The sequence below is a fragment of the Crotalus tigris genome, unplaced genomic scaffold, assembly GCF_016545835.1.
Source record: "Crotalus tigris isolate CLP2741 ecotype Arizona unplaced genomic scaffold, ASM1654583v1 scf7180000017752.986373038:1224578, whole genome shotgun sequence".
Classification (NCBI taxonomy): domain Eukaryota; kingdom Metazoa; phylum Chordata; class Lepidosauria; order Squamata; family Viperidae; genus Crotalus; species Crotalus tigris.
In genome coordinates, this window is record NW_024096614.1 from 866,302 (window position 1) to 979,212 (window position 112,911).

General features: G+C 39.7%; 2 protein-coding genes and 1 pseudogene across 7 annotated transcripts; all 3 read left to right on the forward strand.

The window, feature by feature from the left end:
• The first annotated feature begins 891 nt into the window (after nucleotides 1-891).
• Nucleotides 892-29,411, forward strand: LOC120306757 (cytochrome P450 2J2-like). Its single transcript, XM_039340545.1, has 9 exons — nucleotides 892-943; nucleotides 3,273-3,435; nucleotides 8,844-8,993; nucleotides 9,190-9,350; nucleotides 10,263-10,439; nucleotides 12,166-12,307; nucleotides 24,359-24,546; nucleotides 25,043-25,184; nucleotides 29,080-29,411. The coding sequence occupies exons 1-9, from the start codon at nucleotides 929-931 to the stop codon at nucleotides 29,262-29,264; spliced, it is 1,323 nt and encodes a 440-aa protein (XP_039196479.1). The 5' UTR covers nucleotides 892-928; the 3' UTR covers nucleotides 29,265-29,411.
• A 9,595-nt stretch (nucleotides 29,412-39,006) lies between these two features.
• LOC120306756 lies at nucleotides 39,007-60,674 on the forward strand (annotated as a pseudogene).
• On the forward strand, nucleotides 60,618-99,191 carry LOC120306754 (cytochrome P450 2J2-like). Of its 6 annotated transcripts, none has more exons than XM_039340540.1 (10): nucleotides 60,618-60,755; nucleotides 72,936-73,199; nucleotides 76,331-76,493; nucleotides 80,261-80,410; nucleotides 80,607-80,767; nucleotides 81,332-81,508; nucleotides 85,326-85,467; nucleotides 93,590-93,777; nucleotides 94,264-94,405; nucleotides 98,923-99,191. In XM_039340540.1, the coding sequence occupies exons 2-10, from the start codon at nucleotides 73,029-73,031 to the stop codon at nucleotides 99,105-99,107; spliced, it is 1,479 nt and encodes a 492-aa protein (XP_039196474.1). In that variant the 5' UTR covers nucleotides 60,618-60,755; nucleotides 72,936-73,028; the 3' UTR covers nucleotides 99,108-99,191. The 6 variants fall into 6 exon arrangements, with proteins under 6 accessions (XP_039196474.1, XP_039196475.1, XP_039196476.1 ...); XM_039340541.1 differs by lacking the exon at nucleotides 72,936-73,199 and adding an exon at nucleotides 74,365-74,438 and having other exon boundaries at nucleotides 60,664-60,755; XM_039340542.1 differs by lacking the exons at nucleotides 60,618-60,755; nucleotides 72,936-73,199 and adding exons at nucleotides 70,881-71,014; nucleotides 74,365-74,438.
• The last annotated feature ends 13,720 nt before the right edge of the window (nucleotides 99,192-112,911 follow it).

A 112,911-nucleotide genomic window follows, 5' to 3' on the forward strand; every position in this document is an offset into this window, starting at 1 on the left:
CACATCCATACGCTCATTATTCCAAACACCACACACCAATACCAGGAGCTCAGGGCCGCTGCGTGTGAACGTGCCAACATCTTGTGCTCAAAAAAATTAAGATTGGCCACAAGAGCAATTCAATCTCCATAAAAACTATTGAATAAGTTGCTATAAAAAACTGATCAATGTCCTTGAGATAGGTGATTCATGCAGATACTGTAGTATCCCCAAACAGAAAGAGTCTGGCAACATCCATTCAGACTACAGGGTGTCTTACAACATGGCTACTTTTCAGATAACTAATATAGTAATGTGTTCTCTGGCTTCTCTCAAACAAAGAAGAGAAAGGGAACAAGCTTTTTCTCTCTCTACCTGAAACATGTCTCTAAGAATGCACTTGTATGCAGAGACATAATGGTGAAGAAAATAATACCTCTGTGACCCACAAGATTCTTCTTTCTATTAAGATAGATTTCATGGACATTTGGTACATCATGATTTTCAAATAAATTCTGGCATAATGTCATGCTAGGGATAAATTGGATTACACAGCGCTTGATTTTTTTAAAAAAAGATTTCTATCTCTGTTAATTAAATGGCACATGATCAGAGGTGACCTAATTAATGTCAATTATTGTGATAATATCTTGATTAATATACAAACATTAATCATACACAGCATTAAAAGACATATTGCTATTCTTTCCCCATCAAAGGAGGAAGGAAGAAAAGCAAAAAACTTCAGGTAACAGGAAACAGTCAACTCTGGATCAACTAGAGAGCATCAAAGAAAAAGAACCAGCAGGACAATGATGGCGATAGCGATATTTTTGTTTGTTTTGCTGCTTGCTCTGATGATTCTCTTCTTCCTGAGACAACTCTGGACTCAAAGACATTTGCCTCCCGGTCCTTTGGCTCTACCTCTCATTGGGACCTTGTGGGCTTCATGAAGATCATTTCCGTAAGGTATTTCATTCTAAATAATCAGGCAGTATTATGGAAAATAATTATCAGTGGTTTTCTTTGTACCATTAATTACAGAAAAATGTATAAGCCTAGTAAAATGTTTTTGCATGATGGAACTTGATAGCCTAAATGGCCCCATCTAATTCTGCAGTTCTACAATGATTTCAAAAGGTTTCTGGATCTGAATTCTGAAGAATAGCATCTGTTTTATATGTAGGTGATTGAAGAATAAAGCAAAGTTTTTGTGCAGTCACTTCACGTGTACAAATGTGATATACATAGTATAGTAAGACCTAGATGTTGGTGCTTATAAAGTTTCATTGAGTTATCTCTCCCCTTCTGGCATGTTATCCCGCACCAAAGGTTTTAGCAATGGAAGATACTTAAATTTTCCTGTTCAGAAGTAACTTTAAAGGAACACTGTGAGTGCACTACTATTGGTGGAATTATCATACTGTAGTAATATTTCTCAAATAGATATCTTCATAATTGTGTGCTAAATCAAGTTGAAACAACACTTTCTCAATAATAATTTCTATAGTCTTCTTCCGGGTTCCACTCTTTTATAAAAAAAATAAAATAATCAGAGGTAAAAAAAAACAACATCCAACTCAAAATGGAGGTTAAAGAACCATAACTTTCAAGAAGTAGTAGCAGATTCTTTTTAAGTGGCTGAATCCTGTAGAATTATTTGGGGATGGCAAAATAATAGAGAAACATCAAGATTCTATTCTTGGAGGGAAACACCAATAGGCTTTTGCTTAAACTAATGGTATCTCCAAGCAACAGCAATAGAGAAAAGAACAAAAATATGGGGGGAAACAGTTTATGAGCTGTGAATATTGTTAATGACTGTCTTCCAAGTGACATTCTTAGAGAAATGTTTCGGCTAGAGCAAGGATCCCCAACCCCCGGTCTGTGGACCGGCACCAGGCTGCAGTATGATAGAAATCAGGTCACACAAGCAAGCTAACCTCCATCCGTGAGATGCAGGCAGCACACAAAATCATATGCACCTCTGGTCCATGGAAAAACCTCTCTACATGGAACCAGTCCCTGGTGCCCAAAAGGTTGGGGGCCACTGAGCTAGAGAGAAAAAAAGCTCATTCCCTTTCTTTTCTTGGTCTGAAAAAAGTCAGAGAACACTATACTATATTAGTTATCTGAAAAGCAGCAGAGTTGCAAGGTACCCTGTAGTCCAGGAGTGTCAAACTCAATTTCACTGAGGGCTGCATCAACATTACGGTTGCCCTTGGTGGGGCCAGGGTGGATGCGGCCTACTAGGTGGGCATGGATGGAGTGGGTGTGGCCTACTGGGTGGGCATGGCCAGCTCCACGTTGTTCACGTCAAGGATGCCTGTGGGGGCCTGGGCAGGCATTGGGACAAATTTGAGGGTCTCTGGCAGAAGGGGATGAGACCAGGGCAAGTGCCAACACATGGTCCATTTCTTCATTCCTCACAAAGGGTGACACTTCCCCAGCATGCACCCAGGGGGTGGGGCTGACACAGCAGGGGCCGGTTCCTCACTGTTTCTAGACGGCATTGTGGAGCTATAAGACTGAATGCGTTTCAGCATAGATGGCCACCACAAAATTGTACATTGGCTCCTGGCTGGCCTGGGCCAAGGCAGCAGGGGCCGTTCCCTCACTGTTTCCAGGATGGCTTCGCAGGCCACATGAAACCACTTCGCGGCCCACATCCAGCCCCGGGCCTTGTGTTTGACATGTCTGCTGTAGTCTGAATGGATGTTACCATTTGTATTTGGGGATACTATTGACTAACAAGGCTTTCCTCCATAGTATCTCAGTGAGTCACCTATCTCAAGGAAGTTGATCATTTTTTTTAACAACTTACCCAATAGTTTATATGGAGATTGAATTGCTCTTGTGGTCAATCTTAATTCAGCCCATCAGATGAAGAACAATACTTCAATATGGCTGTTTTTTCATCAGTCCCAGGAAGATTCAGATCATTTGTAGGTTCACCAGAGAAGTCACACTGAAGGACCCACCTGGAGTAAAAGATTTAGAAGTTGTATCCCAATGACTGAACTGACCTAATGAGCCTGTTCAAATTAGGTGAGAAATGAAACTTCTCTGGAGGACACATATGGGGTCCCCTTAACCAACTTGGTCAAACTGAAGAGGTACTTGGATAAGCAGTCAAATGTTTTGAACTAACAAGAAAAGAAGCCCATTTGCCAAGATGCAACTTCCATATGTCTTAGAACTAAGAATTTAGAAAAGACTGTAGGTGGCATATTAACTGTAAATATTTTATTTCATTTGATTATAACATTGCTCAACATTTGCTCACTTGGCAGCATGTAAAGCGATATGGAAATATATTCACTATGTGGGCTGGACCTAACCTTTTAGTAGTGCTGTCTGGATTCAAAACTGTGAAAGAAGGAATGACCAACTTCCCAGAAGAATTTTCTGACCGACCAGTCGATCCTTTATTGGCTGCTTTAGGGAAAGCGAGGGGTAAGTGCAAGTGGTAAGAAATTGTACGTAAATAAGCATCACACAGTTGTCACAGCTTCCGACTAATGAAGCACTTCAAAGAACTTTCAGGCATGTTTCCTAAAGTCTTTATTACAGAGCTACAATTTTGCCGGTCACCATCATGGATGTATTGATGCCAGAATCTGACTTCCTCTCGCTGGCATCAATCTTTTCTTGCTAAACCCCTCCCTTGTCTTGCAGTCACAAGTCACATTATCCAATTAGTGTGAAGGTCAAAAGTTTACTTCCTCTTTCTTTCCCGGGCTTTTTTCCCTCCCCACTCTAAGCTATGTATTAACCCAGTAATTACCAGACAGTTTTGCATATTGTCAAAGCAAGAATATACAGTATTTGCAGCATTGACAACAGTTATAATTTGTGGTACTATTATTCATAGCATGGGAGAAGGCTATGATTGATAGGCAAAACAAAGATTGCTTACTTTACTTTAGACCAAATTATTATACATCTCCATAGCTTTCTATCTGGTCCGTTACATTCATATGTTGATTTAGACTTTACTTCTTTTTCATTAAACACTTGATAAATATTAAAACGAGTAGGAAGTGAGCAAATCAGTGCAAGGCTATTCCAAAGGATTTGCATAGAAGAGCAAAATTTGCATAATTTTATGAATTCACCATCTTTTTTAAAGTCTGGCTTTTGGAGTCTTGTATTAGTGCAGTCATTTGGCTTTCACTTTTTCAATTTGTCAGTTAATAACTTGAATTTTTGTAATCAACTTCATGGTATTTTTGTTTTCAATACCAAGTGCTGAAATACTTCTCTCTCTCTTTTTGTTTGTGTATGTGTGTTTGCATGTGTGTTTGTAGTATCCTTCTACATTTTAAGCTGTCCTTCTTTCCCTATGACAACGGTCCCCAACCTCTGGGCTGTGGACCAGTACCGCTCTGTGGCCTGTTGGGAACTGGGCCACACAAACAGCAGGGAAAGAAGTGAAGCTTTATCTGTGCATGGGTGGGATGTAGGTTGTGCATGAAAGCATCCCTCTCCCTCAGTGCATGGAAAAATTGTCTTCCATAACACTGGTCCCTGTGCCAGAAAGGTTGGAGACCATTGCCCTAAGGAATACTTTGTTTTATGAATATATCCAATATAAATATATATATAAAGAGATAGATAGATTGATAGATTGATAGAATACAAAGGTAATGATAGATGATGAAGAAGACAGAGATATGAGGGCAATTTGGAAATAAACCTCCATTTGGTTATCAATGACAGACACTTGCAGATTCAGAATTTTTATTATGCACATTAAAAAAACTACAGCATTACATTACTTTTCAACTTAATTGCCATTCAAATTGAGGCACGTGTCATAACGTCTTACAAGGTTTGAAATTCCTGCAAGGCGCCAAATTGGGCTATAGGGAGGAGTGATCAAAAACATCGCAACAGAACTGCTTCAGAGGTACTTGGGTGCGTCTAGCGCTCTGTGGGAGAGCATTATCATGAACCAACACCACACGGGAAGTCAGCATACACTGACGCTTGTTATGGATGGCTCGTCTGAGTTTTTGTAAAGTTTCACAGTAGACGTCTGAACTAATAGTCGAATCACACTCCATGAACTTCACTAGCTGTAGTCCTTTGGCATCCCAGAATACTGTTGCCATAACCTTTCTGGCAATGTTTGCCTAGCTTTTTGGGGGTTTCCTTGGTGAGTGAGTATGACACCACACCATTGATTGCTGTTTGTTTTTGTGGTTGACGTACAACACCCAGGTCTCATTGCTGGTCACAGTTCTGTTAAGAAATTGTTCTCCTTCCTTGGTATAATGCGTGAGAAAGCCCAAGGCAGAACCCAGATCTGATGCTGAGTGACTACCACCTCTTCACTTCAAACCTTGTAAGACATTATGACAAGTGCCTAATTTGAATGGCAATCATGTCAAAAAAGAATGTAATGTTGTAGTTTTCTAATGTATATAATAAAAGTTCTGTATCTGCGAGTGCCTGTCATTGATAACCAAATGGAGGTTTATTTCCGAATTGTCCTCATAAATATGCTGTAGTGACGAATATTTGTAGATATAGATATTCTAAAATTAATATGTTCACTTGCTACAATTCTTATGCCGCTATTCATTTTATATGGACTATCAACAACGTCATAACATTTTCTAACTGATATGTGATTAATTTAAGAAGAATCCAAATTTATAGTGAATTCTAAATTTAAGCAATTGGTTCCTTGGTGTTTAGAAAGTGCTCCTTTTTCATCATATAACTTACTAATATCTTGATAAAACTGCAGTTCTGTATCTTCCTGATTTATCTCTTTGAGTTCATGAACTTTTCTAAGAATATTTTCCCTCAAGTGGGAATCAACAAACTTAATATTGGGGGATTGACTGAGAATTTTAATATTGAAAAAGGGACAAGACAAGGATGCCCATTATCCCCATTGTTATTTGTTTTAACATTGGAAATTTTATTGATTCAGATTCGAGAATCAAAGGTAGTTAAGGGCGTAAAGATAAGGAAGAATGAGTATAAATTGCGGGCTTTTGCGGACGATTTGGTCTTAATTTTGGAACAACCGAATCAAGCGATTGATTGTTTATTAGAACTTATAACACAGTATGGGAATGTCTCTGGTTTTAAAGTCAATAATTATAAGACTAAGATATTATCTAAGAATATGTCAGTTAAGGATAGGGAAAGTTTGGTCAAAGCCACAGGTTTTCAGATGGTAAAAAAGGTTAAATATTTGGGAGTATATTTAACCGCTTCAAATGGAAAATTGTATAAGAATAATTATGAACCATTATGGGGAAAAGTACAAAAGGACTTAAAAGACTGGAAAAAACTGCAATTGTCATTGTTGGGGAGAATTTCAGCTGTAAAAATGAATGTTCTACCAAAGTTTCTTTTTTTGTTTCAGATGATACCTATTTTAAAAAAAGAGGCAAATTTGGATGAATGGCAAAGGGGTATCAACAATTTTATATGGGCCGGAAAGAAACCAAGGGTTAAGTTTAAGATTTTACAGGATGCTCGAGAAAGAGGAGGACTTAAGGCACCCAACTTGAAATTATATTATGATGCAGCCACTTTAACTTGGTTAAGTGATTGGCTCAACTTAACAAATAAGGATATTCTGTTTTTGGAAGGTTGGGACTTAATATATGGTTGGCATGCATACCTGATTTTCAATAAGAAAGTTGATCGGATTTTTAAATTACATATTTTGAGGAATGCCTTACTTCGTGTTTGGAAAAAGTATTATTTTAGATTGAATTATAAAATACCTATCTGGGGGATTCCCAGACATGCAATTGAGGGAATTTCTAAGGGGACAAATTTCGATAAAATCTCGTATAAAGAATTGTTAATTTGGTCTGGTTCGAATTGGCATTTGAAATCCCTAGATGTATTAAGGCAAGAAAATACTCTACAGTCATGGTTTCAATACTTACAAATAGTGGATAGATGGACTGTAGATAAGAAAGAGGGAATAACATTAGAAGATAAACAATTGGTTATTCAGATTAAAAATCAGAGTCAGGCCCATATAAAAAGAATTTACAATGTTTTATTAGAGTTAGACTCGGAAACAGAATTGGTTAAAGACTGTATGATTAAATGGGCTCAAAATATACAGGAACCGATTTCATTGGATTTATGGGAGACAATTTTGACTAGAAATGTTAAATTTACATAAGCTCAAAATTTGAGAGAAAATTTTTATAAAATGTTTTACAGATGGCACTTAGATCCTAAAAAATTATCTTGTATGTATCCTAACATACAGCCCAAATGTTGGAGATGTGGCAATAAAGATGCGACATATTTTCATATTTGGTGGAATTGTAAAAAGGTAAAGGCATTTTGGATTATGATTTGGTGGAACATTCAAAAGATTTTTAGAAGGAAGATAAAGTTTACTCCTCAACTATTTTTATTGGGTATCTTTGTGGATTTAAATGATAAAGAAACTATTTTGATGTTGAATTTATTAACTGCCGCAAGGTTATTAATAGGTTTATATTGGAAGAAAGATTCTTTGCCTACTTTAGAAGAATGGGTATTTAAAGTATCTAGTTTTGCAGAGATGGCAAAAATTTCTGCCTATTTAAAGGATCATACACAAGAAAGATATATTACTGTATGGAGAAGATGGATAGATTATATTCAAAAAAAGTATGGAACTAAAAAGTTTCACTTATTTTATGAATGAATATTATAGTAAATATTACAGAGAATTGTCTTATAGGCTATTGGAGTTAAAGGTTAAGTATGATATTTTTTTTCCTTTTTTATTATTATTTTTTCTTTTTTTTCTTTTTTTTTCTTTTTTCTTTTTCTTTTCTTTTTTCTTATTATTATAAATTCTTTTAATTATTAACCCTGTATTCTGTTCTGGGAAGTGAAGGGAGGGGGGTTGGGGGTGGGAGGGAGGAAATGTGGGGGGTAAGTGTAATATAGATAATGGTTGCTTATAGGGGTGCGCCTGGGCATTCCCCTTATGCTGCGTTCATGGGTTTGATAGGGATGAGAGGTGGGCAAGTGTAGAGAGGAAGTAGGGCAGTGATAGGAGAGGGGGAGGGGAAGAGAGTAGGATGGGAGGTGAGAAAGAGGAGGGAAGTAGGGAATGTTTTAAGAGAGGGTGGACGCGGCCTGGGGGGAGTGCGCAGGTCGTAATAATGTTTATTTTATCTTAAAATTGTATTGTATACTTTTTTTTATAATGTTTATATGGAAAAAATAAAAAACTTTCATTAAAAAAAAACAAACGTAATATATCCTCAGTTTTTCCACTTTATGGCATGATTTCATAAAGACTATAGCTGATTTCCTTATGATATTAATAAAGCCCAGAAAATAATCATTCTGTCATGTGGCAATGAAGCTACATTGTTTTCTCTGACACCCTGCATTCAAATTTTTCATCCTGAAGATCAGCTGTACATGGTCTAATGTCCAGAAGATTATTTTGAGTCTTTTTTAAAATACAAGAATGCTGGACATTTATCAATTACATAAGTACTATCAACAATTTCATGCACTTCTTTAGACATTTTCTTAATTTGTTTATACATACTAAAACTATACTTTGCTTGCTCAGTCATTTTGTACCCTTGGACAATGTACTTGTCTTTGAAATATATCATTCTCCAGTTCCTTAATTTGAAGTTGTTTTTTTTAAATAAAAAATAGGTTGTTTTTTTATTCTACATAAATATGTCAGGTAAAGACTGTCACATGCTGGCTAAGCTTTTCTTATAACATTTTGTTCATTTATTTGGTATTCTCACCACAAATCCAGAGAGATATTTGGCAACAACTAGACCTAACTGTTGTTTTTTTAACATGAATGTTATCAGGAATCATTTATCGTTGTCTGCTGATGTCCACAGGAATTATTCTTTCCAGTGGCCACACCTGGAAACAGCAGAGACACATCAGCATCACTTCTCTGCGGAAGCTGGGCCTGCGAAAGAAAAGCATTGAGCATCAAATAGAAGATGCAGCTCAGACATTGGTGGAGATCTTTAGACAAACAAAAGGTATGCAATTTGGGGTAATCATAATGGCTCAAATCCCTGTCTGCAGAAATCTTTTTCATTCTGAGTATTTTGAAAAAAAGCAATGCATTTGGTTTGATTTTTCTATTTTTGAAACAATTGGTCCCCAGTTGTCTTCTTTCATCCACTTAGAAGTCTTGTTCCTTAAAAAATCATTATAAAATATCTTCATTTGCAGGACAGCCATTTGACCCTTCATTTCCAGTACTAAATGCAGTTTTTAATGTCATATGTGCTTTCAGCACTGGACATCAGTTTGCTCCTGAAGATGAAAACTTTCAGAAGTTAATTCAAGCCCTTAATATTTTTTTGAATTTTGCTGGTAACATTTTCCACATGGTAAGTCATGTTTTCTATTAAAGAGACAAAGCTTCCCAAACCAACTATATTTCCATCTGTAATTTCATGGAAACATGAATGGAATCCATGGATGAAGCCTTGGAAATCATCTATTATACTGTTATCCCTGGTATGTGTGTCTTTCTTCAATCAAGTTTGACTCAAGTAAGAATCTGGACAACTCTTTGCAATTTCCTTGTGAAGATTTTGGAAATGTTTTGCCACTGCCCACTTCCTAGGGCTGAGAGAAAGGTACTGGTCCAGGGTCACCCAGTTGACAGTGTTTGAATTGAGACTAAAATTCAGAGTCTATCAGTTTCTAGGCTAGTGCATTAACAGCTACATTGACTTTGACCAAATCAACTTGTGCTTTTATTTAATTGGCCAAGAGTTTGAACCTACTATCTCTTCAATCATACCTGGAGCAGCTACGTATATGCCCTGTATAGCCAATAGAACATTTGTTAAAATGTTGAGACCCAAGTACTGTGTGATGGGGTGAGCTCCCATTCCTTCATCAGTTCCTGCCTGCCTAGAAGTTTGAAAGCCTGAAAATGCAAGTAGATAAATAGGTACCACTTCAATGGGAAGGTAACAGTATACCATGTACCTCAGCATATGCCAGCCACATGACTGTGAAAGCATCTTTTGACAATATTGGCTCTCTTGGCTAGAATACAGAGACGAACACCACCCCTAGAGTTGAACATGACTAGACAGAGGAAACCTAACCTATGTTAATTTAACTTTGACTTTAACTCTGCCTTTTTAACTGTAATACTGCATCTTTTATTTTTAAACACATAAATATAATAAATATATCACATTGTAAATTGAGAGTGAAGTGTTGAGAGTCTTCTATAACTCTGGTAGGATGTAAATAGATAACATTACCTCTTCTGTTTCATTTAGATTTATGTTGAGTTCCCACAATTAATGACCTACCTCCCAGGCCCTCACCAGAAAGCCCTGGCTTCTAGGGACCTTATCCTTTCCTTTGCAAAGCAGGAAATAGAGAAACACAAGGAATTTCACGCTCTGCATGAGCCACAGGATTTCATTGATCACTATCTTCTTCATATGGAGAAGGTATGGATTTATTGTATTTCAATATATCGGTAAGGAATTATTACATTCCTCACTATAAGTAAACTAGAGGTGGTACTAGTTTTGTTTTCCTTGGAGGTATTTTTTTTTTCATTCAGCTCCCATTCTGAATTTAACCAAACCTGAATGTTGAAAGAAAAATCTTCATTAGGCTCCAATCCAAGCTGGGAATAAACAAAATGGAGATTGCTTTAGAAAGAAGGCTGTAGTTTATTGAAGAGCAGAACCACAAGACGTGAGGCTCTGGAGTTGCTGACCACATATAGGTGGGAATGGTGGGGTTTTAAACCGTCTTGGGCTTTTGAGGTTGTTTCCTGTTCCTGTGGTATGAACTTTGAGCTGAGCTTCAGTGTGTCTTTCTGGTATTCTGATGGTAATGGGTTAATCCTATTTTGTCCTAAAGATTATGAGTTTGGTTGGGGTATGCAGATTTTAGGGGTCTTTGTCTTTCTAATCTCATCAGCTTTTAGCTTCCTGACTCCAACCTTTCTGAAAAGGATTATCACATCTGCATTTCTAAAAGGTGGTTTCCTTAGTTCCTACTGGGGGCTATTAAGAAAATCTGGGCCTGCTTTTCTGCTTTTAAGAACCTTTGGGGAAATGTATTCTGCCTTTTAATATTCCCTAAATATTATTTTCTCTTGGAGCGTGGTGCTTTCCTCCCACATAAATCCCAGATGCTTCTAAGTAAGAGCTCTATTGTACCTCTTCAGTTTCATACCATTCCCCCTTTTTTCTAAAGGAGTTCCACTAAGAAGGAAAACAATTAGCAGGGACTTTTGATTAACTCATACTTAAATGAATACTTTCCATGAAATGACTGGAAAAGTACAGATACTTTCACAGCCTTGACAATAAGTAAAAATGTAAAACAGTTTGAAACAAGGAAAATAGGTTCTCTTCCCCAATGTTTTCAGAAAAAGACCCAGAATGATTTTTTTTAAAGCAATTTTTATTGATTTGAACTGTGTCACTTCATTTACAATTGTATACCATCAGTCTTGAATGTACCATTGGCCTGGTCACCACATTCAAGACACACACCCTTCTTAATATTGGCCTCCTTTCCTAAACCATTAAGGCATGGTCTGTATGAATGGTTCAAGGATGGTTCATTTTTCACTCTCTATCATGATATCATCAGTATATAGTAGCATCCGTGAGTGTTATAATTGTAAGTTTCGGGTTACAGTATTCATATTGAGTATAAAGAACAACATTGAACCACTGTAGATGGAAAAGAAGTAGATGATATCATATTTGATAGCAATGTGGTACTTGGTATGAAGAGCATGTGAAGTATTAGGGCTGCTTTATGCCACACTGCTGAGACCACATTTGGAATACTACCTCCAGTTTTGGTCACCATGATGCAAAAAGATGTTGAGACCTTAAAAAAATGCAGAAAACAGCAAGAAAGATTAGGGAACCGGAGGCTAAAACATATAAAGAACAGTTGAAGGAACTGGGTATATTTAATTTAATGGAGAGAAGCACTGGGGTGACATGTGTTTATTATTATTTATTCACTAAATTGTAATTGTAATTGGGTATTTTAATTATAGACTTCTGGGTACATTGTCCATAATAAATATAAAGAGCAATGGTGAGAGGTTTATTCTCATGACTTGCAACACGGAGGCAAAAATAACCACACAAAAGTTGCATAGAATTTATTGTAATTTTCATTTTCCATTTTAAACTTCAGAACAGGAATGACCCCGATTCAACCTACAATGAAGAGAACCTGACTCAGTGTATTTTGGATTTTTTTGTTGCTGGGACAGAAACGACCATGGCTACTCTGATGTGGGCACTGCTCCTCTTGACCAATCATCCTGAAATCCAAGGTGAGACAGACATAGGTGGGTGGAACGAAAGTCACTCTCAGATTTTAAAACAGAGAGAAATTATTTGAAATACTGAATGATTGAACTGAATCTATTCTTTGTAGATTCTTTTTTTATAACAAATTTTATTGGTTTTCCAGTTTTACATTTAAATATTTAGAAAGCAGCATGGTGATTGGGTAATCAATAATTCAATAAAAAAATCTTTAGTACATATGTCAGGTTACATCATCTAAAATTCCTTCTCTATTTCCCTTAAGATTGCTATATCATATTTAAACAAGTAAATTTCTAATTATAACAAGCACAGTTGAGACATTTATCAATATATTTTTTGCTTATACATATCCATATCCTGTTTTTAAGTTTTACCTAATTTTTAATTAATTACGGTATTCCAATTTAACCTTTGACATCCATAGTATTTAAGTTTCGAGTAACCCAAATTTCCTTTATTTCACTACATAAAAGTTATAATATCTAAGATACACATATTATTTACTTAAATATATTCTTAATTTATTTCATTAACATTTTCTATTTCTCATTCTAGTACATCACCACTTACTAATAGAGTGTCCTTTATTGTCTCAAGTCCATCATCTGTATTATCTGGGCTAAACAATAATTCAAAGCTATTTGCAATAGTTAATTTTTATTTCTTTTATGAATCTAAATACTAAATATTAAGCCAATTAATCCCTTATTTTTATCATTTTCCAACAATATTTAAATCTATAACCACATTGCCCTTCATCTCAAAATCTCCCTTTAGCCCATTAGTTGAGACATTAGGATCTTCTGTCATAAATCAGAAGACTCCATTTTTTAAAATCTACCTTTCTTTTTATGCCAATCAGGCTTCCATATCAATGCCTTTAAATCATCTCCCTTCATTCTTGCACGTGTTATTTGAATCAAAGGAGACCATCTGGTTATTAATTTTCCAGAGGAACTGGCCCATTTATAATTGTTAAATTGTTGCCCTGGTGATTCAGGTCTCCATATTTGCTCTAGTGTATTTATCTTCAATTCGGTCTGGTCTTCTTCCTCAGGTTTCTTCTGGTTTAAGTAAAAAGTCATGTCCAATTTTATGGTTGTTGTTTGGTTGTCTAGGTTTTCAGTGTGCTGTACTTGTTGATCTTTAATACCTTCTGTCTTGGTATTACTTTCTTTCGCTTCTGTTGCTTTTTGGGTTGTAGGTTCTTTAGTTGTAATCAGGGTTTGGTTATCAACATTTTCAGTATGTTGTACTTGTTGTTCTTTAAAGTCCTCTGTCTTGGTATTAATTTCTTCCACTTCTGTTGTTTTTTGAACTGAACGTTCTTTAGTTGGAATCAGGGTTTCATTTTGTAGTTTTAAGCTGGCGCCTTTGTCTTTCAGTCTAGATTTAATTATCTCAGTAGCTTCAAGAATTTTTTCAAGTATAAGTTTGTAATTAACCAAAATTTGTTGCTGGTCCTCCTCCATTTCTGAGATAGTTATGAATGGTCCTTTAGTGGAGGCTATTTTTTAAACAAGAGTCAGTAAGTGTTCACCTCCACAGTTCCTAAAAGCCAATTTCACCACCGAGCTGATCTCAGCTTTTTATCTCTCTTAGATAGTACCAAGAACAGGTTTGGGCTGTAAGCAGGTCTCTTGGTCAAGAATATTCACTTACTGTACCAAACTTTGCCACAAGGTGTCCCCAATAGCATTTATAGTCTTTTTCAGGATGGGCTGAGTTTTTATCCTTTCATCTTTTTTACAAGTAGATAAGGTAACAGGTCCCCATGAAAGTAGGAACTTTTTGGTTTCCCAAATATCAAAAAGTTGCAAATCCAAATACTTAGTTGTTCTTTTCAAGGCTTTATTTTCCCAAATAGTCAGACGCCACCATTTTAGAGGATGGGAGGAAGATGTTCCCTTCCCTCTCTCCTCATAGGGGGAAGAAATTTCAAGAGGCTTTTTGCAGGAAAATACTTGGGATACAAAGAAGGTAAGATCTCATCCAATTCCTTGCTTTTGAAGTGCTTGATAGTAATTTTGGCCTCAGCTGGTAACGGCTTAGGGATGGACCATATTAATGACCAATCTTTTCCCCATCAGTTCAAAGAGCTGTTCCAGATCAAACAGAAGGGCTGCCACCCTTCTGCAATCAGTCGGAAATCCTCTTCATGCTTCTCACCCTTCTAGAGTGACTTTTGACACTTTTCAGGGTCCCCCAGTGGGACAAAACCGGATGGCGGGGGGAGTGATCACCCCGCACATCCGCCAGTGCTGTGAGCAAAAACTGGAAGCCCTAGATTCTTGACCCAATTACCAGGAGCATGAAGTTAGCATGTTTAAAGAAAAGCCAAGAATGTATACATACAGTGATTCTTCTTTGAATCCTCAATAAAATATTGAGTGAGGAACTAAAAACTGGAAATCAGTACAAATCTGAAACATTTAACATATTTTAAATGCAGAAATTTACCAAATTTTTAGATGTTACTTGTTTTCATCTTAAATTGCATATAGAAGACCAAATTACAGTTGGATAATGAATAAGAAGGTGTTGAAGCCATAGGAACCCTGGGAGGAAGTGATCATGTAATATTGGAATTCAACATTATGGAAGCAAAAGCAATAGAACACAGTCATACTAGAGTCTTGGATTTCAAGAGAGCTAATTTCAATAAACTTAGAGACATCTTGGGAAGGATTCCATGGATGAGAATCCTCAAGGGGAAAACAACTCAAGAAGGTTGGGAAATTTTGGAAAATGAGATAATAAAAGCCCAGTCTAGCACAATACCAACAAAGAGGAAAAATAACAGCTCTCAAAAGAAACCAGCATGGCTGCACAAAGAACTCTCTGACAAATTGAAAGATAAAAAGGACAAGTATAGAAAATGGAAAGAGAGGCACATAACTAAGTCAGAATATCAGCAAATAGCCCAAGCCTCCAAAGATGAAGTGAGGAAAGCCAAGGCACAAAATGAACTAAGGCTTGCGACCAAAGTCAAAAATAACAAAAAAAAGCTTCTTTCAACATGTAAAAAACAAGAAAAAAGTCAAGGAAATGATTGGTCGATTAGTAGGTGAAAGTGGCAAGAAGGTGATAAGCAACAGGGAGAAAGCAGAACTATTTAACTAGTTTTTTGCATCTGTCTTTACACAAAGGGAAAAAACAGACCAACCTATCAAAAATAGTGCCATAAAAGGAGCTTCCAGTGGTCAGCGACGATGATGGCGGCTACTTTGTAGCCATCCTCCTGGGATGGCGTTAGATCTGCGGAGCACAGCGGACATCAGCTGGCCCGCAGCTCAAAATCCCCTTCCCGGGCGAAGGGAAGGGGTAGAGACTACACAAATAGAGGTAGAACCTCTTAACCCCCCCTGGATTTTCTTTTTTGGGGGGTAGAAAGAGCATTCCCTCGGAGTTCGTGCTTTCTCCACCTCCCAGCTGTTTTTGTTTCCTCAGAAACAAAGTGAAACGCCGCTACCATCTCCGCGCATAAAGTTTCCTGGTGAGTGACTTTTAAAGCAGACAGAGCTGTTTAAAGGATTTTACTTGGAGTGTAATGTTTTATTTTTTTTAGTTTATGCTGATTTCCTTCTTTTTTTGTCTTTGCGGGTGTGGAGAGTGAAAGTAAGATGGCGTTTTGAAAGTGCTTTTTTTTTCCGGCAAGAAAGAATGGATTTAAATGAAACATATGGACTGCTTTTAGGCTTTTCTTTTGAAAGTGTTCTGGAGGTTTTGAAGTTTTTTTTTGCACTCTCCCTGATTTTTTCTTTTAAACCTTAAGGATTTAGTATTTCCTTTTTTTTTGAAGAAGAAGAAGAAGAAAGAAAGAGAGAACAAGATTTTAAAAAATGGCTTCAAAGAGGCAACCAGCCTCTATAGTTTCTAAGGTGGTTTCCTCTCCTGCAATTGCAACAGTACAACAACAACTTAAAATTACACCACCAGTACTGCAATCTAAAGCTACACCCCCACCTTCTCCTCCTTTGCCAGGCTTATCTGCACAAGACATTAAGGATATAATGGGAAATGCTGTATCCCAAATCAGAGAGGAAATGAAGCAACTTCTTGAACAGAATAAGTCTGAAACTAAAGAGGAAATGAAGGACCTTCTTAAACAGAACAAATCTGAAAGCAAAGAGGAAATGAAAGACCTTCTTAAACAGAATGAATCTGAAAGTAAAGAGGAAATGAAGAAGCTTTTAGTGGAGAATAATATTATCTTGAGGGAAAGATATAGTAGCAGCTTTATCAGGCCTGGCTTCTGTGGTCGTGAAGCTGGACTCTAGAGTGGAAGAGGTTGAAGATAAAGTAGACCTCCTCAAAGACAAATTCCAAGATATGGAAAAAAAGATGGAAACCTCACAAGAGGATATTCTTATGTCTCAGTATAGGGAAATGGAGCATGCCTTGAGAATTAGAGGTCTGAAAGAAGATAAGAATCAAGATTTGATAGAGATAGTGCTTAATGATCTAGCTGTTGTTCTGAATAGGGATAAAGATGGACTACGTAGAGAAGTGGAAAAAATTTACAGAGTTAATTCATGGATTGCGAAACAAAAGAATTTGCCAAGAGATATGGTGATTTACTTCGCAAAGAGATCTCTGCGTAATGAGATCATACAAGCTTTTTACAATAAGAGATTCCAGATTGCTGCCCAAGATGTTATTATCTTAAAGGAAATCCCATCCAAAATTTTAAGAAATAGAAAAGACTTTGCCTTTCTAGCTAATGAACTCAAAACAAGGCTGATGCCATTTAGATGGGAGATCCCGATGGGTATTGTTTTGAGCCATGCGGGGACACGTTATAGACTTAATACGGTTGTCAAAGCCAAAGAGTTTTATAATACGGTCCTGGGAGCAGGCTCATCTCCATCTATGATTCAGAAAGCTCTGGGCTGCAAAGAGGTGGAACAGCAGTCTGAAGGATTAGGTTTGATGGCTGCTGGAAAATCACAGATGGAATGGTTGCCTCAAATAGAGGTCAAAGAGCAGAGAATGACTCGCGCAGCACATAGACATAAGGAAAAGGAACACCAGAAGAAAGAAGCTAAAGAATCTTCTCATGAAATTGTTTCGTTGCCGGTGGGAGGAGCAAGACCCAAGAGTTCTGCAACACATTCTTCAGTGGCAGATCTTCAGGCAGTCTTCTCCAGGCTCCTGGTCAAGGGAGATGGCAAAGTTTCTGACCTGGAATGTTAACGGCCTTAATTCCCCTCAGAAAAGAAAGAAAAATTTTTATTATCTAAAGCAACATAATAATGATATTATTTGCTTGCAGGAAACTCATATTTTACTTAAAGATCAAAAATATTTAGCTAATGCTCGTTTGGGATCTCATTTTGTATCTCCTGCCCCTGGGAAAAAAGGGGGTGTCGTTATTTATGTTAAGCAAAGTCTACCAGCCTGTCTGGTAGAATCAGATCCCCAAGGAAGATATGTTATGATTGAACTTGGTTTATATGGTAAGAAAATACTTATAGTGGGACTGTACGCACCAAACCAGCAACAGGAACAATTTTATAGATTGTTACATCAGAAAATAACTTCGCTGGACTATAGATCTGTGATATTAATGGGAGATTGGAATGGTGTTTTGGATACACAAAAGGATAAAAAAGGTTCTTCTACCTTCTTCAAACAGGCTAAATTACCTAAAGCCTTTTTTGATCTGAAAGAGGATTGGGAGCTGAGGGATTATTGGCGTGAACGTAACCAAGAGGAAAGAGACTTCACCTTCTTCTCAGATAGACATCAATCTTTCTCAAGAATTGATTTCTTCTTGATTACAACTGACTTATATAATAGGGTAAAGAATATAAAAATCTTTCCTAGTTCATTGACGGATCATAGTCCAGTTTGGATGGAATTGGTTGTTGAAAAAGAGGAGAGGAGATCCTGGAGGGTGAATGAGAACTTATTTAGACAAGAAAAGAATGTTCAAAAATTAAAAGAGTGTTTAAAGGATTATTTTGCTTTAAATATGTATAAGGGAACATCAATATCAATGGTATGGGATGCAGGTAAAGCTTTCATGCGTGGGATCTTGATAAAAATGAATAATGTTCATAGACAGAAGCAGATTCAGAAACGTAAGGAATTGGAAGAGGAGATTAAACTAAAAGAAAAGTTTCTGATTTTAAATCCTTCAGATGAAAAGGTTAAAGAAGCCATAAAGTTGCTAAAAACACAATTTAATACGTTGATGGCTGATCAAGCTGCAACTAATTTATTGTTTATGAAACAAAATACATTTTGTAATGCTAACAAACCAGGGAGATGGTTGGCCTATCAATTAAGAAAGAAACAGAGACAGAGAATTATAGATAAAATAAATTATAATGGTAAACTAGTGTATCAGAAGGAGTTGATCAAGAAATCTTTTTTAGATTATTATCAGAAATTATATAAGAGTACCAATGTACAAATTTTAGATATAAATAATTATCTAAATGAGGCTAACTTTCCTAAACTAACAGAAGATCAGAAACAAGAAATTAATGGTTTAATTACCAATGAGGAAATTGTGACAGTTATTAAGCAATTAAAATTAGGTAAAGCGCCGGGTACGGATGGATTGACATCTATTTATTATAAAACTTTAGTAGAAGAGATGACTCAACCTTTATGTGAGCTTTTCAATAATATATTACAGGGTTCAGAGATTCCTCCGTCATGGCGCAGTGTTTTTATATCCTTGATTCCAAAAGAGGATCAAGATCTTACCTTACCAAAGAATTATAGGCCTATATCTCTCTTAAATGTAGATTATAAGATCTTTGCAAAAATTTTAGCTAATAGGCTTATGAGGGTTTTGCATCAGCTTATACATAAGGATCAATCAGGTTTTATAACCAGTAGGTATATGAAAAATAATGCTAGACAAATTATTAACTTATTAGAATATTTAGATAAGAATAACCAAATCCCTGCAGGGCTGATATTTCTAGATGCTGAAAAAGCTTTTGATCAACTGAATTGGCAGTTTATGTTAAGATTAATTGAGAAGATGAATTTTGGAGAGAAAATATCACAAGCTTTAGGTCAGTGGTTCTCAACCTGTGGGTCGGGACCCCATTTGGGGTCAAATGACCATTTCACGGGGGTCACCAAACCATGCTGTCTGCCATTTTTTTCCCTTTTCCCTAGCTGTCCTACTCCCTCTTATTGGTGGCCACACCCACTTGGGGGTCACCACAACATGGGGAACTGTATTATGGGGTCACGGCATTAGAAAGTTTGCGAATCACTGCTTTAGGTGCTATATATCAAAAACAAACAGCACAACTTATTGTTAATGGGGGTTTGTCAGAGGTTTTTACAATAGAAAAAGGTACAAGACAGGGATGTCCATTGTCACCGTTACTGTTTGTTCTAACATTGGAAATTTTGTTGATCAAAATTCGAGAATCGCAGGAAACAAAAGGAATAGAAGTTAATAAAAAAGAATACAAGCTAAGAGCTTTTGCAGATGACTTGGTGGTTACTCTGTCTCAACCTACCTATTCTGTAGTTAAAGTTACTACAACTGATTCATCAATATGGATGGGTTTCAGGTTTTAAAATCAATAATAATAAGACTAAAATATTACCTAAAAATATGACTAATCGGGACAAGCAGATTTTGGTTAATTTGACTGATTTTGAAGTTGTTGATAAGGTAAAATATTTGGGGGTTACTTTATCTGTTTCTAATGTAAAATTGTATAAAAATAATTATGAAAGGCTGTGGATCAGGGTACAGAAAGACTTGAAGAATTGGGAGAAGTTACAGTTATCTCTTATGGGTAGAATTGCAGTGATTAAAATGAATGTCCTACCAAAATTTCTCTTTTTGTTTCAAATGCTACCTATTTTAAAGAATGAGGTTAATTTAAATGAATGGCAGAAAGGCATTAATAAATTTATTTGGGCAGGGAAAAAACCAAGGGTAAAGCTTAAAATTATGCAAGACTTCCGTGAGAGAGGTGGACTCAAGGTACCGAATCTGAAATTATATTATGATGCTGTGGTCTTAACATTGATTAGTGATTGGGTAAATTTAACAAATGTAGAAATACTCCATCTGGAGGGTTGGGATTTACTTTTTGGATGGCATGCCTACTTAATTTTTAATAAAAAAGTGGATCGAGTTTTTAAATCACATATTATAAGGATTTCTTTACTTCGGGTTTGGAGGAAGTATTATAAGAGTGATTTTAAAATACCTTTATGGGCCATACCTTGGCATGCGATAGAGGGGATAAGGAGAGGAGTTAAAATGGATAGGGTCTCTTATACACAATTACTTAGATGGGATGGTCAAAATTGGCAGTTAAAATCTTTGGAAGATTTAGTACATGAAAATATTACCTATTCATGGTTTCAATATAGACAAATAGTGGATAGATGGAAGATGGATTGTAATTTGGGCTGGCTTAGAGAAGATGAAAATCTTTTTAAACAAGTAAAGGATCAAAGACAACCTCACATTAAGAGGGTTTACGGGGTTCTAGTGGAATTGGACTCAGAATCAGAATTAATTAAAGACTGTATGATTAAATGGGCACAAAATTTTGGTGAACCAATTCCACTGGATACCTGGGAAATCATTTGGGTGAGGAATGTTAAATTTACACAAGCCCAGAATTTAAGGGAGAATTTTTATAAAATGTTTTATAGATGGCACCTTGATCCACAAAAAATGTCTCTAATGTACCCTGACTTACAGCCTAAATGTTGGAGATGTGGTTGTCTGGATGCCACTTATTATCATATTTGGTGGTCCTGTAAAAACATAAAAGCTTTTTGGATTAAGATATGGTGGAATATTCAAAGAATTTTTAGAAAGAGGGTAAAATTTACTTCGCAATTATATTTGGTAGGTATTGTTACTGATTGTGATGCTAAGGAGGTTATATTGATGTTAAATTTGATTACAGCCGCAAGGCTGTTAGTAGGGCAATATTGGAGGAAGGAATCTTTGCCTACTTTGCAAGAGTGGTTTATTAAAATTTCTTATCTGGCGGAAATGGCAAAGATTTCGGCTTTTTTATAGGAGCAATCGCAAGAGAAATTTTTTGCCGTATGGGAAAAATGGATAAATTTTATACAACATAAATTGGATATAAAAATATCATTTAGTTTTTTTATAACTTCTATATAATTTTTGATATTTTATAGATTGTACTTTTTCTCTTTTTTCCCTTTTTTTCTCCTTTCTATCTCTTTTTTTCTTTCTTTTTCCTTTTTATTTAGTATTTTTTCTTTTTAATGCTTATGTCATATATATTTTATTATTAACTATTTTACAAGTTGTTAAAATTTTTTTTAGGTTTTTTAAAATTGTAATTAAGCCTATATTCAGCTCTGGGAAGCTCGGGGGGGGGGAATGGAGGGGGTGGTTTGGGAGGGGTTGGGTGAGGGTTGTTTTTTTTTTGTTGTTGTTCTTTTTTGTTATTTGTAAAAACTTTTAAAAACTTTCAATAAAAAAAAATAGTGCCATAAAAAACAGAATAGAAACACAAGTTAAGATAGGCAAGAAAATGGTAAGTGACCACCTCTCCAGCCTAGACGAGTTCAAATCACCAGGACCAGATGGATTACACCCCAAGGTTCTCAAGGAACTGGCAGATGTGATCTCAGAACCACTGAACTATATTTTTCAAAGATCCTGGAACACAGGGGAACTACCAGAGGACTGGAAAAGAGCTGATATAGTTCTCTTCTACAAAAAAAGAAAAAAATGGACCCAGGAAATTACAGACCTATCAGCCCGACCTCAATACCTGGGAAGATCCTGGAAAAGATAATCAAACAACGAATCAGCCTAGAGGCAAACAAAGCCAACATGGGTTTGTCAAAAATAGATCATGCCAGACAAATCTTACCACATTCTTCGACCAAGTGACAAAACTAGTGGATCAGAAAAATGTTGTGGACATAATTTACTTGGATTTCAGTAAGGCATTTGATAAAGTAGATCACAACCTACTACTTGACAAGATAGAAAAATGTGGGGTAGATAGCACCACCACCAGATGGATCTGTAGCTGGCTGACCGGCTGTACTCAGCGTGTGGTCCTCAATGGAGCCACATCTACATGGAGGGAAGTGTGTAGTGAGGTGCCCCAGGGCTCTGTTCTGGGCCCAGTGCTCTTCAACATCTTTAACAACGATTTGGAGAAGGGGATATATGGGGAACTCATCAAATTTGCAGATGACACCAAGCTGGCAGGAACAGCCAACACTCCAGAAGATATAGAAGGATCTGGACAGACTTGAACACTGGGCACTATCTAACAAAATGAAATTCAATGGTGAAAAAAGCAAGGTTCTACATTTAGACAAGAAAAACCAAATGCACAGGTATAGTAAAGGGGGTACCTTGCTCAATAGTAGTAACTGTGAGAGGGACCTCGGAGTCCTAGTGGACAATCACCTAAATATGAGCCAGCAGTGTGCTGCAGCTGCCAAAAAGGCCAACACAGTGCTATGCTGCATTAACAGAGGGATAGAATCAAGATCACACGAAGTGTTAATACCACTTTACAATGCCTTGGTAAAGCCACACTTGGAATACTGCATCCAGTTTTGGTCACCACGATGTAAAAAAGATGTTGAGACTCTAGAACGAGTACAAGAAGAGCAACAAAGATGATTAGGGGACTGGAGGCTAAAGATATAAGGAACGGTTGCTGGAATTGGGTATGTCTAGTTTAATGAAGAGAAGGACGAAGGGAGACATGATAGCAGTGTTCCAATATCTCAGGGGCTGCCACAAAGAAGAGGGTGTCAAGCTTTTTCCAAAGCACCTGAAAGCAGGACAAGAAGCAACGGGTGGAAACTAATCAAGGAGAGAAGCAACCTAGAACTAAGGAGAAACTTCCTGACAGTTAGAACAATTAACCAGTGGAACAACCTGCCTCCAGAAGCAGTGAATGCTCCAATACTGGAAGTTTTTCAGAAGAGACTGGACAGCTATTTGTCCAAAATGCTATAGGTTTCCTGCCTGAGCAGGGGTTGGACTAGATGACCTCCAAGATCCCTTCCAACTTTTTATTTTTATTTTATTATCATTATCATCATTATCATCATTATTATTATTATTATTACAGAAAAAAATCAATAGGACGGGCATGAGGTGATGCAAAAAGTGAGGGTCCCTGCCATGAATAGAAGGGATATTAGCATTGTGGGGGGGAAAGTGGTTGTACTGCAGCTCCAGATGAATCACATTATCTGGACCCCTTTCAGTCAGGCTTCAGGTCTGGTTATGGGACAGAAATAGCATTAGCTATACTTGTAGATGAGCTTTGGGGTTGGTACATCCATCCTTGCTCCTCTTGACTCTTGGTGCCTTTTGATACCATCAACTAGGGTTTCCTTTGGGCCTGCTGCAAAATTAGGGGCTGGACAGTTCAATGTGATCTCACCACGAAAATGTAAAGTAGGACTATCATGTCAGCTGTCACGTTACTCTTGCTTGTGCCTCACTACCATGCGATGACAGTATGCCATGAATGTTGTGGAGGATGGTTGGGTGGGAGAATGCTTTGGGGAAAATGAAAGTAACTGCTTTATCTTCCCAAGGTGCTGCCTCAAGGTCAGCCGAATGGGAAAAGAAGGCAGCTGCATGGTTCAGCTCTTTTCTTCCAGTTCCAATTGGTGGTGATAGGGAGTGAGAGGTCCAGCCCTTGGCTATTCCTTTTTGGTGTGCCTCAGGGCTGCGTACTCTCCACTCCTTTTTAACATCTTCCTGAAACAACTTCAACCAACACCATGGGATGAGGTATCATCAATTTCTCCATGATATTCAATTTTGCATCTCCTTACCTCTGGAAGTTGTGGGTTCTCAATGACTAGGGGTTTCAAATGGGATTATATAAGGTTCCTGCCTCGAGCAGGGTTTGGACTATAAGACCTCCAAAGTCCCTCTCAGACATATGATTCTATTAAATGATTACAATTAATGCCCTAAATGCTATTCCAGGTCCTAACGTTCTGTTGAGGATTAAAATTTGGAAACAAATGAAGCACAATATTGAAAATGAACCTTCTATTTCTATCATTTTTTCTAGAGAAAGTCAAGAAGGAGATTGAAGATGTGTTTGGCTTCTCAGGGTCAATTTCCTATCAGGATCGGAAGAAGCTGCCTTACACCAATGCTGTGATTCATGAAACGCAGCGTGTAAAATATATCTTGATAGCTGGACTTCCTAGGCAAAGTACAAAGGATGTGAAGATGAGGGGTTACCTTATTCCAAAGGTGAGAAACATGGTCAGGCTGCATTCCAGTAGTCCATTATGGAAGTAAAAGCAGAATATGGACTTTGACAGAAGCTCTCTGTTCAGGAACTGCCGAAGGAGTCATGCAAAATCGTATTGGGAAGAATAGCAAACTTTTGTGGGGAATAGATGATGTGTTTAAATTTAACAGGTCTCAGATTTTAGAGCCAGAACACAAAACATTTTCTATTTATTCTAAGAAGATGATAATATTAAGTTCAGAACTGAAGTCATGTGTCACCATGTTTCTTTGTGTATTTATTGGGGCAATTTGGACTGATAAGGACAGCTCTCTGTTTTAATGGAAGGGGGGGGGACAAAGGAGGAGCCACTGCTCTCACAATCTGCTTAGGAAATGAACAAATAGGGGTGCATAAAGGCAAGCTAAAACCAAATGTTTCATCAATATTGTTTGAACTTTTTTGCCCATTTCCTTATGAAACTGTTCTATTTAATCCTATTATTATTTTTTACAGGGGAGCATTATTATCCCAGACCTTCGCTCTGTTCTTCTTGACCCTGAACAATGGGAGACACCTGAAGAATTTAACCCAAATCACTTTTTAGATAAGGATGGGAAGTTCATTGAACGGGAAGAATTCCTGCCATTTGGAATAGGTACATCCTTGAGCCCAAAGCAATTTATAATTTATAGTTTCCCACCACCAGCACCACTAAAATCACAGATTCTGAAATTATCATGGTCTGAACAGAAAATCCAGGAATCTGAATTCCTTCTAGTTTCAAAACTATGGGAATATGAAGTTCTCCTTAGGCTACAGGGTTTCAATGACAAAGAAATACTAGTTATAATTACATTCTAATCAGTGGAGTTTTATAAGAAATGTACGAGTTTGCACATTTGTCTCTGGTTTTGGTGATATAATTATTAGCTAAATCCCAAATCTGAACACACACACACACACACACACACACACACACACACGTATATATATATAGGTCTTTGGTTATTCAGGTTTTCTCCCACGTAAAATTGGAAGTGTCTTGGCGACGTTTCGACGAAGTCCCATTCGTCATCTTCAGGTTGGTGTTTTCGGCTTCGTGCTTCTAGGAGCAATGTGTGATCATAGCTATTTCTTCCTTTTAACTGCCAGTGGGGGTATGAACTGATTGGGTGGGAGCTTGGCTGTGTTCTGATTGGGTGGAGCTGTGTTCTGATTGGTTAGGGGCTTGGCTGTGTCTGATTTGATGGGGGGGGTTGGCTGTGATCTGATTGGCTGGGGTAGTGTTCTGTTTGGGTGGGGGCTTTGTTGTGCTCGAGTTAGTCTGAGTTGCAGGGGGATGTGAGATGGTGAGCTGCATTGCTGTTGTTTGGCTTCGCATTCGTGATCGTGCCTCATCTTCATGGTGGGTGTCAGTTTGCTTCATGTATGGATTGGAGGGGTTTAAAGTGGCTAATGATGCAGCTGTGGTCTGGCTTCTGGTTTGTGGTCCTGCCTCATCATTGGTGTGGCTTTGGGTTTGCTTTTTGCATGGCTGTGTGGTGGTGATACCCTGTGTGGTTTTCGTGAGTGTGGGTCTAGTGTCATTCTTTGTGTTAGGAACTTGTTTCTCAATAAGGGCAGGTTTCCAAATGGCTAGGAGGTGGGAGGTATCATCTCATTTATTCATGCTGTGTGGGTGTTTTTCTGTCTCGATGGCTTCTCTGATTATTCTGTTATTAAAGTGTTCAGTTTTGGCGATAGTTCTGATCTTTTTAAAGCCAATTACATGTCCCGTGGCTTTAAGGTGTTGGACCAGGGAAGAAGTTGGTTCCTCTTTTTTGACTGAGTTCTTAAGTTCTTCAATGCGTGCACTTATTCTTCTGTTGGTTTGTCCGATGTATGTGGTGGGACAAGCAGTGCATGGGATTTCATATACTCCTTGATTTTCTAATTCAATTTTATCTTTGGGGTTTCTAAGGATGGTGGATATTTTTCTGTTTGTGCAGAATGTTGTCTTGATGTTGTGTTTGTGGAGAATCTTGCTGATTCTGTCTGTGGTGCCTTTTATGTATGGGAGGAGGACTTTGCTGTTTTCTTGTTCTCTGTCTTGAATTTTAGTGGGGGTTTCTTTTTGGATTAGTTTGGTAATCTTATTTCTTTGGAATCCATTGGATGTTAGTACATTAGTGAGAGTGTGTAGTTCAGTTTTTAGGTGTTGTTCATCAGCTAAGCGTTTTGTTCTGGAGATGAGTGTCTTGGCTACGGAGTTGATCTGTGCTGGGTGGTGGTGTGAAAGAGCGTGCAGATAGCGGTTTGTGTGTGTTTTCTTCTGGTAGATGGTGTGTCCTAGGGAGCCACTGGATTTCTTGCAGACTAAGACATCCAAGAAGGGAAGTTGGTTATTAGCTTCTGTTTCCAAGGTGAACTGTATTTTGGGGTGTAGGCTGTTGAGGTGTGTAAGGAAGTTGTCCAGTTTTTCTTTCCCATGTGGCCAGATTATGAAGGTGTTGTCTATGTATCTGAGCCAGAGTTTGGGTTTGTGACCAGATTTTTCTAGAGCTTGGGTTTCAAAGTGTTCCATGTAAAGGTTTGCAATGACAGGTGAGAGGGGTGATCCCATGGGTGCTCCTTCTATTTGTTTGGATTTTTGTCTGTTATAGATGAAGTATGTGTTGGATTGGCAATGGTTGGTCAGATCTAGGATGTGTTTGGGGGGGTTATATTTGTTTTGGATAGCCGTCAATGCTTCTTTGATTGGCACTTGGGTGAAGAGGGATATGACATCGAAGCTCACGAGTAGGTCGCTGGGCTGTAAGTTTTGTTTCTTTATGATCTCTATGAACTGGAATGAGTTTTTTACATGTGAGGTGATGGATTCTGCATAGGGCTGTAGTTGTTTGGCGAGAAATTTGACTAGGTTTTGTAGAGGTGAGCAATTTTTTGAATAGGTCCCACTCGTCATCTTCAGGCTGGGGTCTTCGGCTTCGTGCTTGTGTGAGCAAATTGTGATTGGAGCTGCCTTCTCTCTATAAATATTGGTGAGGGTGTGTGAAGTGCTGGCTTAGTTGCTGTAGGTGGGTTGGTTGGCTGTGTTGGAGTTATTGTTTGCGGATTGTTCGGCTGTTTCATAACATCCTGAGTAGCTGAGGTGCTGGGTGTGTGCCCATTAGTCTTTTGTGTTATAACGATCTGGGTAATGGGCTGTGTGGTGACATCCTGAGATCTAGTGTAGTGATATCCTGAGTTCTGTGTTGCAACATCCTGAGATGTTACAACACACAGCTCAGGAGGTTAGAACGCTAAAGCTCAGGATGTTACAACCCAGCCTACCAAGAAATATTGGCAAACACCACACCACATACCACACACACACACACACACACACACCTCAAATACTCTTTCAACTATTCTATTTGCTCCCTGTTCTGTCAGGAAATTACCCTTTAGTTCTAGATTGGTTCTCTTCTTGATTAGTTTCCATCCATTGCTTCTTGTCCAATCTGAAGGACTGGAACCACTGTGCCCCCATAGCTGAAGTCCAACAGAGGCATAGAAGAATACTTGGTCAATGAACTGAAAATTAGCTCTCTCCACATCACGTTTCTGACATAGTTGATTTGCCAAGACAACCAAAACAGATTCAGTAGCATAGATGGATAAATTCCATGTTGAAATGGTCAGTTTCACTCTAATGGATTTGCAGCTGTCAGACCATTGATGTCTCAAGACTTGTAATACTTGAAAAGTAACTTGAATGTAACTTTGATGTGTAATGATAAATCAACCAATGATTATGCTCTGCTAGTAAAAAGGACTTATGAGAGATGATGAAACTGCATGGACCATCTCCATATTTCACAAATCAGCCAGGACTCCACAAATAGATAGGGCATAATAATATTCCCTTGGTATAATCCATCCAGACCTATCTCGTATATCGACCAGACTATTTTAGTGACCCTTCATCTCTGTAGAACATGGCATAAAGGTCATCTCCAATTTCTACAGAAGCTGATTTCCATCCCTGCAGAATGACTTCCACATCTGTCTATGTAAAAAGAGTTAGGCAAAGCTGGTTCTTGCTCTGATGGAAACAAAATATAAAAGCCACTGACTGGGGGCCCAATACTACTTGGGACAGATTCATGCTAAACATTTGTTCAGGCAGCCAGATCTAGTAAGCAAAAAACAACAAGAATAGGTATTTGGTCACTGAAAGGGAATTCCTATAGATTATGTGCATTCCACCTTCTGTAGTCTGATGCACCATAGAATAAGTTGGTGGAGAGAGAGGTGAGAAAATGACTTCCCTGTTGTAGACCCATCTCTGGAAGTACATGTGAGATCATTTATTTCCCAGCATGTATAGCTTAGCCTTTGAAATGGTGTACCATCTACCACAACCTTAGTTAAATTTATGCTACGAGTTAAAGTTATGCTCAAAGATACTAGGTCAATGTGGAAATCTTCTTGGGATATTAAAATTTTTTCAGATTTCCTTGATGATGTAAGTATAAATTGGAGAACAGATTATTATCCCCTTCATGCATGCTTTATCTCATCTATAGGTGTGCGTGCATGTGTGAGACAACAGCTGGCAAGAATTGAGATCTTCATCTTTCTGACCAGCCTGTTGAGGGCCTTCCGCTTCCGGTTGCCTGAAGGAGTGAAAGAACTCAATGAAGCCCCTATTGTAAAAGTGACATTGCATCCACACCTTTACAAATTTTGTGCTATTCCCACAAGGGTTTAAATGTAAACAATATAAAAAGCATAAATATAATTTTGGAGTAGCTATTCAATATAGTAAATGTTTCCTATATACCTATTCTCTTAATATTGTGTTTTAATTCTATTTACTCAATATGTCACCATGATGTAAAAAAGATGCTGAGACTCTAGAAAGAGTACAGAGAAGAGCAACAAAGATGATTAGGGGACTGGAGGCTAAAACATATAAGGAATGGTTGCTGGAATTGGGTATGTCTAGTTTAACGAAGAGAAGGACGAGGGGGGACATGATAGCAGCGTTCCAATATCTCAGGGGCTGCCACAAAGAAGAGGGAGTCAAGCTATTTTCCAAAGCGCCTGAAGGCAGGACAAGAAGCAACGGATGGAAACTAACCAAAAAGAGAAGCAACCTAGAACTAAGGAGAAACTTCCTGACAGTTAGAACAATTAACCAGTGGAACAACCTGCCTCCAGAAGCGGTGAATGTTCCAACACTGGAAGTTGTTAAGAAGAGACTGGACAGCCTTTTGTCCAAAATGGTATAGGGTTTCTTGCCTAAGCAGGGGGTTGGACTAGATGACCTCCAAGGTCCCTTCGAACTTTATCATTATTATTATTAATAATACTGAAACTTGTTTAATATATTGCTGGGTTCACACAACATACCTAACCTGGTCAAACAAACAGCTGTATGCTTGTTATGTTTTATCCTTTTTTTCCCCTTTGGATGCCAATGCAGCATATTACTATCCATTAAGTTTTAGTATGTTTTTTCATTTTTAATAATTTTCTCCTATGGACTTCATGTTTTCCAGCCAGAGCAAATTTCATAGATGTCCCAAAATGAAACCATGCTTGAAAGTATAAAAAGCTGCTGACAGAATTAACAGAATAAGAAAAAGGGCGTGCCACCCATCTAGATCCCAGTGCAGAATATTTTTCATCCCATTCTTAGGGCTGAACTTGGACTAAATCCAATATCTGCTTCTGTTTGTTCTGAGGAGAGTTTCCTGTGACAGTTGAACCCGTTAAGGATATCACCATCCTCTGCTACCATTTCTGTATAATAAAACAGATTTTCTAACAGCAGGTTTCACTCCAAAATTAGTTTACTTTGCTCCATTCTGTATTAGTGAGTCTCTTCTCCTTTAATTATAATATAGTGGTACCTCAGGACTCATTGTTAATTGGTTCTAGGGGGTGCAATCAGTACAAAAAATGACGAATACCAATGAAAATTTTCCCATAAGGAATAATGTAGTGAGTCACGAGGCAGCGAACACCAACAAGTTCTAGCTTCTGCATTGAGTACCAAACAAACAATGACTACCAGGACAAAATTATTGCATCAAAATTCATTGAGTACCAAATTCAATGAGTTTCCAAGCAGTTGAGTACCAAGGTATTTAGTTCTTTCTGGTTCCCAATTAGTATCCAAATTTTGAACTCCCACTTTATCAATATCTTTTTTTATGGAAAAGGTATCTAATGAATACCTTTTTTTAATGGAAAGATTTCTTATAATTAATTTCAAAATCTTCATATTTTTTTTTAAATCAAGTCTGTTTGGTCCCTTAATTTGTTTATCACTTTCGAAAATGAAGGTTCTAATCACTCCTGTGCTGTTTATTCCAACATAAGAATTTTTAAAGATTTTATACTTTCATAAATCTTCATTAGCTATGCATTAAAGGAAATTCAGGTAGTGTAATCAAACTTACCTTTCTGAAGGATATTAATGTTTTAAAAAGCCCATTAACAAGCAAATTCCAGGACTTCCTGTTGGGATTTCCCGACAATGCAGATGCTTGAGGACGGGGCTCCATCTCTCGCATCTGGTTTCCCCCTGCAGGGGGACGCTAGAAAGGGTCCAAAGTCACCCCATAGAGGTGGCAAGTGAGGAGTGGAAGTTTGTTGATTGTGCGGGAGGGATGGTAGCCCCCTGTTTGATCCAAGGAAGCCCTCCAAACTGGCATGGGAAAGACTGGCTGCATTCGTGTAGCCAGCCCTAAACTGTTGACTACAGAAGTCAACAAGCACTACCAAGCATTTTTACAGCAATGTGGATTAAACTGGGTGAGACCTGATCCTTTCTTTATGATCTTGAAGCCTCTTCCTGAAAAGCTGCCCAAAGCACTTCCCCCAAAGAAAGAGGGAAAGGGAATTTTTGCCCCACTCCCTCAGAAAAGAAAAGCGACGAATTAATACTTGGGGATACTGGCGAACCTATAAGACTCAACTGGAACTAAAATATACTTACAGTTTGAAAATTTGGGGACTAAAACGGTTTTTAAGACCTTTTTTTATTTTTATTTCTTCTAAAGAAAAAGACTTGAAAAGTTTAACAATATGTTTTGGATTTAAAAACCAGAAAGTGGCGTTGATGACATCCAGTGGTGAATTATGGCACTACAACTTATTTGTGCCTAAAAGAAATCTGGCTTGAAGCCCAGAATTAGATAAGGTTTTGACTGACCTTGGAATTATTTTACTACTGAAAAATACAGTTGAGAAAACAAAGGAACAGGCTTGGGGGCTGCTTACCTATGTGGCAGAGATGATAAACATGTTAATCTTGGCCTGTCTGAATTTTGAACATAAATACTGACTTCCAGAACTGTATTGTGGATTTATTTATTTTCAATTTCTTCTTCTTCCCTTGGCTTGGCTGCTCCTTCCAGTGTCATTTCTTACTGTCTCTTTGTTTCTCTCTCTGGACGGGGTTCCGTACTTTTCCCTTCCATGAAAGCTCTGTAGTTGTCATAGAACTCCTTTGCCTTAAGTGCTGTATCCAATCTGTATCTTTCCCCATCCCAATTAATTAAAATCCCTTCTGGAATCAGTCGTCTGAAATTCACTCCTTTTTCAGTTAATTTTCTGGTCAGGGATTGATATTCTCTCTTATTCTCCTTGGAATCTCTTTCAGGACTACATCCTTTATATACAGAATCAGACTCATCCTCTGCACCAGCAAGCCACCCAAAAGCAACTTACCCAAAGAGGAACAGACAGCACTACGTAACCTGAAAGAAGACACCAGCATAATAATCCTACCAGCAGACAAGGGCAACGCCACGGTGGTTATGAACACATCTGACTACCAAACCAAATTAACCAACCTACTCCAAGACTCCACATACAAACCCTAAATACAGATCCCACCACCTACCTGGAAAAAACCACCAGATCCAAAATAAAAGCCTCCCCCATTAGCGAAGAGATCCAGCAAAGAATCATTCCCAGAGAGAAATCATCCAGATGCCCTAAACTCTATGGTCTCCCCAAGATACACAAAGAAGGAACCCCACTCAGACCTATAGTCAGCTCCATAGGCTCACCTCTACAAAACCTAGCCAAATTTCTCGCCAAACAACTACAGCCCTATGCAGAATCCATCACCTCACACGTAAAAAACTCATTCCAGTTTATAGAGATCATAAAGAAACAAAGCTTACAGCCCAGCGACCTACTAGTGAGCTTCGATGTCATATCCCTCTTCACCCAAGTGCCTATCAAAGAAGCCTTGACAGCTATTCAAAACAAATATAACCCCCCCAAACACATCTTAGATCTGACCAACCACTGCCTATCCAACACATACTTCATCTATAATGGACAAAAATACAAACAAACAGAAGGAGCACCCATGGGATCACCCCTCTCACCTGTCATTGCCAACCTCTACATGGAACACTTTGAAACCCAAGCTCTAGAAAAATCGGATCACAAACCCAAACTCTGGCTCAGATACGTAGACGACACCTTCATAATCTGGCCACATGGGAAAGAAAAACTGGACAACTTCCTCACACACCTCAACAGCCTACACCCCAAAATACAGTTCACCATGGAAACAGAAGCTAACAACCAACTTCCCTTCCTGGATGTCTTAGTCTACAAGAAATCCAATGGCTCCCTAGGACACACCATCTACCAGAAGAAAACACACACAAACCGCTATCTGCACGCTCTCTCACACCACCACCCAGCACAGATCAACTCTGTAGCCAAGACACTCATCTCCAGAACAAAACGCTTAGCTGACGAACAACACCTAAAAACCGAACTACACACTCTCACCAATGTACTAACATCCAATGGATTCCAAAGAAATAAGATTACAAACCTAATCCAAAAAGAAACCCCCACTAAAATCCAAGACAAAGAACAAGAAAACGGCAAAGCCCTCCTCCCATACATAAAAGGCACCACAGACAGAATCAGTAAGATCCTCCATAAACACAACATCAAAACAGCATTCTGCACAAACAGAAAAATATCCACCATCCTTAGAAACCCCAAAGATAAAATTGAATTAGAAAATCAAGGAGTATACGAAATCCCATGCACCACTTGTCCCACCACATACATTGGACAAACCAACAGAAGAATAAGTGCACGCATTGAAGAACATAAGAACTCAGTCAAAAAAGAGGAACCAACATCTTCCCTGGTCCAACACCTTAAAGCCACAGGACATGAAATTGACTTTAAAAAGACCAGAACCATTGCCAAAAGTGAACATTTTAATAACAGAATAATCAGAGAAGCCATCGAGATAGAAAAACGCCCACACAGCATGAACAAGCGAGATGATACCTCCCGCCTACCAGCCATTTGGAAACCCGCCCTTATTGACAAACGACTCCCTAACACAAAAAATGATACCAGACCCACACTCACAAAAACCACACAGGATGTCACCACCACACATCCACGCAAAAAACAAACCCAAAGCCACACCGATGACGAGGCACGACCACAAACCAGAAGCCAGACCACAGCTGCATCATTAGCCACTTTAAACCCCTCCAATCCATACATGAAGCAAACTGACACCCTCCATGAAGAGGAGGCACGACCACGAACGCGAAGCCAGAAAATAGCAAGGCAGCCCAAAATCTTAAACCCCTCTGCAACTCAGACTAACCTGAGCACAACCAAAGAGAACACTCCCCCAGCCAATCAGAGCACAGCCAAGCCCCTAACCATTCAGAACACACCTCCACCCAATCAGAACACAGCCAAGCTCCACCCAATCAGTTCATACCCCCACTGGCAGTTAAAAGGAATAAACAGCTAAGACCACACATTGCTGCTCAAAGCACGAAGCTGAAAACACCAGCCTGAAGATGACGAATGGGACTTCGTCGAAACGTCGCCAAGACACTTCCAATTTTACGCGGGAGAAAACCCGAACAACCAAAGACCTATATATATATATATATATATATATATATATATATATATATATATATACATATGTTTTCTGAGGTTTTCGTGGGTGTTTGTATGTAGGTCTTTGGTTGTTCGGGACGTTTCGACGAAGTCCCATTCGTCATCTTCAGGCTGGTGTTTTCAGCTTCGTGCTTTGAGCAGCAATGTGTGGTCTTAGCTGTTTCTTCCTTTTAACTGCCAGTGGAGGTATGAACTGATTGGGTGGGAGCTTGGCTGTGTTCTGATTGGGTGGAGGTGTGTTCTGAATGGTTAGGGGCTTGGCTGTGCTCTGATTGGCTGGGGGAGTGTTCTGTTTGGTTGTGCTCAGGTTAGTCTGAGTTGCGGAGGGGTTTAAGATTTTGGGCTGCCTTGCTATTTTTGGCTTTGCGTTCGTGGTCATGCCTCTCTTCATGGAGGGTGTCAGTTTGCTTCATGTATGGATTGGAGGGGTTTAAAGTGGCTAATGATGCAGCTGTGGTCTGGCTTCTGGTTTGTGGTCGTGCCTCGTCATCGGTGTGGCTTTGGGTTTGTTTTTTGCGTGGATGTGTGGTGGTGACATCCTGTGTGGTTTTTGTGAGTGTGGGTCTGGTATCATTTTTTGTGTTAGGGAGTCGTTTGTCAATAAGGGCGGGTTTCCAAATGGCTGGTAGGCGGGAGGTATCATCTCGCCTGTTCATGCTGTGTGGGCGTTTTTCTATCTCGATAGCTTCTCTGATTATTCTGTTATTAAAATGTTCACTTTTGGCAATGGTTCTGGTATTTTTAAAGTCAATTTCATGTCCTGTGGCTTTAAGGTGTTGGACCAGGGAAGATGTTGGTTCCTCTTTTTTGACTGAGTTCTTATGTTCTTCAATGTGTGCACTTATTCTTCTGTTGGTCTTTCAGGTTACGTAGTGCTGTCTATTCCTCTTTGGGTAAGTTGCTTTTGATTTCGAATCTGATTCTGTTAGCGTCGTTGGGGTTGACGACGCTAACAGAATCCACCCCGCACTTTGGGACAAATCCAAACAACTCGCCGTCTGGAGAGCCGAAACACAGACCATCCTCAAGACAGATACACACACCAACAAACTCCGAAGACTACATGAACGCCAGAAACAAACCCCTCTTCCCTCACAGCCACACATGAAACAAACAGTGCATAACATCTCAGATAGGATCCTCACCAAAGCCGAAACCAATGTCCTTTCCAAAGGATTCAACTTTGCAGTCGCTCCCAAACACATCCCCACTGAAACTATTATATGTGGAGTTGAAACCAGCCTGACCAAAATCAACCCCGACGACGCTAACAGAATCAGACTCGAAATCACCAACATCCTCTGCACCAGCAAGCCACCCAAAAGCAACTTACCCAAAGAGGAACAGACAGCACTACGTAACCTGAAAGAAGACACCAGCATAATAATCCTACCAGCAGACAAGGGCAACGCCACGGTGGTTATGAACACATCTGACTACCAAACCAAATTAACCAACCTACTCCAAGACTCCACATACAAACCCCTAAATACAGATCCCACCACCTACCTGGAAAAAACCACCAGATCCAAAATAAAAGCCTCCCCCATTAGCGAAGAGATCCAGCAAAGAATCATTCCCAGAGAGAAATCATCCAGATGCCCCAAACTCTATGGTCTCCCCAAGATACACAAGAAGGAACCCCACTCAGACCTATAGTCAGCTCCATAGGCTCACCTCTACAAAACCTAGCCAAATTTCTCGCCAAACAACTACAGCCCTATGCAGAATCCATCACCTCACACGTAAAAAACTCATTCCAGTTTATAGAGATCATAAAGAAACAAAACTTACAGCCCAGCGACCTACTAGTGAGCTTCGATGTCATATCCCTCTTCACCCAAGTGCCTATCAAAGAAGCCTTGACAGCTATTCAAAACAAATATAACCCCCCCAAACACATCTTAGATCTGACCAACCACTGCCTATCCAACACATACTTCATCTATAATGGACAAAAATACAAACAAACAGAAGGAGCACCCATGGGATCACCCCTCTCACCTGTCATTGCCAACCTCTACATGGAACACTTTGAAACCCAAGCTCTAGAAAAATCGGATCACAAACCCAAACTCTGGCTCAGATACGTAGACGACACCTTCATAATCTGGCCACATGGGAAAGAAAAACTGGACAACTTCCTCACACACCTCAACAGCCTACACCCCAAAATACAGTTCACCATGGAAACAGAAGCTAACAACCAACTTCCCTTCCTGGATGTCTTAGTCTACAAGAAATCCAATGGCTCCCTAGGACACACCATCTACCAGAAGAAAACACACACAAACCGCTATCTGCACGCTCTCTCACACCACCACCCAGCACAGATCAACTCTGTAGCCAAGACACTCATCTCCAGAACAAAACGCTTAGCTGATGAACAACACCTAAAACCCGAACTACACACTCTCACCAATGTACTAACATCCAATGGATTCCATAGAAATAAGATTACAAACCTAATCCAAAAAGAAACCCCCACTAAAATCCAAGACAAAGAACAAGAAAACGGCAAAGCCCTCCTCCCATACATAAAAGGCACCACAGACAGAATCAGTAAGATCCTCCATAAACACAACATCAAAACAGCATTCTGCACAAACAGAAAAATATCCACCATCCTTAGAAACCCCAAAGATAAAATTGAATTAGAAAATCAAGGAGTATACGAAATCCCATGCACCACTTGTCCCACCACATACATCGGACAAACCAACAGAAGAATAAGTGCACGCATTGAAGAACATAAGAACTCAGTCAAAAAAGAGGAACCAACATCTTCCCTGGTCCAACACCTTAAAGCCACAGGACATGAAATTGACTTTAAAAATACCAGAACCATTGCCAAAAGTGAACATTTTAATAACAGAATAATCAGAGAAGCCATCGAGATAGAAAAACGCCCACACAGCATGAACAAGCGAGATGATACCTCCCGCCTACCAGCCATTTGGAAACCCGCCCTTATTGACAAACGACTCCCTAACACAAAAAATGATACCAGACCCACACTCACAAAAACCACACAGGATGTCACCACCACACATCCACGCAAAAAACAAACCCAAAGCCACACCGATGATGAGGCACGACCACAAACCAGAAGCCAGACCACAGCTGCATCATTAGCCACTTTAAACCCCTCCAATCCATACATGAAGCAAACTGACACCCTCCATGAAGAGCACGACCACGAACGCGAAGCCAAAAAGTAGCAAGGCAGCCCAAAATCTTAAACCCCTTGCAACTCAGACTAACCTGAGCACAACCAAACAGAACACTCCCCCAGCCAATCAGAGCACAGCCAACCCCCCAGCCAATCAGAGCACAGCCAACCCCCCAGCCAATCAGAGCACAGCCAAGCCCCTAACCAATCAGAACACACCTCCACCCAATCAGAACACAGCCAAGCTCCCACCCAATCAGTTCATACCCCCACTGGCAGTTAAAAGGAAGAAACAGCTAAGACCACACATTGCTGCTCGAAGCACGAAGCTGAAAACACCAGCCTGAAGATGACGAATGGGACTTCGTCGAAACGTCGCCAAGACACTTCCAATTTTACGCGGGAGAAAACCCGAACAACCAAAGACCTATATATATGTATGTATGTATGTATGTATGTATATTGCAAAGGATCATCTCTCACTCTTTCAAAATCTCATCTCTTATGGATCTTTTGACAAATCTGATATGTGAAGAGGAAAAAAAATTAACGTTACCCCTCTGCCAAAATTTAGTCCAAATAATCTTGCTAGCAGAAGTTCTTTTGCTCAGTCTATCGTTAATTAATTGTAAGAGTCACAATTCAAACAATATTTATAATCCAAAGGGAGGGGGCTCACTTCGAAAGACAACTGTTCTCGATGCAAAGGTGTCCCTCAGTCAAAATTTATAATCCACCAAGACCTGCTATTCGAATGAGTAGTCCATAGGCCTTCTCCAAGAGATTTTTCACTATTTCAGTTTCCACTGTCCCTAAATAGTTCTCCAGTCCAACATTAAGAATTTATAATCCACACTAACTCTGTCTTTAAGCAGCTTGTAGAAACGCAGTTCAAACAGTACTTATAATCCAAAGAAAAAAACAGATGGTTTCAAAATAGTCTATATCCTTTAGTTATAATTCATCCTGCAGAACAGGAAAAAAAAACAGCCCAGAGAAAGCCTTCTCTTTTCAGCTATAATTGACAGAACTGTGAAGGTCAGGAACATCAAACATCAAAGGGTTTAAACTTCAAACTATGACAGGGCATCTAGCCAACTTCTAGCTTTCTAGACAAAATACAATTAATCCCCCAGATACGAGCATTTATTTAGCGATATTTCACAAAAACGAGGTTATTCAAAAAGGGTACTTACATTAAAAATTAAAAATTGCATTCAAAAATAGGCCTCTGTAGCCATGTGACTTGGATTCACTCTCAGCTGCTGCGGCAAGCATTTTAACTCTGTGACTTGCCTGGGCTGGTTCAGGCCTACAAGAAGCCAGAAGTGTTTTTGTGTGCATGTGTGTGTGTGTACTTGGTGACACGGCCAAGCAAGATTTTTGCAGCTGGCAGGTCCATTTGTCCTTGTTTTCCTGGAACTCCATGTGGAAGGTCTGCTGCTTGCTGGGCTTGAGGACTGGCTTGTAGAGAGCTAGAATTACTTCCGTAAGTATTTTAAAATATTCTTTTTTGTTACTTTATAGTCCTGTACTGTATTGTTTGTAATTACTTTAGGAATTGCTCTGATTTTTATTCTTTTGTAGGTACAGTATTTTGCAAAATTGATTGTTTGCATTTGCCTGAAACTGTTAATTAAATGGCACATGATCAGAGGTGAACTAATTAATGTCAATTATTGTGATAATATCTTGTTGACAAAGTACAAACACTAATCATACACAGCATTAAAAGATATATTGCTATTCTTTTCCCATCAATGGAGGAAGGAAGAAAAGAAAAAAAAACTTCAGGTAAAAAGAAGCAGGCAACTCCGGATCAACTAGAGAGCATCAAAGAAAAAGAACCAGCAGGACGATGATGGCGATGGGAACATTTTTGTTTGTTTTGCTGCTTGCTCTGCTGATTCTCCTCTTCCTGAGACAACTCTGGACTCAAAGACATTTGCCTCCCGGTCCTTTGGCTCTACCTCTCATTGGGACCTTGGGAGCTTATGGGATTTGGCTTCATGAAGATTATATCCCTAAGGTATTTCATTCTAAATAAGCAGCATTATGCAAAATAATTCTCAATGGTTTTCTTTGTACCATTATTGCAGAAAAATATATTAGCTTATAAAATATTCTTGCATGATGAGTAATTTAATTAAACAAATGATAATGATGGCACTTGAAGAGTTATTTTCCACATTATGGCAAAATATTCAAGCCATGACCTGCTCACTAACATTTTACAGGGCAGGATGTGAAATAATGGGGTTGAATTTTTAGAAGGCAGATTCTAATTCAATCTTACCAAGAAACCTTTAATAATTGGAATAAATCCACCAGAGAGAGGGTGGTTTCCCCTTCACTCTGCTCAAATGAGACTAGAAATTCCTTTGTTGAAGATGCTTCATTTTATATTCTTGCAATGGATAATGGGTGGAACTTGGTAAACTAAATGGCCCCTTCTAATTCTGCAGTTCTATAATGATTTCAAAAATTTTCTGGATCTGAATTCTGAAGAGTAGAATCTGTTTTAGATAATGATTCATATGTAGGTGGTTGGCGACTGAAGCAATATAACAGGTTCTTGTGCAGTCATTTTACAAGCACAAAGAAGATATACACATATTATAGGAAGACCTAGATATTGGTGCTTATAAAGTTTCATTGAACTACCTCTCCACTTCTGGCACATTATCCTGCACCAAATGTTTAAGCAATGTAAGATACCTAAATTTTAGCATTCAGAAATAACTTTGAAGGAACACTGTGAGGGGGAGTTTTATTGACTTGGGCACTACTGTTGGTGGAAATATACTGTGGTAATATTCCTCTAATAGACACCATCATAATTGTGTGCTTAATCAAGTTGAAACTATTTACTTGCTAAATAGTAATTTCTATATTCTTCTTCTGGATTCCACGATTTCATCAAAAAAAAAATCAGAGGTAAAATATCATCCGATTCAAGATAGAAATAGCAATTGCAGTAGCACTTAGACTTATATACCACTTCACGGTGGTTTACAGTCCTCTCTAAGTGGTTTACAGTGTCAGCATATTTGTCCCAAACAATCTGGGTCCTCATTTTATCCACCTTGGATAAATGAAAGGATGGAAGGTTTAGTCGACCTTGAGCCAGTGAGAATTGAACTGCCAAACTGCAGGCAGCCAGCAGTCAGCAGATGTAGCCTGCAGTACTGCATTCTAACCACTGTGCCACTGTGTAGGTTAAAGCAAGGATTTTCAACCGGGGTGCAGGTACCACCAGTGGTACTTTAGCTCCTGGCTGGTGGTACGTGAGCCCTAGCCAGGTGTAGCGGTGGGGAACAGCTAAAGCGGTACCTCACAGACCTGGAGGAGATCAGCTGGAGCTCCAGAGCTTGGCAGAATCCCCAGGATCGGCGCATGTGGTGACATGGTAATTGGAGCTTCCAGTGTATTTTATCACTTTTTTCCTTTTTTTGTTGTTAGGTTTTTTACACCTTGCTAAGCCACTGGTGGTACTTGAATATTGTCATGTCCTACAGGTGGCACAGTCTATGAAAAGGTTGAAAGGTCCTAGGTTAAAGAACCATAACATTCAAGAAGTAGTAGCGGATTCTTTTTAAGTGGCTGAATCCTGTAAAATTATTTTGGGATCCTAAAATAATACAGAAACATCAAGATTCTAAGGAGAGTGCAAAAATTGGCTTGAAACTCAATATTAAGAAAACCAAAATCATGGCATCTGGCCCTCTCAATTTCTGGCAAACAGATGGGGAAGAAATGGAGGTAGTGACAGATTTTATTTTCCTGGGATCACCTCAGATGGGGACTGCAGCCAAGAAATTAAAAGATGCTTGCTCCTGGGGAGGAAAGCTATGGCAAATCTAGACAGCATATTAAAAAGCAGAGACATCACCCTGCCAACAAAAGTACGTATAGTCAAGGCCATGGTTTTTCCAGTTACAATGTATGGATGTGAAAGTTGGACCATAAGAAAGGCTGAGAGACAAAGAATTGAGGCCTTTGAACTATGGTGCTGGAGAAGACTCCTGCGAGTCCCTTGGACTCCAAGGCATTCAAACCAGTCAGTCCTAGAAGAAATCAACTCCGACAGCTCTTTAGAAGGCCAGATCCTGAAGTTGAAACTCAAATATTTTGGCCACCTAATGAGAAGGAAGGACTTACTGGAGAAGGGCCTAATGCTGGGAAAGATTGAGGGCAATAGAAGAAGGGGACAACAGAGAATGAGGTGGCTGGATGGAGTCATTGAAGCAGTAGGTGTGAACTTAAATGGACTCCAAAAGAGGACAGGAAGACCTGGAGGAACATTTTCCATGGGGTCGCAATGGTCGGATATGACTTTGCAGTTAAGAACAACAACAATTGTATCTCCAAGCAACAGTAATAGAGAGAAGAATAATATTGCTGTTCTTTCACCAGTCTAAGGAAGATTCAAATCATTCATACATTTACCAGGGAGGTGACACTGAAGGACCCACCTGGAGTAAATGTTTTAGGAGTTGTATCTCAAAGACTGAATGGGTGTTTTCAGATTAGGTAAGAAATGAAACTTCTCTGGAAGACATAACTTGCTCAAACTGAAGAAGTACTTCAGGCATGTCAAGCTGCCGGCCCATAGGCCAAACACATTATCCTGAAACCACTCCTACACCATTGCTGAGAATGGGGGAAAAGTCGCGATACGTTGTGTGATGTCGTGTGATGTCACGAGTTTGACATACCTGAAGTACTTGGAAAAGCAGTAAAATGTTTTGAACCATCAAGAAAAGAAGCCTATTTGCCAAGATGCAACTTCCATATGTCTTAGAATTACCGTGTTTCCCTGAAATTAAGTCCCAGTCTTGTATATTTTTTGCTTCCAAAAGAGGCACTAGGTCTTAATTTCAGAAAATGTCTTACTTTAGGACCACCACAGCCAGGTTTCCAATGCCCCAACACCTGTCGTGCCATACTTGACTTATTCTGCAGCCGCTTGCCACCACTTGCGGCTGGATGTCATGTGGCGCATTGCGCTGTTGCCGCTCCTCCCGATAGGATGCTGCATGGTGCTTTGCGCCATTTCTACTCCTCCCGTTTCTGCAGCAGAAATGCCTGAAGTGCCATGTGGCCTCCTGCTGTAGGCAAAATAAGCAGCCTGAAGCCCTCATGCAACAGAAGCAGCCTGAAGTGTGTGAGCAACAGAAGCATCCCAAATCACTGCACCAGTAGCGGAAACATCTCAAAGTGCTGCACAAGCAGAGGAAGCATCCCAAAGCACACAAGCAGCGGAAGTGGTCCGAAGTGCTATGCAAGCAGCGGAAGTGGCCCGAAGCACTGTGCAAGGAGCAGAAGCAGTCCAAAGCATGCGAGCAACAGAAGCTTCCTGAAGCACTGTGCAAGCAGTGGAAACAGCCTGAAGTGCAGCTCAAGCAGCAGAAGCAGGCAGAAGCACTACGCAAGCCGTGGAAGTGGCCTGAAGTGCCGCATGGTGCTTTGCGCCATTTCTACTCCTCCCGTTTCTGCAGCAGAAATGCCCTAAGTGCCATGCAGCATCCTGCCGGGAGGAGCAGCAATAGCACAATGCATCACATGGTGTCCGTCCACAAGTGGCAGTAAGCAGCTGAAGAAGTCAAGTACCAGTGCAACAGGTGTTGGGGTGTGGGACCCCCATTATGGTGGTCCTACTGATAAGATAAGCAGGTTCAACCTGCCCACTCCTGCCCTAGCTTGATTTTTAGCTTAGTTTTGGTGTGGGGCTTATATTACGCCCACCCCTAAAAATCAAGCAAGGGCTTATTATTGGGCTGGGTCTAACCTTCGGGGAAACAAGGTAAGAATTTAAGAAAGACTGTAGGTGGCATATTAACTGTAAATAATCTATTTCATTTGATTATAACATTGCTCAACATAGATTCATTTCACAGCATGTAAAGCAATATGGAAATATATCTGCTTTGAGGACTGGACCTCACCTTTTAGTATTGCTATCTGGATTCAAAACTGTGAAAGAAGGATTGATCAGCTTCGCAGAAGAATTTTCTGACCGACCAGATGATCCTTTAATGGCTCCTTTAGGGAAAGAAAGGGGTAAGTGCAAGTAGTAAGAAATTGTATGTAAATAAGCATCACACTGTTATAATTTGTGGTAATATAATTCATAGCATGGGGGAAGGCATAGTAAACAAAATGATTGATAGGCAAAAGAAAGATTGCTTACTTTACTTTAGACCAAGTTATTATACATCTCCATAGCTTTCTATCTGGTCCGTTACATTCATATGTTGATTTAGACATTACTTCTTTTTCATTAAACACTTCATAGATATTAAAGCGAGTAGGAAGTGAACAAATCAGTGCAATGCTATTCCAAAGGCTTTGCATAGAAAGGCAAAATTTGCATAATTTTATGAATTCATCTTTAGTAGTGATCTGGCTTTTGGGCTGTGGACTGGTACTACTCCATGACCTGTTGGGAACTGGGCCACACAAACAGCAGGCAAGCAAGTGAAGCTTTATTTGCGCATAGGTGAGATCTACGTTGTGCGCAAAACCATCCCTCCCCCTTGGTGCATGGAAAAATTGTCTTCCACAAAACTGGATCCTGGTGAAAGGAAGGAAGGAAGGAAGGAAGGAAGGAAGGAAGGAAGGAAGGAAGGAAGGAAGGAAGGAAGGAAGGAAGGAAGGAAGGAAGGAATAGAATACAGAGACAATAATAGATGATGATGATAGATAACCTCAATTTGGTTATCAATGACAGACACTCGCAGATACAGAACTTTTATTATACACATAAGAAAACTACAATATTACATATTTTTTGACATAATCACCATTCAAATTGAGGCACTTGTCATAACATCTTACAAGGTTGGAAATTCCTTAGTAATTGTCACTTGGCACCAGATCTGGACTATGGGGAAGGCTGATCATAAACATCCCAACAGAACTGCTTCAAAAGTTCTTGGGTGCATCTAGCGGTGTGTGGGCAAGCCTTGTCATGAACCAACACCACACAGAAGTCAGCAGGCCCCGACGCTTGTTATGGATGGCTCCTCTGAGTTTTCATTGACATCTGAACTGATGGTCAACCCACGCTCCATGAACTTCACTAGATGTACTCTTTTGGCATCCCAGAATACTGTTGCCATAACCTTTCTGGCAATGTTTGCCAAGCTTTTTGGGGTTTCCTTGGTGAGTGAGTATGACACCACACCTTTGATTGATGTTTGCTTTTGTGATTGACATACAATACCCAGGTCTCATTGCCGGTCACAATTCTGTTAAGAAATTGTTCTCCTTCCTCAGCATAATGCGTGAGAAAATCCAAAGCAGAACCCAGATTTGGTGCTGAGTGACTATCACCTCTTCATTTCAAACCTTGGAAAACATTATGACAAGTGCCTAATTTGAATGGGTGATCATGTCAAAAAAATAATGTAATGTTGTAGTTTTCTAATGTATATAATAAAAGTTCTGTGTCTGTGAGTGTCTGTCATTCATAACGAAATGGAGGTTTATTTCCAAATTGCCCTCGTAGTTATGCTATAGTGGCAAATATTTGTAGATATAGATATTCTAAAATTAATATGTTCATTTGCTACAATTCTTATGCCACTATTCAATTTATATAGACTATCAACAATGTCATAACATTTTCTAACTGATATGTAATTAATTTAAGAAGAATCCAAATTTATAGTGAATTCTAAATTAAATCAATTGGTTCCTTGGGGTTTAGAAAGTGCTCCTTTTTCATCATATAATTACTAATATCTTGATAAAACTGCAGTTCTGTATCTTCCTGATTTATCTCTTTGAGTTCATTAACTTTTCTAAGAATATTTTCCACCAAGTGGGAATCAACAAACTTAATATATCCTCAGTTTTTCTACTTTATGGCATGATTTCATAAAGACTATAGCTGATTTCCTTGTGTTATTAATAAAGCCCAGAAATTAATGATTCTGTCATGTGGCAATGAAGCTATATTATTTTCTCTGAGACCCTTCATTCAAATTTTTCATCCTAAAGATCAGCCGTACATGGTCTAATGTCCAGAAGATTATTTTGAGTCTTTTTTTTAAATACAAGAATGCTGGACATTTATCAATTTCATAAGGACTATCAACAATTTCATGCACTTCTTTAGACATTTTCTTAATTTGTTTATACCTACTAAAACTATTACTTTGCTTGTTATGTTATTTTGTACCCTTGGACCTTGCACTTATCTTTGAAATATATTATTCTCCAGTTTCTTAATTTGAAGTTGTTTTTTAAATTAAAAAATTGGTTGCTTTTTTATACTACATAAATATGTCAAGTAAAGACTGTCACATGTTGGCTAAGCTTTTCTTATAACATTTTGTTCACTTATTTGGTATTCTCAGCAGAAATCCAGAGAGATATTTTGCAAAAACTAGACCTAACTGATTTTTTTAACATGAATGTTATCAGGAATCATTTATCGTTGTCTGATGATGCCCACAGGAATTATTTTTTCCAGTGGCCGCACCTGGAAACAGCAGAGACACTTTGGCATCACTTCTCTGCGGAAGTTGGGCCTGGGAAAGAAAAGCATTGAGCACCAAATAGAAGATGCTGCTCAGACATTGGTAAAGGCCTTTAGACAAAAAAAAGGTATGCAATTTGGGGTTATCATAATGGCTCAAGTCCCTGTCTGCAGAAATATTTTTCATTCTGAGTATTTTGAATAAAAGCAATGCATTTGATTTGATTTTTCTATTTTTGAAAGAATTGGTCCCCAGTTGTCTTCCTTCATCCACTTAGAAGTCTTGTTCCTTAAAAATTCATTATAAAATATCTTCATTCGCAGGACAACCATTTGACCCTTCATTTCCTGTACTAAATGCAGTTTCTAATATCATATCTGCTTTGAGTTTTGGACATCCATTTGCTCCTGAAGATGAAAACTTCCAGAAGTTAATTCAAGCCCTTAATTTTGTTTTTAATTTCACTGGTAACATTTTCCACTTGGTAAGTCATGTTTTCTATTAAATAGACAAAGCTTCCCAAACCAAGAGTTTAAAACTACTATCTGGAGCAGCTATTTATATGCCCTGTGTAGCCAGTAGAACATTTGTTAAAATGTTGAGACCTTTATGGATTACTGCCTTGTCATGGCGAAGACGCTTGCGTAACTCAATGAAGCTATGAGCTATGCCATGCAGGGCCACCCAAGATGGACAGGTCATTGCAGAGAGTTCTGACAAAATGTGATCCACTGGAGAAGGAAATGGCAAACCACTCCAGTATCTTTGCCATGAAAACCCCATGGACAGTACTAAAAGGCAAAAAGATATGACACTGGAAGATGAGCCCCTCAGGTCAGAAGGTGTCCAATATGCTACTGGGGAAGAGCAGAGGGCTAGTACTAGTATTGCCAAAAAGAATGAAGCGACTGAGCCAAAGCCGAAAGGATGCTCAGCTGTGGATATATCTGGTGGTTAAAGGAAAGTCTGATGCTGTAAAGATCTTTTCTCCATAGGAACTTGGAATGTAAGAATCTTGAATCAAGGCAAGCTAGACGTAGTCAAAAATGAGATGACAAGACTGAACATTGACATCTTAGGAATCAGCGAACTAAAATGGACAGGAATGGGTGAATTTAACTCAGATGACCATCAGGTATACTATTGCGGGCAAGAATCCCTCAGAAGAATGGAGAAGCCTTCAGAGTCAATAAAAGAATAGGAAAAGGAATACTGGGATAAAATCCCCAAAATGACAGAATGATCTCAGTTCGAATCCAAGGGAAACCATTCAATATCACAGTAGTCCAAATCTATGCCCCAACCACTGGTGCTAAAGAGGATGAAATTGAGTGGTTCTATGAAGCCCTACAGCACCTTATAGAATTAACACCAAAAAATGATGTCCTTATCATCATGGGGGATTGGAATGCTAAAGTAGGAAGCCAAAAGATAATCAGAATAACAGGCAAGTTTGGCCTTGGAGTACAAAATGAAGCAGGGCACAGGCTGATAGAATTTTGTCAAGAGAATATGATGGTCATAACAAACACTCTTTTCCAACAACCCAAGAGACGGCTCTACACATGGACATCACCAGACGGTCAACACAGAAATCAGATTGACTATGTGCTCTGCAGCCAAAGATGGAGAAGCTCTATACAGACAGTAAAAACAAGACCAGGAGCTAATTGTGGCTCAGATCATGAGCTTCCCGTTGCAAAATTTAGGCTTAAATTGAAGAAAGTGGGGAAAAGCACTAGGCCACTCAGGTATGAACTAAATCATATTCCTGATGAATATACAGTAGAGGTGACAAATAGATTTAAGAAATTAGATCTGATAGACAGAGTGCCTGAAGAACTATGGATGGAGGTTCGCAACATTGTACAAGAGGTAGCAACTAAAACCACCCCAAAGAAAAAGAAATGCAAGAAAGCAAAATGGCTATCTGAGGAAGCTTTGCAAATAGCTGAAGAAAGAAGGGAAGCGAAAGGCAAAGTAAAAGAGAAAGATACACCCAATTGAATTCAGAATTCCAGAGAATAGCTAGAAGAGATAAGAATACCTTCTTAAATGAACAGTGCAAAGAAATAGAAGAAAACAACAGAATAGGGAGGACCAGAGATCTCTTCAAGAAAATTGGAGATATGAAGGGAACGTTTCATACAAAGATGGGCATGATGAAGGACCATAATGGCAGAGACCTAACAGAGGCAGAAGAGATTAAGAAGAGGTGGCAAAACTACAGAGAAGAACTCTTAAAAGACGATGCAATAAAAGTGCTACACTCAATTTGCCAGCAAATTTTGAAAACTCAACAGTGGTCATAGGATTGTAAAAGGTCAGTTTATATTCCAATTCCAAAGAAAGGCAATACCAAAGAATGTTCAAACTATCACACCATTGCACTCATTTCAAATGCTAGTAAAATTATGCTTAAAATCCTACAAGCTAGACTCCAGCAGTATGTGGATCGAGAACTACCAGAAGTACAGGCAGGATTTCGAAGAGGCAGAGGAACTAGAGATCAAATTACCAACATATGCTGGATCATGGAGAAAGCTAGGGAGTTTCAGAAAAACATCAACTTCTGCTTCATTGACTATGTTAAAGCCTTTGATTGTGTGGATCACAATAAATTGTGGCAAGTTCTTAAAGAGATGGGAGTTCCAGATCATCTTATTTGTCTCTTGAGAAACCTATATGTGGGTTAAGAAGCAACAGTGAGAACTGGACACGGAACCACTGATTGGTTCAAAATTGGGAAAGGAGTCCGGCAAGGCTGTATATTGTTGCCCTGCCTATTTAACATGTGCAGAGCACATCATGAAAAAGGCAGGGCTAGATGAATCAAAAGTTGGAATTAAGATTGCCAGGAGAAATATCAATAACCTAAGATATGCAGATGATACCACTCTAATGGCAGAAAGTGAAGAGGAACTAAAGAGCCTCTTGATGCAGGTGCAGAAGGAGAGTGCAAAAGTTAGCTTGAAACTCAACCTTAAGAAAACCAAAATCATGGCATCCGGCCCTCTCAATTCCTGGCAAATAGATGGGGAAGAAATGGAGGTAGTGACAGATTTTATTTTCCTGGGCTCCGAGATCACATCAGATAGGGACTGCAGCCAAGAAATTAAAAGACGCTTGCTCCTGGGGAGGAAAGCTATGGCAAATCTAGACAGCATACTAAAAAGCAGAGACATCACCCTGCCAACAAAAGTAGGTATAGTCAAGGCCATGGTTTTCCCAGTTGCAATGTATTGCTGTGAAAATTGGACCATAAGAAAGGCTGAGCACCAAAGAATGGAGGCCTTTGAACTATGGTGCTGGAGAAGACTCCTGCAAATCCCCAGGACTGCAAGGCAATCAAACCGGTCAGTCCTAGAGGAGGTCAACCCTGACTGCTCTTTAGAAGGCCAGATCCTGAAGTTGAAACTCAAATACTTTGGCCACCTAATGAGAAGGAAGGACTCACTGGAGAAGAGCCTAATGCTGGGAAAGATTGAGGGCAATAGAAGAATGGGACGACAGAGAATGAGGTTGCTGGATGGAGTCACTGAAGCAGTAGGCATGAGCTTAAATGGACTCCAGAGGATGGTGGAGGACAGGAGGGCCTGGAGAAGCGTTGTCCATGGGTCACGATGGGTCGGACATGACTTCGCAATTAACAACAACAAAATTAAGAACAACAAATCTTTTATTTTTAAACACATAAATAAAATAAATATATCACATTGTAAGTTGAGAGTGAAGTGTTGAGAATCTTCTCTAACTCTGGTAGGATATAAATAGATAACATCACATCTTCTGTTTTTATTAGATTCATCATGAGTTCCCACAATTAATGAACTACCTCCAGGCCCTCACCAGAAAGCCCTGGCTTCTAGGGACTTTATCCTTTCCTTTGCAAAGCAGAAAATAGAGAAACACAAGGAATTTCATGCTCTGCATGAGCCACAGGATTTCATTGATTACTATCTTCTTCAGATGGAGAAGGTATGGATTTACTGTACTTCAATATATGGACAAGCAATTATTACATTCTTTACTATAAGTAAACAAGAGGAGCTACGAGTTTGTTTTTCTTGGAGGTATTTTTTTTATTCAGCTCCCATTCTGAATTTAATCCAACCTAAATATTGAAAGAAAAATCTCCATCAGGGTTCAGTCCAAGCCGGGAATAAACAAAATGGAGACGGATTTAGAAAGAAGGCTGTAGTTTATTGAAGACCAGAACCATGAGGCTTTAGAGCAGCTGACCACATGTAGCTGGGAGTGGTGGGTTTTTATACCTTCTTGGATTTTTGAGGTTGTTTCCTGTTACTGTGGCATGACCTTTGACTTGAGCTTCAGTGTGCCTTTCTGGTATTCTGTTGGTGGTGGGGTATGCAGATTTTAGGGGTCTTTGTTTTTCTAATATCATCAGCTTCTAGCTTCATGGCTCCAACCTTTCTGAATAGGATTATCACATCTGCCTTTCTAAAAGGTGGTTTCCTGAGTACCTACTGGGGGCTATTAAGAGAAACTGAGCCTTCTTTTCTGCTTTTAAGATCCTTTGGGAAAATATATTCTGCCTTTTAATATTCCCTAAATATTTATTTATCTGAGAGGGTGATGCTTTCCTCCCACATACATCCCAGATGCTTCTAAGTAAGAGCTTTATTGTACCTCTTCAGTATCATACCATTCCCCCTTTTTTCTAAAGGAGTTCCACTAAGAAGGAAAACAATTAGCAGGGACTTTTGATTAACTCATACTTAAGTGAGTACTTTCCATGAAATGATTGGAAAAGTACAGATACTTTCACAGCTTTGACAATAAGTAAAAATGTGAAACAGTTTGAAACAAGGAAAATAGCTTCTCTTCTCCAATGTTTTCAGACAGACCCAGAATGATTTTTTAAAAAGCAATTTTTATTGATTTGAACTGGGTCACCTCATTTACAATTGTTTACTATCAGTCTTGAGTGTACCATTTGCCTGTTTACTAGATTCAACATATACACCCTTCTTAATATTGGCCTCCTTTCCTAAACCATTAAGGCATGCTCTGTATGAATGGTTCAAGGAGGGTTCATTTTTCACTTTCTATCATGATATCATCAATATAGAGTAGCATCTGTGAGTGTTATAATTGTAAATTTCTGGTTACAGTGTTCATATTGAGTATAAAAAACAACACTGAACCATTGTGGATGGAAAAGAAGTAAGAAGTAGATGATATGGTACTTGATAGCAATATGGTACTTGGTATCAAGAGCATGTGAAGTATTAGTGCTGCTTTCTACTGCACTGCTGAGACCACATTTGGAATACTACATCCAGTTTTGGTCACCATGATGCAAAAAGATGTTGAGACCCTAGAAAAAGTGCAGAAAACAGCAACAAAGATGATTAGGGAACTGGAGGCAAAAAATATAAGGAATGGTTGCTGGAATTGGGTATATTTAATTTAATGAAGAGAAGGACTGGGGTGACATGCTTTTTAAATTATTTATTCACTAAATTGTAATTGTAATTAGATATTGTAATGATAGACATCTGGGTATATTGCCCATACTGAATATAAAGAGCAATGGTGAGAGGTTTATTCTCACGACTTGCAACATGGAGGCAAAAATAACCACACAAAGTTGCATAGAATTTATTGTAATTTTCATTTTCCGTTTTAAACTTCAGAGCAGGAATGACCCCGATTCAACCTACAGTGAAGAGAACCTGGTTCAGTGTATTTGGAATTTTTTTGTTGCTGGGTCAGACACGACCATGGCTACTTTGATGTGGGCACTGCTCCTCTTGACCAATCATCCTGACATCCAAGGTGAGACAGACATGGGTGGGTGGAACGAGAGTCACTCTCAGATTTTAAAACACAGAGAAATTATTTGAAATACTGAATGATTGAACTGAATCTATTATTTGTAGATTCTTGGCCCTATAATAGAAGCATGAAGTTAACAGTTTAAAGGAAAGCCAATAATGTACATACAGAGATTCTTCTTTGAATCCTCAATAAAATATTGAGTGAGGAGGTAAAAACTGGAACTCAGTACAAATCTGAAGCATTTAACACACTTTAAATGCAGAAATTTACCAAAATTTTTAGATATGTTACTTTTTAAATCTTAAATTGTATATAGAAGACCAAATTACAGTTGGATAATGAATATAGAAAAAAATCAAGAGGACGGACATGAAGTGATGTACAATGTGGGGCTCCCTACCATGAATAGAAGGGATGTTAGTATTGTGGGGAGAAAAGTGGTTGTACTGCGGCTCCAGATGAAACAATAATTGGACCCCTTTCAGTCGGCTTCAGGTCTGGTTATCGGACATCAAAAGGATTAGCTGTACTTGTAGATGAGGTCTGTGCGGAGCAGGATGAAGTTGGTACATCCATCCTTGGTCCTCTTGACTCTTGGAGCCTTTTGATACCTGCTGCAAGAATAGGGGCTGGACAGTTCAATGTGGTCTCACCACCACCATGTAAAGTAGGACTATCATGTCAGGTGCCACGTTACTCTTGCTTGTGCCTCGCTACCATGTGATGACAGTCTGTCATCAATGCTGGGGAGGATGGTTGGGTGGGAGAATGCTTGGGGGAAAATGAAAGTAACTGCTTTATCTTCCCAAGATGCTGCCTCAAGGTCAGTCGAATGGGAAGAGAAGGCAGCTGCATGGTTGACCTCTTTTCTTCAAGGCCAGTTCCAATTGGTGGTGATAGGTAGTGAGAGGTCCAGCCCACGGCTATTCCTTTTTGGTGTGTCTCAGGGCTCCGTACTCTCCGTACTCTCCACATCTTCATGAAACATCTTCATCCAACACCATGGGATGAGGTATCATCAATTTTCTCATGATATTCAATTTTGCATCTCCTTCCTTTGTGACCCAAGTGATGTGACAGTAACTGTGAAAGGGATCTAGGTGTCCTACTGGATCACTACTTAAGTATGAGGCAGCAGTGTGCTGCAGCTCACAAAGCAATCAAGCAGTCCTAGATTACATCAACAGAGGCAATAGCATCAAGACAAGAAGAAGTGATTTGTCAGATCTGCCACCATATAAACCTCTAAAAAGAAATGATCCTTGTCTCCATTTTCTGAGAAAGGTATAGTTTTATTAGTTGTCAAGTGTATTGCCATAATGCGTAGTCAGAACTGAGAATCTTAGCAAAATCCTTAATTTCAACTTTTCCCTCCATTACCTGCTTCCCACGATTCCCCATGGCCAACCAGGTTCATGTGAGATGTTTTCAGAGTGATCAGTTCCAGCCTAGGTTGGTAAGCAGCTGCCTTCTTTTCCCAGTCAGGTGACCTTGAGGCAGCATCTCGGGAAGATACAGTTGTTACTTTCATTTTCCCCCGAGCATTCCCTTTCCCAACCATCCTCCCCAGTATTCGTGGAAGACTGTCATCGGATGGCAGCCAGGCACAAGCAAGCATAAGGTGGCAGCTGACATGATAGTCTTACCTTGTATTGTCATGGTGAGAACATATAATACCACATCCAGTTCTGGTCACCATGATACTGGCTGAGGAATTCTGGGAGTTGAAGTTCACAAGTTATAAAAGGGCCAAGTTTGAAGACCCCTGCTCTAGGGTATCAGAGGCACAAGACATAATATGTAGAAGCTTATCTAACAGAAATCCAACCCCAAAGTAAGGAAAAATTTCCTGTCAGAAAGAACAACTTAATCAGTGGAATGTCTTACCGCTGGAAGTTGTGGGTGCTCCATGACTAGGGATTATAAAAGGCTGCTGCCTTGAGCAGGGGTTGGACTATAAGACCTCCAAAGTCTCTCTCAGACATATGAGTCTATTAAATGATTACAATTAATGCCCTAAATGCTATTCCAGGTCCTAACGTTCTATTGAGGATTAAAATTTGGAAACAAATAAAGGAAACACAATATTAAAAATAAACCTTCTATTTCTATCATTTTTCTAGAGAAAGTCAAGAAGGAGATTGAAGATGTGTTTGGCTTCTCAGGGTCAATTTCCTATCAGGATCGGAAGAAGCTGCCTTACACCAATGCTGTGATTCATGAAATGCAGCGTGTAAAATATGTCTTGCTTTTTGGGGTTCCCAGGCAAAGTACAAAAGATGTGAAGATGAGGGGTTACCTTATTCCAAAGGTGAGAAACATGGTCAGGCTGCATTCCAGTAGTCCATTGTGGAAGTAAAAGCAGAATATGGACTTTGACACAAGCTCTCTCTTCAAAGTAGTCAAGCAAAATTGAATTGGGAAGAATAGCAAACTTTTGTGGGGAATGGATGATGTGTTTAAATTTAACAGCTGTCAGATTTTAAAGCTAGAACCATAAACATTTTCTATTTATTGTAAGAAGATGATAATATTAAGTTCAGAACTGAAGTCATGTGTCACCATGTTTCTTTATTGGGGCAATTTGGACTGATAAGGACAGCTCTCTGTTTTAATGGAAGGGGGGGGGACAAAGGAGGAGCCACTGCTCTCGCAATCTGCTTTGGAAATGAACAAATAGGGGTCCATAAAGGCAAGCTAAAACTAAATGTTTCATCAATATTGTTTAAACATTTTTGCCCATTTCCTTATGAAACTGTTCTATTTAATCCTATTATTATTTTTTACAGGGAAGCATTATTTTCCCAGACCTGCGCTCTGTTCTTCTTGACCCTGAACAATGGGAGACACCTGAAGAATTTAACCCAAATCACTTTTTAGATAAGGATGGGAAGTTCATTGAACGGGAAGAGTTCCTGCCATTTGGAATAGGTATATCCTTGAGCCCAAAGCAATTTATAATTTATAGTTTCCCACCACCAGCACCATTAAAATCACAGATTCTGAAATTATCATGGTCTGAACAGAAAATTCAGGAATCTGAACTCCTTCTAGTTTCAAAACTGTGAGAATATGAAGTTCTCCTTAGGCTATAGGGTTCCAATGACAAAGAAATACTACCGTATATTCCGGCGTATAAGGCGACTGGGCATGTAAGACGACCCCCAACTTTTGAGAAGATTTTCAGGGTTTAGAAAGTCGTCTTATACACCAGAAAATACAGTACAATATTGAATTTCTGTTTATAGATGAGCACAATAGGAGCTCCATTCTTTGCTGCTAGAAAGCTTTGTCCTTTTAGTGCTTATTTTTTTAAAAAAAAATAGGGCTGGCCACTAGGGGGCAGATTGGTTTTAAATTCAGAGAACAGCTACCCGTATATTCCGGCGTATAAGACGACCCCCAACTTTTGAGAAGATTTTCAGGGTTTAGAAAGTCGTCTTATACGCCGGAAAATATGGTAGTTATAATCACATTCTAATCGGTGGAGTTTTTTAAGAAATGTACAAGTTTGCACAATTGTCTCTGGTTTTGGGGGGATAATTATTAGCTAAATCCAAAATCTGAGCCTATATATAGCAACATATTGTCTGGGTTTCTTTTCTTTTTTTAATTTTTATTTTTCCTTTTTCTCTTTACAAACAAACAAAATAGACAGTACATTTTTTCTTTTTTCTTAACAATACTATGTCCTATATCTCTTACTTTTATTTACATTTATTTACATTACTTCTCATATTTTTTTATTCCTCATTTCCAACCAGTTATAATACATATCCCATATCTCGTAAAATTCTGTAGCTTCTTTGTCTTTTATTTCTAAGGTAAGTTTATTCATCTCAGCACAATCTAATATCTTACATATAATCATTACATTTGTTTTTATATTCTCCTTTTCCAACACTGCGCATATGCAATTTGTGCTGCAGTTATAATCTGTATAATGATGTATTGGAGTTGTTTCTCAATTTTTGGGTCAATTATGCCTAATAGACATATTTCAGGTTTAAGTTCAATTTGTTGTTTTGTTATTTCCTGTAACCATCTCCTTATCTGCTCCCAATAGGTCTTTGCTTTGTGGCATTGCCACCACAGGTGATAAAATGTTCCCTCTTTATTTTTACATTTCCAACAATCCAGATTCATATTTTTATATATTTTAGCCAATCTCGCCGGTGCTAAATGCCATCTGTAGAACGTTTTGTATTGGTTTTCTTTGTATGCAGTTGACAACATTAATTTATAATTTCTGTTCCATGTTCTTTCCCATTCATCTAATCCTATATTTCTGCCTATATTTCGGACCCATGCTATCATTGGCCCTTTACTATTTCTTCCAATTCAATTTCTAATAGGAGTTTATAGGTTTTTGTTAAGAATTTTTCTCCCTTATTTGTCAATATTTTATCCAATTGTTGTAATGTCCGACATATCCCATACTCCTCCATATCCTTATTGTATTTTGATTTTATCTGTGTATATGGCCACCAATCAATAGTCATTCCCTGTTCTTTTAATTCATCTCTTGATCTTAACTTCCCTTGGTAATCTCATAGTTCTTTATATCTTATCATCTTTGTTTTGTCTAGTGTGTTTGGGTGAATCATTGCCTCCATTGGTGAGATCCAAATTGGAATTTTCGTGTAGTATTTTTTTAACCTTTTCCCATATCCAAATTAATGCATCCCTTATCTGATGTTGGAAAAAATATGTGTGAGTTTTCTTGTCTTTTCCGCATTGTCTGAGTTTCAATATCTAATTTACTAATACATATCAAGTTCCTTTCTCTCTATCTCGTTTCTTTAGCCAATTATAAAAAGTATCCCATGTTCTAAAATAAACTGAATCTTTTTTCTCTTTCATTTTCAATGTCAATCTATCCATTTCTGCATACTCTAAGGGTTTTTTTCATTAACACTTCCTCCGCTGGTAGATCTTCATTTTTCCAATATTGAGCAAATACAATTCTTGCTGCAGTTAATATATGTAAAATTAAATATATACACTCTTTCTCATAATTATTTACAATTATGCTTAACAAAAATAATTCTGGCTTAAAATCCAAACGTTTTTTCATCATTTTCTCTAACCATGTATGTATTCTTAACCAAAATATTTTAGCTTTAGAGCACGTCCACCAAAGATGGTAATACCTGCCTCTTTTTTGTTTACATTTCCAACAATTATTTGATACATCTTTAAACATTTTTGCTAACCTCACAGATGTTAAATGCCATCTATAAAACATGTTATATAAATTTTCTTTGCACGCTATCGCTTTTGTTATTTTCAAATTTCTTTCCCAAAGGCTTTGCCATTTTTCTAGTTCTATGTTATGTCCAAAGTTCTTTGCTCATGTTATCATTGTTTCTTTAACTTGTTCCTCTTCCATTTTTAAGCTTAGCATATATTTATAAAGTTTCTTGATCAATTTTTCATCTCGTCAGTAATATATTATCAAATTCTGTCTGTTCTTTATAGAACCCAGATATTTTAACATCTTTTTCAGATCTCATTTGAATTTGTAGATATGGCCACCATGATAAATCAATACCTCTTTCTTCTAGTTTTTGTCTATGTTTTAATTTTCCTTCTTTATTCAAAATGTCTTTATAAGTCACAGTTTTGTCATAGTTTATTAAGTTTGGGTGAACAAACGCTTCCATTGTGCAAAGCCATCCAGATATTCTTATATAGATTTTCGCTTTTATTTTTTCCCATTCTAACAGAAGTGCGTTTCTTATGTAGTGCTATTGAAAGTATCTGTGAATTTTATTTTTTCCATACCATAGAAAGGCATGCCATCCAAGTTGTTGGTTGTGTCCCTCTAAGTACAATAATCTTCTATCTCTAAGAGTTATCCACTCTTTTAGCCATGTTAGAACGGCTGCTTGGTAATATAGACTACAGTCTGGCAGTCCAAATCCTCCATTTTCTTTTGCTTTTTGAAGCATTTTCAATTTTATTCTAGCTTTTTTTCCTTGCCAAATAAATTTCAATATTGATTTGTTTAGTTCACAGGTGTCAAACTCACCACGTCACATGATGTGTCTTGACGTATCACAACTCTTTTTGCATTGCTAGCAATGGGGTGGGTGCAGCTTCAGTATGATGAAATTGTCCGTAGGCTGGCAGTTTGACACCCCTAGTTTAGTTCATCAAAGAAGTTTTTCCCCACTTTTATAGGTATAGTTTGAAACAAAAAGAGTATTTTTGGTAGAATATTCATCTTCTCTGTTGCTATTCTCCCCGACATTGAAAGCTGTAGATTTTTCCATTTTTCCAAGTCTAGTTTTAGTTGTTTTACATAATTATCTTCTTTTATTATTGCATATCTTGCTACAATTCGGTCTTTTCTCTGTTTATTTTCAGACCTGCCACTTTCCGAATTCTTCTATCTTTTTCATAAGCTTAAAGCTTGTCTCAAGAGGTTCTTCTAGTATAAAAACTAAATCGTCTGCAAATGTTTGTAATTTGTATTTTTCATTTTTTATTTCCACTCCTTTAATTTCCATATCTTGTCTAATGTTTCTATTTAATACCTCCAATGTTAATATGAATAGCAATGGAGATAGGGGACATTCTTGTCTTGTGCCTTTTATCTGCAGATATACCGATGACTCTTTCTCCATTGATGGTGCAGATAGCAAAGGGCATAAAAGGACAGCTTCAGTTATGACAAATGTGAAATGCTATTGTTCTCCCAGAAAGCTCAGGTCTTATAAGTGGAAAAGAAAAGAAAGCTTTTATTTGCAAATAAAAGGTTTATCCAAATGGGCATACCTCTTGTAAATATCAAAGTTGGATTTTTTCAAACTGGGTTCTGATGGCTCTACCAAGAAATATTGGCAAACACCACATCACATACCACCATCACCCATACACACACCTCAAATACTCTTTCAATTATTCTATTTGCTCCCTACTTTCAGCAAATTTCCCTTTAGTTCTAGATTGGTTCTCTCCTTGATTAGTTTCCATCCATTGCTTCTTTCCAATTTGAAGGACTGGAACCACTGTGCCCCCATAATTGAAGTCCAACAGCGGCATAGAAGAACACTTGGTCAATGAACTGAAAATTAGCTCTCTCCACATTAGGTTTCTGACATAGTTTATTTGCCAAGACAACAAAAAAAAGATTCAGTAGCATAGATGGATAAATTCCATGTTGAAATGGTCAGTTTCATTCAAATGGATTTGCAGCTGTCAGACTATTGATGTCTCAACACTCACATTCATCCAGGCAGCCAGATGTAGTAAGCAAAAATAACAAGAATAAGTATTTGGTCACTGAAAGGGAATTCCTATAGATTATGTGCATTCCACCTCCTGTAGTCTGATGCAGCAGAAAATAAGTTGGTGGACAGAGAGGCGAGAAAGTGGCTTCCTTGTTGTAGGCCCATCTCTGGTAGTACATGCAAAATCAGTTATTTCCCAGGCTGTATAGCTTTGCCTTTGAAATGGTGAACTATCTACCACAACCTTAGTTAAAGTTATGCTGTGAGTTAAAGTTATGCTCAAAAATACTAGGTCAACATGGAAATATTCTTGGGATGTTACAAATCTTTTCAGATTTCCTTGATGATGTATTTATAAACTGGAGAACAGATTATTATCCCCTTCATGTATGCTTTGTCTCATGTACAGGTGTGCGTGCATGTGTGGGACAACAGCTGGCAAGAATTGAGATCTTCATCTTTCTGACCAGCCTGTTGAGAGCCTTTCGCTTCCAGTTGCCTGAAGGAGTGAAAGAACTCAATGAAGCTCCTGTCATAAGAGTGACAATATATCCACACCCTTACAAATTTTGTGCTATTCCCACAAAGGTTTAAAGGTAAACAATATAAAAAGCATGAAAGTAATTTTGGAGTAGCTATTCAATATAATAAATGTTTCCTATATACTTATTTTCTTAATATTGTGTTTACTCAATACTGAAACATGTTCAATATATTGCTGGGTTCACACAACTTCATAGATGTCCCTAAATCAGTGGTTCTCAACCTTTCTAATGCCGCGACCCCATAATACAGTTCCCCATGTTGTGGTGACCCCCAATCACTTATACATCACCGGGTGCCAGGGGCATGGCCAAAGAAAAGAGGGAAAAAATGGCGGACAGCCTTGTTTGGCGACCCCCGTGAAATGGTCATTCGACCCCAAATGGGGTCCCGACCCACAGGTTGAGAACCACTGCCCTAAATGATATCATACTTGAAGTATAAAAAGCTGCTGACAGAATTAACAGAACAAGAAAAAGAGCGTGCCACCCATCTAGATCCCAGTGCAGAACATTTTTCATCCCATTCTTAGGGCTGAACTTGGACTAAATCCAATATCTGCTTCTGTTGATTCTGAGGAGAGTTTTCTGTGACCGTTGAACCCGTTAAGCAGCAAGGGCCATGGTGACTGTACACTTTACGTTTAATTTGATCTGTATGGCTATGTCACCATCCTCTGCTACCATTTCTGTATAATACAGATTTTCTAACAGCAGGTTCCATTCCAAAGTTAGTTTACTTCGCTCCATTCTGTATTAGTGAGTCTCTTCTCCTTTAATTATAATACAGTGGTACCTCAGTACTCATTGTTTATTGGTTCTAGGAGGTGTAATCAGTACCAAAATTGATGAATACCAATGAAATTTTTCCCATAAGGAATAATGTAGTGAGTCACAAGGCAGTGGAGAACAACAAGTTCCAGCTTCTGCATTGAGTACCAAAGAAACAATGACTACCGGGACAAAATTATTGCATCAGAATGCACTGAATACCAAATTCGATGAGTTTCCAAGCAGTTGAGTACCAAGGTATTTAGTTCTTTCTGGTTCCCATTAGTATCTGATCTTTGAAGTCCCACTTTATCATGTTGTTCCTAGCCAACATCCTTTTTATGGAAAGATTTCTTATAATTAATTTCAAAATCTTCATATACTTTTTTAAAAATTAAAGACTGTCTGGTCCCTTAGTTTCTTTATCACTTTCCAAAATGAAGCTTCTAATCACTCCTGTGCTGTTTATTCCAACCTAAGAATTTTTAAAGATTTAATACTTTCATAAATCTTCATTAGCCACGTATTAAAGGAAACTCATGTAGTGTAATCAAACTTGCCCTTCTGAAGGATATTAATATTTTAAAAAGCCCATTAACAAGCAAATTCCAGGACTTCCTGTTGGGATTTCCCGACAATGCAGATGCTCGAGGACGGGGCTCCATCTGGTTTCCCCCTGCAGGGGGACGCTGGAAAGGGTCGAAAGTCACCCCATAAAGGTGGCAAATGAGGAGTGGAAGTTTGTTGATCGTGCGGGAGGGATGGTAGCCCCCTGTTTGATCCGAGGAAGCCCTCCAAACTGGCATGGGAAAGACTGGCTGCATTCGTATAGCCAGCCCTAAGCTGTTGACTACAGAAGTCAACAAACACTACCAAGCGTTTTTACAGCAACGTGGATGAAACTGGGTGAGACCTGATCCTTTCTTTATGATCTTGAAGCCTCTTCCTGAAAAGCTGCCCAAAACACTTCCCCCAATTAAAGAGGGAAAGGGAATTTTTGCCCCACTCCCTCAGAAAAGAAAAGTGACGAATTAATACTTGGGGATACTGACGAACCTATAAGACTCAACTGGAACTAAAATATACTTAAAATTTGGGGACTAAAAGTGTTTTTAAGACCTTTTTTATTTTTATTTCTTCTAAAGAAAAAGACTTGAAAAGTTTAACAATATGTTTTGGATTTAAAAACCAGAAAATGGCATTGATGACATCCAGTGGTGAATTATGGCACTACAACTTATTTGTGCCTAAAAGAAATCTGGCTTGAAGCCCAGAATTAGATAAGGTTTTGACTGACCTTGGAATTATTTTACTATTGAAAATTACAGTTGAGAAAAAAAGGAACAGGCTTGAGGGCTGCTTACCTATGTGGCAGAGATGATAAACATGTTAATCTTGGCCGGTCTGAATTTTGAACATAAATACTGACTTCCAGAACTGTATTGTGGATTTATTTATTTTCAATTTCTTCTTCTTCCCTTGGCTTGGCTGCTCCTTCCATTGTCATTTCTTCCTGTCTCTTTGTTTCTCTCTCTGGACGGGGTTCCGTACTTTTCCCTTCCATGAAAGCTCTGTGGTTGTCATAGAACTCCATTGCCTTAAGTGTTGTATCCAATCTGTATCTTTCCCCATCCCAATTAATTAAAATCTCTTCTGGAATCAGTCGTCTGAAATTCACTCCTTTTTCAGTTAATTTTCTGGTCAGGAATTGATATTCTCTCTTATTCTCCTTGGAATCTGTTTCAGGACTACATCCTTTTTTTTAATAAAAAGTTTTTTATTTTCCATTTATTCATACAATTCAATTAAAATAAATTCCTAACCATTGGTACCGCCTGCTCATTCCCCCCAGGCCGCATCCACCCTCTCTAATCCTTCCCTACTTCCCTCCTCTTTCTCTCCTCCCCTCCTACTCTCTTCCCCTCCCCATCTCCTCTAACCATCCTACTTCCTCCCTGCTCCTTCCTCCCCTCTCATCCCTCTCACACACATGAACGCAGCATAGGGGAAATGCCCAAGCATTTACCATGACTATGTTATCATTACCCACCCACCCACCCTCAACCCTCCCCCCCTCACTTCCCAGAGCAGAATACAGGGTTATTAATAAGAAAGTTAACAATAATAAAAAAAAGAAAAGAAGAAAGCTTCTAATCACTCTGGTGCTGTTTATTCCAACCTAAGAATTTTTAAAGATTTAATACTTTCATAAATCTTCATTAGCCACGTAATAAAGGAAACTCATGTGGTGTAATCAAACTTGCCCTTCTGAAGGATATTAATATTAAAAAAGCCCATTAACAAGCAAATTCCAGGACTGACTTCCAGAACTGTATTGTGGATTTATTTATTTATTTTCAATTTCTTCTTCTTCACATGGCTTGGCTTCTCCTTCCATGGCCATTTCTTCCTGTCTCTTTGTTTCTCTCTCTGGACGGAGTTCCAAACTTTTCCCTTCCATGAAAGCTCTGTGGTTGTCATAGAACTCCATTGCCTTAAGTGTTGTATCCAATCTGTATCTTTCCCCATCCCAATTAATTAAAATCCTTTCTGGAATCAGCCATCTGAAATTCATTCCTTTTTCAGTTAATTTTCTGGTCAGGAATTGATATTCTCTTCATACCTCTCTAATTCATCTTAGAATCTGTTTCAGGACTACAATCTCTTTTTCTTTATATTGCAAAGGATTATTCTTACTCTTCTCAAAATCTCATGTCTTATGGATCTTTTGACAAATCTGACATGTACCTCTCTGGGAACTTTATTTCTTTTCGCAGAGCTTGAATTGACTCGAAATATTTGATCTAACTCTCCTTCCATTTCTTGTTTCCCGATTTCCAGTGCTTCAGCCAATAGCTCCGTTATCAAATCCATGAGGTCCTCTTCTTTGTCCTCTATTATATTTTGAAATCTTGGGGAAAAAGATGCCCTTTCCATTTCCATAACTGCAATTGAATCTTCCATTTCTCTTATTAATCTGTATCAGTTTTTGGTTCTCACCTTTCAGTTCTGCCAACTTTTGATCAGTCTCTAGTGACTTTTCTTCTACTTTTTGGATTCTTTGTTCATTTTTTTGTGACCATCTGTTTAAAATTTTCTAGTTGAGAGTCTATACTTTTAATTTTTTGGTTCATTTTATCAAGATTGCCTTTTGTCTCCTCATGATTTTTCCTTGTATCTTCCTTAGGGGAGGAAATTGCTTCTTGGATCGCTTGTAATGTCGCTTGCATCTCCTTCTGGAAGTTGCTAGCTTTTTCTTGTCAGAGCATTGTCTCAATTGATCTCTGATACACTGGGCTTGCAGAGGTAGAGGATGGGGCTGAAGGCACTTTCTTACTAGTTTTATTTAGATTCAGAACACTCATTTTACCACCCAAACCCCTTTTTCAAACGCTAAGGCTTTCCCCGCACACCTGCCTTTAACCAAGTCATTAACACTATATTCAATAGAATATTATCTTAAAAAAAGTATAATCCTTATCGATAGACTCAAGATCCATAAGTTCTCTCAAGAAGGTGAGCAAAAACAAACAAAAAGAAAAAAATATATATAGTCTACTTCTGAAGATAGAGCCCATCTCCAAAAACCGTTAGGACAGATGAAGTAGGTAATCCATAGACCTTCTCCCCTATTTCAGTTTCCACTGTCCATAGGTAGCTCTACAAATCAAGGTTTATAATTTATAATCCACTGGGCTCTCCCAAACCTGTAGGAGAGATAAAAAGTGAAGAGCAAAAAAGGAAAAAAAATTAACGTTACCCCTCTGTAAGGACCCACCCCACTTTGCATCTTAAGAAGACAGAACTCTTGGAATAATTCTTCCAACAGGAATCCTTTATTAAGAGAAAATGGTTGCAGTCATGCTAGACAGGACTTGGGGTCCAAGCTCTCCCATTCAAGGTTTTAAGGGGTTCCCCAGTAGTCCCACCCAATCAACCCCCCTTCCAGTGATAGTTTCAAGTATCACAATTCCACTCCCTTTCTTCTTTCTTCCGTCTGGATGGAGACTTCAGATAACTACATGAAAGGCAACTTCCCTCCTTTGGTATGTTAACGCTTCGAGGTTACAATAAACACACATTCAGCATTCAGCTCTTTGAAGTGTAAAGAAGGAAGTGAGGGCCATAAAGCCCCTTTGTTCTCCCCCTTCTCTCCCTCTTATGGCAGAATCCAGAGAAGGCAGAATTGGGAGTTTCTATATTTGATAATTTAAAGATGAAATATAATTGGATTCTGACATCCGGCCCCTCTTAACAATAAGAGAGATCCACCTGAAAGAAAACACAAGTATAAAATTTAGTCAGGCTTGTTAGGATACTCTGTGTGAAACTTCTTCAATAGCTTCGGGGCTCTGACATGACGTTTATGGACCCACTCATTTTGTGAGGGAGGGAGGTGTTTCCAGGCAACTAGGTACTGAGTTGCTCCATGATATCTCCTAGAGTCAAGGACTTCCTTTATTTCGAAGTGTTGTTCACCCTCCACCATGATTGGAGGTGGTGGGGGGGGGATTTTTGGCCGTAGAGGTGACTGATGCTCTCTTTTCAGCAAGCTGCAATGAAAAATTGGGTGTATTTGCCTGAGATTTTTGGGTAACTCTAATTCTACTGTTACTGGATTTATGATTCTTTTAATTGGAAAAGGTCCTATGTATTTTGGTCCAAGTTTTTTACAGGGCTGTAGGGACTTTAGGTATTTTGTAGATAAGTACACCATCTCTCCTATAATGAATGGTGTAGGCTCAACCCTTTTTTTATCGGCTTGTGTTTTGTAAGCCTGCCTAGCTTCATCTAGTGCTTTTCTGACTATTGGCCAGGTGTTTTGTAATTTTTCCATCCATTCTTTCAGCGAGGGGATCGTTGGTTCGTTTGGGGTTAATTCTGGCATGGGGTTGAAACTTTGACCGGTGGCTATTTGAAAAGGAGTGTAACCTGTGCTGGAGTGGACTGCATTATTGTAGGCAACTTCTGCAAAGGGGAGTAAGTCCGCCCACTCGGTCTGCTGGAAACTAAGAAAACATCTTAAATATTGCTTAAGTACTGAGTTCATTTTTTCAGCCCCCCCATTTCCTTGAGGGTGGTGGCTAGATGTCAGTCCCTGAGTGGTTCCTAAGAGGGATAAAAATTCCTTCCAAAATGCAGACGTAAATTGCACCCCCCTGTCAGAGATGATGCGTTGGGGTGCCCCATGCAATCTGTAAATGTGTTGGATGAAAAGTTTTGCTAAGGCTTTTGCAGTGGGAATCTTTTGGCAAGGGATAAAGTGCACCTGTTTGGAAAACAAGTCCGTGACCGTCCAGACCACAGTATTCCCATTGCTTTCTGGCAATTCCACTATAAAATCCATGGCTATTTCTCTCCAGGGGGCTGAGGGACTTGCCACTGTTTGCAATAGTCCTGGCACTTTCCCTTGCAACCTCTTTGCCGTGGCACATTTTGGACAACTGGCTATATAACTTTCAATGTCCTTTTTCATGGATGGCCACCAAAATTGCCGTTTAATTAAATGTAAAGTTTTTACAAATCCAAAATGCCCTGCTGATTTTGTGTCATGGCAAAGGTGCATGAAAGTTACTCTTTGAGTTGTTGGTATATATAACTTTTCCCCTATCCAAGGCAACCCGTCTTTCATTGTGCACACATTTTTGTTTTTCTGGAACCAATCATCTGTTTCCAAACTTTTTCTGAATTCAATTCCAGTTTGGCTGTCCAGTTGTGGTTTTAATTTGGCTTGGGTTCTTGTGGTTACTGGTGCTGCCAGTTGTGACTCTGCCATTATTGGTCTAGAGTCTGTGGTTCGTGCGCTGTTATATTGGGGCATGCGAGATAGTGCATCTGCCAGGAAGTTCTTTCTTCCTGGTAAATGTTTGAGCTTAAATTGGAATTGGTGAAAATGCTGGGACCAGCGGGCTTGTTTGGGATTGAGTTTCCTGGAAGTTTTCAGGGCTTCCAAATTTTTGTGATCAGTCCACACCTGGAAGGGGATTTTGTTGCCTTCCAGGAACTGTCGCCATGTGAGTAATGCCCAACGTATCCCATAAGCCTCCTTCTCCCATACGGGCCAGCGCTGTTCTGTTTCCGTGAGTTTCTTGGATGTATATGCACAGGGTTGCAATACTGCATCATCATTTTCTTGTAATAGCACAGCCCCCACTGCCACATCACTTGCATCTGCCTGTATTATGAAGGGTTTGTCCATGTCTGGGTGCCTTAGTACTGGTTCGGCAGAAAAAAGTCTCTTTAGTCTCTCAAACGCTGCTTGGCACTCCATTGTCCATGTTAGTGGCTGGCTAGGTTTTACTGAGGATGTTCCCTTCGTTTTTAGTAAGTTAGTGAGGGGCAAGGCTATCTGTGCAAATGAGGGGATGAATTGGCGGTAAAAATTTGCAAAGCCCAGGAAACTTTGTAGTTGCTTTCTTGTGCGGGGTGGTGCCCATTCTAATACTGCTCTGACCTTCTCTGGGTCCATTTCAATGCCCTGTGGGGATATGCGATAGCCTAGGTAGTCTATCCTTTCCTGGTGGAATTCGCATTTTGAGAGTTTGGCATATAGGTGAGCGGCTCGCAGCTTCTTTAAAACCGCTCTGACAAGTTTGACGTGTTCTTCTTTTGTTTCAGTAAAGATAAGAATGTCGTCCAAGTAAACAAGGACCCCCTTAAACAGGTGCTCCCTTAGAACGTCATTGATTAATTGCATAAAGACTGCAGGGCCCCCTTGTAATCCAAATGGCAAGACTTTGAATTGATAGCACCCCATGGGGCAGTTAAATGCAGTCTTCCATTCGTCCCCTTCCTTGATTCTCACTCGATAGTAAGCTTCCCTTAAGTCTAGTTTAGAAAAAATTTTCCCTTTCGATAGGTGTGACAGCATGTCTTTCATGAGGGGCAGCGGGTATAGGTTGCTTTCACTGATTGTATTCAGGGCCCTATAATCCACGCATAAACGTAAAGAGCCATCCTTCTTCTCTCTAAAAAGGACCGGGGCAGCCACTTTAGGCTTGGCTGGCTCAATGAAACCTCTCTCCAGGTTTTTTTTTATAAATCTTTCCATTTCCTCCTTCTCCTTTGGGCTCATGGAGTATAATCTGGGCTTCGGGAGTTTTGCCCCAGGCTTGAATTCAATGGTACAGTCTGTGGGTCGGTGGGGGGGAAGCTCATTCGCCCTCTCCTCACTGAAGACTTCAGCAAGGTCCCTATATTCCTCTGGTATTTCTGTTAATCTTTTTTCCTCTCCTATGGATGCTTTTTCTATTCTTGATTCTGGTAGCCTCCCTTGGGGTTTTAAGTCCATAGGGTCCCCCTTCGGGAATTTGATTTCTGTCGTCCTCCAATTTACCCAGGGGTTCCATTTTTTCAACCATTCCATCCCTAGAATCATTGGGCATTCCATACCTGGGGTCACCACAAACGTTAAGTCCTCTTCATGGTTGCCCAGGGAGAGATGTATTGGCAAAGTGGCTAGGGTAGCTGGCACCCCCCCTGCTATGGATCCATCTAGCTGGCCAAATGAGATTGGTTGTTCCAGTCTCCTGGATGAGATGCCCAGATTCCCCACTAGTGTTGGGCTAATGAGGCAGCGGGTACAGCCAGAGTCTATTAAGGCTTTCACCTTCACAGCTTCGGGCATGGGGGGGATTAATATAGTCACTGTTTTGAAGATGGGTGTGATGCATCCACTTACCAGGGGTTCGCCCTCCGAGCTGTCATCTGAGGCATCCACCGGCCCTGTGGTGTAGGCTGGAGTCCTTTCCCCTTGGTGAGCAGAGGTGGGGGTTTCTGCAATTTCCATCATTCTCATGGCCGTTTCTTTTGGCTTAGCTGAATACTTTCCGGGTTTGTTGATTGGGGATCTGTCTGGGTTGTGCTGGGGGGCCTTTGAGCGGCATTCTACAGCTCGATGCCCTTCTCTTCCGCACTTGAAACATCCCATTTGCTTCTTGGCTGTATCCGATGATTTCACCGGTTGGTGTGTCAGCTCAGGCGGGGGGCGGCTCCATTGTTTTCCTCGGCGGTGCCTCTTCAATATGTCGATCTCTGCTTCCTCTGCCAAGACGTACCATTCCTCAAGTCGATGTGGGTCCCCTCGGGGCAGGCAAGCATCATATAGATCATAGTTTAGTCCGTCTTTGAAATGGCCAAGGAGGATGTCTTCTGGCCAATTCAGTTTGCTGGCAATGGCCCGGAATTCTTGTGTATACTCAGCCACTGGGCGTTTGCCCTGCCTCATCGTTGTTATTCTTTCACGGGCTTTGCGATCAGCCAGGGGGTCTTCAAATCGTCTTCTCAAAGAGGACATGAAACGGTTGAAGTTACTGAGTTCTGGGGCATTGGAGTCATGCAAGTTCACTACCCAATCCGCAGCTGGTCCATCCAGGGCAGATTGCACGATCCGGATGCGGGCTTTGTCGCTGGGAATATCCTGCCCATATTCCTCCATGTAGCTGAGGACTTGGGTTAGGAAAAACCCCAAGCGTGTTGGCTCCCCTTTGAATTTCACTTCCAACGGTGGACGTCTTGGAATGGATCGGTGCCTCTGTTGTGGGTGGTAGTGCCTTCCGTCCAGATTGCCATCTGTGGTCCGGTAGGGGGTGGGAGCTCCTGGATCAGTAGATGTCCCTGGGGTTGCAGGTTCCATGTCCCCCTCGGTGTCTCTCCCTTTGCGGCTCCAGGAACTGGGGCGGCCGTAGGGTTCAGTATTCTCCTCTCCTAGGGAGCTGAGAGTTCTCTTCATCAGGTCAATAGCTTTCTCTAGGATCCAGTCTGAGTACGGTGCCCAGCTTCCTCCCTCTTCACTTGCGTGCAGGGATTTCTCCATCTCCTGCTTCCATTCTGGTTGCTTGGTCCCCCGTCTCAGGGTCACCTTTCTTGATTCCTTTCCCCACTCACTTTTCTTTCCAACGCCCATCGACCAGCGAGGCTTGTGGTCCTGTGTCTCCACCACTTCTTCTCCTGAGGAATCTGGCCTCTCGGATCCCAACATCTGGCAAGGTTCCAACTGGGTCAGCGGCTCTCTTTCCAGGGAGTTTTCCCCTTCTCTTGCTCCATTGTCTGACATGGTAAATTTTTGCAAAATCCCCCGGCAAGGGTCTCCCTTCCAGGTGGATTAATTTTGCAAGTCCTGTCTAATGTAAGGACCCACCCCACTTTGCATCTTAAGAAGACAGAACTCTTGGAATAATTCTTCCAACAGGAATCCTTTATTAAGAGAAAATGGTTGCAGGCATGCTAGACAGGACTTGGGGTCCAAGCTCTCCCATTCAAGGTTTTAAGGGGTTCCCCAGTAGTCCCACCCAATCAACCCCCCTTCCAGTGATAGTTTCAAGTATCACAATTCCACTCCCTTTCTTCTTTCTTCCGTCTGGATGGAGACTTCAGATAACTACATGAAAGGCAACTTCCCTCCTTTGGTATGTTAACGCTTCGAGGTTACAATAAACACACATTCAGCATTCAGCTCTTTGAAGTGTAAAGAAGGAAGTGAGGGCCATAAAGCCCCTTTGTTCTCCCCCTTCTCTCCCTCTTATGGCAGAATCCAGAGAAGGCAGAATTGGGAGTTTCTATATTTGATAATTTAAAGATGAAATATAATTGGATTCTGACACCCTCTGCCAAAATTTAGTCCAAATAATCTTGCTAGCAGAAGTTCTTTCACTCAGTCTATCGTTAAGTAGTTGTAAGAGTCACAATTCAAACAATATTTATAATCCAAAGGGAGGGGGCTCACTTCCAAAGACAACTGTTCTGGATGCAAAGTTGTCCCTCAGTCAAAATTTATAATCCACCAAGACCTGCTGTTCGAATTAGTAGTCCATAGGCCTTCTCCAAGAGATTTTTCACTATTTCAGTTTCCACTGTCCATAAATAGTTCTCCAGTCCAACATTAAGAATTTATAATCCACACTAACTCTGTCTTTAAGCAGCTTGTAGAAACGCAGTTCAAACAGTATTTATAATCCAAAGAAAAAAACAGATGGTTTCAAAATAGTTTATATCCTTTAGTTATAATTCATCCTGCAGAACAGGAAAAAAAAAAGCAGCCCAGAGAAAGCCTTCTGTTTTCAGCTATAATCCACAGGACTGTGAAGGTCAGGAACATCAAACATCAAAGGGTTTAAACTTCAAACTATGTCTGACAAAATACAGTTAATTCCCCCCCCCCATACGAATATTTATTTAGTGATATTTCACAAAAACGGGGTTATTCAGAAAGGGTACTTACATTAAAAATTCAAAATTGCATTCAAAAATAGGCCTCTGTAGCCATGTGACTTGGATTCAGTCTCGGCTGCTGTTACAGGCGTTTTAACTCTGTGATTTGCTTGGGCTGGTTCGGGCCTATGAGAAGTCAGAAGTGGTTTTTTTTGTGTGTGTTTGTGTGTGTGTGCCTGGTCACCCAGCCAAACAAGATTTTTGCAGCTGGCAGGTCCATTTGTTCTTGTTTTCCTGGAGCTCCGTGTGGAAGATCTGCTGCTTGCTGGGCTTGAAGCCTGGGCTTGTAGAGAGCTAGAATTACTTCTGTAAGTATTTGAAAATATTCTTTTTTGTTACTTTATAGTCCTGTACTGTATTGTTTGTAATTGCTTTGGGAATTGCTCTGATTTTGATTGTTTTGTAGGTACAGTATTTTGCAAAATTGATCGTTTGCATTTGCCTGAAACTTATAGCATGTGGCTGCTGCTGCTCCTTTCCTAGCATAGACCCACCAGAGATTCTGCTAACACTTCCTGGAAGGAAATTTCCCTCTCCCCCACCCCATTTTGGATCTTGGCTGGAGAGGCTTGTCCTGATAAGGAGTAGTTGTTTTTTTTTAAAAAAAAAAAAGGTTTCAAATTTAAATTGCCTCCAGCAGTTGTGGGTGTTCTCTCACTGGAGGCTTTTAAGAAGACTCTAGATAGGCATTTATCAGAAATACAGTACAGTACTGTAGTGTATAGGCAGCCATCGGAGGAAATAGTAAATCAAATCTTTATTCATTTAATGACCCATTTGATTCAATTAATTAGTTTGATTTTAAAATGTTGTAATATTGAATCTGATCCATTTGAAATTACCAGCCTAATGGGCAGGCTTTATTAGGGTCCTACCTCAGGGACTACCTGTAGAGATAAGTTCAGTAAATATTGTAGTGTAATTCTTTGCACTTGCACTAGATGTCCTCAGATGCCCACTTTGTAATTTTCCAGTTAGTTTAAACAAAGTTTAGTCCAACAATCTCCAAAAATAGTATAAAATTATATATAAAAAGAAGAAAATAGTTAAAACTCCCCAAACTTTTCTTTTTTTTTCTCTTTCTCTTTCTTACATTTACATTGTAGACTTATCTGTTTTCTCCAGACACTTAAACTGCCGCCTTTTTCTGGAAGCAGGATAACACGCCCCCCCCCCGCAATTCTGGGAAATTGCTTTCAGATTTCCCCCCCCCCCCCAAAAAAAACAGGTTTTCACATGGTAGAGAAGAAAAGGAAAATAGTTTCACCCCAGTCCAAAGTGTTGCTATGCTTGTATTAATCTGCTTTTCCTCCCTGCAGTCAGCAGCTTCCAACTGGCTACGTAGATGAGCCAGTCTTTCTCCTGCTGTTCCGGAGGGCTCCTTGGATCAAGCGGGTCACCGTCCCGCAATCTACAAGGGTTCCCTCTTGGTCCGTCACTTCTACAGGGTGACTTTGGGTCTTTTTGGACCCACAGCATGCCGGGCATGGGAACCAGAGCTTTGATTCCTTATGTCCGCCTCCCTCTGTCAGTGTCTGCCCAAAACGAAATGCATGAAGGTAATCAATAATTTGGTGGTAAGAAATAAAAAGGATAATAAAGTATTCGGCCATAACCCAAAACACAATATCATAAAGTATGACTAGTAGCTACTCGAGGCACCTCTATGGGGCTTAATGATGCTTCAAAGTTGGCCAGCTGGAGTTGCTGCAGGATTTATTACAACAGCCCTCAATTATTATGATCATGGCATTCTTTGGTTTTAGTTGCAGAAGATTGATCAACTGCACAGATCCAGAGACTGTTCTCAAACAATGTGTTGTCCTCATGAAGATGTTCTCTTACTTGCGGGGGAAGTTGAGTGAGGGTTTTTTTTTCCATGATAGTGTTGTAATGATGGACTTTCAAATATATGCAGAGACATAGTGGTGGAGTAAATAACCCCTCTGTGACCCACAAGATTCTCCTTTTTTAAAAGATAGATTTCATGGACATATGGTATGTCATGATTTTCAAATAAATTCTGATATAATATCATGCTAGGGACAAATTGAATTACACAGTCTTTGATTTTTTTAAAAAAAAATCTCTTTCTCTGTTAATTAAATGGCACATGATCAGAGGTGAACTAATTAATGTCAATTATTGTGATAATATCTTGTTGACAAAGTACAAATACTAATTATATACAGCAGTAAAAGACATATTGCTATTCTTTCCCCATCAAAGGAGGAAGGAAGAAAAGCAAAAAACTTCAGGTAAAAGGAAACAGTCAACTCCGGATCAACTAGAGAGCATCAAAGAAAAAGAACCAGCAGGACAATGATGGCGATGGGAACATTTTTGTTTGTTTTGCTGCTTGCTCTGCTGATTCTCCTCTTCCTGAGACAACACTGGTCCCGAAGACATTTGCCTCCCGGTCCTTTGGCTCTACCTGTCATTGGGACCTTTGGGGCTTACAGGTTTTGGATTCATAAAGATTATATCTCTAAGGTATTTCATTCTAAATAAGCAGTATTAGGCAAAATAATTCTTGATGGTTTTCTTTGTACCATTATTGCAGAAAAATATATTAGCCTAGTAAAATATTCTTGCATGATGAGAAATGTAATTAATCAAATGATAGTGATGGCCCTTGAAGAGTTATTTTCCACGTCGTGCCAAAATATTCAAGCCACAATCTGTTCACTAACATTTTACGGGGCAGGATTTGAAATAATGGGGTTGAGTTTTTAGAAAATGGATTCTAATTCAATCTTACCAAGAAACCTTTAATAATTGGAATAAATCCACCAGAGAGAGTGGTTTCCCCTTCACTCTGTTCAAATGAGACTAGAAATTCCTTTGTTGAAGATGCTTCATTTTATATTCCTGCAATGGATAATGGGTGGAATTTGGTAGTTCTATAATGATTTCAAAAATGTTCTGCATATGAATTCTGAAGAGTAGCATCTGTTTTAGATAATGATTCATATGTAGATGGTTGGCGAATGTAAGCAATGTAAGGTAACTAAATTTTAGCGTTCAGAAATAACTTTGAAGGAACACCGTGAGGGGGAGTTTTATTGACTTGGGCATTACTGTTGGTGGAAATATACTGTGGTAATATTCCTCTAATAAACGCCATAATAATTGTGTGCTTAATCAAGTTGAAACAACACTTTCTAAATAGTAATTTCTATATTCTTCTTCTGGGTTCCACGATTTCATTAAAAAAAATCAGAGGTAAAAGAATCATCCAATTCAAGATAGCAATAGCTAGGGTTTCTAGAAGTCCATTTTTCAAGACAAAAATGACCAGATCATAATTAGAGATGACTCCCAGCACCTTTGTTTGCATTCCCAGGAGATTAGCAGCCTATTTCCCCCATTTTAAAGGTCTCCATTCTTCCCCCCACAAAAGACCACCAAAAGCCACATCCAATGTCTGTCCCCCAAATAAAAAAAGGTTTTCCTATCCCACCTCAGGCTGGGTCCAAACGCAACTCGCTCACTCACCCTTGGCTGAAAAACACACGGCTTCTCTCTCTCTCCTCACTGCTTTCCTAAGCCTCTTCTCTTCTGGCTCTTTTTCTCCCTTACCCGCCAAAAACTGCCCCCTTTATACCTTCTCTTCTCTCCCCCCCCTCCTTCTTTTCTTTTCTGGGTGCACCGGAAGCTCCAATTACCATGTCGCAATGTGTGGTCCTGGGGATTCTGCCAAGCTCTGAAGCTCCAACTGATCTCCTCCAGGTCTGTGAGGTACCGCTTTAGCTGTCCCCCCCCCCCCGCTACACCAGGCTAGGGCTCACATACCACCAGCCAGGTGCTAAAGTACCACTGGTGGTATATGTACCACTGGTTGAAAAGCCCTGCCTTAAACAACTTGCTCAAACTGAAGAAGTAGTTCAGGCATGTCAAACTGCTGGCCCGCAGGCCGGATGCGTCATCCCGAAACTGCACCCACCCCATTGCTGGCAATGGGGAAAACATCGCAATACGTGATATCATGAGTTTGACATGCCTGAAGTACTTGGAAAAGCAGTAAAATGTTTTGAACCAACAAGAAAAGAAGCCAATTTGCCAAGATGCAAGTGCCATATGTCTTAGAATTATCATGTTTCCCCAAAATTAAGTCCTGATCTTATATTTTTTTGCCTCCCAAAGAGGCACTAGGTCTTAATTTTGGAGAATGTCTTACCTTAGGACCACCACAGCCAGGTTTCCAATGCCCCGACACCTGTCGCGCTGTGCTTGACTTCTTCTGCAGCTGCTTTTCACTACTTGCGGCCAGATGTCATGTGGCACATTGCACCATTGCCGCTCCTCCCAATAGGATACCCCATGGTGCTTTGCACCATTTCTACTCCTCCCGGCAGGATGCTATGTGGCTCTTTTGGCCATTTCTGCAGCAGAAACGCCCAAAGTGCCATGTGGCCTCCTGCTGTAGACAAAATAAGCAGCCTGAAGCCTGTGAGCAACAGAAGCAGCCTGAAGTGTGCACACAACGGAAGCGTCCCAAATCACTGCACAGATAGAGAAACATCCCAAAGCACTGCGCAAGAAGCGGAAGTGGCCTGAATCAGTGTGCAAGGAGCAGAAGCAGTCCAAAGCGTGCGAGAAACAGAAGCAGCATGAAGCACTGCACAAGCAGTGGAAGCAGCCTGAAGGGCTGCACAAGCAGCAGAAGCAGGCCATGGAAGTGTCCCAAAGCGCACAAGCAACAGAAGCATCCCGAAGCACTGTGCAAACAGCCAAAGTGGCCCAAAGTGCTGCTCAAGCAGTAGAAGTTGCCTGAAGCAGTGTGCAAGGAGCAGAAGCAGTCCAAAGCGCATGAGCAACAGAAGCAACCTGAAGCACTGCACAAGCAATGGAAGCAGCCTGAAGGGCTGCGCAAGCAGAAGAAGCAGGCCGAAGCACAATGCACCACATGGAGTCCGGCCACAAGTGGCAGTAAGCAGCCGCAGAAGTCAAGTAGCAGTGCAACAGTTGTCGGGGTGTGGGACCCCTGGTTCTGGTGGTCCTATTGGTAAGGAAAGCAGGTTCACCCCGCCTACCCCCACCCTAGCTTGATTTTTAGGGGTGTGCCTCGCCCCAAAAGTAGGGCTTAGTTTTGGTGTAGGATGTCAATGTTCCGACTAATGAAACACTTCAAAGAATTTCCAGGCATTGTTTATCCTAGAACTCCTTTATTACAATGTAACAGAGTGTCAGCACTATATGGATGGATGCCAAGATCTGAATTTTCCTTCCTTTGCACATAACATTCCAGGCTATTCCTCTCCCCTTTTTGCAGTCATCATTCACATTTTCCAATCAACCTGGAGGGCAAAGATTCACTTCTGTTCCCTTCCCGTGCGCAGTCCTTAACTTTCTCCTCCCTCCCACCATCATCTGAATTAACTGTAAATATACCAAACAGTTCTGCATATCTTGTCAAAGCAATAATACCCAATATTAGTAGTGTTGACATAGAGCTTATATTAGGCCCACCCCTAAAAATCAAGCTAGGGCTTACGATCGGGCTGGGACTAACTTTCAGGGAAACACAGTAAGAATTTAGGAAAGACTGTAGGTGGCATATTAACTGTAAATAATCTATTTCATTTGATTATAACATTGCTCAACACTGATTCATTTCGCAGCATGTAAAGCGATATGGAAATATATCCACTTTGACCATTGGACATCGCCTTCTAATATTGCTGTCTGGATTGAAAACTGTGAAAGAAGGAATGACCAGCTTCCCAGAAGAATTTTCTAACCGACCAGATGATCCTTTATTGGCTGCTTTAGGGAAAGAGAGGGGTAAGTGCAAGTAGTAAGAAATTGTACATAAATAAGCATCACACTGTTATAATTTGTGGTAAAATTATTCATAGCGCAGGAGAAGGCTATGACTGATTCGCAAAAGAAAGATTGCTTACTTTACTTTAGACCAAATTGTTATATATTTCAATAGCTTTCTATCTCGTCCGTTACATTCATACGTTGATTTAGACATTACTTCTTTTTCATTAAACACTTGATAGATATTAAAGCGAGTAGGAAGTGAGCAAATGAGTTCAAGGCTATTCCAAAGGATTTACTTAGAAAACCAAAATTTGCGTAATTTTATGAATTCATCATCTTTTTTAATGTTAGTAGTGATCTGCCTTTTGGGCTGTGGATTGGTACTGCTTCATGGCCTGTTGGGAACAGGACCACACAAACAGCAGGCGAGAAATGAAGCTTTATTTGCGCATAGGTGAGATCTAGGTTAAGCGTGAAACCATCCCTCCCCCTCAGTGCATGGAAAAATTGTCTTGAACAAAACTGGCTCCTGGTGCCAGATAGATAGATAGATAGATAGATAGATAGATAGATAGATAGATAGATAGATAGATAGATAGATAGATAGATAGATAAAGAAAGAATACAGAGACAGTGATCAAGTGATAGATGATGATAATAGATAGATATGTAAGGGCAATTTGGAAATAAACCTCAATTTGGTTATCAATGACAGACACTCGCAGATACAGAACTTTTATTATATACATTAGAAAACTACAATATTACATACTTTTTTGACATAATCGCCATTCAAATTGAGGCACTTGTCATAACATCTTACAAGGTTTGAAATTCTTAGTAATAGTCACTCAGAGCCAAATCTGGGCTATGGGGAGGGATGATCAAAAACATCCGAATGGAATTGCTTCAAAAGTTCTTGGGTGCGTCTAGCGGTGTGCGGGCGAGCATTGTCATGAACCAACACCACACCGGAAACCAGCATGCCCCGATGCTTGTTATGGATGGCTCGTCTCAGTTTTCGTAGACGTCTGAAGTATTGGTCAACCCATGCTCCATGAACTTCACTAGACGTACTTCTTTGGCATCTCAGAATACTGTTGCTGTAGTCTTTCTGGCAGACAATGTTTGCTGAGCTTTTGGAGGTTTCTTTGGTGAGTGAGTATGATACCACACCATTGATTGCTGTTTGCTTTTGTTGACATACAATAATACAATGTATTGACATACAATACCCAGGTCTCATTGCCGATCACAATTCTGTTAAGAAATTGTTCTCCTTCCTTGGCATAATGCGTGAGAAAGTCCAAAGCAGAACCCAGATTTGGTGCTGAGTAACTATCACCTCTTCATTTCAAATCTTGTAAGATGTTAGGACAAATGCCTAATTTGAATGGCGATTGTTATGTATTAAACCACTTCATATGGTCTGTTATAAAAATGGTGAACTAATTGTTCAATTTGAATCATAGACTGTCTGTCTGTATATACTGTATATACCTTTGTTTTAGGCGGGAATGAATACTTTAAAATCATTGGCTGCTGCCTAGTGGCAATCCGTATAAATATGAGTCAAGCAGCTGCTAGATGTCAACGCTGCTAATATTGAATATTCTTGCTTTGACAATATATGCAGAACTGTCTGGTATTTTTAGAGTTAAATCAGTTGACAGTGAAAGGGGAGGAGAATATAAAGAAAGCCCGGGAAAAAGAAACGGAAGTGAAACTTTGCCTTCCAAGTTAATTGGAAGATGTGAATCATGACCCCAAAATAGGGGAGGGGAAATGCCTGGAGTGTTATGTGCAAAGGAAGGGAAATTCAGATCTTAGCATTTCCACCATGCCGTGCTGACATCTCTGTAATAATAATAAAGGCTTTTTAGGCTAAAAAAAATGCCTGAAAGTTCTTTGAAGTGTTTCGTTAATCAGACACATAACACTAGAGCTGCTTCTCTGAGAACTGAATAAAGAGCTGTTAATTCAACTCCATGTCTTCAATGCCTCCCTGTTCCCACTACACAACAGTGATCATGTCAAAAAATAATGTAATGTTGTAGTTTTCTAATGTATATAATAAAAGTTCTGTATCTGCGAGTGTCTATCATTCATAACGAAATGGAAGTTTATTTCCAAATTGCCCTTGTAGTTATGCTATATGGCAAATATTTGTAGATATATTCTAAAATTAATAGATGTTCTAAAATTAATATGTTCATTTGCTACAATTCTTATGCCGCTATTCAATTTATATAGACTATCAAAAACATCCTAATATTTTTAACTGATATGTGATTAATTTAAGAAGAATCCAAATTTATAGTGAATTCTAAATTAAAGCAATTGGTTCCTTGGGGTTTAGAAAGTGCTCCTTTTTCATCATATAACTTACTAATATCTTGATAAAACTGCAGTTCTGTATCTTCCTGATTTATCTCTTTGAGTTCATTAACTTTTCTAAGAATATTTTCCCTCAAGTGGGAATCAACAAACTTAATATATCCTCAGTTTTTCTACTTTATGGCATGATTTCATAAAGACTATAGCCGATTTCCTTGTGATATTAATAAAGCCCAGAAAATAATCATTCTGTCATGTGGCAATGAAGCTACATTGTTTTCTCTGACACCCTGCATTCAAATTTTTCATCTTGAAGATCAGCCGTACATGGTCTAATGACCAGAAGATTATTTTGAGTCTTTTTTTTAAATACAAGAATGCTGGACATTTATCAATTTCACAAGGACTATCAACAATTTCATGCACTTCTTTAGACACTTTCTTAATTTGTTTATACCTACTAAAACTATTACTTTTCTTGCTATGTTATTTTGTACCCTTGGACCTTGTACTTTGAAATATATCATTCTCCAGTTCCTTAATTTGAAGTTGTTTTTTAAATTAAAAAATTGGTTGTTTTTTTATACTACATCAGTGGTTCTCAACCTGTGGGTCGGGACCCCATTTGGGGTTAAATGACCATTTCACGGGGATTGCCAAACAACACAGTCCGCCATTTTTCCCCCTTTTCCTTAGCTGTGCTACTCCCTTTTATTCTATTGGCTTTTGAAAGCCAATAGAATAGACTCTCTTGAATAGAGTCTAATTCTATGGCTTTCAAAAGCCAATAGGAATTGTCCAGGCTGTCTCTGCCCCGCTGAGCCCACCAAAAGTCCCATTCTGCAAACGGTGCTGCAAGTTGTCTGCAGCGAAGGCAAGCTGTCTGGAAGTTTCCACTCCTCCCTGCTGAGCAACTACTAAAAATGTAAGTAAAAGAGGGCCAGGGATGGGAGATGGGAGGTGGGAGGCCGGTGGGCACAGAGACGGTTGCTGGTGCGCGTGGGGCCCGGCGGGTGCCTTACCTCCCTTGGGCTGGGCCAGCTGGTGGCCCAGCCAGTAGTCGCCCTGTGCCGTCTCTGCCACTTGCCAGGTATGCCTCGGCCGGCGCAGGGGTTGGCACCACGCATGTGCGGCGCTCCCGGGCAGGGAAAGTCCTCGACGTACGACCAGTTGCGTAGTCCTCGACTTACGACCGGTTGGTAGTCCTCGACTTACAACCGGTTGGGGGTCGCGGCATTAAAAAGGTTGAGAACCACTGTACTACATAAATATGTCAGGTGAAGACTGTCACATGTTGGCTAAGCTTTTCTTATAACATTTTGTTCACTTATTTGGTATTCTCACCAGAAATCCAGAGAGAGATTTTGCGAAAACTAGACCTAACTGATTTTTTTTAACATGAATGTTATCAGGAATCATTTATCATTGTCTGATGATGCCCACAGGAATTATTTTTTCCAGTGGCCACACCTGGAAACAGCAGAGACACTTTGGCATCACTTCTCTGCGGAAGCTGGGCCTGGGAAAGAAAAGCATTGAGCACCAAATAGAAGATGCTGCTCAGACATTGGTAGAGGCCTTTAGACAAAAAAAAGGTATGCAATTTGGGGTTATCATAATGGCTCAAGTCCCTGTCTGCAGAAATCTTTCTCATTCTGAGTATTTTGAATAAAAGCAATGCATTTGATTTGATTTTTCTATTTTTGAAACAATTGGTCCCCAGTTGTCTTCCTTCACCCACTTAGAAGTCTTGTTCCTTAAAAATTCATTATAAAATATCTTCATTCGCAGGACAGCCATTTGACCCTTCATTTCCTGTACTAAATGCAGTTTTTAATATCATATCTGCTTTGAGTTTTGGACATCCGTTTGCTCCTGAAGATGAAAACTTCCAGAAGTTAATTCAAGCCCTTAATTTTGTTTTTAATTTCACTGGTAACATTTTCCACTTGGTAAGTCATGTTTTCTATTAAATAGATAAAGCTTCCCAAACCAAGAGTTTGAACCTCCTATCTGGAGCAGCTACTTATATGCTCTGTACAGCCAGTAGAACATTTGTTAAAATGTTGAGACCCAAGTACTGTGTGATGGGGTGAGCTCCCATTCCTTCATCAGTTCCTGCCTGCCTAGCAGTTTGAAAGCCTGCAAATGCAAGTAGATAAATAGGTACCACTTCAGTGGGAAGGTAACAGTGTACCATGCACCTCAGCATATAGTCATGCCAGCCACATGACTGTGAAAGCTTCTTTTGACAATATTGGCTGTCTTGGCTAGGATATAGAGATGAAAACCACCCCGAGTCGAACATGACTAATCAGGGGAAACCTACTAACCTATGTTACTTTAACTCTGACTTGTATCTTCTCCCTTTTTAATTGCAATACTGCATCTTTTATTTTTAAACACATAAATACAATAAATATCTCACATTGTAAGTTGAGAGTGAAGTGTTGAGAATCTTCTGTAACTCTGGTAGGATATAAATAGATAACATTACCTCTTCTGTTTTTTATTAGATGTATCGTTTTTTCTCACATTTAATGAACTACCTCCCAGGCCCTCACCAGAAAGCCCTGGCTTCTAGGGAGCTTATCCTTTCCTTTGCAAAGCAGGAAATAGAAAAACACAAGGAATTTCACGCTTTGCATGAGCCACAGGATTTCATTGATTACTATCTTCTTCAGATGGAGAAGGTAATGGATTTATTGTACTTCAATATATGGGCAAGCAATTATTACATTCCTTACTATAAGTAAACAAGAGGAGCTACTAGTTTTGTTTTTCTTGGAGGTATCTTTTTTTTATTCAGTTCCCATTCTGAATTTAACCCAACCTAAATGTTGAAAGAAAAATCTCCATCAGAGGCATTTAAAATTGAAAAGGGTACAAGACAGGGATGTCCACTATCGCCATTGTTGTTTGTTTTAACGTTGGAGATTTTACTGATTAAAATTTGTGAATCAACTATAATAAAGGGAATAAAAATAAAACAGAACGATTATAGATTGAGAGCTTTTGCGGATGACATTATCTCAACCGATTCAATCGGTTTTAGACTTGATGGAAGTTATAACTCAATATGGAAAGTTTCTGTTAAGTAAATAATAATAAGACTAAAATATTAGCTAAAAATATGACTATGAAGGAAAAGGAAATTTTAGTTCAATTGACAGGTTTCGAAATAGTGAAAAAGGTTAAATATTTGGGAGTACATATTATAGCATCTAATGTAAAATTGTATAAAAATAATTATGAGATATTATGGTTTAAAGTGCAAAAGGACTTAAACAATTGGAAAAAATTATAATTATCCTTGTTGGGGAAAATTTCAGCTGTTAAAATGAATGTTCTACCAAAGTTTCTCTTCTTGTTTCAAATGATACCTATTTTGAAAAAAGATGCCAGTTTGGATGAATGGCAGAAGGGCATTAATAAATTTATTTGGGTGGGGAAAAAATCAAGAATTAAATTTAAGATCTTACAAGGCGCACAGGAAAGAAGAGGACTTAAGGCACCTAATTTGAAATTATACTATGATGCGGTGGTTTCAACATTGGTTAGTGATTGGTTTAATTTAACAAATAAAAGTATACTTCATCTTGAGGGATGGGATTTATTATATGGGTGGCATGCATATCTAATTTATAATAAAAAAGTTGACAAGGTTTTTAAATCTCATATTTTAAGAAGCGCTTTATTGCATGTCTGAAAAAAGTATTATTATAAGTTAAATTATAAAATACCAATCTGGGGGATTCCTGGACACGCGAAAGAGGGGGTATCTAGGGGTGTGAATTTGGATAGGATTTCTTATAAGGAATTACTTAGATTGGTAGGGAATGATTGGCATTTAAAATCGTTAGCTAAGTTAAAGCTAACTACTGGTTTCAGTATACTCAATTGTTGGTTAGGTGGAAGTTAGATCAAAAGGTTGGTATTACATTAATGGAGGAGAATTTGGTAAAACAGATTAAAGATCAAAATCGAGCGCATTTAAAGAGAATTTATAATGCTTTAATAGAATTGGATTCGGAAATGGAATTAGTTAAAGATTGTATGGTAAAATGGGCCCAAAATATTCAAGAACCGATTTCATTGGGTATATGGGAGGTAATTTGGGTTAGAAATGTAAAATTTACTCAGGCCCAAAGTTTAAGAGAAATTTTTTACAAAATGTTCTATAGGTGGCATCTGGATCCTAAAAAGTTGTCTTGTATGTATTCTCATTTACAGCCCAAATGTTGGAGATGTGGTAGTTTGGATGCTACTTATTTTCATATGTGGTGGACTTGTAAAAATATAAAAGTTTTTTTGGATTAAGATTTGGTGGAACATTCAAAAGATTTTTAAGAGAAAGATAAAGTTTACTCCACAATTATTTTTACTGGGTGTTATTACAGATTGTGATATTAAAGAAACTAATTTGATGTTGAATTTGATAACAGCAGCAAGGTTATTGGTAGGGCAATATTGGAAGAAGGATTGCTTGCCTACTATAGAAGAATGGACGCTTAAAGTGTCAAACTTAGCAGAAATGGCTAAGATTTCTGCTTATTTGAAGGATCATTCACAAGAAAGATATATTTCGATTTGGAAAAAATGGATAGATTATATTCAGAATAAATATGGGACTAAAAAGTTCCATTTATTTTATGAATAAATGTTAGAGTATTATTAATAGTTTATTATAGTGCAATATTATTATTATTTTTAGTATTAGTATTCTTTAACAATTTGGATATTGTAATGTTTAATAATTAGTTTAATAATTAGGATATTATTTATGTTTTTATTATTATGTTTACTTTTAATTTGTTTATATTTATGCTAAAGGGGAGTTAAAGCGTATTATGGACTTGGTTATTGATATAGTTGGTTAATGTTAGTTAGATTATGATTATTATAATTGTAACCCTGTATTCAGCTCTGGGAAGTGGGGAAGGGAGAGGAGGAGTATAAGGTGGGATGATTTGGGGGTTTATATTGTAACTTTTATAAAACTCTTCAATAAAAAAAAAATCTCCATCAGGGTCCATTCCAAGCCGGGAATAAACAAAATGGAGATGGCTTTAGAAAGAAGGTTGTAGTTTATTGAAGAGCAGAACCATGAGGCGTTAGAGCAGCTGACCACATGTAGCTGGGAGTGGTGGGTTTTTATACCTTCTTGGGCTTTTGAGGTTGTTTCCTGTTATTGTAGCATGACCTTTGACGTAGGCTTCAGTGTGCCTTTCTGGTATGCAGATTTTAGGAGTCTTTGTTTTTCTGATCTCATCAGCTTCTAGCTTCATGGCTCCAACCTTTCTGAATAGGATTATCACATTTGCCTTTCTAAAAGGTGGTTTCCTGAGTTTCTACTGGGGGCTATTAAGAAAAACTGGGCCTTCTTTTCTGCTCTTAAGATCGTTAGGGGAAATATATTCTGCCTTTTAATATTCCCCAAAGATTTATTTCTCTGAGAGGGTGATGCTTTCCTCCTACATACATCCCAGATGTTTCTAAATAAGAGCTCTATTGTACCTCTTCAGTATCATACCATTCCCCCTTTTTTCTAAAGATTTCTAAACAATTATCAGGGACTTTTGATTAATTCATACTTAAGTGAATACTTTCCATGAAATGATTGGAAAAGTACAGATACTTTCACAGCCTTGACAATAGGTAAAATTGTGAAACAGTTTGAAACAAGGAAAATAACTTCTCTTCTCCAATGTTTTCAGAGAAAGACCCAAAATGATTTTTTTAAAGCAATTTTTATTAATTTGAACTGGGTCACTTCATTTACAGTTGTATACTATCAGTCTTGAATGTACCATTGGCCTGGTCATCACATTCAACATATACACCCTTCTTAATATTGGCCTCCTTTCCTAAACCATTAAGGCATGTTCTGTATGAATGGTTCAAGGATGGTTCATTTTTCACTCTCCTGATATCATAAGCATATAGTAGCATCCATGAGTGTTATAATTGTAAGTTTCTGGTTACAGTGTTCATATTGAGTATAAAGAACAACATTGAACCATTGTGGATGGAAAAGAAGTAAGAAGTAGATGATATGGCACTTGATAGCAATGTAGTACTTGGTATCAAGAGCATGTGAAGTATTAGTGCTGCTTTCTACTGCACTGCTGAGACCACATTTGGAATACTACATCCAGGTTTGGTCACCATGATGCAAAAACACGTTGAGACCCTAGAAAAAGTGCAGAAAACAGCAACAAAGATGATTAGGGAACTGGAGGCTAAAATATATAAAGAACAGTTGCAGGAACTGGGTATATTTAGTTTAATGAAGAGAAGGACTGGGGTGACATGCATTTTTTAATTATTTATTCACTAAATTGTAATTGGGTATTATAATGATAGACCTCTGGGTACATTGCCCATACTGAATATAAAGAGCAATGGTGAGAGGTTTATTCTCACGACTTGCAACACGGAGGTTAAAAATAACCACACAAAAGTTGCATAGAATTTATTGTAATTTTCGTTTTCTATTTTAAACTTCAGAGCAGGAATGACCCCGATTCAACCTACAGTGAAGAGAACCTGGTTCAGTGTATTTGGGATTTTTTTGTTGCTGGGACAGAAACGACCATGGCTACTCTGATGTGGGCACTGCTCCTCTTGACCAATCATCCTGACATCCAAGGTGAGACAGACATGGGTGGGTGGAACGAGAGTCACTCTCAGGTTTTAAAACACAGAGAAATTATTTGAAATACTGAATGATTGAACTGAATCTATTCTTTGTAGATTCTTGACCCAATAACCAGAAGCATGAAGGTAGCAGGTTTAACGGAAAGACAAGAACGTACATACAGTGTTTCTTCTTTGAATCCTCAATAAAATATTGAGTGAGGAACTAAAAACTGGAAATCAGTACAAATCTGAAACATTTAACACACTTTAAATGCAGAAATTTACCAAAGTTTTTAGATATGTTATTTGTTTTCATCTTAAATTGCATATAGAAGACCAAATTACAGTAGGATAATGAATATAAAAAAAAATCAAGAGGACAGACATAAGGTGATGTACAATGTGGGGCTCCTCTACCATGAATTGAAGGGATGTTAGCATTATGTAGGGGAAAGTGGTTGTACTGCAGCTCCAGATGAAACAGATTATCTCGACCCCTTTCAGTCAGGCTTCAGGTCTGATTACGGGACATCAAAAGGATTAGTTGTACTTGTAAATGAGCTCTGTGAGGAGCACGATGGGGTTGATACATCTATCCTTGGTCCTCTTGACACTTGGTGGCTTTTGATACCATCAACTAGAGTTTCCTTTGAGTCTGCTGCAATAGGGGCTGGACAGTTCAGTGTGACCTCACCACCGCCATGTAAAGTAGGACTATTATGTCAGCTGCCACATTACTCTTGCTTGTGCCTTGCTACCATGCGATGACAGTATGCCATGAAAGTAACTGCTTTATCTTCCCAAGATGCTGCCTCAAAATCAGCCGAATGGGAAAAGAAGGCAGCTGCATGGTTGAGCAAGGCCAGTTCCATTTGGTGGTGATAGGGGGCGAGAGATCCAGCCCACAGCTATTCCTTTTTGGTGTGTCTCAGGGCTCCGTACTCTCCACTCCTTTTTAACATCTTCATGAAACATCTTCATCCAACACCATGGGATGAGGTATCATCAATTTTCCCATGATATACAATTTTGCATCTCTTTACCAAATCTTTACCAAAATCCCTTAGTTCAACTTTTCCCTCCATTACCTGCCTCCCATGATTCCCCATGGCCAACCAGGTTCATGTGAGATGTTTTCAGAGTGATCAGTTCCAGCCTAGATTGGTAAGCAACTGCCTTCTTTTCCCAGTCAGGTGACCTTGAGGCAGCATCTCGGGAAAATACAGTTGTTACTTTCATTTTCCCCCAAGCATTTCCTCTCCGAACCATCCTCCCCAGCATTCATGGCAGACTGTCATCACATGGCAGCCAGGCACAAGCAAGCATAAGGTGGCAGCTGACATGATAGTCTTACCTTGTATTGCCATGGTGAGAACACACTTAGAATACCACATCCAGTTTTGATCACCAAGATACAAAAAGATGTTGAAATCCTGTAAAGTGTGCAGAGAAGAGCAAGAAAAATGATAAGGGGTCCAGACGCTAAATCACAGGATAAATGGTTGAGGGAGCTTGATATGCCTAGCCTACTGAAGGGAAGTATTGAGGGGCATGATAATTCTCTTACAGTACATGAGAGGCTGTTACAAAGAAAAGAGGATTGAGAAATTCTCTAGGGCAGGGGTCTAAAAACTTTGCCCTTTTGTGACTTGTGGACTTCAACTCCCAGAATTCCTCAGCCAGGCATGCTGGCTGAGGAATTCTGGGAGTTGAATTCCACAAGTTATAAAAGGGCCAAGTCTGAAGACCCCTGCTCTAGGGCATCAGAGGGACAAGACATAATATGTAGAAGCTTATCTAAGAGAGATCCAACCTCGAAGTAAGGAAAAATTTCCTGTCAGGAAGAACAATGAATCAGTAGAATGTCTTGTTGTTGACATACCTACCTCCCAGCTGCGTTGCAACAGCCCTGCCTGCGCTGCTGGAGTCAGTAGCCGGGTTGGCAGTGGAATTCCCCAGACTTATGGTACTGGGGGACTTTAACCTGCCATCACTCGGTGAACGCTCAGAGGCGGCACTGGAGTTCATGGCTTCCATGGCAACTATGGACCTGACCCAGGTAATCCAGGATCTGACTCATAGGGGTGGTCACACGCTCGACCTTGTGTTTCTCTCGGGGCAGTGGAGACATGATCTGGGGGGAATACAGATCTCTCCCTTGTCATGGACAGACCATTTCCTATTGAGGCTGGACTTCAGAGCATCACTCCCCCACCTCAGGGAGGTGAAGCCGACTAGGTGGTTCCGCCCCAGGCGCCTAATGGACCCAGATCGGTTCCAGGAGGAGCTTGGGGAAATACCTGACTCCCTTGTCCACAACTCGTCTGGGTCCATGGTTGAGGCCTGGAATGAGGCGGCATCCGGGGCCCTGGATCGAATTGCATCTTTGCGACCTCTCTGTGGTAGTGGTCCCCAGAGGGCGCCTTGGTTTACTAAGGAGCTCCGGGAGATGAAATGCCACAAGAGATGTCTAGAGTGACATTGGAGGGCCAGTAACTCTGAATCTGACCGATCACTATTAAGAGCCTATCTTAGGACTTATTTAGTGGCGATAAGGGCGGCAAAACCTGTTCACTTTTCCGCACTTATTGCGTCCACAGAATCTCGCCCGGCCGCCCTGTTTAGGGTGACCCACTCCCTTCTTAAAGTGGAGGAGGCGGAGGAACCCTTGCAGGGGAGAGCTGAGGAGTCCGTTCAGTTTCTTTCAGACAACATCGCTCAGATTCAGAGGGACTGGACTCTGACTGGGCAGTGCCAGCCGAGATGCCGGGGGCTGGTCTTAGTCATGTTATCTGGAGCGAGTTTGACCCTGTGGCCCCTGATGAAGTGGACAAGGCCGTGAGGGCAATGAATGCTGCCACCTGTTTATTGGACCCGTGCCTCTCCTGGCTGGTTGCTGCCAGTAGGGAGGTGACACGAGGCTGGCTCCAGGCGATAATCAATGCCTCTTTGATGGAGGGGTCTTTCCCGCAATCTTTGAAGGAAGCGGTGGTGAGGCTCCTCCTCAAGAAGCCTTCCGGACTTCCGGTGGATTTTGCGCGCGCGATGGCGGCTACTTTGTAGCCGTCTTTCCTGGGTAAGTGTAAGAACCGCTATGAACAGCAGACACCAGCTGTTCAGCGGTTCAAAATCCCCCTCCCGGGCAAAGGGGGGGGGTAGAGAGTGTCTGAATAGTGGTAGAGCCTCTTTTGCACCCCCCAAGTTTTTTTTTGGGGGGGTGAAAGGAGTGCTCCCACGGAGTTCGGACTTGTCTCCGCTTCCCAGCTGTTTTTGTCCTCAGGGACAAAACGAGCCGCTGCAAACACCTCCGTGCTTAAAGAGAACTGGTGAGTTTTTTTTTTTATAAACGGACAGAGCTGAGTAGAGGATTTAGTTTTTGCTTTCTTTGATTTATTTGGATTTTAAGTTTTAAGACTTGCTTCTATTTTTATTCTCTCTTTTTATTTTATTTTTTTTTTTTCTTTGTTGAAAGGGAAAGTAAAATGGCGATCGGCAAATCTCTCGGTGTTTTTTTTTTTTTTTTTTTTTGAAGTTAGAATGCTGACCGGCAGGTTTTTTGGTGTTTCTTTTTCTTTCCTTTCCCTTTCCCTTTTTATTTTCTTATGATTGGAATGGTTGTTTTTGGTATCTCTAAGTATTTTTTTTTTGGAACGGACTTTTTCTATTTAATTATTATTATTATTATTTTTTTTTCTTCTCCCTTCTTTATATTGTAATGACTCTTTTTTGAAGGACTTTTTTCTGTTTAATTTTTTGCAATTTTTAAGAAGGAGTAAAGCTTTTTTAAATTCTTTTTCTCTTCCTTTTTTTTTTTTCCCCTTTTTTCTTTTTATTATAATGACCTTCTTTGGAGGGAGTTATGATTTTTGAAGGAATTTTTATAATTTTTTAAGAAGGGCTAAAGGTTTTTCTTTAAGATGGCTCCAAAGCGTCCAGGGATTTCTACAGCTTCTAAATCAACAGTTTCACCCTCTTCTGGGGGTCAGCTAATAACTATGAAGGATTTGCAAAACATGATGGGAGATGTTATAATTCAAATTAGGGCAGAAATGAAAAAGATTTTAGAGGAAAATAATAAGATCTTGAGACAAGATTTTGTTTTGGCTTTAGAAGGAGTTGCTTCTGTTCTTGAAAAGGTGAACTCCCATGTGGAAGAGGTAGCTGAAAAAGTGGACATAATGGAGGGGAAAATTGAAAGTATGGAAAAAGAAATGGAAAATGAGATTCTTATGCTTCAATATGGACAAATGGAATATGCCTTAAGAATCAGAGGCCTGGAAGAGTCTTTGCAAGAAGATTTGAAAGAAATGGTTGCAAAGGACTTTGCATTGATTTTGAATAAAGAAAAAGAGGGAATACTTAGTGAAATTGAAAAATTATTTAGGGTTAACTCTGTGGTGGCAGCACAGAAGAATCTGCCAAGAGATGTGGTAATTTACTTTGGTAAAAGATCCTTACGCAATCAAATTGTGCAAGCCTATTATAAGAAGAGATTTCAAATTGCTTCACAAGATGTCATAATTTTTAAGGAGATCCCATCTAAAATTTTAAGAAGAAGAAAGGAGTTTGCTTTTCTAGTAAATGAACTTAAAAAGAGAAAAATTCTATTCAGATGGGATATTCCGACTGGAATGGTGGTGAACTACCTGGGGACATGTCATAGACTTAATACTGTTTCTCAAGCAAAAGATTTTTATACTTCGGTCCTGGGGGTATGTGCATCGCCATCTATTAGGTCTCAACAAGTCCAGATTGAGGAGCAGAAGACAACTTGTGTAGCACATAACTCCAAAGAAAAGCAGCAACAGAAGAAAGTTAAGGAAGTTTCATATTCAGCGGTCTCTGAATCTCTGGGAGATGTTGGACTTACAAAGTCTTTGGAGCAATCTTCAAGGGTGGCTCTGGGAGAAGTTAGACCTACAAAGTCTTTGGAGCAATCTTCAAGGGTGGAATTGCTGCCTGAAATCGAAATTGGGAAATTTCAGCTTGAGGGGCACCAACAAGAGAGGAACGGGCAGAGGATAACTTGTACAACTTACAACTGTGAAGATCAACACAAGGAGGAATTCACTGAGGAAGTTTTACAGGTATCGGTCCCTGAGACTTGTGCAACATATAAATGTAAAGAAAAAGTAACATATAAATGTAAAGAGAAAGACCAACAGAAGAAGGAGGTTGAGGAAGTTTCACAGGTACTGATTCCTGAGCTGGTGGGTCAACCAGGACTTACAAACTCTTTGGAGCGATCTTCAAGGGCAGAATTCCACGCATTTTTTTCGATGCTTGCGGGCAAGAGAGACCAATATGGATTGTGCTTATAGTAGATGCAACTGGCTATTAGACAGAAGATTATGGATATTGAATGAAAATTTTAGATAAGAAGTTTGTGTTTATAGTGGGTGCAACTGGTTATTGGACAGAAAATTATGGACATTGAATGAGAACTTTAGACAAGAAGTTTACTATTGAGATTGTGGGAGAAGTAAAACTTATATCGTTTTTGGAAAATGTCTTATGTAATGTCTAAATATGTGTTTTGGGATAATAATATATTTCAGTTTTAAGTTTTAAACCTTTAATGATAATATTGTTTAAACCTGTGTTTTGAAGGGATTATAATTTGTTTATTTCAGTGAGGGGATTCTAATAAATTTGTGTTTCGAAGGGAGTATAATTTGTTTAAGTTTCAAGTAATGCTTAAATTTGGTTTTTAAATATTATTATTAATATTTCTAAGAGAAAATAATTTGCTTAATTAAATGTCTAGATTTGTTTAGGAAAGAAAGTAATGCTTAAATCTGTGTTTTTGGAGAAAGTTTATATAGAATGATGATTGTATTTAGATTTGTTTAGGATTTAAAAGTGTTTCAAGCTTTTAAATATTATTATTAATATTTTTAAGAGAAAATAATTTGTTTAACTAAATGTGTCTAGATTTGTTTAGGATTTTTAAGTTTTTTTTTTTTTTTTTTTGGATAGGTGAGAAGATGATGAAGATTGAAGGAAATATGTATTTACTTTAAGTTTTCTAAGAGTATTTAGTTTTAATGGTACAACAAAGGTTTATATGTTTATCTTTTTGTATTAGGATAAAGAAAGAGGGAGAAATTAGATTTTACATTATAGCTATAGATATTCAAAGAAAGTAATGTTTAAATTTGCGTTTTTGGAGGGAGTTTATATAGAATGATGATTGTATTTAAATTTGTTTAGGTTTTAAAAGTGTTTTAAGTTTTTTTCTCAATTAAGCCTGTACTCAGCTCTGGGAAGTCTAGGGGAGGGTTTGGGAGGTTGGGGAGGAGGGGGGTGAGGTAGGGTTGGGGGGGGTATGGGAAGGGGATTTGTTTTTGTAAAAATTTAAAAATTTTCAATTAAAAAAAAAAAAAAAAAAAAAAGAAGCCTTCCCTGGACCCAGCTGTTTTGAAGAACTTTCGTCCTGTCTCCAACCTCCCCTTTGTGGGGAAAGTTGTAGAGAAGGTGGTGGCATCCCAACTCTTGCAATCCTTGGATGAAACGAATTATCTGGACCCTTTTCAATCTGGCTTCAGGCCCGGCTACAGCACTGAGACTGCTTTGGTCGCACTGACCAATGACCTCTGGCGAGCCCGGGATAGGGGTCATTCCTCTATCTTGGTGCTTCTTGACCTCTCAGCGGCTTTCGATACCATCAACCATGGTATCCTTCTGCGTCGTCTTGGAGAGATGGGGGTGGGCAGCACCTTATTGCGGTGGTTCTTCTCCTACCTCTCTGACAGGTCGCAGTCGGTGTTGGCGGGTGGACAGAGATCGACCCCTAGGCGCCTCAATTATGGGGTGCTTCAGGGCTCGGTCCTGTCCCCCCTCCTTTTTAACATCTACATGAAACCACTGGGTGAGATCATTTGGCGACACGGGGTGAGGTATCATCAGTATGCGGATGATACCCAATTATATATCTCCACCCCGTGTCCTTTCAGTGAAGCAATCGACGTAATGTGCCAGTGCCTGGAAGATGTGAGGGTCTGGAGGGGGGTGAACAGGCTTAGACTCAACCCCGACAAGACCGAGTGGCTCTGGGTCTTGCCCCCCCAAGGGTCATTCTGATGGTCCATCATTAGTCCTGGGGGGTGGAATTTACCTCCCTCAGTGCAGGCACGCAACTTGGGTGTCCTCCTGGACTCACGTATCGGCTGTGGCCAGGGGGACCTTTGCCCAGGTTCGCCTGGTGCACCAGCTCCGGCCTTATTTGGAACGGGAGGCTCTACTCACGGTTACTCATGCCCTTGTCACCTCAAGACTGGACTACTGTAATGCACTCTACATGGGGCTACCCTTGAAGAGCGTTCGGAGGCTGCAGTTGGTTCAGAATGCAGCCGCGAGAGCGATTGTGGGTGCACCAAGGTACACCCATGTGTCACCTATCCTCCGCGAGCTGCACTGGCTTCCTGTGGGTCTCCGGACGAAATTCAAGGTGTTGGTTGTCAACTTTAAAGCCCTTCATGGCTTAGGACCAGGTTACTTACAGGACCGCATACTGCTGCATAGTTCCCAGACACCGGTGAGTTCCCACAGATTGGGCCTCCTTCAGATCCCATTGGCCAGACAATTTCGGCTGGCGGGCCCTCGGGGAAGGGTCTTTTCTGTGGTGGCTACGACGTGGTGGAATCAACTTCCCCCCGAGATTCAAACTACTCCCACCTTGCCGGCCTTCAAGAAAGCTATTAAAACTCTCCTGTTCCGGCAGGCCTGGGGTTGATGTCCCTGGGGGGGGGGCGGGATTCGATTGGGACATGCTGTGTGAATGTATTCATTTTGTTGTTTTAATTTTGTACGCCGCCCTGAGTCCCTAGGGATTGGGCGGCATATAAATTTTACTACTACTACTAATAATAATAATAATCTTACCGCTGGAAGTTGTGGATGCTCCATGATTAGAGGTTTTGAATGGGATTATATAAATCTCCTGCCTTGAGCAGGGTTTGGACTATAAGACCTCCAAAGTCCCTCTCAGACATATGATTCTATTAAATGATTACAATTAATGCCCTAAATGCTATTCCAGGTCCTAACGTTCTATTGAGGATTAAAATTTGGAAACAAATAAAGGAAGCACAATATTGAAAATGAACCTTCTATTTCTATCATTTTTCTAGAGAAAGTCAAGAAGGAGATTGAAGATGTGTTTGGCTTCTCAGGATCAATTTCCTATCAGGATCGGAAGAAGCTGCCTTACACCAATGCTGTGATTCATGAAATGCAGCGTGTAAAATATATCTTGCTAGTTGGGGTTCCCAGGCAATGTACAAAAGATGTGAAGATGAGGGGTTACCTTATTCCAAAGGTGAGAAACATGGTCAGGCTGCATTCCAGTAGTCCATTATGGAAGTAAAAGCAGAATATGGACTTTGACACAAGCTGTCTGTTCAGGAACTGCCGAAGGAGTCATGCAAAATTGAATTGGGAAGAATAGCAAACTTTTGTGGGGAATGGATGATGTGTTTAAATTTAACAGCTGTCAGATTTTAAAGCTAGAACCATAAACATTTTCTATTTATTGTAAGAAGATGATAATATTAAGTTGGGAACTGAAGTCATGTGTCACCATGTTTCTTTTTGGGGGCAATTTGGACTGATAAGGACAGCTCTCTGTTTTAATGGAAGGGAGGGGACAAAGGAGGAGCCACTGCTCTCGCATCTTCTTTGGAAATGAACCAATAGGGGTGCATAAAGGCAAGCTAAAACCAAATGTTTCATCAGTATTGTTTGAACTTTTTTGCCCATTTCCTTATGAAACTGCTCTATTTAATCCTATTATTATTCTTTACAGGGGAGCATTATTATCCCAGACCTGCGCTCTGTTCTTCTTGACCCTGAACAATGGGAGACACCTGAAGAATTTAACCCAAATCACTTTTTAGATAAGGATGGGAAGTTCATTGAACGGGAAGAGTTTCTGCCATTTGGAATAGGTACGTCCTTGAGCAATTTATAATTTATAATTTCCCACCACCACCACCATTAAAATCACAGATTCTGAAATTATCATGGTCTGAACAGAAAATCCAGGAATCTGAATTCCTTCTAGTTTCAAAACTGTGAGAATATGAAGTTCTCCTTAGGCTACAGGGTTTCAATGACAAAGAAATACTAGTTATAATTACATTCTAATCAGTGGAGTTTTATAAGAAATGTACGAGTTTGCACAATTGTCTCCGGTTTTGGGGGGGATAATTATTAGCTAAATCCAAAATCTGAGCGTATATATAGCAACATATTGTCTGGGTTTCTTTTCTTTTTTTTAATTTTTATTATTCCTTTTTCTCTTTACAAACAAACAAAATACACAATACATTTTTTTCTTTTTTCTTAACAACGCTATGTCCTATATCTCTTATTTTTATTTACATTTATTTACATTACTTCTCATATTTTTTATTCCACATTTCTAACCAGTTATAATACATATCCCATATCTCGTAAAATTCTGTAGCTTCTTTGTCTTTTATTTCTAAAGTAAGTTTATTCATCTCAGCACAATCTAATATCTTACATATAATCATTACATTTGTTTTTATATTCTCCTTTTCCAACACTGTGCATATGCAATGCGTGTTGCAGTTATAATATGTATAATGATGTATTGGAGTCGTTTCTCAAGTTTTGGGTTACTTATGTCCAATAGAAATATTTCAGGTTTAAGTTCAATTTGTTGTTTTGTTATTTCCTGTAACCATCTCCTTATCTGCTCGCAATAGGTTTTTGCTTTGGGGCATTGCCACCACATGTGATAAAATGTTCCCTCTTTATTTTTACATTTCCAACAATCTGGATTCATATTTTTATATATTTTAGCCAATGTCGCCGGTGCTAAATGCCACCTGTAGAACATTTTGTATTGGTTTTCTTTGTATGCAGTTGACAACATTAATTTATAATTTCTGTTCCATGTTCTTTCCCATTCATCTAACACTGGAAGTTTTTAAGAAGAGACTGGACAGCCATTTGTCCGAAATGGTATAGGGTTTCCTGCCTGAGCAGGGGGTTGGACTAGATGACCTCCAAGGCCCCTTCCAACTTTACTATTATTATTATTATTATTATTATTATTATTATTATTATTATTATTATTATTATTATTATCCTATATTTCTGCTATCATTGGCCCTTTACTATTTCTTCTTCCAATTCAATTTCTAATAGGAGTTTATAGGTTTTTGTTAAGAATTTTTCTCCCCTATTTTTCATTTTATCCAATTGTGGTAATGTCCGACATATCCCATACTCCTCCATATCCTTATTGTATTTTGATTTTATCTGTGTATATGGCCACCAATCAATAGTCATTCCCTGTTTTTTTAATTCATCTCTTGATCTTAGCTTCCCTTGGTTATACTCTAGTTTCTCTTCAGATCGTATAAATCTTTCCCTTAGTTATCTCGTAGTTCTTTATATCTTATCATCTTTGTTTTGTCTAGTGTGTTTGGGTGAATCATCGCCTCCATTGGTGAGATCCAAATTGGAATTTTCGTGTAGTATTTTTTTTTTTTACTTTTTCCCATGTCCAAATTAATGCATCCCTTATCTGATGTCGGAAGAAATATGTGTGAGTTTTCTTGTCTTTTCCCCATTGTCTGAGTTTCAATATCTAATTTACTAATACATATCAAGTTCCTTTCTCTCTATCTTGTTTCTTTAGCCAATTATAAAAAGTATCCCATGTTCTAAAATAAACTGAATCTTCTTTCTCTTTCATTTTCAATGTCAATCTATCCATTTCTGCATACTCTAAGGGTTTTTTTCATTAACACTTCCTCCGTTGGTAGATCTTCATTTTTCCAATATTGAGCAAATACAATTCTTGCTGCAGTTAATATATGTAAAATTAAATATATACACTCTTTCTCATAATTATTTACAATTATGCTTAACAAAAATAATTCTGGCTTAAAATCCAAATGTTTTTTCATCATTTTCTCTAACCATGTATGTATTCTTAACCAAAATATTTTAGCTTTAGAGCACGTCCACCAAAGATGGTAATACCTGCCTCTTTTTTGTTTACATTTCCAACAATTATTTGATACATCTTTAAACATTTTTGCTAACCTCACAGGTGTTAAATGCCATCTATAAAACATGTTCTATAAATTTTCTTTGCACGCTATCGCTTTTGTTATTTTCAAATTTCTTTCCCAAAGGCTTTGCCATTTTTCTAGTTCTATGTTATGTCCAAAGTTCTTTGCTCATGTTATCATTGTTTCTTTAACTTGTTCCTCTTCCATTTTTAAGCTTAGCATATATTTATAAAGTTTCTTGATCAATTTTTCATCTCGTCAGTAATATATTATTAAATTCTGTCTGTTCTTTATAGAACCCAGATATTTTAACTTCTTTTTCATATCTCGTTTGAATTTGTAGATATGGCCACCATGATAAATCAATACCTCTTTCTTCTAGTTTTTGTCTATGTTTTAATTTTCCTTCTTTATTCAAAATGTCTTTATAAGTCACAGTTTTGTCATAGTTTATTAAGTTTGGGTGAACAAACGCTTCCATTGTGCAAAGCCATCCAGATATTCTTATATAGATTTTTGCTTTTATTTTTTCCCATTCTAACAGAAGTGCGTTTCTTATGTAGTGCTTTTGAAAGTATCTGTAAATTTTATTTTTTCCATACCATAGAAAGGCATGCCATCCAAATTGTTGGTTGTGTCCCTCTAAGTACAATAATCTTCTATCTCTAAGAGTTATCCACTCTTTTAGCCATGTTAGAATGGCTGCTTGGTATTTTCAATTTTATTCTAGCTTTTTTTCCTTGCCAAATAAATTTCAGTATTGATTTGTTTAGTTGACAGGCACAGGTGTCAAACTCACCACGTCACATGATGTGTCGTGATGTATCACAACTCTTTTTGCATTGCTAGCAATGGGGTGGGTGCAGCTTCAGTATGATGAAACCATCTGTACGCTGGCAGTTTGACACCCCTAGTTTAGTTCATCAATGAAGTTTCTCCCCACTTTTATAGGTATAATTTGAAAAAAAAAGAGTACTTTTGGTAGAATATTCATCATCTCTGTTGCTATTCTCCCCAACATTGAAAGCTGTAGATTTCTCCATTTTTCAAGTCTAGTTTTAGTTGTTTTAATAATTTTACATAATTATCTTCTTTTATTATTGCATATCTTGCTACAATTCGGTCTTTTCTCTGTTTATTTTCAGACCTGCCACTTTCCGAATTCTTCTATCTTTTTCATAAGCTTAAAGCTTGTCTCAAGAGGTTCTTCTAGTATAAAAACTAAATCGTCTGCAAATGCTTGTAATTTGTATTTTTCATTTTTTATTTCCACTCCTTTAATTTCCATATCTTGTCTAATGTTTCTATTTAATACCTCCAATGTTAGTATGAATAGCAATGGAGATAGGGGACATTCTTGTCTTGTGCCTTTTATCTGCAGATATACCGATGACTCTTTCTCCATTGATGGTGCAGATAGCAAAGGGCATAAAAAGACTGCTTCAGTTATGACAAATGTGAAGTGCTATTGTTCTCCCAGAAAGCTCAGGTCTTATAAGTGGAAAAGAAAAGAAAGCTTTTATTTGCAAATAAAAGGTTTATCCATACCTCTTGTAAAGATCAAAGTTGGATTTTTTCAAACATGGTTCTGATGGTTCTACCAAGAAATATTGGCAAACACCATACCACATACCACCACTACCCATACACACTCCTCAAATACTCTTTCAATTATTCTATTTGCTCCCTGCTCTTTCGGGAAATTTCCCTTTAGTTCTAGATTGGTTCTCTCCTTGATTAGTTTCCATCCATTGCTTCTTTCCAATCTGAAAGACTGGAACCACTGTGCCCCCATAGCTGAAGTCCAACAGAGGCACAGAAGAACACTTGGTCAATGAACTGAAAATTAACTCTCTCCACATTAGATTTCTGACATAGTTTATTTGCCAAGACAACCAAAACAGATTCAGTAACATAGATGGATAAATTCCATGTTGAAATGGTCAGTTTCATTCAAATGGATTTGCAGCTGTGAGACTATTGATGTCTCAACACTCACATTCATCCAGACAGCCAGATGTAATAAGCAAAAAATAACTGAAGAATAAGTGTTTGGTCATGAAAGGGAATTCCTATAGATTATGTGCATTCCACCTGTAGTATGATGCAGCAGAAAATAAGTTGGTGGCAGAAAGGTGAGAAAGTGACTTCCTTGTTGTAGACCCATCTCTGGTAGTACATGCGAGATCAGTTATTTCCCAGGCTGTATAGCTTTACCTTTGAAATGGTGTACTATCTACCACAACCTTAGTTAAAGTTATGCTGTGAGTTAAAGTTATGCTCAAAGATACTAGGTCAACATGGAAATCTTCTTGGGATGTTACAAATCTTTTCAGATTTCCTTGATGGTGTATTTATAAACTGGAGAACAGATTATTATCCCCTTCATGCATGCTTTGTCTCATCTACAGGTCAACGTGCATGTGTGGGACAACAGCTGGCAAGAATTGAGATCTTCATCTTTCTGACCAGCCTGTTGAGGGCCTTCCGCTTCCGGTTGCCTGAAGGAGTGAAAGAACTCAATGAAGCTCCTGTCATAAAAGTGACAATATATCCACACCCTTATAAATTTTGTGCTATTCCCACAAAGGTTTAAACATAAACAATATAAAAAGCATAAAAGTAATTTTGGAGTAGCTATTCAATATAATAAATGTTTCCTATATACCTATTTTCTTAATATTGTGTTTTGCTTCTATTTACTCAATACTGAAACTTGTTCAATATATTGCTGGGTTCACACAACTTCATAGATGTCCCCAAATGATACCATGCTTCAAGTATAAAAAGCTGCTGACAGAATTAACAGAACAAGAAAAAGAGCGTGCCACTCATCTAGATCCCAGTGCAGAACATTTTTCATCCCATTCTTAGGGCTGAACTTGGACTAAATCCAATATCTGCTTCTGTTGATTCTGAGGAGAGTTTTCTGTGACCGTTGAACCCGTTAAGCAGCAAGGGCCATGGTGACTGTACACTTTACGTTTAATTTGATCTGTATGGCTATGTCACCATCCTCTGCTACCATTTCTGTATAATACAGATTTTCTAACAGCAGGTTCCATTCCAAAATTAGTTTACTTCGCTCCATTCTGTATTAGTGAGTCTCTTCTCCTTTAATTATAATACAATGGTACCTCAGTACTCATTGTTTATTGGTTCTAGGAGGTGTAATCAGTACCAAAATTGATGAATACCAATGAAATTTTTCCCATAAGGAATAATGTAGTGAGTCACAAGGCAGTGGAGAACAACAAGTTCCAGCTTCTGCATTGAGTACCAAAGAAACAATGACTACCGGGACAAAATTATTGCATCAGAATGCACTGAATACCAAATTCGATGAGTTTCCAAGTAGTTGAGTACCAAGTTATTTAGTTCTTTCTGGTTCCCATTAGTATCTGATCTTTGAAGTCCCACTTTATCATGTTGTTCCTAGCCAACATCCTTTTTATGGAAAGATTTCTTATAATTAATTTCAAAATCTTCATATACTTTTTTAAAAATTAAAGACTGTCTGGTCCCTTAGTTTCTTTATCACTTTCCAAAATGAAGCTTCTAATCACTCCTGTGCTGTTTATTCCAACCTAAGAATTTTTAAAGATTTAATACTTTCATAAATCTTCATTAGCCATGCATTAAAGGAAACTCAGATAGTGTAATCAAACTTGCCCTTCTGAAGGATATTAATATTTTAAAAAGCCCATTAACAAGCAAATTCCAGGACTTCCTGTTGGGATTTCCCGACAATGCAGATGCTCGAGGACGGGGCTCCATCTCTCGTGTCTGGTTTCCCCCTGCAGGGGGACGCTGGAAAGGGTTGAAAGTCACCTCATAGAGGTGGCAAGTGAGGAGTGGAAGTTTGTTGATCGTGCGGGAGGGATGGTAGCCCCCTGTTTGATCCGAGGAAGCCCTCCAAACTGGCATGGGAAAGACTGGCTGCATTTGTGTAGCCAGCCCTAAGCTGTTGACTACAGAAGTCAACAAGCACTACCAAGCGTTTTTACAGCAACATGAAAAGCTGCCCAAAGCACTTCCCCAATGAAAGAGGGAAAGGGAATTTTTGCCCCACTCCCTCAGAAAAGAAAAGTGACGAATTAATACTTGGGGATACTGGCGAACCTATAAGATTTCCCTTCCACGAAAGCTCTGTGGTTGTCATAGAACTCCATTGCCTTAATGCTGTATCCAATCTGTATCTTTCCCCATCCCAATTAATTAAAATCCCTTCTGGAATCAGCCATCTGAAATTCACTCCTTTTTCAGTTAATTTTCCTGGTCAGGAATTGATATTCTCTTCATACCTCTCTAATTCATCTTAGAATCTGTTTCAGGACTACAATCTCTTTTTCTTTATATTACAAAGGATTATTCTTACTCTTCTCAAAATCTCATGTCTTATGGATCTTTTGACAAATCTGACATGTACCTCTCTGGGGACTTTATTTCTTTTCGCAGAGCTTGAATTGACTAGAAATATTTGATCTAACTTTCCTTCCATTTCTTGTTTCCCGATTTCCAGTGCTTCAGCCAATAGCTCCGTTATCAAATCCATGAGGTCCTCTTCTTTGTCCTCTATTATATTTTGAAATCTTGGGAAAAAAGATGCCCTTTCCATTTCCATAACTGCAATTGAATCTTCCATTTCTCTTATTAATCTGTATCAGCTTTTGGTTCTCACCTTTCAGTTCTGCCAACTTTTGATCAGTCTCTAGTGACTTATCTTCTACTTTTGGGATTCTTTGTTCATTTTTTGTAACGATCTGTTTAAAGTTTTCTAGTTGAGAGTCTATGCTGTTAATTTTTTGGTTCATTTTATCAAGATTGTCTTTTGTCTCCTCATGATTTTTCCTTGTATCTTCCTTATGGGAGGAAATTGCTTCTTGGATTGCTTGTAATGTCGCTTGCATCTCCTTCTGGAAGTTGCTAGCTTTTTCTTGTCAGAGCATTGTTTCAATTGATCTCTGATACACTGGGCTTGCAGAGATAGAGGATGGAGCTGAAGGCACTTTCTTACCAGTTTTACTCAGATTTGGAACACTGTGTAGACTCAAGATCCGTAAGTTCTCTCAAGAAGAAGGTGAGCAAAAACAAACAAAAAGAAAAAAATTATATAGTCCACTTCTGAAGATAGAGCCTTGAAGTAGGTAATCCATAGACCTTCTCTAAGATGTTTCTCCCCTATTTCAGTTTCCACTGTCCATAGGTAGCTCGACAAACCAACATTTATAATTTATAATCCATTGGGCTCTCCCAAACCTGTAGGAGAGATAAAAAGTGAAGAGCAAAAAAGGAAAAAAAAATAACGTTACCCCTCTGCCAAAATTTAGTCCAAATAATCTTGCTAGCAGAAGTTCTTTCACTCAGTCTATCGTTAAGTAGTTGTAAGAGTCACAATTCAAACAATATTTATAATCCAAAGGGAGGGGGCTCACTTCCAAAGACAACTGTTCTGGATGCAAAGTTGTCCCTCAGTCAAAATTTATAATCCACCAAGACCTGCTATTCGAATTAGTAGTCCATAGGCCTTCTCCAAGAGATTTTTCACTATTTCAGTTTCCACTGTCCATAAATAGTTCTCCAGTCCAACATTAAGAATTTCAGAGGAAGAAATAATAAGAAAAATCCTGAACTGTGCTGAGATGGACAAATTATCAAAAGAGATAAAAGAAAAGGAAGACATAGAGTATTATATAATATGGAACAAGTTATATGTCTGGTTGGAGACTAGAAATATAGAGGAGAATAAATATGGAAAGGTCAAAAGTGAAAATATGTGTATAATAATGTATAATAATAATAATATGAATTATTCTTAGTAAGAAGTAGAACATGAAGGAAGAAAAATGTAAGTAAGAAATAACGGGGCTATAAGGACAAATATTCTAAAGAAGAATAAGGGGGAAATGTAAATAATAGATTACTGTTATGCAATTGCTGTAAAAAAAGGAGGAGTATATATTGTGTGTGTATGTGTGTTATGTTTTGCTTTGTTTTGTTTTGTTGGTTAAAAATAAAAAATAAAAAAATATTATTTTTTTTAATCCACACTAACTCTGTCTTTAAGCAGCTTGTAGAAACACAGTTCAAACAGTACTTATAATCCAAAGAAAAAAAACAGATGGTTTCAAAATAATTTATATCCTTTAGTTATAATCCATCCTGCAGAACAAAAGAAAAAGAAAAAAAGCAGCCCAGAGAAAGCCTTCTCTTTTCAGCTATAATCCACAGGACTGCAAAGATCAGGAACATCAAACATCAAACGGTTTAAACTTCAAACTATGTCTGGGCATCTAGCTTTCTAGACAAAATACAGTTAATCCCCCCCCCCAATACGAACATTTATTTAGTGATATTTCACAAAAATGAGGTTATTCAGAAAGGGTATGTGAGAAGTAAGTCTTCATCCTGGTTCATCCAAGCCGGGAATAAATAGGCAACATGGAGACTGCTTTGGGAAGAAGGTTACAGTTTATTGAAGAAGTAGAAAGATGGTCTTTGCAAGAAAGAGCAGAGGAGAGGAAAGAGGTTTTTATACCCTCTCTAGCCTTTTTTGGAATAGTTTCCTGTTCCTGTGGCATGAACCTAAAGTGGTACCTGGGAAAATATTAAGGATCCAACAAAAGAATGTGGGTAAAAAGCAGATGGCCCACCAAAGATTGTGTGTGAAAGGGAGGTTTGTTTTGCTTACAAGACAGCTCTTAAATTTAGGATGGCCAGACATCCTGTTCCCAGCTCTGCACATGATATATTACTAACTGCTTGTCACATGGTGTATCTAAATTGCTTAACACTTGATATATTACTGATTGCTAAAAGCATTCCAATGTAAACGAGGAGCTATCGATTATAGATCTGTCTAGTAGTTTTCCTATGTTAGAATAAGGACCTATAGAATGTAACCATGTGAGGAATGTGACCTGCTCAGGAAATAACTCTGCTTGAAAGGTTATAAAAATGGTCATCAATGCCCAGGCTTTTGTTCAGAATCTTTAGCCACGATGGCTCTCTGAACCTGCGCAATAAACTTCCCTTTCCTGGAAAGAGCTGACTCAAGTCTTTCAATTCTACAACATTTTCTGGTGCATTGGCCGGGAAAAGCTTGAGTGAGGCGATATTTCGCTGAGGACGGCTGGACCCTTCGGACCTGCTGGTAAGCCATCTCTGAACAATTCTCCAGGCGCCATGGGGGTGTGTTTCCTCCAGGAGACAGCTGTGGCTTCTCAGCAGAGCCGACAGTACTGAAGGCCAGTCCAAGAACCCTTTGGGAAAGGAAAGGAAGTCTGAACCAACTCCTGGCCAGGACGGGTGTAACTACAAGGCAGGCGAGTATGTGTTTAAAGTAATGGTACCTATCTCATTTGAAGATAGAAGAGGGGGCCTGATCACTCCCCTGGACTCGGGACGGCGATCCTAATGAAGTCCGTGTTAGGTTGTGTGGGTGGTTAAGCCAATGCATTCCCTACTAGTGACCATTGGAACGTCCGGCGCTGTAGGTCATTGGCAGTGTGTTAGGATGGTGGGGTGTAGTAGCGTTCCCAGCACCCCGCTGGAATGCATGTTAAAAGGATTTGATAATTATTTTAATCGTACCCAGTATAGGGTCCCTTACCCTAAGGTAACTAAGGATAGGCTGAGGCATCTGTGTGAATATCAATGGCACCTTATGGATGTGGGGTGACCAAACTATCCTAACCAATTTCAGTATATAGATCAGTGGAGGGATGCTGTTGCAGGACAGGCAGAGGATTTGTTGTAATGTCAGGCTGAAATGGTTCGTTTGTGTGTGGCTAGATCTAAGGGAAAAAAACTTCAGGTTGAGACTAAAAGAGTTAGGGATGTGCAGGTTTTAGAGACTAAGGTGTCAGATGCTAAGAAGGAGATAAGGATGGAAGTTGAGGAGTTGATTCTCAGACCTCCTCCCTACATTCCACCTTTCTCCCCCTCCCCCCCCAGTGCCGGCTGCGGCAGCAGCCGCTCTGCCGGAGGAAGGGCTGATTGCCCCTGCTGTGTCCGAAGAAAGGCAGCCAGCTGTGAGACGAAAACAGAAAGGGGGAGGCTGTCAGCCCCCAAGGAGGAAGGGGATTTGGAAGATCTCTCTGTAAACGTGAGGGGAGAAGTAAGTAAAGAAGACGTGGCAGGATGTACAGCAATTGTTGAATACTTTGTTGACTCCCGAGGAAAGGGAGAAATGGAAGGCTGCTGTTAGGCAGTGCTTGAAAGATAGGTTGCCAGCTGTACGGGATATACAGCCAGAGTTGGAAACAAGGGCACCAGAGAAGGATCCAGAATGGAATGCATAGGATCCAGCACAGATGAGATTGCTGAAGGAATATCAGAATTTAGTGATGGAGGCTCTTTGCAAGGCTGGAAAGCCTTCAGTGAATGTGTTAAAGCCATCTTTTGTGATGCAGGAGGCAGATGAAAGTCCGGAAAGTTTCTTGCAGAGGTTGATTGAGGCTTATGAGCTTTATACACAGGTTGATCCAAGGAGTGCAGACAATGTGCGAATGTTGAATGAGAGGTTCATAGCACAGAGTTATGAAGATATAAGAAAGAAGTTGCAGAGGTTGGAGGGAGCATTAGGAAAGAACACTACAGAATTGTTGGAGGTGGCCAGGAAGGTGTTTGTTAATAGGGATAAGGTGGAAAAACAGGAAAGAGATGCTAGAATGCATAAGAAAACTGAGTTGTTGGCTGTGGCATTGCAAGGAGGGATCACGCTGGGACCCAACCAGTGTGCTAATTGCAAGGAGGAAGGTCATTGGCAAAGAGAATGTCCAAGAAGGCAGATGCGAGGTAGAGGTTGGAGAGGAAGAGAAGGCAGAGGACATGGAGTTGTTGGCAGCGGGCCCCCCATGCGCTCCCCCTTCATGGGTAGAGGGCAGAGAGGGGCTCCAGGGAATGTAAGAGATGGTCTGAGGAATGTGAGAGATGGTTCGAGGAATGGGAGAGATTGGAATAGAGACAGGGAGATTGAAGGAATTGGATTGGCAGGAACTAACTGGTCAGATTGACGGGGACCTGGCTTGGAGGAAGCCCCCCCTGAGCCATTGGTTATTTTAAATATAGGGGGCAAACAGACAACGTTTTTGGTGGATACTGGAACAGGCAGATCAGTTGTGAATAATCAAGTTGCTGAAATAGGACCCTATAAAATTCAGATTCAAGGAGTGTCAGGGGAGATTCTAGGGCGTTCGATCTTACAGCCTGTCACGTGTGTGTTTGAGGGCTCAAAGATTCAACACGAGTTCTTATTTGTCCCCGAATGTCCGGTTTCCCTGCTAGGTAGGGACCTACTTAGCAAGCTAGGGCCACTATTTCTTTTGATGAGGGACGACAAACACTTCAGATTAAACACCAGCCGGAGGCAATGTGGAGATTGATGGTTAACAGGACTGTGGAAGAGGAGGTTGTGGATGAGACATGGAGAGAGTTTGGAGTGCCGGGGCTGTGGGCTGAGGATAACCCCCCTGGTTTCGCAGCTCACCACCCCCCTGTGATTGTGGAAATGAAACCTTTAGCAACGCCTGTGCGTATCAGGCAGAGATCTTGCTCCAAGGAGGCTATAACTGCTATATATGAGAGCATCCAAAACTATTTAAAAGCAGGCATTTTGGTGCCCATCCAATCACCTTGGAACACCCCTATTTTGCCTATTAAAAAGCCCGATGGTTCCTTTCGACCAGCACAGGACCTAAGACTCATAAACTCCATAACTGTCACGATCCATCCTGTTGTGCCCAACCCCTACACGTTGTTGAGCTTAATTCCTCCAACTGCACAGTGGTTTTCAGTTGTGGATTTGAAAGATGCTTTGTTCACGATTCCTATTCACAAGGCTAGCCAGCCGTTGTTTGCTTTTGAGTGGGAAAATCCAAATACTGGGCAAAAAGCACAGTATACCTGGACCAGGCTGCCACAGGGCTTTAAAAATTCACCTACCCTGTTTGGAACAGCCTTAGCAGAAGATTTACAGCATTTTGTGCCCCGACAGAGGGGTGACACGCTTCTGCAATATGTAGATGATGTGCTGGTGACAGGCAGAACTGAAGAGACATGCTGGGAGAACACGGAATCTCTTTTACACTTACTGTTGAAGTGCGGCTATAGGGTCTCCAAAAAGAAGGCACAATTAGTCAGACGGAAGGTGAAGTATTTGGGATATGAGATTGAGGAGGGGCATAGGGCTTTAGGCTGGAGAGGAAACAAGCTGTGCTAGCTATTGCTGAACCCCTTAATAGGTGGCAACTGAGGGGCTTTTGGAGTTTGGCAGGGTTTTGCAGGATATGGATACCAAATTTTGCTCTATTAGCAGCATCTCTTTACTCAGCTACAAAAGGAGGTGATAAAGACCCTTTTGAATGGGAGGGAGAACAAAAGAATGCCTTTAGGGAAGTGAAACGAGCCCTCACATCAGCTCCAGCTTTAGCCTTGCCTAACTTAGAAAAGCCTTTCAATTTGTATGTTGATACCAGGAAGAATGTTGCCTTGGGGGTGTTAACTCAACAATTAGGACAGTGGCAACGCCCGGTGGCTTACTTATCTAAGCAATTAGATGGGGTTGCCTAAGGCTGGCCACATTGTCTGAAGGTTCTTAAATTGACCTTCTCATGTCCCATAAGTGTCCACACCCCTCATGCAGTTCATTCTATCTTGGATAATAAAGGGCATTTGTGGATCAGCAGTCAAAGGCTTTTTAAGTATCAGGCGATGATGATTGAAAACCCTCAAGTGAAATTAGTGGTGTCTAACCGGCTAAACCCCAACTATTGCCCACAGAAGTGGATTCAGAACACAACTGCTTGCAAGTTTTGGAAGCTGTATATTCAAGCCGTCCGGATTTGTCTGATATTCCTCTTCAGGATGCTGCCCTGAATTGGTATACAGACGGCTCGAGTTACATGCAGGATGGGAGGAGGGTGTCTGGATATGCTATTGTAAATGAGGAGGAGGTGGTGGAAAGTAGTCCGCTAGGAGCAAGCTGCAGTGCTCAAGTAGCAGAATTATGGGCATTAATTAGGGCATTGGAAAGAGCTGAAGGGGAAACTTTGAATGTTTGGACTGATAGTAAATATGCTTTTCTAACTCTGCATGCTCATGGTGCTGTGTATAAGGAGAGGGGATTCAGGGATTCAGCTGGCAAACATGGGTTACATGGACACTTGATAAAGCATCTTCTCGATGCAGTACAAAAGCCAGCAAAGGTTTCAGTTATGCATTGTAAAGGGCCATCAGGGGGGAGTATGGGGGGAACTGAATAAGCAAGTGGAAAAACTTAGGGACTATGTTGTTGAACAAACACCTTCTAAACTAATAACAAGATGTCATCCCTTTAAACCGGGGGATAAGGTGTGGGCAAAACATTGGAAACATGAACAACTGGAGGGGAGATGAAAAGGACCTTATGAAGTAATAATGGCCTCTCCTTTAGCAATAAAGATTGCAGAATCTAAATCTTGGATTCACTGGACCAGAGTTAAAGCAGCTGCAGAACCTCTGTGGACAGTGAACAGGGACCCCAAGGTTCCCACCAAACTCACTCTTAAACGTGTTTAGTATGTTTAATGAATATTTTATTGTTTGTAAACCAGATATTGTATTAGCACAAGTGTATCCTGCACATATATCTACGGCTGTCTGGCTGAAATTCAACCCCCTGCTAAGCCACACCCGGAAGCTGGCTTTCTACGCACGGGAGAAGAAAGGATGAAAGGCTTCCTTCTGCTTTTATATAGTACTATTGTTGCATGTAATAATGTTTGTCTTTCTAATTTAGGCCAATGGAGCAAGCCAGAAGAAGCTCCACGCCTTATCCAATCTTATGCTATAGGCACGGGCACTTGTAAAGGTCACCCCCTATTGGATTTTCCCCAGAATGCTGGAATGGTATCGGGCCTCATCCTTGTCAATTTCCCCAAGCATTTGACAGAATAGTTAAAGAAGCCTGTATGACAAGACACCCTGTCAATCCCGAAGCCTGTCAGTATGTTGGGTATATTCTTAGGAAAGGCATATGTGTAAAGGCCCCATATAAGAAGCCTCCTCCTCCTGTTACTCTGGAGTGTGGGCCTCCTTTATTTAGTCTCGCAGTTGAAGATGGGATGGAAGGGGACTTGCATCGTACATGTTATCCCGGTGGAATTTGGAGTAATTATCCAAAGACCCCCGAGGAAGCGCCCAGAGAGAAAGCGAAGTAAAAGGTCCCAGCAGAATAAGGATATGCCCCATCCATTGGAGTCAAGGATGCAATGTAATTTGTGGGTCCAATTGGCTAAACTAACCAACACAACTGATTTTTGCCTTTCTGAAGCATATGACATGGAGAATCTGCTGTCCACATGTTTAATACCAGTATGTGTTCCTGTCACAGCAGCCAAGGAGTTCAGTCACCACGAGTTTAAAGAACATATAGGCTATGAAACAATGTATAGCTGGGGTCACATTTCCAAGTTTTTACCAACTGATGCTTTAGCTTTACATACTCCTAACGTAGCCATTCCAGAAGACTTACAATGTGCACATGTCACAGGGTGTGAGCAGAATACACCTTCACCTCATTGCCTGAAAGTAAGCCAAGAAAGGCTAAATTACACATCTTTCCAAACAGTGTCTTTTGGGTATGCAAACATATGGTTACCTAAAGGGTGGTTCTTCACATGTGGGAATTCCAGAGACAAGAGTATAACAACATACATACATCAGACCCAAGTGTTACGGAATGAAACTTATCTGCAAGGATGAGATAAGTCTCATTAGGGGGGAATAAAGTGGTACCTGGGAAAATATTAAGGATCCAACAAAAGAATGTGGGTAAAAAGCAGATGGCCCACCAAAGATTGTGTGTGAAAGGGAGGTTTGTTTTGCTTACAAGACAGCTCTTAAATTTAGGATGGCCAGACATCCTGTTCCCAGCTCTGCACATGATATATTACTAACTGCTTGTCACATGGTGTATCTAAATTGCTTAACACTTGATATATTACTGATTGCTAAAAGCATTCCAATATAAACGAGGAGCTATCGATTATAGATCTGTCTAGTAGTTTTCCTATGTTAGAATAAGGACCTATAGAATGTAACCATGTGAGGAATGTGACCTGCTCAGGAAATAACTCTGCTTGAAAGGTTATAAAAATGGTCATCAATGCCCAGGCTTTTGTTCAGAATCTTTAGCCACGATGGCTCTCTGAACCAGCGCAATAAACTTCCCTTTCCTGGAAAGAGCTGACTCAAGTCTTTCAATTCTACAACAAACCTTGAGTGTTTGTCTAGGCCTTGATATCTGTGGTTTAATCCTATTATCATATCCTGCTTCCCAGGTGATGGGGCTAATGACTCCTAGAGTTTGGGTGGGGTATGCAGATCTTCTCTTTTGTCTTCTTGATTGCTCTGGCTCCAACTTTCTGAGGGTTTTACATCTGCATTTGTATGGGGCTAGTTCTTGCTTGAATGCAGAATTCCAGAGAGTAGCTAGAAGAGATAAGAATGCCTTCTTAAATGAACAGTGCAAAGAAATAGAAGAAAACAACAGAACAGGGAGGACCAGAGATCTCTTCAAGAAAATTGGAGATATGAAGGGAACGTTTCATGCAAAGATGGGCATGATAAAGGACCAAAATGGCAGAGACCTAACAGAGGCAGAAGAATTAAGAAGAGATGGCAAAACTACACAGAAGAACTATACAAGAATGAGCTTAACATCCCAGATAACCACAATGAGATGGTCATTGACCTCGAACCAGACATCCTAGAATGTGAAGTGAAATGGGCCTTAGAAAATCTGAGCAACAACAAAGCTAGTGGAGGTGACAGTATTCCAGCTGAGCTATTCAAAATCTTAAAAGAAGATGCAGTAAAAGTGCTACACTCAATTTGCCAGCAAATTTGGAAAACTCAACAGTGGCCACAGGATTGGAAAAGGTCAGTTTACATTCCAATTCCAAAGAAAGGCAATGCCAAAGAATGTTCAAACTATCGCACCATTGCACTCATTTCACATGCTAGTAAAGTTATGCTTAAAATCCTACAAGCTAGACTCCAGCAGTATGTGGATCGAGAACTACCAGAAGTACAGGCAGGATTTCGAAGAGGCAGAGGAACTAGAGATCAAATTGCCAACATACGCTGGATCATGGAGAAAGCTAGGGAGTTCCAGAAAAACATCTACTTCTGCTTCATTGACTATGCAAAAGCCTTTGATTGTGTGGATCACAACAAATTGTGGCAAGTTCTTAAAGAGATGGGAGTACCAGACCATCTCATTTGTCTCTTGAGAAACCTATATGCGGGTCAAGAAGCAACAGTGAGAACCGACACGGAACCACTGATTGGTTCAAAATTGGAAAAGGAGTCCGGCAAGGCTGTATACTGTCGCCCTGCCTATTTAACTTATATGCAGAGCACATCATGAGAAAGGCAGGGCTAGATGAATCAAAAGTTGGAATTAAGATTGCCGGGAGAAATATCAACAACCTAAGATATGCAGATGATACCACTCTAATGGCAGAAAGTGAAGAGGAACTAAAGAGCCTCTTGATGCGGGTGAAGAAGGAGAGTGCAAAAGTTGGCTTGAAACTCAACATTAAGAAAACCAAAATCATGGCATCCGGCCCTCTCAATTCCTGGCAAATAGATGGGGAAGAAATGGAGGTAGTGACAGATTTTATTTTTCTGGGCTCCAAGATCACCTCACCTCAGATGGGGACTGCAGCCAAGAAATTAAAAGACGCTTGCTCCTGGGGAGGAAAGCTATGGCAAATCTAGACAGCATACTAAAAAGCAGAGACATCACCCTACCAACAAAAGTACGTATAGTCCAGGCCATGGTTTTCCCAGTTGCAATGTATGGCTGTGAAAGTTGGACCATAAGAAAGGCTGAGCGCCAAAGAATTGAGGCCTTTGAACTATGGTGCTGGAGAAGACTCCTGCGAATCCCTTGGACTGCATGGCGTTCAAACCGGTCAGTCCTAGAAGAGATCAACCCCGACTGCTCTTTAGAAGGCCAGATCCTGAAGTTGAAACTCAAGTACTTTGGCCACCTAATGAGAAGGAAGGATTCACTGGAGAAGAGCCTAATGCTGGGAAAGATTGAGGGCAATAGAAGAAGGGGCGACAGAGAATGAGATGGCTGGATGGAGTCACTGAAGCAGTAGGTGTGAATTTAAATGGACTCCAGAAGATGGTAGAGGACAGGAAGACCTGGAGGAATGCTGTCCATGGGGTCGCGATGTGTCGGACACGACTTCGCAATTAAGAACAACAACAAGTTCTTGCTTGGGGCAGAGAGATAGATTTGAGGCCAGGTTTGGTTTTAAAAAGTCCTTTTGGGGAAAAATATATTTTTCTGCCCTTTTTAATGTTTCCTTCTCTGGGCTAACTTTAAGGTGACCAACTGTCCTCCTTTTGGAAGGACAGTCCTCCTTTTTTGAGTTCTGTCCTCTCTTGAAAAGTGTCCTCCTAAATGTCCTCCTTTTTCATATACCGTCCTCCTTTTGGGAGGACAGTCCTCCTTTTGTGAGTTCTGTGCTCTCTCGAAAATGTCCTCCTAAATGTCCTTTTTTTGACAACTAATCTGCAGGTCTTTTGTTTCCTCATAGAACGCTCAGAAGGTGTTCCGGGACCTTTTTTTAATTTTTTTTCAACTTTTGCATCTACTCCCCCTATTGGCTTTTGAAAGCCAATAGGAATTGCTGCTGAGCACGCCAAAACACGCGGGCAGCAAACTTTGCACGTGCAAGTTGCAGGAACTTGCACCCCTCACTGCTACCCAACTACACAATCTCCTACTTCTTAGTTCCAAAGATAGCTGGAGAAGACTGGAGCGGTAAGTTTCACTTGATCTTCCCTGTTCGGTTCTATGCGGGGATACACAGGGTAGGCGGTGGTGCTGGGGGGCGGCTGGGGGGGGCGGCTCCAGGGCCAGAGCTGGCGCAGCTGGTGCTTTGCAAGCCACGGGGCCGGCTCCACCGGGATGTGCAGGGTGGATGGTGGTGCTGCCCCAGCACCACCATCCACCCTGCGCACCCCGGTAGAGCCAGCCCCGCGGCTTGCAAAGCACCAGCCGCGCCAGCTCCTGCCCTGCAGCCGCCCCCCCAGCAGCTGGGGGGCGGCTGCACGGCCAGAGCTGGCGCGGCTGGTGCTTTGCAAGCCGCGTGGCCGGCTCTACGGGATGGGCGGGGGGCGGTGGTGCTGGGGGGCGGCTGCAGGGCTGGAGCTGGCGTGGCTGGTGCTTTGTGAGCCGTAAGGCCGACTCTCCACGGCAGGGCAGCAGTGCTGGTGGGGCAGCTGTGGGCGGGGCGTGGCGGGCAGTTGACCTTCCATGGGCTGTGCCAGCTGGTGGTCTACACAGTGCTGACCTGTGCTGCCACCACCTCACCCTGCGCATCTACATCGCCATC

What these genes read in the sequence shown, in the direction of transcription:
- LOC120306757 (XM_039340545.1), top strand. An exon ending in TGCTTTAGGGAAAGCGAGGG is followed by an intron (nt 3,436 to 8,843) that starts GTAAGTGCAAGT and finishes TGATGTCCACAG; the next exon opens with GAATTATTCTTTCCAGTGGC. An exon ending in GATCTTTAGACAAACAAAAG is followed by an intron (nt 8,994 to 9,189) that starts GTATGCAATTTG and finishes CTTCATTTGCAG; the next exon opens with GACAGCCATTTGACCCTTCA.
- LOC120306754 (XM_039340540.1), top strand. Translation starts at nt 73,029, where the DNA reads ATGATGGCGATGGGAACATTTTTGTTTGTTTTGCTGCTTGCTCTGCTG. An exon ending in GGCCTTTAGACAAAAAAAAG is followed by an intron (nt 80,411 to 80,606) that starts GTATGCAATTTG and finishes CTTCATTCGCAG; the next exon opens with GACAGCCATTTGACCCTTCA. An exon ending in CTGGTAACATTTTCCACTTG is followed by an intron (nt 80,768 to 81,331) that starts GTAAGTCATGTT and finishes GTTTTTTATTAG; the next exon opens with ATGTATCGTTTTTTCTCACA.